The sequence below is a fragment of the Embiotoca jacksoni genome, unplaced genomic scaffold (assembly GCF_022577435.1).
Source record: "Embiotoca jacksoni isolate LCO1_2020_lvr unplaced genomic scaffold, fEmbJac1.0.p SCAF_17, whole genome shotgun sequence".
Taxonomy (NCBI): domain Eukaryota; kingdom Metazoa; phylum Chordata; class Actinopteri; family Embiotocidae; genus Embiotoca; species Embiotoca jacksoni.
The window spans coordinates 3,545,172-3,689,350 of NW_027185307.1; the positions used below are offsets into that span (position 1 = coordinate 3,545,172).

At 41.0% G+C, this 144,179-nt stretch overlaps 2 protein-coding genes across 2 annotated transcripts; both read right to left on the reverse strand.

The window, feature by feature from the left end:
• Positions 1–20,594: 20,594 nt before the first annotated feature.
• reck (reversion-inducing-cysteine-rich protein with kazal motifs) lies at positions 20,595–120,515 on the reverse strand. Its single transcript, XM_069151264.1, has 21 exons — positions 120,336–120,515; positions 80,761–80,819; positions 61,428–61,502; positions 60,612–60,648; positions 57,931–58,016; positions 57,751–57,798; positions 57,165–57,198; positions 55,358–55,555; positions 54,151–54,415; positions 53,839–54,012; positions 43,926–44,138; positions 40,766–40,902; positions 40,290–40,433; positions 40,023–40,211; positions 36,826–36,948; positions 35,718–35,889; positions 33,590–33,779; positions 32,317–32,527; positions 32,086–32,159; positions 29,658–29,813; positions 20,595–25,155 (listed from the first exon to the last, which is right to left on the reverse strand). The coding sequence occupies exons 1-21, from the start codon at positions 120,406–120,408 to the stop codon at positions 24,934–24,936; spliced, it is 2,880 nt and encodes a 959-aa protein (XP_069007365.1). The 5' UTR covers positions 120,409–120,515; the 3' UTR covers positions 20,595–24,933.
• On the reverse strand, positions 87,976–88,716 carry LOC138199570 (general transcription factor II-I repeat domain-containing protein 2A-like). Its single transcript, XM_069151750.1, has one exon. It carries the CDS (start codon positions 88,714–88,716, stop codon positions 87,976–87,978), a length of 741 nt encoding a protein of 246 aa, XP_069007851.1.
• Positions 120,516–144,179: the final 23,664 nt, after the last annotated feature.

The following is a 144,179-nucleotide window of genomic DNA, read 5'->3' on the forward strand; positions in this document are numbered from 1 at the left end:
CTTCAAGAATAAATCTTTGCCTTTTGGCCCTATCCCTTATGGGTAAGGTTATAAAATACAACATATTAAGAACATATGTAGTGACCATTTTGCTTTAAGTATAGGGTTTGATGCAATAAATAGTAAGAAAAATGGTGCTATATGGTATTTTAATAATAATGCTAAGAGCATATTATTTTAATAATAAAAAAAAAAGAAGAAATAATTAGATAGTATCAAAGACAAATTGGAGTACATAGATGATATTCATGAGTAGTTGGAAGAGGTAAGGAGGCGATAAGAAGTTGAGCAATAATTATAGTAAACAAAATAGCTGTTTAGCGGGTAAAGAAGAAAGGGAATTAATGGAAAATTTTATTTTAGAATTAAATAAGATTAATATGATACCTAATCATGATATAAGCAATTATGTTAGTAGAAGAAAAATTCATAAAATTATATAACAAAAGGCAGAGGTGCTATGTTGCACAGTAAGGCTAAATTTTTATTTTTTATACACTTTATTAATCCCCGAGGGGAAATTTCTTCACTACAGCAGGGGGGCTCTCAGGGGGGAGATGCTGCAGCAGGCTGCCACTAGCGCGGCGCTGGGTAACCTGACCTAAGGATGATGGGAGGAAGCTGGAGAACCCGGAGAGAACCCACGCAAGCACATGCAAACTCCGCACAGAAAGGCCCAGGCCCGGATTCGAACCTGGAACCTTTTTTGCTGTGAGGTGACAGTGCTAACCACTGCACCACCGTGCTGCCCCAAGTAAATATAAAACTGATTGGGAGAGTTGTACTTCATTTTTCCTTGGCCAGAAAAAAAAACAAAAAAACAAAAAACTTAATAAATTAGCTCATTGATAGAAAAGGGAAGGCTGACAGAAACATGAGCCATTGTGGAGACTGTACATGTTTTTTCCAGGAGCTATATGAGGCTCAACTCGTCTCTGCTTATAATTCATGGGTGATTTTGGACAGCCTGTCTGATGAAGATAAAGCATTATGTGATGCACCACTTGTGGTAAAGGAGGTGAAAGTAGCCATTAACAGTCAGCAAAATAAATTAAAGTCCCGAGTCAGACAGCTTGCTGACTGATTTTTTTTTTTTTAAACATTTAAGAGTTCGCTGACCCCTATTCTCTTGAGACTCTCCTTGGCTTTGGGAATGTGTTTATTCACTGGATTAAGCTCTTGTACACTAATGCAGCTAGTAAGGTCAAATGCACCGGTTTACTTATTGGATCCAAACACATAAAACATATCTATCAGGCAAGGCAGTCCCTGCTTTATAGTCTGGTGGCTGAACCCCTCGCAGCTTGCATCCAAAACAATCCAGTGATTCACGGCATAAAAGCACTAAATGGCTCAATTCATTCAGTATGCTGATGAAACCAATGCCACGGCACCTGATGCATCGAATATAAACTACATCCTCAGGGAAGTGGAGCTGTACTGTAGAGCACCAGGTGCCAAGATGAACCGTGATAAATCTGTAATTATGGCTTGCAGTGGAGTGGCTGGGCCTCCAGGCTCATGGGCCTACAGGGGGCGGCCGGAGCGCGTCAGGGTTGTGGGGGCACAAGTCAGTGTGTGTGAAGGTGACCCAAACGCTCTTGCTGTAGAAAGATGAGGGGTCTGACCCTAAAAGGGAAATTAAGTTATTAACATGTGACAAGTATAAATATTGATGATCTGTTATCATTTTGAAAGGAGGCCATTCATATTCATAAATAGGTTGAAATACTGAGAGTGATTTATTCATTGTTTATTTCATCCATTTTTGTTCAAAGTTCATTCATCTTTGCTTTATCAATCATCTGCTGAGTGGCCTGATCAGCTATCCTGAGATCGATTGCTTTTGTCTTGGCCTGCATACCCGGGGAATTCACGGTGTTTTCCTCGTTCCAGTAGATGCGTTCATTGAGGAAACATTACCACATCACTCTTGTGATTATTTCTCCCCATTTTCAGGGGTGTAACATTTTGGAGGCACCTCTGAGATTGCTCCTTAGATGTTTGGTGTCTACAACCAGGCGACTGAACCCTGTGGCAGCTAAATCCCCCGACTACACAACCCAGGCGCAGTGTGAAAGGTGTTGCTGTGTGAGGAGAGCTAGAAGCTGTGGACGGACTGAATGTCACCGGGGCCAGCCAGAGGCCATTGAAGACATCAACGAACATCCACTTCGTAGTTGACTCCTGCACAGTAGCGTTTCTATTGACCTGTGAACATGATGGCCTTGGAAAAGCTACAGGACGAGGTAGTGATAGAATTACATACACTGACAAAAGACGATTTGCTGGCAGTGTGTGATTTTCTACATATTTCTGGTGAGCAGAGAGCGAGGATTGAAGGAAAATCACACATGTCGGTTGTGAAGCACATAATGAAATACCTTGACAGAGGAGAGGTGTCAGAACTGGAAGATGACGGTATGGCAGAACTGTTACTCCTAAAAGATAAGATCACAGACCTGACCACTGGCACAGATCCTGGAACAGCACAAGCTGAGGAAATGGTGTTAACGGCAGAGACAAAGAGGAACATAGATGAACAAAGAACTGCAGAACAGCATAACAATGTACGAGTGGAACAGCTCGCCGCTAATTCTCCTGGTCCTGAGACGGAGCACCAGCTCCGACCTACCATCAGTGTGCAGCCGAGTCCATGTTGGCGCAAAGATTTAAAAATCTCAGGCCAAATTGGCGAACTAGGTCAGAAGGAAAAACTGACATTTTACAGCCTTGCTCATCAAATTGAAAATGGACTAAACAGAAGTTATCCTCAAATGGAGATAGTAGATGCTGTAATTAGGGCTATTTCCCAGGCTCACAGTTACGCAGCTATTTAGAAGGAAAACCCCATTTGATGCTCCCCACACTGAGGCGCATCCTGTGCTCACACTTTCAAGAAAAAAGTGCCACAGAACTTCACAAACAATTAGCTGCTGAAGCACAAAACAGCAAAGAAAGCCCTCAGAGTTTCCTCATGCAAGTTTTAGATCTGAAGCAGAAAGTACTGTTTGCTTCCCAAGAGTCAGAATCGGGACTGAAGTATGACCCAACCTTTGTTCAACGCATGACAGTATTAGGATAGACATGCAGCCCCTTCTACTAGATACTGAGACCACAGATGAGCTTTTGCTAGAGAGGTTAAACATCGCTTGTGCTACTGAGACAGAAAGGAGAAATAAAAAGAAGTTTATCACCCCACAGTCAGCTACAAGTGCAAGCGTAGTGCAATCAGACGATGTACCAACTGCTAAATGCTCAGTGAAGGAAGCCAAATCTAGGGCTTCTCCTGAACTGCTAACAGAAATACAGGAGCTTCGGACAGGTGTAGCTTCTTTAAAAGGCCTCAGTGCAGAGATAGCTCAGATTAAAGAGAGTTTACAGCAGGCTCGGTTTCAGCCATGGCCCGATGCCCCACCACCAGTTAGTCCGGATAGAGACCCTCAGCCATCTGCTTCACTGCAGCTGTTTTACAGTAACTACAGTCAACCTCAGTATGGACCAAGTTACTCTACCAACCGCTTTGCCCGTGCTCCACGGAGATGTTTTGTCTGCCAGCAGGCGGGAGTGAATGAACGCTGTATGCACTGCTACCGATATGGAAGTGGAGAACATTTTCAAGCTGGATGTAAAATCAGAAGAGTCAGACAACCTGAGAAGGCTCCTTTAAACGGGGAATGGTTACCACCGAAGGACGGGTGTTAACCATAACCGGGGAGGAGTCCCAGAAATGTGCAAACTGTGGCTGTGCTGCTTCACCTGACAGACTGAAACAATGTTCATCTTGTAAAGAGACCCTGTATTGTTCCAAAACATGTCAAAAACAAAACTGGGCTGAACATAAGAGAAAATGCACCCACCTGTCAAGCTACAGTGAAAAACTGTCCTGTAAAGGGAGCAATGACAATGCTCGACCCCTGCTAACTCGAGTTGGCCACCCCCACAAAGTCACATCAATAGTTGGTAGGCAGTGCCTTGTTGAATGTCACCTGAATAGCCACCAAGTTCAAGCTCTATGGGACACAGGTTCTCAGGTATCCATAATTGACGAAAGATGGAAAGAGGAACACTTACCAACAACAAAGCTGAGAGATGTTTCAGAGATCCTGGACTCACCTAATGGTCTGACATTGACTGCTGCAAATGGAACTGAAATGCCTTACTTGGGATGGGTTGAAATGACTTTCAGGCTCACCTCTGAAACTGACCAAGCTGAAGAACTGATCATTCCAGTGCTTGTGATGAAAGGTTGGGACCTGTCTCATCCCATCACAGGCTTCAATGTTATTGAATACATCCTGGCAAAGACTGAAAAGATAAAACAGTATAGTACAGTGAGGAAAGCTTTCCCAAGTCTCAAAAGAAACAAGGTAAAAGCCTTCATAAAAGCTGTTAGCGCAGAGCAAGCAAGTGAGTATGTAGTAAAAACAAAGCGAGAGGAGGTTGCAGTTTCAAAATGCAGTTGCATCCAAATTAACTATCATGTAGCTGCTCAGCCCTTTAAAGAGGACATGACTATGCTGTTTCAGCCAGACCAGAACCCCCACTGGCCAGATGGTCTTGAGTTTTACGACACACTAGTCACAGTCAGAAAAGGTGTGCTCCCAGTTATTGCTGTTGATGTTTCTAACACGACAGACCATAACATTACCTTGCCAGGACGTACTTTAATCGGTACTGTAGAGAACATTATGATGGTCCTGCCCACTCAGATTTTTGAGAAGACTGAAACACAAGCCACAGTAAATCACACCAGCATGAAACCTACAAGTAATGACAGTGAGCAGTGGGATCCACCTTTGGATCTAAGTCACCTTAGAGAGGATCAGAGAGCAACAGTGAAACAGATGCTTCGAGAAGAGTGCCACTCCTTCTCAAGATCAGATGATGACATTGGCTGTATCGAAAAAATTGCAGATGTTCATTTCCCTCAAAAACACTGAACCAGTCAAGCGCACATACATATCTGTGCCTAGCCCACTATACCAGGAAATGATCTAATAGCACATGGCTGGGTCAGGAAGTCAAACTCATTATACTCCTCACCCGTTGTGTGCGTCAGAAAAAAAGATGGCACCCTCCGGTTGTGCATAGATTACAGAGACTTGAACAGGAAGACCCATCCAGATCGTCAGCCTATCCCCAGAGTTCAAGATATCATGGACAGTCTAGGTGGAAAATCTTGGTTTTCCTTCCTAGATCAAGGCAAAGCTTACCATCAGGGATTTATGTCAGAAGAGATTAGAGCACTGACAGCTTTTGTGACCCCATGGGGACTCTACGAGTGGATTAGCATCCCCTTCGGCCTCATGAACGCCCCGGCAGCATTTCAACACTGCATGGAGGAGGAATGCTTGGAAGGACTTCGTGATGACATCTGCGTTCCTTATGTGGATGACACATTGGTTTTTAGTAAAACTTTCGATCACCATGTCAACGATGTGCAAAGAGTGCTGCAATATCAAAGGGAATACGGCATTAAACTCAAGCCAAGTAAGTGTGACCTATTCAAGCCAGATATCCGCTACTTGGGCAGAATCGTCTCTGAAGAGGGCAACAAAGTTGATCCTGCTGACCTCGAGGCGGTGAGAATGCTGAAAGACATCAGACCACAGACAGTGGGCCAACTTAGAAAAATGCTTGGTCTACTCACCTACTACAGGCAGTATATCAAAGACTTTTCAAAAAGAGCCAGCTACTTGTATGACCTCCTAAAAGCAGACCCTGATGAAACGCCTGTATAGCCCATGCTTAAAAAGTAATAGCTGGCATAGAACGGGTTAAAACACTCTTCTTTGATTAAAGATGGTGTAAAGTAGAAATGAAAATGAGTTTTAAGTTCATCACACCACAGAAGTATGGGTTGTTAACTACCCATCCAAATTTGAATGAAAAAAAACACAGACAAGTTTGTTAAATTAGGGTTTGAAATAGTGAGAAAATCATCAGTCTTCTCTGCTCTGAGACTGGAGGGGCGTGTCACCTGAAGGAGCTGAAGCTCCGCCCACTCGCTGGAAGGTGTTCAGTGTTCTGTATGACAGTCCTGTGGCTGCAGTTCTTTTCCCCACTAAGCGGTCCGTCTGACATCCAGCCTCCGGTGACTTTAAGCATGATGTCCCACTGGCACTCTGTCTCTGCGGTGGATGGAGCAGCCTGGTTTGGGAAAACAGAATAGAATCAGAATTTATTTGTCCAATGAGTGAAACATACAGATGCAATCAAATCCAGCTCGTCCCCCTGAGCTGTAACACAGGAGTCAAACTGGACACCAGAGACAGCAGACAGTGAGTCTCCAACTACTTCTAATGCACCTGCATTACAATAGTGGAGATAATAAGAGAGGAGGAGTTGATTTAGTTCTGTAACGACTGCAACATGCACAACGCTGCATTACATCACATTATATCACGTCAATTCAAACTTTGAACCTGCTCAGGTTGAGCCAACAGTCTTTCTCTTTCACTGATGTCCCTCCACCTCCACTTCCACCTCCACCTCCACCTGCTCTCTGCAGCCTCCTGCACATGTAGTCGGGCTTGTTTATCCAGACCGGTACCGGCACATGTAACCGAGAGGGTCGGTGATTGTAACGTTACACCGGAGTACAAAAACAACAACCCTCATTAATCGGGAGGACTAGATCTCCTCTGGTCCATGTTCACCATCACCCCGACATGTAAAATACAGAGTTACATATATTATAGTTCCTTATCAGAGCTATATTGAGATGCATAAAATAACCTGCGGTTAATGGAGCATTTTTCTCTGAACTCTGCTTGGCTACGAGCTCAACACAAGCTAATTAGCACATTAGCTCCCATTTCATGAAAATAAAGTTATTCTACACCGAGTAAAATCATGTTAGCGGTTTGCAATGCGGGCTAAATGTAGCAGAGTTACTGTGGAAAAGTTATCTAGTATAATTATAACAAGCACACAGAACTTATGCTGAGTGGTGAACTGCTTGGGGCGGCGGGGGACCCTGCCGACGGCGGCGGCGGACCCGGTCGCCGGCGGCAGTGGACATGGTCGGCGGCGGCGGTGTCCACCGCTACTGGCGGCGGTGGACCCTGCTGGCAGCGGCAGCGGACGGTGCCTGTGCGACCGAGAGATGAACGGCCGTGAGGGTGAAGCTCGGTTCAGCTCCGCGTTACAGGAGGAGCGGTGTGTCCGTGAACTCCGTCCGTCTCCGGTGGAAGTTGGTGAAACAATCCACCGTGAAATGGTCCCTGCACAGGCGGCTGTTGTTGTTGATGCGAAGCTCTCCATCAGTGTGGCTCTTGACAAAATCAATCCACCTCTTTTTCCTTTCTTCCTCAGTAGGAAATTTAAATAGCAATGCAGCACTAGTTTGGAGGTTCTTGCATCCAGGAAAGATGCACTTGCGGGTGGAGGGAGACATCAGCAGCTAGCTGATGTACAATAACAATCGGACTACGGCAGGAGTAGAACTGAAGTCGAGTGGGATGACCTCTTATACAAATGAGCTGCAGGCTTTTATAGCGTGCGAGAGGAGGAGCCATTCAGAAGATTATATAAACCATCTGTGATCTGACGTAGATAGGTAGTTGTGAGGTAGATAGGTTGTTGTGAGGTAGATAGGTTGTTGTGAGGTAGATAGGTTAGGTTTTAGCTCCGCCTAAACAAAACCTGAGCTGAAAACGGGTGAGAAACTGTTTAACGGTCTAACTCCACATTTCAGTGCGACAAAGTTTTCTAGCTTTGCACATGCTTTCAGCGACTCATTTCACACATATATAATGTACTGAGAAGCAAATCATGGAATTTGCTTTACAGCATCTTTAACACTATGATGAGCCAGTAAAACGATCAGTTGTGGTGCAACCTGGCAAGTAGGCGGGTCTTCACCTGTCGTCGTAAGCTGATCTCAGGTCTGTTACTGAGCGTCTGACCTGTGACTTCCACGTGCAACATTGTCTTCGATGACTAGAACCATACACAGAGGCTGGGATTCGGTTTTGTTGCCCTGTCGGAGCATACAGGAATTTGTTTTGATCGGCGGTGTGTGAGAGGTTGAAGGGAGCAGAAAACTTTGAGTGAGACAGGCGGAAGAGTCCGCTGCGCTATGCTAACATTTACAGTGTAGGATGCCATAGATAAATGCTAATGGTGTTAGCATGTGATGCGAGGGAAACGTGGCTTGCGAAACCGCAATTCTGTGCTCGTGTAGAGATCTGTACTGTGAAGACCATTAACTTTGAGGTTAAGAGTTTTCAGTTAATACAGCACTGAACTTGAGTGTAAAGTTTTATTTTGTTGTACAACCGTGTGATTTGAACAAGGCCTTATTTTAGTAATTGCTGACGGTAATGCTAAGTGTAGCAGCTAAATTTGACCTGTGTGTTAAGTATGTGTGGATGTAATTGTTCTTGAATGTGTGACCTGTCTGTAGGTCAGGTATTTGGTAAGGACGGATTTGATGCAAGTCCACATAGCAAGAAAGAACATCATGCAGCGACAAAAGATATTCCGGTTAACTGGATGGCGAGCCAACCTACGAGTCCTTGAGAGGATAGTTCAGACCGACAACTACTTGAGTGGATTCCCTTCTTCACATCACGGTGTGGTAGGACGGACGAAGACACAAACATGGATCGAGCCAGATATCAATCCGCTAACTGACAATCACAGACTGACCCAGAGACATTTAATTATTTTAAGTGTGTGCACTTTATTATTAGGGCCCGAGCACCGAGCATCGGTGCGAAAGCCCTGTTGTATTTCGTAAAGATGTTCTTGGTAGTTAGTCGTCCTTCTTCTTATTCTTACGTAAAGTGATTTTCCTTTTTGGAAGCTTTATCATATTCAAAAACTCATGAAAGTGGATACACATATGTCTCCTGGCGAAAAATTTCGTATTCTAGTGGTCGCGAATGGGCGTGGCCAAACGGCTCGAGAGCGCCCCCCAAAGAGATGCCCCGGCAGCCACATTTACCTAAATTCACGAAATCCGGTGGACACGTGTATCACACCTAGACGCCCAAAACAGTTACATTGCACCGTTACGTCAACTCGACAGGAAGTCCACCATTTTGAATTTAGTTGCCATTTTGTCTGATTCTGACACGTTGTACTTTGTCGAACTGGTCCGAGGGATTTTGTCCGACCGACTTGAATTTAGGTTCTATGGTGTGTGTGCCCGTAGCGTGGTGGCCATTTTGAGTGTCTCTCCATGAAACTCCGAGTTGCTTTAAATCTTATGTACATGGACCGACCTTCTCCAAACATCACAGGTATGATAACAGCCCCGCCCTGAAGACCCCTGTGGGGTAATATTCGCTCATAGTCATAGCGCCCCCTGTTGGCCACTGGAAATGACACTTTTCATACTTTCACATTCTACGTCGAGCTGGTTGATCACATGAACCTAAAGTCGGGTCACAATAACCTAAACATGTAGTTGATGATATATTGAGACATTCGTTCGATTTTGTCAATGGGCGTCGCCGTCATGATGCGGCAAAGTTGGATGTCTTGCCGTGACACAGGAAGTTTATGTTTAAGGTAAAGGGATGCTTGAAACCTCACGAAACGTGTCACATACATCCGGCGTGGTGAGACGATACATCTGATGTGTTTTGCGAGTCGGTGTGGCCAAACGGCTCGCCAACGCCCCCTGCTGGAGACAGGAAATGAGACAAAAATAGGAACTTTAAGCGGGTATACGCGGTCCCTCGCGCACTGCACGTCGGGGAGACGGCTTCGGGGGTACAGCTTCGGGGAGAAGGCTTCGGGGGGACGGCTTCGGGGAGACGGCTTCGGTGAGACGGCTTTGGGGGGACGGCTTCGGGGAGGCGGCTACAGGGAGACGACTTCAGGGAGACGGCTTTGGGGGGACGGCTTCGGGGAGGCGGCTTTGGGGAGGCGACTTCGGGGAGGCGGCGCGCCAGAGTGCAAGGGCCCGTACATCACTGCTTGCAGTTTTAATTTTAGTTTGTTATTTTTCAAAGGGGGGAATTTTTCAAATTGTGGTTTAAATATATGTACTGCAGTTCTTAAGACAGTTGTTGAAAAGTTCATTCCTGTGTGTTGCCTCCTTACTGACGTTCAGTCCCTGAGCTCCTGTGGTCCTAGATCTATCTGATACTGGTTCACATTGCCTTCTAAATCGTTAAACGTAACAAAACCTGGCAGTAACAGGAAGGGAAAACAGAGGTTCAAGAAAGTGAGTCATGTTGTGCACTCCAGTAAGCCAATCGAGTGGACAGACCAGTACCAACAGGTACTTGAACAATTGATTGGGTGTTTGCTCCATCCACCAGTGTTGGGTTTCCCTGATTTCACTCAGCTATTTGTTCTACAGTGCATCCGGAAAGTATTCACAGCGCTTCACTTTTTCCACATTTTGTTATATTACAGCCTTATCCCAAAATGGATTAAATTCATTTTTTCCCTCAAAATTCTACACACAATACCCCATAATGACAACGTGAAATACATTTTTTTTTTAAATGTTTGCAAATCTATTAAAAATTTAAAAAAAATAAAAAATCACATGTACATAAGTATTCACAGCCTTTGCCATTACACTCAAAATTGAGCTCAAGTGCATCCTGTTTTCACTGATCATCCTTGAGATGTTTCTACAACTTGACTGGAGTCCATCCGTGGTAAATTCAGTTGATTGGACATGATTTGGAAAGACACACACCATCTATATAAGGTCCCACAGTTGACAGTGCATGTCAGAGCACAAACCAAGCCACGAAGTCCAAGGAATTGTCTGTAGACCTCTGAGACAGGATTGTATCGAGGCACAGATCTGGGGAAGGGTACAGAAAAATTTCTGCAGCATTGAAGGTCCCAATGAGCACAGTGGCCTCCATCATCTGTAAATGGAAGAAGGACTCTTCCTTGAGTCGGCCGCCCGGCCAAACTGAGCAATCGGGGGAGAAGGGCCTTAGTCAAGGAGGTGACCAAGAACCCGACGATCACTCTGACAGAGCTCCAACGTTGCTCTGTGAAGAGAGGAGAACCTTCCAGAAGGACAACCATCTCTGCAGCACTCCACCAAGCAGGCCTGTATGGTCGAGTGGCCAGACGGAAGCCACTCCTCAGTAAAAGGCACATGACAGCCCACCTGGAGTTTACCAAAAGGCACCTGAAGGACTGTCAGACCATGAGAAACTAAATTCTCTGGTCTGATGAAACAAAGATTGAACTCTTTGGCCTGAATACCAAGCGTCATGTTTGGAGGAAACCAGGCACCGCTCATCACCTGGCCAATACCATCTCTACGGTGAAGCATGGTGGTGGCAGCATCATGCTGTTTTTCAGCGGCAGGAACTGTGAGACTAGTCAGGATGGAGGGAAAGATGAATGCAGCAATGTACAAAGACATCCTTGATGAAAACCTTCTCCAGAGCACTCTGGACCTCAGACTGGAGCGAAGGTTCATCTTCCAACAGGACAATGACCCGAAGCACACAGCCAAGATAACAAAGGAATGGCTTCGGGACAACTCTGTGAATGTCTTTGAGAGGCCCAGGCAGAGCCCAGACTTAAACCCGATTGAACATCTCTGAAGAGATCTGAAAATGGCTGTGCACTGACGCTCCCCATCCAACCTGATGGGGCTTGAGAGGTCCTGCAAAGAAACAAAGTATTGAGCAAAGGCTGTGAATATGTGTTATATTTTCGTTCTTTAGTTTTTAATAGATTTGCAAAAATTTTAAACAAACTATTTTCACTTTGTCATTATGGGATATTGTATGTAGAATTTTGAGGGAAAAAAATGAATTTAATCCATTTTGGAATAAGGCTGTAACATAACAAAATGTGTAAAAAGTGAAGCGCTGTGAATACTTTCCGGATGCACTGTACACACTGACGCATCACATCAAGTTCTTGGGGCTGTACTGTATCAAAAACAGGATGGCAAGCTCAGAGTTGTTGCCTATGGCTCTTGCACATTAATGGCAGCTAAAAAGAACTATCACCTCCATGCAGGCAAGCTAGAATTCTTGGCTTTAAAATGGGCAGTTACTGATAAGTTCCGCGACTACCTGTACTATGCTCCAACTTTTACTGTGTAATGTGATAACAACCCGCTCACCTATATCCCGTCGACTGCAAAACTGAACGCAACCACTTCCAGGTGGGTGGCAGATTTGGCTGATTTCCACTTCACAGTCAAGTACAGGCCAGGGAAGGAGAATGGTGATGCTGATGCTCTGTCAAAAATGCCGCTGGATGCTGAGTCACTAATGAGAGAATGTTCTGAAGAACTGCCACCTAACACCATCACTGCTGCTATTCAAGCTGTTGAAGCACAGACCATGTCCCCTGCAACTTGGGCATTCACAGCTGCATCCATGTCAGTCTCGGCTGAAAATGAGCCAGCCCCTGCATCAATTAGTCCCATACCGACCGAACAGTTAAGAGAAGCACAGAAATGTAACCTGGTCATCTGTCCTGTGTTGAAGAGTAAACTGTCGGGTTCAAAGCCACCAGCTAGGGAGCTGAGGACATTGAGCCCAAAGACAAAATGTTTGTTCAGAGAATGGGACAAGTTGACAATAGATGGTGATGGCATCCTGTACAGAACTACCACTGCCCGCAAGCAACTGGTTTTGCCAGAAAAATACAACAGGAAAGTGTTGAAAGAGCTGCATGATAACATGGGACACCAAGGTGCTGATCGTACAGTATGTCTAGTACGCGATTGCTTCTTCTGGCCATACAGAAGTCAGAAATCGAGCACTATGTAACTAAAACCTGCACTTGTCTAAAACAGAAAAAACCCTGCCATGACACAAGGGTCCCCTTGACAAATATGGTACAACACAGCCATGCATGGATTTCCTCCATCTTGACCGATGCAAAGGTGGATATGAATACATCCTTGTTATTGTTGATCATTTTACCCGTTTTGCCTACGCCACCACGTCGAAGTCAGGAAAAACTGCTGCAAACCTGGTCTTTAAAGACTTTGCTCTGAAGTTTGTCTTCCCCTCTCGCATCCACCATGACCAAGGAGGAGAATTTGAGAATCAACTGTTCAGTCAGTTGAAGAAACTCAGCGGGGTGGCTGGATCCAGAACGACACCCTGTCACCTGATGGGAAACGGCCAAGTGGAACAGATGAACAGGATGCTCTTGCAAATGCTTAAGACATTGACTGTGAGAGAGAAATCTAACTGGAAGGAGTCCCTGAACAAACTAGTGTATGCTTATAACTGTACACGTTGCGAGACAACTGACTACTCTCCGTTCTACCTTCTGTATGGGAGATCACCAAGACTTCCAGTTGATATGCTCTTTGGATTGCATGTGACTTCAGGTTCCAGTGACCAACGAGAGTATGTGGAAAAATGGAAGCAAGGTATGGAAGAGGCATACATCATTGCGAACCAAAACGCTCAAAATGCCGCTGAGAGAAGTAAAAGGTACTATGACACAAAAGTAAGGAGCTCAGTTCTGCAACCTGGTGAGCATGTCTTAGTAAAAAACTTGACACCCAGAGGGGGAACAGGAAAACTCTGAAACTATTGGGAGGACACAGTTCACACATTAGTGAGACAAATGGACTCTGATTTGCCAATTTATGAAGTAAGACCAGAAAAAGGGAAAGGGCGCTAAGAGTTCTTCACAGAAACTTACTAATGCCCTGTGATCACTTACCGTTCGAGACACAACCGGAGTTGGCCAAAACTAGAGGAAAACAGAAAGAGAGACATCAGTCTGCACCTCAAACTCAGGAATCTGATGAAGATAGTAGCGATGAGTATGAACTTCATTACGTGCCACTCCGGTGCCGGTGGAAAGAAATGAGGCATTTGGTGAATCAGAGACAGAACTTAGACACTGGCCCCCACCGAAGAAGACAGAGTTGGACCACAAGCTCCTTTGACATCGCCAGCACAGCCTCCAGGAGGAGACCAGCTGGACGGGTTGAATGCACCTGCTGAAAACCTGTTTGGTGAGGAAATGGACTTACCTGATGGAAACTTGCCCAATGGACCTTCACTTGATGCTTCTCTCTCATCGAGTGCTGCTTCTGGATCCGAGGAGTCGCTCTACCAGCAACCACAGAGAGACAGACACCCACCAAGAGCAGACCTACGATCAGCTTGGCACCCCCTCCTGCTACAGTGTCCAGCCAGCACCGTTACCGTTACCGTTCTATCATGCACCAGGCCTGGTCCCATGGCTGCCACCCCTACAGCCATACTACTTGCAGCCCTCCTTCATGTATGGACTCCAGCAAGTGTGAGCCCACTGACATGATATATGTGACTAACCCCAGGGACAATGTATAAACTGCTGACAGACTGTTGTCGTGTGCAAGTGATGGACTGGTTCCCTGATCTATTGTCAAGGACAATATATGGACTGTTTTTACAAATCATTGCCATGAAAAACTAATGGACTGTTGAAAGACTACTTATGTGGCCAGTCACCAGACTTGGACTATGGCCCCATGACTATGAACTATGGACTGTTGACCATCATCGAACTGTGACCTTTGACCTTTGAGTCCCAACTCACAGAAGATCTTCCGAGTCAAGTTTGAGAGAAGAAAGAAGAGAAAATGTTTAATTGTATTAATGTCGAGATGACATTTATTTTGTAGAGGAGAGTGTGACAAGAATAAATATTTTTGATCTGTTATCATTTTGAAAGGAGGCCATTCATGTTCATAAATAGGTTGAAATACTGAGAGTGTTTTATTCATTGTTTATTTCATCCATTTTTGTTCAAAGTTAATTAATCTTTGCTTTATCAATCATCTGCTGAGTGGCCTGATCAGCTATCCTGAGATCGATTGCTTTTGTCTTGGCCTGCATACCTGGGGAATTCACTGTGTTTTCCTCATTCCGGTGGATGCGTTCATTGAGGAAACATCATCACATTACTCTTGTGATTATTTCGCCCCGTTTTCAGGGGTGTAACAAACACACTTAATTGTGTCAAAAATCAACCTTTTCTCATCATTACATGATTTACCAGATTATTTTCTAAGCATACTTAACAATTCTATTTCAACCTTTTTGTTGAACAATAAACGGAATCTAATTGCACATAAAACCATAATTGGACAAATCAAGGAGGGTATTCATACACATAAACAATCTCTCTCAGGGAAAATAATCAAGAAAATATTACAATGTCAAGATAATTACGCATTGAAAGCGTACTACTTACATGCCATCAACTTCATCTGTAATAATAATCTTTAGAATCCATGTCAAATCCTGCCATCACTTTTTTTATGCATATTTGGAACCATTTGAAACTGAACTCATCTTTACGCATGTTAATTCGAGAGAGCAATGGTTGAAACCACCTATTTTCTTCAATCCTGAGGTCACCTGTAGCAGCAGTCCCTCTGTAGGGCCCACCCGGAGGCAACCTGGCATACACACCCTCCGGCAGGTGACTCATACCCGTGATAAAATCTGTCCGGAGAAGGTCGACCACATCTTGAGGGCGCAGGGCATTGAAATAGGGCATGGAAATCTAGTGTGCATGTGCAAGCGAATGAATGGAGCACTCCCTCGGTACCTGGGCGGTACACCGTAGACCTGACCCGAGTTTTCTCCTACAGCTTGCTCAAAACACTCACCCCTTCACAACAGTCAAAACTAAAGTTTGGCACAATCTGTTATTATAATCCATTTTCAAGGTCCCGTCAGTGGAGGCAGTCTGGTCAGCCACATTTACCAATGGAGATAAAAAACAGCTGAAGGATTGGTGCCACCTTACTGTTTCTTGGGCAAGAGCAAGAATGAACATGGCTGTTCAGAATCTCGTCTGAATATTTCTTCTTTTTTTAGGTAATTTTTTTTGGGGGGACTGGATTTTTTTGAGTGATTTCTATTTTTTTTTGAAGACACTGGGTTTGAGTAGGTGGGTGTGTTTTGGGATGGTAAGGTGAAGGCTTTGTTTTAGATTTTCTCAGATCAGGTCACCTTTTGTTTGTTCACTCAGTGTGGAGAGATTTCTTTTATAATGGGATTTATCGACTATATGATTGTGTTTGTAGCAATTTTCTTTCTGCGGACCCCACTTTGTGTTTTATGTGGTCAAATATTGATTGGTTTGAATAATTTATTTTGCGAAGAACGTTTTATATTCACATTATGTATTTTTTTTATAATAAAAGTATGTAAAAAAATAAAAGTTTGAAATTATTATTAACCTGAACACCCTTTTTCTAAATCCGCACCATCGATGTTTCCTCAGACCAACCTCTTATTTGTGCTTTCATCACATCAAGTCTCAATTGCTGCCACAGCACCGGTGCCAGCAGAAAGTCCTCAATATAAATCAGTATATTCTGCTGCGTACTTGGTTTCCTTGTCAAATTCAATTGTAAAATCCAGCTCCACTATCTAGCCTGGTGTAAACTAACTGTTGAAAATAGTCGCAAAACGCGCCAGCTCCGGTCAGCTCGGTAGACGAGCAGATGATGGAGGCAGCGACAGCGGTACAGATACCGCCGTGTTGGCATATTTTCAACAATTTTCTGTTACGGTTTTTCTCTGATGTCTGCACACATTCTGGTTTTCATAGGGACAGACAAGGACACGAGGTCCCTTATTCTGTGGCGTTCTGCCAACGCTTCTCTGTTTACAGGGAGCTGAGTGGATGTGACTAAGTGAATGCATATCATATACGTGTTGCTATAGTTACATACAGTCTTTGCCAACTTTATATAAGACTTACTTAAGTGCTTAGTCACCACAGGTAATAAATCAGCGACAACCCTATGCATTCAGCAGCTGTACCAGACTGATGTCACTGAAATAGGAGAACTGTTGTTGAGATTTCACACAGTTTATTGATTATGATGTTTGGTGCACACTTAGTGTACAGTGCTCATTACACAAATTAATAGGATTATTTCATGACCTTTAGTTCATTGGCATCTAAGGCATGTTTTTTTTATTTCTATGGGGAATATTGTAATAGCACAGAAAAGTTGTAGGGGACAGAGTAAACAATACTACATAAGGTAAGGTAAGTGCAGAATGAACATGATGTGCAATGTCAAATGAATGAAATTTCAATGTTTTGTTTTTACTGTCCTTTCCTTGCAAGACCTGAGGAGTCCCAAAATTGGGGTCAGCACAGAGGGGGGCGAAACCTGGAAGTGGTACATGCCAATGGATGAGGTAATTGGGGCCGGACCATTGGTCACGCCACCTGTTCTCATTGCCTCATCCTCCCAGGATGCTGTGTTGGTGGCACACCCCATCCCCCCATTGTGGTGACCTCCCCCCTCAACAACAACCACCCACAACATCATGGGCATCTGCCCCAAAAAAGGCACCGGGTGGATGTAAAGGAAGTGATGAGAGAGCTGCAGGAGAAAGAGGAGAAATTTGAGCAGGAGCTCAGGCAGATGGCAGCTGAGGTACGAGAGAGAGAGAGAGAGAGAGAGGAGACGAAAGCCAGAGAGGAAAGGAGAGGAGGCATCAGGAGGACATACAGAGGGATGAGAGGAGGCAGAGAGAGGCTGGTGAGAGAGAGGAAAGATGGTATCAACAGATGAACAAGAGGGACCAGAAGAGGGGACAGGGAAGAGCGGTTCCTGGCTCTCCTTGAACAATTTGCAAAGAAATTAAAAAAAATGTTTTAGTATTTGCTTTGTTACTCTTGTTACTCACATCATTTTGTCAATCACAAATAATCCACGCACAAAACGTTCAGATAAGCTATAATATCTATTGTTATTATTAAATCAACTTCAATTCAATTTCAATTTCAAAGCACTTCAAACAGTAAAGTCCTTAAAACAGAACTTTACAACATTAGACAGAGGAACTCAACAATTCCCGCGTAAACTCGGAGGAAAAACTCCTCTTTAAGGGAGAAAAACCTCCAACTCCCTTTTAACAGGAAGGAACCTCTAACAGAACCAGGCTCAGAGGTGGATGGCCGTCTGCCTCAACCGGTTGGGGAGAGGGGATAGCAGAGAGTGTACAGGACAGAGATCCAAAACATGAACTGTTGATGGAGCCAGTAATCACAGATCAGAGACATGCAGCTCCATGGGTAGGGATATCTTCAAAAGAAAGCCCAGAAACTACACGAGTGAGGGGAGCTGTATCGAGAGGCAACAGACAATACCCAAAAACTATGCGGGAGAGAAATTGTGATAAGATGTAATGGTGGCATATGAGTGCAAAGAGAGTGAAAAATCACAAGGTCCCCCTGCAGCCTCGATCTAAAACGGCATAACTAAGGGATGGTTCAGGTTCTTTCAGATAATCATGGTGCATAACACAGCATTGCCGACCTTGTCCTCTCTTCAGCCCCGCAGATGGCAGCTGGAGCTGCTGCTTCAGGTTGATCCCCTGCTGCTCCCTCCTCATTGACGTCTTGAGGCTCCTGCAGTTCCCCGTCGGTGACACAGATATTGTGTGCAGTACTGTGCAGCAAGCGATGACCTGCGGGACGGATAAAACATTCACCTCCAGCATCTTCAGAAGGATGGATCTCCACCTGGTCTTCAGGATGCCAAAGGCTCTCTCCACAATGCTTCTTGCTTTGGACAAGTTACTGTTAAAGCTTCGACGGAGTTGGTTCTGGAGAGGTTCGTGGAATGGAATGATGAGGGTGATGGGCTGCTCGAGGCAGGGGTAACCACCATCTCCAATGATACAAAAGCCAGGTGTGGGGGGGAGGGGTACAGCTGCTGGTAGTAGAGGGGGGCTGTTCTTTAACACCCGACCATCGTGCACCGACCCAAGGAAACCCACAAACACATCGATGAACTTTGCTGTGTGGTCACATGCAGCCGGAAACTGAATAGAATAGAACAGCTTTCTATTCAGGTAACAGGCTGCGTCCTCAGCGGGTGGCTTTAACATCAATGCTGCCCACAACCCTGTTGAAGGCTGCCGATTAGGCAAGGTGTGCAAACCCTAAACTGACTCCTTAGATGGAAGGCGGACCGGGGGAGTAGAAAGCTATTTTGGCTATTTTGTGAATGGCACGGTGGACAGTGGTTCTAGGTATTTGAAATGCCCTGGATGCTCCCTGGTAAGATGTACCACTGACCAACCAAAAAAGAAAAACCAGGGCCTCAATGATGGGACCCCGACCGTGGTCCAACTGAGTGCCAAAGAGTGCCATCAGAGCGTTGAAAGATGTCTTGAACAAGCGGAAGTCCGATCTCAGGTCACTTTCCCCATCAAAATATTCCTTTGGCAGTAGTGCCTGGGGTTTGGAGACTGGATAAAGGAAAATACAAGACATTTAAAACTCTACAAATAAACTTCTCTTAAATTGATTTTACTGTTAGAGTGTGTTTTATTCTGCATTGCACTTTTCAGAGATGGTGCATGTTCGCACCAGCTCTGGTCCGGGCAATGTCTTAGAGCCATAGACACTGCAGGCAGGCAGGCTGAACGCAGCGGGGGCGTGGCTCCACTGGGGGAATCCTGAGGTCCTCCACAGTGAGAGGCAGGCTGAGGTAGCTTTGGGGGCGAGGCTTTGCTGGGGGAATCCCGAGGTCCTCCACAGCTAGCTGCAGCAGACTGGGTCGCACTGACTGGTCGCACTGGCGGGTCGCACTGGTGGGTAGCAGAACGGGAAGAGGAACAGGAACAGGAACAGGTACAGGAACAGGTACAGGTACAGAAACAGGAAGAGGAAGAGGTACAGGAACAAGAACAGGTGCAGGACCATGGATGGACGGACGGTTGGTCGGTCCGTCAGAGACTAATTTCATCAGTCTCTGACACATGAAATTAAATCAGTCATTTTTCAATGGAACCATGTGCAGGGTAATGGGGTTATGGCGGGACACCTGCTGGAGAAAAACATTTTCTATTTTGAACTATAGAAATTGGGAATACAATAATACAAGTTGTCATGTCACATCCAGAGATTCTGCAGTGCAGGCCAAAATCGGATCATCAAGCATTGTTGTAAGTCTGGCATGCATCCTTGCATCCTTGAGCAGATTTTGATTTCACACGCGCTTTTTGAAAAATTTTATAATGTGAGTGGAGGTTTGGTATCTTTTGTGACAAATGACACATCAGAAGATGTTACGGTGTTTTGTTTCAGCCCGCAGGTCAGTCTGCAAATACATATTACTAACTGATAGAGATGTTGTTCGTTGTCACATCAGAAACATTAAAAATGTGTCTGATTAAAGATTCAAATCCCATCGGGGTTAGTGGCAAGGCCACACATTATGCGTATTTGGAGTCTAGGCATGACAGCTGAGCTGAGCTCATGTCACTGAAATTACAGGTATCTCTCTACAGATTGTAATTAAAAACACAGCAAAAACTTGGACGGGTGGCAGAGTAGTGCAGCAGTTAGCAGTGTTGCAGAAGAATGAAAATATTATGGGGTTTGAATCGCATGTTCTCACCGTGCATGCATGGGCGTTCTCCGCCCATCCAAATGCATGTTACATTTATTGGTGATACTAAATTACCAGTAGGTGTGAATATCAGCGTGAATGGTTTCCATCTGTCTTTATGTGTTGGCCCTGAGATGGACGGGTGACCTTTCTAGGTTGTACCCTGCCATCACCCGAAGTCAGCAGGGATCGGTTACAGCTGCCCTCTGGCCCTTTTCAGGATAAAACAGGTATCGATAATGGATCGTTTGTGATGTTGCTTTTATTTATTCAATGATATATGCATCATGTTGACTTTCTAATAATTCTTTTCTTTAAATTCATGGCACTTTTACAGAGTGAAACATGCAGAGGAACAGTCATCAGCCATACAAAGCAGAGGCTATTTCTTACATGATATGATCACAAACTCAGCATTAGAGACAAAAGTCTTGGGTGATATTCTAGAAGCAATCTTAGCTGACTGGACTGACTCTTCCAGCCTGCCTGAGGTTGTATATGTTCAGGACATCTGACTGGTTCACTTCATAACACTGCATTAACATCATATAGAAAGACAAGAGAAATGCTAAAAAAATAATACTGTTCCCCTCACCTTTCAGAGGGCTGCTATGTTTGCTGTAAAACATGAACAAAAAAGTGAAAGGTTTAACATTTTGGTAAATTAGCTTTCGTCTGAGAGTGAGATGAGAAGATTATCTACTATCTATCCCTGGAGTGGCCATACAGAAAGACCAAACATATCAAAGCCACATTTTTTTCCACATTGAGCCTCTAAAATGCATTGGTGTATATATAGAGAGAGCCAGTGTGCCAAGGTACTTACCCTCGGATAGGAAGTGTGTCCCTGGCACACCCTGATGTTTTAAATCATTCAAATGTGGAAATGAATTCATCAGAGTGTGGGAACAAATTGTAATGTGCACAAAATAGCATATTGAGCGCTCATTCTTTGTATTCTTTTTCCCTATGCGGCTACTTCAGGGTACCGTAGAAAGCCATCTCATGTCTGTGTTAAATATAGAGCTGGAGTAGGGATTATTGTTACTAGCTTAGCATAAAGACTTGAAATGAGCAGACAGATTGTCCACTAAACAGAGGGCTTTTTTTTAAATACCTTTCCAAAACCCAAAATACGGGAGAAAAAGAGTAAGAAATCTACTAAATAGTGTTTATCTGCTCTAAATCATGCAATTAACATTAGCATGACAGGCCAAATAGTGGGAAGCTTGCTACCTACATTTTTGTGCAGGGTTACATACAGGTTTGGCACATATACTAACCGCTGCGTCAAAGTTTAATGTAAAGTGCAGCTCTAAATTGTGCTTTTTTTTTTTTTTTTCTTTAAATCAAACACATGCATGAGGAATCCCAAAAAATTAAGAAGTTAGAGACTGAGTTTTCAACCAGCTGATGGAGCTAATATTAAGTAGCCATGGATGAATCGTTTGTCATGATACTCCAACTTCTCCTAAAACTATGAACTCTCATTTTTATATTTCTCTGTATGTACAAAGTAAATGAAATAAACAAGATAAGATACCTTTGTATCTCATCTTTCTACATTTACTTATTAAGCTAAACTAAGCTACCGGTGTCCAGATTCCAGCTCTGTATTGAATGCACAGACACTATATCTGTTTCAGTCTTGTCATCTTAATGTGAGGAAAACAACAACAAAAAAGTGTACTTTCCAAAATGATAAACTATTGTTTAGCTGTGAAATAACTCATCAGGAGCAGAAATCTGTAAAGTAGCCATGTTTCGAAGGCCTTCACTTTTAGTTTTTTGCTGATGAGGCGTAAAATGAAATTAAACATTGAAGACATACAAAATCTTGAAAGGTAATTCTGATCAATATAGGTTCCAGAGAACATTAACATAAAAATAACCACATTAATAATAATAATAATAATAATGATACAAAAAAATAATAGATGAAGGAGCTGTGGTGAGGGCTCCCGCTACAGAGCTGCCTAGCACAGTAATACTGTTAGAGATGGGGACACATTGTGCAATACAGGCAGACAGACAAACACAAAGGGATGGGACAACACACACTGTAGTACATTCTGGTGTAAACACTTCATAATTGTCATCATGCAATAAAAATAACAGCTATTTGTTTAAAAAAAAAAAAAAGATCATGGCACATAGGTGATCAATATTTCAATCCGTCATCAGATACATATCAAATATAAAACATTTCTTAAGAAATATAAAGTTATTGCATTTTTATTACTTCATAAGACACTATATGCAGGGCATACTGTGGAAAATCTTCTCTACCCAAAGGATTGTAGGTAGCGACTACCTGATTGTTCAATTGTTATTAAATGGCTTCTCATTTATATGTACAGTCAGAAGCATCCCTTTTAATGCATTATAGAGCTACTGGCCTCACACAAAGGGGAGTGACGATCCAGGCTTTTCTGCTGCTTTCTACTAAAATGAAGCATTTAGATGTTGTTGGGAAAACATCCTGGTAGCACTTTGGTTGAAGTGGCACTCATAAAATCCTCCAATACAGGGCTTCGCTCACACTCCCAGCAGAGGAACACTTTAGTTCATGTCATGTCATGTTTTTACTTCAGATTTCTAATCCTGTCACAAACACAAAAAGTATAATACTGATGTACAATACCAAATAAAAGGGACTGAACCATTAACTTATAGTATGTTTTACCCATTAAAGGGATATGCCCCTCTTTTTCTCATCAAGTTCTGATGACCCATCAGAGTTTAGATGAGATGAGAAATCAGGTTCACTGAACACTTGTTTATTATTATCATGCAGTATTTTAGCTCTAAGCAGGGATCAAATCTCTCGTTGGATTGACAGACACTTATGTTTGAGCTTTATCTGCTGAACATGTAAAAATAAACAAAATCTTGTTTCATGTCTCCTCATTTTGAGTCTTGTTGATTTAGATTTTCTGATCACATACTCAAGCTCATCCTGATGGTTATTAGCCTGGTGTTACTAGACCCACATTCACTGCGTGAGTGCTTGGGTCTAACCAGCGGCATCTGCATTATCTCATTTCAATGTACATGCCATAGACTGTACATAAAGGCGGATGTAGCTCCTAAGTCTGAAGAATGAGGCTGATGTGGAAGTGCTATAAAGTGCAATACCACGATTCCCACTAGGGGTTGGCTCCAGAAAGTCATAGACTCTTAAGAAATACAAAGTCAATAACTTTTTTCTATGATGGTATTGTTAGCGAAAGTCCCTTCTTATTTTTAGTTTTCTGGCAACTTATCTGAAAACAATCCGTCATGAAGTAAAAAAATTAAGCATTAAAAAGCCTTGTTTTTGGCGGCGTGTCTGTTTGATTGATACAGTCCGATTTGAAGCAGTGTTTAATGGATTTGTCAAACTCCTGAGTTTTGAAAAATTGGTACTTACTAGCAAGTGACAATAGCCTAAAAAGTCTCGTCACAATGACCTCATTTTTTATAATGGTATAGAACTGACAAATCAATGTCAATGCATTAATTATACAGTTGCTCCATTTATGTGTTCAGTCCTTTGATTTTCTGGAACTCATTCATTTTCTGAATAATATCAAGTTCTGAAATTATTTTTTTATGCACACTGAATGAACACATGTTGCTCGTACTTTATGAACACCACATCAGGTTAAGTGTTACCAGGTTTGTTTTGGAGAAAGCAGGAAAAACTGACCTGGGTCACAGTTTAACCTCTGATCTGTTGTGTAAAACAGAACAGAACCTGTGATCACTTTGGATATGACTAGATTCGGGGCACTTGTTTTTGTCCAACTGACTTTGGAGGTTGTATTAGTTTCATCAGAACTGGCTTCGTCCATGAGCATGGCACAAACACTGCTGAGGTTTGAGGGTCAACACCAGGTCCATATACACCTCACATGTACTGTTTACACCATGCATTGCATTGTAGACTGTGCATATCCATGTACCCGAGGCTTAAATAATGTCACTTTAATGCTGTTCAGACTATATCTGATATTTGATCCTCAATGAATAGAGACGTCTAGATTTGGAGACACCAATTGTTATTGTTGTGTGTGTGTGTGTGTGTGTGTGTGTGTGTGTGTGTGTGTGTGTGTGTGCGTGTGCGTGTGCGTGTGTGTGTCTCCAATCAGACACACACATGCATAAACACACACACAAATACACACAAAGCCCGGGTACAAAGAATGAGTTATTAAAATTTAACTTCCCATTTACCGGCTTTCAGAGGAAAGCTTGCTGCTGGGACTAATGGTTTAACACTGTTCATACGAAGCCAAATGCTTCTTAAAGGTCTACAACACACATACTTAGGCACACTTAAGCACATTTCACTGGAGGGAAACCCAGTGAGTAACTGTTCATACAAAAGCTTTCCATAATAATAGCTTTTCCACCGCCTTGATTGTTTGAAACGCGGGTCAGTCATAAGGAATGATTGTCATCACTGCGGCCTCTTCTTGCTCTGCGGCCGCCCAAACACACTTACTTCATCACGACCTGTCATCCCAGGAAGGGGCTGGGAGCTACTTTGGAACATTCAGAGTTAGTAAGGGGGAGACATTAGAAGGGATAATAAGCAATTAGAGTTGGTGGAGGCCATGGGTTGCCAAAACTAGGAGGCCCATGAGGAAGCACAGGCTGGGGGGCAGAGGTGAAGGCAGTGAGGCCCCCGAGGAGTGGATGGAGGAGGTCTTGATCTCGGAGGTGAGGAAGGCAGACAGGGGGACGTGGGAAACCAAAGTGGGGCTGGCATAGTTGATGAGGGAATCAATCTTCTCAGCCTCCTTACTGCAGGCTTCAATCTGGAAAATACAAGAGAGTCAGCATGGGAGTAATGCAGTACTCTGTCTCTTTATCAATAGTTTTACTTTCTTTTAAAATGCCCTTTGGTTTTATTATATTCATATTCCAAGCTGGATTTCAGAAAATAAATATCATCCTAATGTGGCATATGAATATTTTTGGCTAAATGCTTGTTGTAGAAAGATTGGAAGGACAGTCTGGATTCTGTGCTGCTGTAGTCCGCATGAGTCAGAGTTCTCAATACGTGGAGAACACTGCCAGTCATTTGAACCTGGCTACAAGCTACTTTAATCCCTTGACCTTGTTAACAGACTTTTTTTTAAGAATTAAATTCTGTAAACATAAATACCGAAACACTTTTAATGTATACCACGTGGTTACAGAACGAACGCATGATTAAGAAGACACTGCATAAATTCTGAAGGGCACTTTTTTGGGGTAAGTAACTGGTGTAAGGCAGGGTTATGTTTTAGTCTGCTGTGGGTGCTATTCAACTATATCAATCCCTGATCAATGTAGCTTTCTTGGACAGTCCTCTTTAAGTGGTCTGACAATCCTTGAGTTTGCTGTCAAGTTGCTATTTGTGGCTGTTTGTGTAAAGGTTCCCAGGAAGTGACTATATCAAAGACAAACTTAAAAATTGGATAAACACTATTCTGTGCTTCATGATACAGTTTGTTGGTTGTGCTTTAGCTTTGGAAGTATTGTTCAGACAAAACTAGGAATTTAGAAAGTCTATTTTGGCAGGGCCTTTGTCAACCTGCGGATAAATGTTCTTCTAAAACAAGTGGAAGAAGCAGCTACAACTACAAACTCTGTTTTTGCTGTGTAAACTATAAAACCCCATTTCGGAAAAGGTTGGAGTGCTATGATTTGCAAATCCCATAAACCCATATTTAATTGAAAATAGACCAAAAGCAACATATTTAATGTTGACATTTTATTGCTTTATGATTTTTTTTTTGTTGCATATTTTAAATTTGATACCAGCAACAGGTCTCAAAAATGTTGGGACAGGGGCGGTAAAAGATTGAAAAAAAAAAACGCCTGGTCGAACATCTCACAACTAATTAGGTGAATTGGAAACATATCAGTACCATGATTGGGTATAAAAAGAGCATTTCAGAGAGGCAGAGTCTCTCAGCAGTGAAGATGGGGAGAGGTTCATCACTGTGAAAAGACTGTGCGGGTAGAGTGTGCAAAAATGTAACAATAATGTTCCGCAATGTAAAATTGCAAAGAATTTAGGGGATTTCATCATCTATGGTGCATAATATCATTAAAAGATTCAGATAATCAGGAGAAATCTCTATACACAAGGGATAAGGACAGAGAACCACTATTTGATGGCCGTGATCTTTGGGGCCTCAGCCAGCACTGCATTAAAAACAGACACAATTCTGTAGTGGAAATTATTGTCTGGGCTCAGAAAACCTTCTGAAAAACATTGTCTGTGAACACAGTTCATTGCTGCATCCACAGATGCAGGTTAAAACTCTACAAAGAAGAAACCAGATATATACATGATCCAGAAACACCGCCACCTTCTCTGGGCAGGAGCTCATTTAAGATGGACTGAGGCAAAGTGGAAAACTGTCCTGTCTCTGTATTCTTTTTGAAAATCATGGACGCCACATACTTCAAGCGAAAGAGGACTGGGACCATCCAGCTTATTATCAGTGCTCAGTTCAAAAGCCAGTATCCGGGATGGTACAGGGATGCATTAGTGCACATAGTATGGGTAGCTCGTACATCTGGGAAGGAACCATGAATGCTAAATGATATATACAGGTTTTGGAGCACCCAGACAACATCTTGTTCAGGGAAGGCGTTTCTTATTTCAGCAAAACAATGCCAAACTGCCTTCTTTATGTATTTCAACTGCATAGCTCTCCAGTAGAAGACTCCTAGTACTAAACTGGGCTGCCTGAAGTCCAGACCTGTCTCCAATTTATCATTATTCAGCACACAGTTCAAAAGCCAGCGTCTGTGATGGTATGGGTGACTTGCATATGTGGAAAGGTACCAATAATGCTGAAGGTTTTGGAGCACCATATGCTGCCAGAAAACATTTTTTTCAGGAAAAATACAACAAAGACCCCTAACTTTTGAACAGCTGAACCCCTACAGCAGGTAAGAATACAACAACATTTTACTTTCAAAACTCCAGCAACGGATCACTTATTTCCCAAACGTTTACAGAGTGCTGTTAAAAGAAGAGGTAATGCAACACGGCGGAAAACATGCCCCGGCAGTTCGGTACTGTATTGGCAGCATGCAAAAGAGAAACGGCATATTAGGGAGAGGTGGTCATAACGTTTTGGCTCATCAGTGTTTTTTTTCCACATAACACTCTAATGCTTTGCGACAATCAGCAGAATTCAATCATTCTGGGAGAACCTCACAGGCAATCACTTAGCTCCATCATTTCAAATCCTCTATAAAGTGCAGTTATGTCTAATTTTCATTTCCTTCAGAAACACAAACTGCTTTGACGTCACCGTGTTTCTTGTTTTGTGTAACAACGACAAAAAGACCTTGGGCTGAAAAAAAAAAAGAAGAGAAAAATGGAAACATCTGTGTCGTCACTTGTGTGGTTAGCCGTCTTGTTTTCTGTAAGGATTCATGTGCTGTACTGAGGTGATTTCACAATTTCCTCTGAAAAGATGACAACTCGTACTGTCCTTTTCGGGGATATGTCTCCATAAAAACACTGTGGGAATTTTGTATTCTGCTGATGTTTCTGTTGTCAGTTATGATGTATTGAAATGTTATTCTACATTGTTTGTAGTGGTAAGTAAAGCTGATCTGATGCAGTTGGTTAAACAGAAATGCTGTTGAAAGCACTTCTGCTTGTGAATTTACAAACACAACAAAGTTTGACGTTTCTATGATTGTTTGGGGGGTTTTAAGGATTTTTTCTGTCAAATCAAAGAATCAGTGTCTTCACTATCTTATTCTCTGGCATGTGTCTTCATTTTTTTGTTTTCCTTTTCAAACCTTGTCCTTCCATGTTCAATGTTTTTGGCCATGAACTGATTCTGGTCTAAGATTAGATTGGATTGCTACGCGCAGCAGCAGTTAACACTTGCCTGAAGACATCTCAGCTCCAGATAAGAGTGTCACTGAATTTCATTGTCTCTAACCCACATACTGGGTGACACATATAAACCTCTCCCTGTTAACAAAACCAAAAGTGATCCCCTGGTGACTTTAGGGTACAAGGTTTGCTGAAATATTCCGAATTCCTTATTTTTTTTCCATTTTCAAAAAAAGAGATTATGACATCACTTTTTTTAACATCATAGATAGCTTATGGTTGGGGTCTTCAACCTTTTTTCTTCTGAGAGCTACTCATGTTTAGTAAAACTGATTTACATAGCTGAGCTCCACCCAAACCAACTGAATAAGCTTCTTTTATGTGAACACTAACAAATTGAAAATCAACACAGTGCTTAAATTCAACAGCATGTGCATTCTTTTTTCTGTATGCATTTCTTTACATTTTCAATTGATGAAGCTCACACTACTCCCATGTCATAGACAACTAAATGTTTATTAGTTACTTTTCTTGTCCATATTTTCTGTCTGTCCACATATCACTGCATTATATTACATTCCTTCAGTTTCTGATTCAATTTTTTACTTGCATCTGTCAGGAATGCAAGATCAAGTAGCCAGTCAGCATCAGACAACAGGGTGGTGTCCTCCTCCCTCTAATCCATGAAAGCCTTGATTTCACTCAGGAAGGAAAGAAAGCAGCCCTGCTTAGCCACCTGATGTCGGTGTGGAGAAGCCGCAGACAACTACCAGGTTGTCCATTAGAAATAGTTGATATTATTTGTCATAAGGTCCTTTAATAATGTTTCAGCCATGGCAGTCAGTGCCTCTTTTACAGTCACAGCTCAGAAATACTGACAGCACATAACAACACATAACTTAATCCGGTCACGGCTCATATTTCTAGTTTAACAATCAAGGATGCAGCCTGCTTTTGTGCAGACACTGTGTTACACAATGTTACAGTTAGTTTTAAATATATTTATCTGCTGATCAAACAACAATTGATCTCCGAGCACTGTCTGACTATAGTTGTAAGGCTAAAATCCCCACAATGGAAACCCAAAGTTACATTTATTTCAAACATAACTGTTCTTATTTGGCCAATTTTGACATTAAGTTGCCCCGCAATCTCTTGCTGTGTTAACTTGTACTCATATTTCTGAGGTTTTCCACCCTTTTACTATATATTGGCTATATAAAATGGGGGTAGCAGCTGGAGTGACTTGGCATTTCTTCGGAGTGCCAGCTCCTAACAAGTCATGTTAAAGTAAAAGCAACACACAAGTGTGCAGAAAAATGGCTAAAACAATAAATGTAATTTGTGTGTGTGCATGAAAGTGTGTGTGTGTGTGTGTGTGTGTGTGTGTGTGTGTGTGTGTGTGTGTGTGTGTGTGTGTGTGTGTGTGTGTGTGTGTGTGTGTGTGTGTGTGTGTGTTACCTGCAGTGGTGTCGGCCTCTGGTCCACTGCAGCAAAGAGGACCACCAGTTCGTGGTCGATACTCAGGTAGCCGAAGACATCGCATTGGGGCACAGAGACGTGAAGCCGCAGGATCTGAAGCACGTCGTGGACAGTCACCGGCTGGTTCTTATTCAACTGCACAGAGGGGTCAAAGGTTACATGAATGTTGCTGTCTAGTTATAAAGCAAAACTTCAGTGGTATTTTAAAATGTCAATTAAAAAAATACTGCAAGTCGAGTGCATTTTTGTCCAGGAAAATGAAAACACTTTTTGATTACAGAATATTGTTGATAATAACCATTCAGCAAGAAAACAACCAATTCTGGCCCTAAATTTCCTGATTCCATATTAAAGACTAGTTGGTGATGTCTTATATTCTAAATAGAAATGATAGTTTATGTTAAGTTATTAAGATGCAGTGCAGAGAACCATGATAGAATACTGGGGCCACTATATAAAAAATAAGAATATTAAGAAAAATAAAACTGGACATTTCAAGGATAAATATCAATATTGTTTTCATAAACGTGTGTGTAAATGTTTCAGATTAAAAATAACCACAATTTAACAATATATCTAGTTATACTATAGCTTTCGACCTTTTTTGTAGCTACATCATTATTTACCTAAGAGATGCGTCTATGTTGCTTTTTTAGCAAACCTCGTTTGATTCAAACTGAATTCAAACTGTTTCACACTGAACTGAAACCCAGCCAGAGCGCAGCACCATGACCAGCTGAGGCAGAGTGTGCTATAATGAGCATCCACTGAAATATTTAAAATTGAATCCTGTATGACTGCAGACATGGTGAATGGAATTCCTGCAGCAAGTATGACCAAAATCTCCACAGTGATTAGATGCTTATTGGCCAATGAACCTGTGTTCATAGAGTTTGAGAGAAACCACCCAATCACAGAGCTCCTTTTTTTCTTGAAACAGGGAGCATGTGCATACACAAATAGGAGTGACTTCATGTTTTTTGCAGTTTTGGTGACCGTGATAAAAATCTGCCCTGGCATTTTGGTCCAGATCGGCTCACCACAATCAATCACTTACCATTCTTCTTTGCACTCCCCTGTATATGTATACCAACTGTGCCACTTCCTTAAAACACTAAATCCGTGGTATGAGGAAAAAGGAAACATAATAAATTGCTGTCGTATACTTGACTGCAATGAATCCTAAAAATAAGCGGTTGGCCCCAATCAAAAATTTAAAAAAATTACTCTTTTCTTAAAAATAATTTCAGGGATTTATTATGTATAATATGCACAACAGATTTGTGCAATTAGATTTTTTTGGTTTATGTTATTAGAACAGAATTAATGATGATAACATTTCAGCAAGTATGGATGGCCCTAATTATAAACAGTTGTGTCAGAGACAATGCTTGAGTGCTCAAATTGTTAGATTTTGGAAAGTGAAATACTGTCATTCTTGCCTGATATAGGATTTGAACTACTCAACAGTTTAGGGTCTCCTTGGTCGTATTTTTCTTTTCATGATGCAGAAAATGTTTTCAACGGTGGGACCAACAGGGCTCCCCTGCAGGCCGGCCAGTTTAACACCCTGGCTCTTTTATTACGGAGCTGTGCAGTTGTAATACTTGCAGAATTTGATTTGGCATTGTTTTGCTGAAATAAGCAAGGCCTTCCCTGAAAAAGACGTTGTCTGGATGGCAGCATATGTTACTCCAAATTAGCATTTTGGCAACTTTGCCACACTTATTAGTTGTCCTGTACATGTATAAACAACACTCTTTATTTGCATCACTGCTGTCCTTCAGTTTTACTTTCTCTCTGTCTTCAACATGATGTGTGGAATACCGCCACAGTCCAGAGGGCTTTATTAACTCCCCAATGGTAGACTTTTTTTTTGGAAGTAAACTGTGTTTCTACCTTTTGTATTGAATTTGTATTTCAGTTTTCTGTACTCAAGCAAAATGCCATATGGAGTAAAACTTGCATCTTTTAAGTAAGGTATTTGTGCAGACTGCATCAGGTTATAGTGGGGGACTTTTTGGGTTTATAGTGCTCCCAAGTGGCCAACACCTGTAATTACATCTCGTAACAATACAAAACACTGATTCATCATCACGATAGCTTTCTAAAAAGTACAGTTTTAACTTAAAAGATTGTTTTCAGTTCTAAACAAAATAAAAATTGATTTTTTTTTTTTTGAGCACAAATGAAACTGAACTTGAGAATTTTCCTTGTTTCATGTCCTTACATACCTCAAACCTCAGAACAACAAACATTAAAGACAGCAACATATTCTATATTCTCTAATTCATTCCTTTATTCATTCATCATGAGTGATTCATGAACATTTTACAGTGAATAACACTGAATGAGATGATGTTTTGTCTTATAATCCTATAATAGCTGAACTGTGGCCCATCCATACCTTAGAGAAAGTGTTCATCTGCTCCTTGTTCCAGAGGATCTGCAGCATGCTCGCGCATATGGGACAACAGGCTCCTGAAAACAGGTTAGAGGTCAGGGGTCATGATTCAATATTCAGAAACTCTGACTGTGCTAAAAATTTTTATACACAGTGTCACTTTAACCGATGACTGCTGACCCCAGTTTATGCAGTGTACCTTGAACCTTTCTATCAATGATTTGCTCCACTCACCGGGTGGGGTCACAGGTTGGCAGCCTGGAGTGGATAGACTTGGACAGGGAACCAAACTGCACGCTGAGTCAGCGGCCACTTCAGACACGGCCCCCACAGCATGGCAGGGGCCTTCATAGTCTACAGCCACTCGGTCAGAAAAGGCATCACACACTGTGTTGTAAGTCTCACCATTATGGCCGCAAACTTGCTGTGACTTCCCGCAGACATCCTAAAGACACAGCACACCAAGCATTGTATAAACTGCACAGTTACATGTAGGCCTTTAAAAAAAAAAATTTAATACGTTCTTATTTTTCATTTGTTGTACACTGATGAGTAAAAACCTTATGATAAAACCTGGGTAATACACTGTTCAAAAGCATTAGACAAAACAAAAAAAATACAAGATTTTGCTATTTTTAGAAATGGACTTTTGTAGATGTAATTTCAAATGGATAAAATTTCCATTTTTGTCCATTAGTCTTCATTTAATAACCCATACTGACAAAGCAAATACATATTTTAAGAAATTCCTCATAAAATCTAACTGAAATCTTAAGATAATATTTCTTGAATAAAGTTGAAACTTGAATGGAGAAACTGCTGCAGTAAAAAAGCTTGGCCCAGATCAGAAAGATTTCATAATCAACAAGAAGGCAATAGTAAAAGGTAAAACATATATCCACAGCTACTATTTCCAAGGCTGGATGCAGTCTAATGTCTAATTTTGCTTCCTGTGCTCACTTATTAAAACAGCGGGGACAGATACAACATAGAATGTTAGGAATATTAAATATTTAGCAGAACAGAGTACATTCTAGCTTCAGTAGATCACTGAACATTATTCTACCAGTCAATCGTTTTGAGTTAAGCTGCTTGATTTTCTTTCGACAAAAACATTTAATTGGCATAAATCATTAAATGATAGACATGATATATAAATAAATAATTGTAAACTTGTTTTCAAATGCAAATTGAAACCTTGTTATTTCCCATAATGACCAAAATCAAAAAGGTACCGTCAGAGACTGCTCTGTCCTCTAACTCATACCGTGCTGACTCTCAATGTAACAACTAACTAACATTATTAAACCCAAATGGAGGTCCGCACTCTAATTTAGCTTTTAACAACACAACACAGGCTCCCAGCTCCTTTCTGCACAGATACATCGAAAAACTGACAAAGTAACAGCAACACAAAGGTCAGAACTCTGCACAGCACTTAATGTTTCTTAAGATGAGCACAGCAGTCCCTGAGCCCTGTGGCCTCCTGTTCTTCTGTGGAACCTACCTGGCAGTGGCCCATGTAGGCCAGGGTTTTCCCAGCCTGTTGCATCTGGCACAGATTGGGGTGGACCAGGCCGTCAGTATCACAGGCCGGCTCCATGCTGTTCTTATTGCAGGCTGCCGGCCGGCCAATGCACTCATACTGCAGGCAATCTGAGAAGTCACTCAGACACACACGATACTTTGGGATGCACCTGGCAAAACACACAAAATGCCTTAATTTATTCATTTTTACTACTGTTTTTCCTTATTTGACAAGGTGAGAAATGTTATTGTTTTATGAAAAATATATGCTTAGTTAGCCAGCAACACATTTAAAAAAAAAAATTGGAACGAGTCAAAAACACCAGGTGGAACATGTCGCAACTATTACTTTAACTAGCAACAGGGCAGTAACATGATTGGGTATAAAAAGAACATCCCAGAGATGCAGAGTCTCTCGTGGAACTGCATTCAAAAAAAGCCACAATTCTGTCATGGAAATGACTGCATGGGCACAGAACGATCTCTGAACACTATCGTCTGTGAACACAATTCATTGATGTATCATAAACGCAGGTTAAAACTCTACTATGCATAAGAGAAACCATATATAAACATTATCCAGAAACGCTGCCTCCATCTTTAGACCCAAGCTCATAAAGGATGGCCCAAGGTGAGGAGAGGAGAGGAGAGCTTGTAATCAGCGCACAGTCCAAGAGCATGCAGCCATGATGATATATGATATTAGTAGTTTTGGAGCAACAGATGCTGCCACCCAGACAGTGTCTTTTTCGGGGAAGGCCTTGTCTGCAAAACAAAACCAAACTGCATTCTGCAGGTATTACAACAGTATGGCTCCATAGTAGAACAGTCTGGGTGCTAAACTGCCTCCAGTCCAGCCCTGTCACTATAACATTTTCAACATCGTTAAAATGAAAAAATATGACAAAGGAGACCCTGAACTGTTGAGCAGCTGAAATCCAATATCAGGCCAGAATGAGGCCACAATTCACTTTTAAAACTCCAGCAACTGTCCTCCTTGGTTCCCAAACATTTACAGTGTTGTAAAAAGAAGAGGTAATGCAATACAGTGGTAAACATGCCACTGTCCTACCTTTTTTTAAGCGTGTTGCTGGCATCAAATTCAAAATGAACATATATTTTTCAAAAAACAATAAAATATCACAGTTTCAACATTTAATATGATGTCTTTGGTCCATTCTCAATTAAATATGGATTTACAGGATTTACAAATCATCACATTCTGTTTATATTTCCAATTTACAAAGTGTTCCAACTTTTTTTGGAAACAGGGTTGGACACACCACCCTGCAATACACATTCACACAGTCAGGGAAAACAACACATATTTCTGAGAATATTTCGGTAAAGCAGTGCAATAAAAAAGCAAAGCAACAGGAGAGATTGTCTATCCTCCAAACACAACCAAAACCCTGCTCTGTTACCATAGCAACCACTAACGCTGTGCACCAATCAGCATATCTGATTTGGCTTGCTTACTTACTGCATTGTTTACCCTGAGAACAAAAAAGGGGGTTTGAGCTGTGTTAACATACCTCCACTCCACTGTATTTGTGTGTGTTCAGCCTTTGAACTGAGAGCCAGGGGAGTTTATGAATGTCCTGAGTGTGTGCGTGTGTGTGTGTGTGTGTGTGTGTGTGTGTGTGTGTGTGTGTGTTTGTGTGTGTGTGTGTGTGTGTGTGGTTAAATGTTTTCCAGACCACATCACTCAGTTGAAAAAAAAAAAAAAATAGTCCAAATATTCAGGATAAACATGCTAGAAAACAGCTTTTTAGTTTTACATTTAGAACACCAGCATAGCTTTGTAGTGGAGATCCACAATAGTGTGAAAGGCATGAACAAATAACACAGAAGGGCAAAAACATTGAGCATGATCTCCACGAGAGAGAGAGTTTTATATTTCAACAGATTTACTGATGAATCACAAACACTTGTGTTTTGCAGTAATTTTTGATGGCAATGAAAGTTAACATTTCCTGCCCTGGAAGGTTTTTGGCCACTGACAGGGCATGATCTACATAATGAGTTTTCCTTAGTGTTTGTTTATGAGTTGGTGCTCAGTGTTAGCAGCAGCTCCCCCTGACTGTTTACTTGTTTCCATAACCCACCTCTGGTTTCTCTGGCAGAGTTTGTTGGTGCATGGGTTACTGAGGCGGCATTGGCCAAAGACAAACTGATGGTCCTTGAATCCCATACAGCGAGCAACACAGGCACTGGGATAGGTTCGCCCATTGGAGGCACAGACGGGGACAAAGCGGTCAGGACAGCTACAGGGAAGACCTGAGCGAGGGCAGAAATGACAATTATTATGAAAAAGGAAAGCCTTTAGTCAATGAATGGACACGGTGATTGGGGCCCACAATAAGCATGGATATGCAGTTTAGCAATTGCCTATATGAAAGCTTTAATGGAAAATGACCTACAACCCAAAATATGTGGGTTATATTTTCAAAGCCCTGGCTATTGGTTCATTGTAACCATCAAAATGTGCATGGCTCTCAGAACACAGTTAGTTTGAAAGCTGTTCAATCATCTCACCATATTTTTATTGACCTACTTTTAGCAATGTAACCACAATCCAAGATCATATCACCATAACTGATAGAAGAACTGTATAGAACTATGGAGATAGAACATAAGTTATAAAAGGCTGTTATTTCAGTAATTAAAGATATTTGACTTAAGATATTATCCCCACTCTGCCTCAAATTTCCTCAAAAACTCCAACTAAATTCCCATTTAATGTACTGAGCTTCGATTAAATCAATGCAGTTTACAGGTTTTTGTAAGCTGACTCAGTGAAATAACAGCTCATGAGTCTGAATGGAACTTCTACCACGGCCCCTGTGTTGTCTGAAAATGATGAAAATGCAATGTGTCATTTCTCAGCCTGTTTTTGAATACATGTTATCTGCTACATATTTAGTTTACAATTTTTTCTCTTTTCCTACCACTGACATTTCTGACATCCCTGCTCTGTCACAGGTCAAACCTTAATCTCCCAAAATGCACATGATAGAAAAGCAGGTTCCAGTTAATTAAGATTTACATATGATGAGGCAGGGATAAGGACAGCCACTAAGTAGAAATGCGGAGTGGTAAGTGTGGATAACTGTGGGTATGAAATATGGCTTTATAACACTGTGGCTCTCTTTGTGGTGTGTCAATCTTGTCTAAAAGGGCCAAACCCTATTTAAATAATTGCAAGGTACTCACCAGTGAAGTGTTGATGGTCATCATCTGAGTTGCCCAAGCTGAGACACTCTCTGGTGGAGCAAATGATGTCACCAGCAAAGCAGGAGCAGGTGTGGCAGTCGATCCTGAAAGATGTCCCATGACCTGAAGGAAACACACAGCAAGACAAACCAAGAAGACAATGTCCAAAGTGTTGAACTGAATGAATAAAATGTCAGAGTTAAACATTCCAAAATGTCCAAAACAAGAACAGGATGAGGGAGTGAAACTAGTGAAATATTCAAATAAAGATTTCTGATGACAGCAATGGCCTTTGTTGGATGCATGACAGCAAAGAGGGCCAGTACAGAAGGCTGTACATTGGAGTCAGCAGAATCAGTACAGACAACACTAAGATAGATGGTAATATGATAAAAACATCTCCCAGTTAAACAAGTTGTTTAGACATACTGAGATGTTCACCTCAACAGAAAACTGCAATCAATTAAGAACTGCTCCTGACTTGGCATTAGCCATCTTAAACGCAGCAATGTGCTGAGTCAGTAACATCTAGGCAGCAGATTGGTAATCTCACTGTTTTTGCATTATAGCCCTTTTAAAACTTGGTCTGTAATATTTGTCAAGTCTTAAATGTGACAGTTCGTTGTGATTCAGACATCGGTGACTTTTATGTAAAAGTTCCTTACATTTTGTTCATTCTGGCCTCTAACGAGGGAGATTTGGCAGCACAGAAAGTTAATATATCAGACAAGATTTTAATGTCACTGCTACAGGAAACTCTTCCTTGTTTTATTATCCCCCCCCCAAAAAAATCCTCAATTAATTATTGTTCTCTGTCAAAACCTTCTGAGTCTTGCCTGGCATAAATTTGCAGCTTTTTAAACATCACTTCCTTGGCTTTCGAAGTGGCTGGTAAGAAAACTACGCCTGAAGGTTGTAATCTTTGCGGGGTTAACTGTCAATGTGACGGAATCTATTTCTGTGTTGAAAGTTATGCAGAAATGTTTTTATTTCTCCTCACTGATTTAAAACCCTGCTGCCCAAAAGTTGGGATGCAGTGTAAAATGGAAATAAAAACAGAATGCAATGATTTGCAAATCATGTAAACCCATATTTAATTGAAAATAGACCAAAGAAAACATATCCAATGTTGAAACTGAGAAATTGTGTTGTTTTATGAAATACAAATGCTCTGTGGATCTCTCAGCAGTGAAGATGGAAAGATTGCTTGGACAAATAGTGCAACAATCTAAGAAAAATGTTCCTCAACATAAAATTGCAAAAAATATGAGGATTTTATCATCTATGGTACACAATATCATGAAAAGATTCAGAGAATCTGGAGAAATCTCTGTACACAAGGTACGAAAATCAATATTGGATGGCTGTAATCTTCAGGCCCTCAGGTGGCACTGCATTAAAAAAAGACACAATTCTGTAATCACTGCATGGGCTCAGGACACTTCCAAAAAACATTGTCTGTGAACACAGTTCACAGCATCCACAAATGCAGGTTAAAACTCTACCATGCAAAGAAGAGACAATACATGATCCAAACACTGCTGCCTTCTTTGGGCCCGGGCTCATTAAGATGGACTGAAGTGTAAAACTGTCCTGCGGTCCAGTGAATCAAAGGTTGAAATTCTTTTTTGAAATCATGGATGCCGTGTCCTCAGGGCTACAGAGGAGCAGGACCACTCAGCATTTTATCAGTGCTCAGTTCAAAAGCCATCATCTGTGATGGTACAGGGTTGCATTAGTGCACATGAAATGGGTAGCTTGCAGATCAGGGAAGGTTCCATTAATGCTAAATGATATATAGAGGTTTTAGAGCAACATGTGCTGCCATCCAGACAGCACATGTTCTGCCTATTTCAGAAAAAAACTGTCCAGACCTGTCACCCATTGAAAACATTTGAAGCAGCATGAAATGAAAAAGATGACAACGGAGACTCTGAACTGTTAAGCAGCTGAAATCCTATCTCAGGCAAGAGTGGGACAATATTTCACTTTCAAAACCCAGCAACTGGTCTCCTTACTTCCCAAAAGTTTACAGAATGTTGTTGAACGAAGACGTGATGCAACAGTGGTAAACGTGCCCGTGTCCCAACTTTTTTGAAGCATGCTGGCATCAGATCCATATCCACAGAGCATATATTTTTTCATAAAACAAAACAATTTCTGTTTCAACATTTTATACATTGTCATTGGTCTATTTTCAATTAAACATGGGTTTTATGTGATTTGCAAATTATCACATTTGTTTTTATTTACATTTGAGTGTTTTTGTTTTCATTTACAGCCTCCAGACACGATTGAAAACGAGATTGTTTGTTGTTTTTATTTAGTTTAGTTTAGCTAAAGCACATTGAATTGACTTTAAGGCAACCAAAGTCCCATTTGGACACAATATATTACCATAATTTTACAGCTTAATTTACTCTCTAAAAACAAACCTCTCAGAACACCTCCTACTTAAAGAAATGCTGTAAGGTGGGTAAGGGTTTGCTATAGACAGAGCACCCATCCATTTGATCCAAGACCAACTGTGAGCTCTTAATTCTTACTGTCCACAGTCTGGGGCCAAGCAACACTCTCAATTCCTCGTGTAGAAAGAGCTTTTTTGAAGCATTGAAGTATATCCCCTACTGCTTTAACACTAAACAACATTCTTGACAAACAAAGCCAGGCTAATGTGACCTTAGCAGGATTTGATTGCATGGTTACAATATGTTTAAAGAGATTATTGGAACCAGAGGGCAGCATAAAAACTGGAAAGTTTATCACCATTAGGAAACCAGTGGAGTGGGGATGGTGAGGTGTTTTTTTTTAAAACTCAGAACAGAGCCAGGTTACCAGTTTCACCCTGCTTTTAGTCTTAATACTAAGTTTAACTAACCAGGTCCTGACTCCGGCTCTATTCACAGACCTGATATCAATCTGCATCTCAGTCGAGACAAGGAGTAATAAGCATATTTCCTAGAATATCAAAGTATTGCATCGAGGTACTTCCTCGGCCCTAAGTTAAGTAGTGTGCAACTGCAGTAAAAATGGGTGTCGGTTGCCACCTGACACCTAGATCACTACTGAGTACTGCTAAAATACAGCATTAATAATTCTGTTACAAATAACAGGTTATATATAAATCTTTTAGACTCTATTGAAAACTTTTTAAGGACTTGTGGAAACACTTTGGACAGGAAAAAAATAAATCTTACTCTTCCTCTGCCCTCCTACAATGCAGGGCTTATTGATGTCCACACAGGGCATCTCCACACAGTTCTCCAGGCGCCCACTGGGACCACAGCTGCACACCTCATAGCACCCAGCAGGACCAGTACGAGTTGGCACTTGGATACGAGCTTCTTGCTGCACCAGAAACTCGGAGGCCTCACCTAGTTTGCAGCCTGGAAACACACACACAGACTTCAGACTCTGGAGAGAATGCTGTAAAAGCTCCTGAAAATTGCAATAGTTGGTCCTACCTGGTACACAGAGGTATGGCTGACAGCTGAGTTCATCAAGGCAGCCTTTGCGGTTGACCTGGCATAGGTGGTTACTGGGACAGGGGTTGGGGTTGCATGGATGGATGACCTCCTCGACAATGTTGTTGCCTAAGGAACTGGGCACTGGAGGGTGTGTGAGGGGAGAGGTGGAAGATTGAAATTCAACAAAACAGTTAGTCCATCAGATATGACAATACACTGTCTGTGCACTGATGTGAAGTCTTTGTACAACCCAGTTTCCAGAAAAGTAGTCAATAAAACCAGCTATTAAATGGATAACATAATGTTTCTCTGTGCCTATTGAAACATAAATAACAAACTGTTGGCTAAAATGTTAACTATAATAACTTTTTAAAATGGTATAAAGTGAGTGTTGAGTCTGTCAGCTTCTGAGCTTCTGTGGTCCCCTGGCCTCTAGTGGCCACAACTTGTATGTACTGTACACTGTGGCTCACTGAGGTATCTGTGGAGGGGAATGCAGCGTTCAGGGTCATCAATGGGTGACAGCAGATCACAGATCTTCTCCGGTGTTTGTCCTTCATGAAAACGTTTCCTGTCCCCACACTGGGTCAGGATGTCCACACAATCTGACCTGAGGACAGACAAGAGAAAACATGACACTAACACGAGCTGGTACATACATTACAGCCCGGCTTGAAACAAAGTCAATCAAGATTGAATGGTCATGTGTAAATTCTGTGCCTACAAACGTAGATGTCTTAAGTTTAAGAGGGTTGTAAGCTAGACTGGGTGTAAAGTGGGGATGTTGTGCTGTTATGCAGTGCACACACATGTTGGTCTTTCTATAGCAATCTGGACACAAATTGACCAAATGCATTCCCAAGTTCCTTCCCTAACCTGAACAATCGCAACTAAATGCAAAACCACAACCATTTCCCAGACCTAAATCTGATTCAAAACTGAACCCCAAAATCAAACGGGTCCTCACGAACATAGACATCCCAGGCCCATGAGGTATTTATGTTCTCATCACTCATTATTTGCAAAACAGTTTTATTCTAAGAAAAGACAGCGGCGTAGAACAAAATGGATTCAGTATTTAGCCTGAAAGTACTCAGATGCCTGAAGTGAACAACAAACAATTGTCATTACAGCAAAGAAAAAATATAAATATGAGTTTTCTGACGTGAGCCGCTCTTCTCACAATTTAAACGATTGTGTCTTGCGCTGCCAGTAAATGCCAAAACACACAGAAAAAACAACCTGCCAGAGAAGCTGTTTCAATGCACCACTGAGAGCATGCGCACACACTGCATCGCCACGCAGTATGCCAGCTACGAAGCAGCGGAAAAGAGAGCTCTTCAGAGGGTCATAAACACCGCCCAGAAGATCACCAACTGATCGCTGCCCACCTTGGAGGACTTATTCAGCGCTCGCTGCAGCAGAGCAGCCAACATCCTGAATGACCCATCCCACCCTGGAACCAGTCTGTTCAACCTGTTGCCCTCTGGCAGACACTACAACTCTATCAGATCACAGACAAATAGTTTCTACCCCACAGCCACATGCAAACTAAGCTTCCACTAGATGCCACCTTACAAAGTGTCTATTTATTTCTATCGATTTATGATCTATTTATAACATGTCTGCAAAGTATAAATTCATACCCATGTACATATCCATATGTATATAGTTTCTGTTTAGGTAGGTAGGTAGGTATTTACTTTATTAATCCCCGAGGGGAAATTTTTTCGCTACAGCAGCATACAAAAGCAATAAGATAATAAGCTACAGCAGCATACAGAAGCAATAAGATAATAATAGAAATAATAGAATAAAATAATAGAATAGAATAGAATAGAATAATAGAAAAGCAATAAAATAGCAGTAAATAGCAGCAAAAAATATAAAATATAAAATGCACAGTATATACAGTACATTATATATCTATATATATTATATACAAACAAACCAAGAAACACAGTCAACATATATATATATATATACAGTACAGTATATATATCTATATGTATTATATACAAACAAACCAAGAAACACAGTCAACAGTGCTATTGTACTGTGATGGATTTTGCCAGAGGTGAGTTATTGTACAGTCTTATTGCAGTGGGCAGGAATGATCTCCTCCTTGTGACAGCGGAGCTGGAGGAATCTTTTAGAGAAAGTGCTCCGCTGTCCCTGCAGCAGGTGGTGGAGAGGGTGGTCAGGATTATCCAATATGGACAATAGTTTGTTCAGCGTCCTCCTCTCCACCACCTTTCAGGTAGCCATTGATCCAGGAGACAGTGGGCGCATCCACCCCCACCACCCGCAGCTTCTCACTCAGCAGCAGTGGTTGGATGGTGTGAATGCACTGGAGAAATCAAAGAAAATGATTCTCACAGAGTCTCCGGTTCCATCCAGGTGAGACTGAGTTCGTTGCAGCAGGTAGATGATGGCGTCGTCCACTCCCACATGAGGCTGGTACGCAAATTGCAGCGGGTCCAGAGAAGATTTCACTCACGGCCTGAGGTGGGCCAAGACCAGCCTCTCCAGCACCTTCATCACATGAGATGTGAGGGCAACCGGTCGGTAGTCGTTGAGGCCATATGGAGTCGTCTTCTTGGGGACTGGAACCAGGCAGGACATCTTCCACAGCACCGGGGCCTCCTCCTGCTTCAGGCTCAGGTTGAAGAGGTGTTGTAGGACCTCAGCCAGCTGGACGGCGCAGGTCTTCAGGACCCCGGGGCTGATGCCGTCAGGCCCTGCAGCCTTGCGCTGGTGGATTCTCTCTAGCTGTCTCCTAACCTGGCCAGTCGTCACAGAGGGGGGGGGGGGGGGGGGGGGTGAGGGGTGTGTGTGTGTGTGTGTGTGTGTGGGGTGGGGGAGGGGGTGGGGGGGGTAAAGGTGTCGATGGAGGAAGAGCCCTTTGAGATTGAGGGCTCTATGCAGTTCACCAGGGGGGGCAGAGAGGGGAGGGGGGCAGCAGAGGTGTTTGGGAGGTATAAGGTGTGGAGGAGACAGATGAGGGTGGTGAACTAAACCTGTTGAAGAAACAGTTTAACTCATTGTTCCTCTTCAGGGAGCCCCCTGGTTGTCTCTCTCTCCCCTTGAACCCAGTAATCTCCTTCATACCGGTCCACACCTCCCTCACGTTGTTCTGTTGGAGTTTGGCCTCCAGCTTCCTCCTGTAGGAGTCCTTGCACTCCCTGAGCTTCTCCTTCAGGCAGCATCTATGTAAATACTCTTATGTATGCAGTACTGTACATACCATTAAACAACTGCACTTCCTGCATAATATCCGAAAGGCTTCCTCAGTTTTGACAACTTCTGAAGAACTTGAGAACTGAAGAAGCCTTTTGGATGAGAAGTGAAACATCTTCAAGAATTTCATGCAAGTCCTTTTGCCTTAATAACACTTAAATTGACCAGGGACTGGATGAATGAGAATATTCATCAGTAATACAGGTAAGCATGAAGGAAGTGTTGCATTTGCATTAAGTGAGAAACAGGATAGATTAGAAAAAAAAGGTCTGTCCCAATTGTCCCTGCTTGAGAATGTTTAGTATTTCCAGATAACACTGTATTCACATGGATATTAGCAAAAAAGAAATAATTGGTTTGCAAATCCATTTGTCATGGTGGGAGTAGACCTACTTGCATATGATGCTCCCCCTGGACTTGCTGTGGCAAGGTTTGATCTGCAGGGAACAGGCCACGGCCATCCACATATCTGGCAGACACTTCCTTATGTCCAGCACAGGGATGTTCATGAAAGGCATCTTGATCGTCCCATTGGACCACAGCTTGATGTCGTTCATGGCACCCTGGTCTGACTGGACGTTACAGCTGCGGAAGAGCTCCGTTGGCCTGTGGATAGACACACATAAAGAGATGACTTTGGAAAAGGTAAAAGTAAAATTAAAAAAATGATTTAAACTTAAACAGAAAAAAAAAAAAAAATCAATAATAAATGTGTTTAGAGGAAAAAAAGCAACAATCACATGGTCAGTATCTGGACACAGAGTATGCACAGAGTATGCAGGCAGATGTCTCCTCTGTATGCCATACAGAGAAAGCTAAAGTCCCTTTGAATAACCAAAGAGTTGTTTTCCTCCTTCACTACATTAGGGAGTGTCTTTGATGTGTGATTGGTGGGTTTGGTCTCAAGTGAGTCAGCTAATTGGTTGTTTATAACCGAAGAAAGTTCCAAGTTGAATCTCTGGGTGCAGTTCCCTCATTCCATTTGTGCCTGATGAGAGGCTGCTTTGTTTATCTTGAAATGAGTTATTGTGTGTGTGTGTGTGTGTGTGTGTGTGTGTGTGTGTGTGTGTGTGTGTGTGTGTGTGTGTGTGTGTGTGTGTGTAACCCTGGAACCTTAAAGCAAGCCAACCCCAAGGTGGTCAAAGTGTGGTTTTCCTCTCAAACCAAACCAAAACTAAATGCGGCAACAAGCTGATTCACCAGATTTACAAACCAAGTCAACTAAGGTAATGCAGTTAACAGAGTAAATGAGGGAAATACTGGTCAACACTGTGATGAATGTAATACAGTTTATAAGCAGTAAATGGTTTAAAAACATGTTTAAAAACAGAGTAAGACCAAAGAGATGCCGTGCTAACACATACGTTTTCACAAAGTTAAAGGATGTGAAGCAGCTAACTCAATACGAGTGTTGATCTATTTTTAAGAGGCTGCACCAGAGGCCATTATTTTAGCCAAAGGATGTTTTCTAAGCAATATCCCCTTCGGGCCTGCAGCTCCCCAAGTCGCCCTTCTACCAGCAGAACCCCCAGTTGTCCTTGCTCTCCTCCACCAGCAACACCAGGTAGCCCAAAGGAAAAGCAGTCCGATTGAAATGCATGTCCACCTGTGCAATTTTATCACCACTTACACTTAATTACCTCAAGTATGTGGTGTTCACTAATTATTCTCTCTCACTTTACATCAGTAATCAATGGGACAGGCACCTCAGGCTGGAACAGAAAAATAACCTGAAGATGCAGGGATAAAAGTTGCTGTATTTATTGCTATTGTTGAGCTGTAGTGAGAAAAAAATGTCAGGCTAGTCATATAATAAATGAAATATAAATAATAATGTCCACTGTATTTTGTTCAGCAAATATTGTGGGTGTGTCTGATTGTCTGTGTATGGGAGGGAGGTGTAGATCCTTAGATTTAGCCTGGTAAATAAACTGACGGTGGGAAGCTAGGTGATTTATGCAGACAGTCCACATTCAAGTATGCCAGTTTTTCCTAATTAGCATAGATAAACACCCTGACGGAGTCACAGAAATTGAGGGAGAAAAAAGAGAAAAGTAAATAATGCATGAATCAAGATGGTGGTGCCCCACACTCCAAGAGGAAGAATAACTCCAGTCGTTTGGAAGCAGAGGTGCTGCTGCAGGAAGTGAACAGCAAAATATTTTTAAGAAATAAAAATACACTGAAACCACTTTGTTTTGATAGAGATGTTTTTCCTTCTTGACATGTATTGTAATAAATAAAGAAGCACAGTGTAAAAATAAAAGTAATGTTAATTTACAAACAAGCAATTCATTGCTATCACACTTAGACAGCAAAGCGGTTGGACTGTGCTCCAAGTGTTAGTGTAGTGTTTATGCAAAACCATAATGCCACTGATATGTTGTTAAGCACAGCAGCCCTGGAAGCGACCAGATTTGTACCTTGAACATTTCTCTCCTGTTGCGCTCTCCAAGCCAACTGCAATTATTTCCTCATCTGGATCATCTACCTGTCTCTTAGACACCATCCCAACAAGACACATCAAGGATGCCTTCCCTTTAATTAGTACTTCCATATCAGATCAACCTAACCGGCTATGTACCGCAGGCTTTTAAAGTGGCTGTAATTAAACCTTTACTTAAAAAGTCGACTCTTGATCGAGCTGTTTTAGGAAACTACAGACCAATTTCCAACCTGCAGTTTATTTCTAAAATCATTGGAAAAAGTTGCTGCAAATCAACTTTGTGATCATTTACAAAGGAATTATGTGTTTGAAGATTTTCAGTCAGGCTTTAGAGTACATCATAGCACAGAAACAGCACTGGTGAAAGTTGCAAACAATTTTCTATTAGCCTCAGACAATGGACTTGTACTTGTTCTTTTGGACATCAGTGCTGCTTTAGATACAATTGATCACACAACTTTATTACAGACATTGGAAAATATTACGAGGATAAAAGGAACTGCATTAGACTGGTTCAAATCGTACTTATTAGATAAATTTCAGTTTGTTCATGTCAACAATGAGTCTTCCAGGCAAACAAGAGTTAGCTATGGAGTTCCACAAGGTAGGTAGGTAGGTAGGTATTTACTTTATTAATCCCCGAGGGGAAATTTTTCCGCTACAGCAGCGTACAGAAGCAATAAGATAATAATAGAAATAATAGAATAAAACAATAGAATAGAATAGAATAATAGAAAAGCAATAAAATAGCAGTAAATAGCAGTAGAAAACATAAATATAAAATATAAAATGCACAGTATATACAGTACATTATATATCTATATATATTATATACAAACAAACCAAGAAACACAGTCAACATATATATATGTATATATAGATATATACAGTACAGTATATATCTATATATATTATATACAACAAACCAAGAAACACAGTCAACAGTGTTATTGCACTGTGATGGATTTTGCCAGAGGTGAGTTATTGTACAGTCTTATTGCAGTGGGCAGGAATGATCTCCTGTATCTGTCCTTGTGACAGCGGAGCTGGAGGAATCTTTTAGAGAAAGTGCTCCGCTGTCCCTGCAGCAGGTGGTGGAGAGGGTGGACAGGACTATCCAATATGGACAATAGTTTGTTCAGCGTCCTCCTCTCCACCACCTTTTCCAGGCTGTCCAGTTTGTAGCCGATGATGGAGCCGGCCTTCTTAACTAGTTTGTTAAGTCTGTTGGTGTCACCGGCTCCAATGCTGCTCCCCCAGCAGACCCCAGCGAAGTACAATGCACTGGCCACAACAGACTGGAAGAACATCTCCAACATCTCGCTGCACACATTGAAGGATCGAAGTTTCCTCAAGAAAAAGAGTGGACTCATCCCCTTCTTGTAGACAGCATTGATGTTGGTCTTCCAGTTCAGTCTGTTGTCGATGGACACACCCAGGTATTTGTACTCCTCAACCATGTCCACCTCCTCTCCCAGAACTCTCAGCGGTTGTGGAGCCGTCGCCTTCCTCCTGAAGTCGACCACCATCTCTCTGGTCTTGGCCACATTGAGGAGCAGGTGATTCCTTCCCGCCCACTCCACAAAGTCCTCCACTACTGCCCTGTACTCCTCCTCCCGTCCATCCCTTATACATCCTACCGCTGCAGAGTCATCAGAGAACTTCTGCAGATGGCAGGACTCTGAGTTGTACTGGAAGTCAGTTGTGTATAAGGTGAACAGGAAGGGAGACAGAACAGTCCCCTGTGCAGCTCCAGTACCACTGACCACCGTATCAGACAGCACACTGCCCAGATGGACAAACTGTGGTCTGCCTGTCAGGTAGTCATTGATCCAGGAGATGATAGGCGCGTCCACCCCCACCACCCGCAGCTTCTCACTCAGCAGTAGTGGTTGGATGGTGTTAAATGCACTGGAGAAATCAAAGAAAGTGATTCTCACAGAGTCACCGGTTCCATCCAGGTGTGACTGAGCTCGTTGCAGCAGGTAGATGATGGCGTCGTCCACTCCCACACGAGGCTGGTACGCAAATTGCAGAGGGTCCAGAGAAGATTTCACCAGCGGCCTGAGGTGGGCCAAGACCAGCCTCTCCAGCACCTTCATCACATGAGATGTGAGGGCAACCGGTTGGTAGTCGTTGAGGCCAGATGGAGTCGTCTTCTTGGGGACTGGAACCAGGCAGGACGTCTTCCACAGCACCGGGACCTCCTCCTGCTTCAGGCTCAGGTTGAAGAGGTGTTGTAGGACCTCAGCCAGCTGGACGGCGCATGTCTTCAGGACCACGGGGCTGATGCCGTCAGGTCCTGCAGCCTTGCGCTGGTGGATTCTCTCCAGCTGTCTCCTAACCTGGCCAGTCGTCACAGAGAGGGGGGTGGGTCGAGGTGTCGATGGAGGAAGAGCCCTTTGAGATTGAGGGCTCTATGCAGTTCACCAGGGGGGCACAGAGGGGGGAGGGAGGGAGGCAGCAGAGGTGTTTGGGAGGTGTGAGGTGTGGAGGAGACAGATGAGGGTGGTGAACTAAACCTGTTGAAGAAACAGTTTAGTTCATTTGACCTCTCCAGGGAGCCCCCTGGTTGTCTCTCTCTCCCCTTGAACCCAGTAATCTCCTTCATACCGGTCCACACCTCCCTCACGTTGTTCTGCTGGAGTTTTGCCTCCAGCTTCCTCCTGTAGGAGTCCTTGCACTCCCTGAGCTTCTTCTTCAGGTGGCACTGCACTCTCCTGAGCTCCTCCCTGTCCCCAGACCTGAAGGCTGCTTTCTTCTTATTAAGAAGAACTTTCAGGTCACTGGTGATCCACGGCTTATTGTTGGGGAAGCAGTGTACAGTCCGGGATGGTACAGTGGAGTGTTCACAGAATTTAATGTATTCTGTGATACAGTCCGTCATGCTGTTGATGTCCTCCCCATGTGGTCCAAACAGCACATTCCAGTCCGTGGACTCAAAGCAGTCCTGCAGGGCTTCTTTAGCCTCCTGTGTCCACCTCCTCACAGTCCTGGTGTTCACAGGCTGTCTCTGCACCAGGGGAACATACTTGGGAGTCAGCAGGACCAGGTTGTGGTCTGATCTACCAAGGGGGGGAAGGGCAGTAGTACTGTATGCATCCATGGCATTAGCATACAGTAAGTCCAGAGTTTTATTGTTCCATGTGGGGCAGTTCACATACTGGTGCAAAGTTGGCAGTACTTTATCCAGACTGGTGTGGTTAAAGTCTCCAGTAACTGCCAAAAATGCACCGGGATGCTTAGTCTGCAGTTTAGCCACAGTGGAGTGGATGGTGTCCACTGCTGCCTCTGCATCAGCTGATGGAGGAATGTACACAGCGATAACAATGGCGGACGTGAACTCCCTCGGCAAATAATACGGGCGCATCCCCACGGCTAGCAGTTCAATGTCCGGGCTGCAGAAACGTTCCTTCACACACACGTGGTCGGGATTGCACCACCTCTCGTTCACATAGACTGCAACCCTCCACCTTTCTTCTTACCGCTCCGAACAACGTCTCTGTCCGCCCGAACAGTCCTGAAGCCAGGTACGGCCGCGCTGTGGTCCGGGAAATGTGAGTGCAGCCATGTCTCGGTGAAACACATGATGCTGCACTCCCGGTATTCCCTCTGGGTCTTTACCAGCGCGCCGAGCTCGTCCGTCTTGTTGGCCAACGACCTCACGTTCCCCATTAAGATCGCCGGTACCGCTGGTTTATATTTCCTCCTTTCCGCCTTTAGCTTAGCTCCAGCTCTGCAACCCCGCCGTCTTCTCCGAAGTTCAACGGGGATCTCAGGCCTCGCTCCGGGCAGCAGCAGTAGGGGCCTACTCAGCGCGATCAGCTGATCACGCGAGTAAACAATAACAGTGCCCCCAACCAGAACTGTGGAAAAATTACGGTCCATTGTCTGACCGTTAACTTAACACGAGAGAAAGAAAAAAAAAAAACAACTCCGAAGAGAGAAGAAAGGCTTAAAAAATACTAATAAACAACACACTCGGGGAGGGGAGCTGCTGCAACAGGCTGCCGCTAGCGCGGCGCCATCTTAGCCGAGGCTCAGTGTTCCATTAGGAGATATCATCAGGAAGCACTATGTAAACTTCCATTGTTATGCAGATGACACGCAGCTATATCTTTCTATAAAACCAGATGAAACAAATCAGTTAGTAAAACTTGAAGAATGTCTAAATGACATAAAGGCCTGGATGACCAACAATTTCCTGCTTCTAAATTCAGACAAAATGGAAGTTATTGTTCTTTGTCCTAAACACCTCAGAAACTCTTTCTCTAATCACTTAGTTATTCTAGATGACATTGTCTTGGCCTCCAGCACCACTGTGAAGAACCTTGGAGTCATAATTAATGAGGATTTATCCTTTAGCTACCATATAAAGCAAGTCTCCAGAACTGCCTTCTTTCATCTACGTAATATTAATAAAATCAGGAAAATCCTTCCTCAGCGTGACACAGAAAAGCTATTTCATGCATTTGTTACTTCCAGGCTAGATTATTGTAATTCCTTGCTGTTAGGATGTCAAAATTACTCATTAAAAACCCTGCAGCTGATCCAAAATGCTGGAGCGAGAGTTCTGATGGGATTTAGCAAGAGTGATCATATTTCTACTGTTTTAGCTTCTCTTCATTGGCTTCCTGTTAAATAAAGAATAGAATTTAAAACTATCCTTCTGACTTTCAAAGCTCTTCATGACCAGGCTCCATCTTATCTCAGAGATCTTATAGAACCATATCATCCTGACAGAGCACTTTGCGGTCAGAACGCTGGCCTGCTTGTGGTTTCCAGAGTTTCCAAAAGTAGAATGGGAGGCAGAGCTTTCAGTTTTCAGGCTCCTCGCATATGGAGCCAGGTCCCAGTTTAGGTTCGAGGGGCAGAAACCCTCTCTAGCGTTAAGGTTAGACTTAAAACTTTCCTTTTTGATAAAGTTTATAGTTAGGGATGGCTCAGGTGGCCTGAGAAGTAGAAAGGAAAATGATATGAAAATGATTATCCCCTTTTGGTGAAAAATAGAAAAAAGGGTGACTCCAGTGTCCTTTGTCTCATAAAGGAGATGCTAGAGTTGGAGAAGGAGGCAGAGAAAGGTTCAACTACAAGCCAGCATTAACATGATAAAGGAACAGACTGGGAGAAAGGCCAAAGAGCGAGAACAGCAGTGCATTCAAATAAAGGTTTGCAAAGACGCAAAGTAATGAACTTATTTCTGAAGTCGGAAACGTGTTTTTCCAGTATTTGTTTAATGAGATCAAATATTTGAAACAAGGATTTTAAAGATTTGTTGTTATGTGGGAGAAGGTCAATGTAGCAAAAAGAACATTTTAGTAGTATAGAGTTTTCCATTTTTGAAGAGTGTAGAGCTTTGTGTCAGGTTAGTTGTTAAGCTAATGCATCATGGCTAAATTCTCCCCTGCTCATTCAATCTCTGCACCGAGTGGCAGTACTGGCCCATCTGGAACCAATGATGTAGGGGCCAACAGCTTATCCAGCCCTGTTCTTGTGCTGCTGAGAAAACAGCTTCCCTCTCTCAGCCAGCTCATATAATCCAGAGACCCAGAACTCTTGCATCGTGCAGGCTACCAGGATGCCCATCCCTTACAATTGAAATATTCTGTCATATTCAGTAAAATTGGGAATATGTGAGCCATTGACAGCACCTATTCATTGTGGCATACCCTCTTTGTTAGAAGTAAAGAGACAGATCTTTCTCCTTCTTTTTGATTGCTACCCGAGCACCTCTTCAGGCAACAGGATTTCTTCACACATGCACGCCATAAAGCTATAGAACACAAATGTCAAAGTTACTTCCTCATCTTTGTTCTTCTCTCAGTCTCATTATATGAAATACTGCTAATTGTTGCTGGAATTTTTGCTTCTTCACTCACCATTTTGCTCATAATTGGCATAATTTGCACGTCTCATGTCCAACTCTGTTACAATTAAAAAAAAACATCACACAACAAAAGGCACATAGCTCTGATCCAGCGTTCTCAATCACGTTGCACAGAAGTGATGTACTTGTCCCAAAAGTTGCTCTGTCTACGTTGTGTCCTCGTTATTTCAGAGTTGAATGCAAACTGCGAAAAGCCTTAGAACCTACTTAGTTCTGGTGGAAACTGTCTGGGTGGTAGTTCCCCTCAAGAAAGTCCTTAGAACTGTTTGGTCCGAAAACAACTAAAGTCTGACATGAGTGCAGGTGCAGACTGGACTATGACACTTCAATTAGCACGGAGACAGGAAATGCAGAGAAGCAAGATTGGGATTTTTAATGTAAAGTATGATCGTCAGACTTCAGGCACAACAGGTTCCTGCAAATGTTCCACAATAAAAGCCTTTTGATGTTGGGTTTCTTTCTTATAAAAGGCTAAAGGGCTTTTAGTTTCAAAATACAGGAATTTCTATTGACCCGTAATGCAAAACTGACAATGCAAATGATACCGCATCATAACAAGGCTTCAAGTGAATCAGTTAATACATCTTAAATGTAATTATGGGTATATTTGACCTTTCCATTTGTTTTTATTGGCTCTCTCTCTTCAAACAGGTGAAATATGTTCATGAATTTCAACCAGATCAAGTAAACGGAAAACTGTATTTTCCCAATTAGACAAATAAGTTGCTCCGGTGCGCTGCAGCAACAGTGTGTCATTTCACAGTTCCTACTGGTGGTGCGAATGCAAAAAGCAAAAGGCCTTAGAACCTATTTAGTTCTGGGGGAAACTCTCTGGGGGGTAGTTCCGTTCAAGAAATTCATGCCTATATTAGCCTCCTAATAGGGGGGAGATATTGCGTGAAAGAATAAATTGATACGTGTCTGAGTGAGTTACTTTCTGGGTCAGTAAAGTGAACGGTATCTGAAAAACATCCTGTTTTGGACTCCGAATTTTTAATCATGGCATTTTATGACAAATCAGGGATTTGTTTCTAATTTAAGGTTCAAGAGCTTCCGTTTGTCTTACAACCACACAGAAAGACATAAATGCATATCACACAGTTATTAACCTCATTGGCCCTGAAGTAACACCTCAAGGCCAGCGTTTGTCTTCCATGCTGCTCTCATCTACACAGCTCAGCGTTTGAACCCCTCAGGGGAGAAGAGAGTCATCCAAGGCTCCCCTGGAGCACATCAAAGAAAACTCCTAACAGCCTTGCATGCCATTTGTTTTTCTGAACTTCAAGGCCTACATTATCACAGCTTGCCATTATCATCTAAAACAAAAACAAAATCACCATTTGTCACATGGTTTTATTTGTGAAAAAGAAGTTTAGGGTAAAAATCCATTTAAACTCTCAACCACCACAGCTTAGAATACTTTCACATGTTCTATACTGTAGCCCCATTTTGTTGTCCAGCTACTACCTCATAGCCTCAGTCATGTACAGGCACTTTTTTTGCAAAAACCTTCTACTAGAGTGTTTCCTTTTCAAAAGAGACCAAAGTCTGTTTTGAGTGTTGTGCTTTGTACATTTGTCTGTCCTTTAATTTATGTATTCTTTGTGAGTTTTTGAGGCCATACCAGCCTCAGTATTCAGTAGAGGCTACTTCTTGATCAGTCCCAAGTTTCTGCATTTTGTAATCTGGATAACTTTCCTCTCAGATGAACCTAGTCGCCAAATTTATAACTTGTCTGCTACCCATTACATCAACAAATAGAGTTAGCCTACAGAATTAGCGGTCTGGTGGTTTGCATGAACAGGGTGAACAGGTCAGCCCCTAGCAGAATCAGAACAAAGAGGGGTTCTTGCAAAGTGAACGCCACTAATTAGAACCTAAAAATCTGAATGAAAACAATAGGGTTTCAAAATCATTGGTGCTTGGACCCTTAATAACAATGAAAATCAGAACCAATACAATAGAAGTCTGACCTGTTGTTAAAGTTGGTGCAGTAGGTAAGATCCTTGCAGCCCAGCTGGCAAGGCTCTCTAACATCAGCCAGGCAGTTGATGAGTTCTGTCTCCACCGGGTTGTACTCACAGAGCTGGTCGAAGTCCTGCCACGTCTGGCTACCCCAGTTAGTGCTGATCTCCTGGCACATGTCCCTGTCACAGCAGAGTACAGAGTCTGGGTTACGACAGGAAAAACACATTTCACTTCAAACCGTGCTTGACTTCAGCAGATATGACATCAATGTACTTACTGGCTGCCACCGATGTCATAAGTTAAGCAGGGTGCTGTACCTGCAGAGTGAGGTGTTGGCTTTGGAGCAGCAGTGCAGTTTGGCACAGTCCATCTTGGCGGGATGGGGGGTCTCCTCTTCAGGTGGGGAAGGAGGATGTGCACTTCCCAAAAAGCACTGCCACATGGGCTCCTGAGGGAGGGGCTGGGAGCCACACTCCTTGATCAGACCCTCCATGATCTCGTGCTCTGTGCTCATGGTACGAAGGATTCGCCGGCAAGCCACCTGGCAGTGGGTAGCCTCCGCCCGGTCACAGCAGTACAGACCTTTGACAGTCAGAGAGACATATCAGTGCTGGAAAATATGCCATATCAAGATTAATATAGCTGCCATGACATCGTACGGCATATACTGTGATAGAAAATGTACCCATGTCTGTAGCCTATGTTATTATTCTCAGACATTGTCCAGTGTAATTAAAAAAACATCAAATTCATATTTAACATGGCTCCTTACATGTAAAACCATGTTTTAGATCTTCAGGAAGGTACAAGTTCCAAAATAAAAGTTTCATTCAAAAAGCCCCCCATCTACTGTCTTTCCTAAAACAAGTGAATCAGTCATGAAAGATGAGAACTGTTGGGGTAGCGATTGGTCACTTTCTGTCATTTCACCAGGGCTGTCGGAGTGGTAGATCTGGACCCAAGTCCAACTTTGTAGACCTGAATTTAGCAAAACAAGCCAGTATAACCTGTCAACACCTTGATTTACCTCTCTTTTGCTAATACTTTGGATGGAAAACTCTTAGCATGATCTACCTTCAATAACGCATTCCTGGAAATTGGCTCCCCAGTATGTTGGTACCAATGTCATCATATCCATCATTCACTCCTCTGCTGTCAGACTGAAACTGCCCCAACACATGAAGGTCCACCCCACTATTCATGTATCTCAGTTAAAGGCTGTCTTGATGTTACCTTTACCCGGTGGACTGAGAGGGGTACAGTCCCGAGGAGCAATGTTTGGTTCCTGTCGGGACATTGTAGACGCTTTGTTAGTTTGGAACTTTCCCCACAAGCGTCCCAACAAGCCATGTGGGTTGACCAGAGGAGACCATTGAGGGGGATAGGTTCTGTTAGGATAGTCACACCACCATCTCCCTTCAGCTCCTGTTTGTTCCATTTTTCCTGTTTCCAATGTGTTCCCTGTCTCTCTCTCTTCGTTTACATGTTGTGCCAAATGAGCTGAACCCGCGCAGATGAACTTACTGTCTATAGGGCTGCGGATTGGGTAGGACTTGGTGAAGTTGCTGACGCAGCTGAGCAGCTGGGCGCTGTGACTCTGACAGTAGTCTTTGACAGCATTGATCTGGGACACAGTGGGCGTTGAGTCAGTCCTGAAGATGGCCTGGCAGTACTCCCTGCAGGTGGTGTGACGTCCTGCATAGCTGCAGCATGTGGAGCCCACTGGAGGAGAACACACATACATACACACACGAAAACGTAGAGTTTTAACATTGAAACACACAAGAGTAATTTTGTGAGTTTTCAGGTAAGGAAAGGGGTGTTAAAAGCCATTTTAATAGTCGTGGCAGTAAGTGTGTCATCAAGCACCATTAGATCTTTTGAGTCAAAAAATAGGAAGTTAACCCTTCATCCTTTTCCCAGTCCGATAAGGGTGTTGTGCTGATAATCTAAAATGATAATCAGTTAAGATGCAGTCTAAAATTGGTACCTATAGAAGATAAACACTAAGGGCCTGATTTACTAAGATGTCAAATAAAAGGTACTAAATTGTGTGTTTATTTCAAAAGTTTGCACATTTATGTTCCACCCATTTTGCGGATGATTTACTGAGAGCAATCATTACTCATATCAGGTGCTAATCAATCTATTTAAAATGACGGGTGTGTGAAAGGGATACCAGTAATGAAAAAACAACGACCACAAAAGGAAAAGGAAATCTGATTCCATTGAAATTGAGAAATATAGCTTAAATATAACTTGGACAAAGCTCTATATGGGAAGATTATCAGGGAAAAACAAAAAGATGAATAAAATGACTTAATAATAAAACATCGGCAATTAAAGCAGCAGGGACGGTGGATGAGATGCCTCCAACAAAAATTAAGCAACAGGTCTGTGATGAGCAGGTGGCTTGGTTTCATTCAGTGCCTTGCGAGTGAAAGGGAAATTATGCGGGACGTCGCATTCAGGACCTTGTACAGCACACCTGAATAACGGGTGGGATTACCGGGCAGTGATACGCTGGAACAACCCAGAGGCAGGGAAATGCTGAGTTGCAAGAAGTTCTGTCTTTGTTGGTATTTCGTGGCCGCTCCTTGGCTGTCAATCATCATTCAGTTCATTCAATAACTCAGAAATGTAATTGCTGGACAGACGACATCTCCGAATAATTTCTGCCTCTGACATCAGAAATGTTTACACAGGTATAAAAGCACGTCACTACATATTTTTTTATTTTCTTGCGTCTCCTCGCTACAATAAGAGCAACCTAATGTGCGCATCTGATTAATACGTGCCTTTCAGTCGTACTAAAATACACATGGAATCACTTCTATTTGCATTTCCCCTCCCAGTATTTTGCACATTCAGGTAGAAACACCCAATATAACATAAGCATTCAGGCAAACACGCAAAATGGACAACCTTTGTTAAATTGCACATTTGAAAGATGCAATCCTCACAACACGTCGTTAGTAAATCAGCTTGGACATTTTTTTGCTGGTGGTGTGAAGTTTACACGTGATTTTACACACGCAGTCTTTTAGTAAATCAGGCTCTAAGATTTTATTATCCCAGGTAATGCTGTCTGAAAAACATTGAAACTCAATAGTAATTTTTTTTGTTTACATCCTGCCAAATAGGTAAGTAGGTAAGTCTGCTACAGTGCAAGAATGACATTGAGAGAGAAAGAATGCAAACACGCCCATCTACTGGTCCAAGAGCAGAGATGTTCTCATGGGGTTTATTTATGTATGAGCTGGAAGGAGAGATGACGTCGGTGTTTGTAGGTGTTCTTCACTGATCATCTTGTGTGTGAGTCACGACTTACTTTCATTTTTGATGATGCAGCTGTAGAGGGAGTTCTACAGGGAGAAGAGAGAAGCTGTGGTAATAGAGGCAGCTACTGTTAAGTTATCTCACCTCAAAGTATAAACCTAAAAGGCCGGAGACCTGAAGAAGTGAAATATAGAAGCATCTGACATACAAACTACAAAATACACATAGTGCAGCATAAATGTTTTTCTTAATCCTTATAGTTACTTTCACAATCCTGTAACCCCACAGATTAATCTTGGGACCTCATGTGGGTTCCGCACCACAGGTTCAGAACCAATTCTCTGTCTATTCATTAAGATGAATATATGAGCATTTAATGAAAAATAATGTGGATCTGTCTGTTATCCCTTTTCATACAATTTATTTTTGTTTTCTTTATTTTGCATGTATGATAAAAAGTAGCACTTATGTATCTTTTTATTTCTAACCCTAATATTTATTTGAATAAGAATAAGGCAGTTTTTATATGCACATCATTCTTCTCTTTTTTTTTTTTAGCTTTTTAAATACTTCCAGTCGTGAAATACAGTACACAAGCTGCAGCTACTGAATTACTTCTGTAAAACTCTTTGACTTACCTCTGTGACTTTTTTGCATACTTTTGTTATGTCATTTTTAGATGATGCCTATAGGGGAAAGAAATGAAATCAAAGCATGTGAACTCTGTCATGGAAACACCATGGAAAACACAGCGCATGCGGACCTACAGTCGATTCAACCAAAATAATATTGGGTCAGTCTTTCCTACAGTATCTCACCTGTCTGCATTCTCTGCGACACTCAGCTGAGATAGCCAGCTCACAGCAACCAAGGCCCACCCAACCGTCTGACTTCCTGGATACTCCTGGAGTCAAATCAAACACCAGAGAATTAATACGATGTTATTTATATTTTCATGGGGTTTAGTATTGGTTTAGTATTTAGTATTAGATTTTGATAAATTTATTGGGCTAATACTGGAATCCACTGCGAATACGGTGGTCGTGGTGGAACTTTTGTAATAATGTTTTCATCAGAGCAACATTTTGACGACAAAATCAATAGTATTTGCTTCATCTGCGCTTGCTTAGAATGTTTCAGGCTCATTAGGTATGTTGAGTTTCAAAGACAAATTTGTGTTGTGAAATTGCATTCAGAGAAATTAAGGCAATCGTTAATAGAAGGTGGAATGTGGTCACACTTCTGTGCATGGAGAAAAACAAATTTGAGTTCAGTCTGAGAGAATCTGAAGGGGGCTTTTTCCTTAACTGGTTAAACCTTTTCAGACCCCCAAGGCTATCTGGACACCAGTGTTTTGCGGGTGCATAAAGGTATAAATAACAATAACTCCCAGTCTGGATATTATTAGGCTTTTGACAGGTAAACCCATTCCAAGATCAAGCAGCAGATTCAGGCCTTTGATCCAGTGCTTGCTTAGTGCTCTGCTGTGTTCTGGTCAGGGCCAGCTCTTTTCACAACTTTAAGAGCTTTACTAGCAAACACATATTTTCCGGCAGCCAGATACACCTCGTCCTCTGTGAGAGTGATTGGCTGACCGAGCCCCTCCTTGATCTCACGCTGAAATTCATTCTACATAGCTGTACTGAAATCCTGGGTGTCAAACCTACACCTCAAACCTAGGTCGATGACAAATGCCGCATCCTCTCCATCCCTTTTCTTTGCAGACCTCTTGACTGGGGCCTTCCCTGTGGGATCAGAAAGGCCTTGCCAGGTCTGCTCAGATTAACGATTTGAAACATGGCTTCCAACCATTCCTCATAGCAGTCTTTGGTTTCCCCTCTGCTCCGTGCCCCATAGCAGAGGCTCTGTACTTGGCTTTATTTGCTCTTTTCAGATGAGCTGTGAGCCATGGTTTGTCATTTGGGTAGTACCTTACAGTCTTTGTGGCTATTAGCATACCCTTGCAATACTGGATCGAAGAGGTCACCACTGTGACAGACTGTTCAAGGGAATGGGGTCCTGGATGAGGACCTGCTAGTCTGTACATGTGAAGCAGTCCTATTTTGCCTTGTCTTACTTCAGTTTTTGTCTGGATGTGGGCAGCAACTGACCAGTAAAATGGTCTGCAGTGCCTACAGGTGGTTTCTGGACAGTTCCTTGATGATGCCATAACACAAGTCCAGCTGCTTCTCTCCTCTTAACATATTGCTCACATGTGGGCAGCACAGAGTCCAGTTTACAGGCGTCATAGTCCCCAAGGGAAAAACTTGGGTGCACCTGCGTAGGCAGCTTCTATCTTTTCAATACAATGTGCAAATTTGTTCTTTGACATGGTCTCTGTGAAACACAGTATGCATGCATGGCTGTATTCTTTCCAGGATTGGATGCTCGTGTTTAATTTATTGATCCTTTTCAACAGTGATCTGACATTTGCACAGAGAATAGTCGGGAGAGGTAGTTTTTGTTTGTGCTTCTAAAACTTCCTTCTTATTCCCCCTTGCTTGCTTCTTTTCCTCCTCTGTCGGCAGAGCTCATCTCTCCGCTGGAATTGGTGTCCCAATTTGTTTCCCAATTTGCGGTGGTAGAACATCCATTTCTATTTTCCCCTCAGTTGACCTTGAGGAGCTGCTGTCTGGTGTAGGATATAGCTTGCTTTCCCCTTGTTTCCTCATGTGGGCAATGGCACTGAACTCCCTGACAAAATACATACAATGGCCCGACAAAAAAGAAAGTAAAAGCAGCTCATTTTTTGCAGTCCATTTAACCTCCTGAGGCCTGTACATCAGGTTCAACCAACCCAGAATATTTCTTGCCATTATCTGGTTTAACTAATGCGAACAAACGCGATTGCACTAAATGGTCACACAAAGATGGTTAACAGCTCACTACGTCGACCCAGGGTTTCCTAATCCAGGTACGAGTATGTTCACACAAAAGACGCAGTGTTTGCAGCGTCTCACCAATCACTGATGTGGATGGCAGCAGAGCAGCATATTTTACAAACAAAGAGCAAACTATAATCTACGGGATCTTCAACGATTGGTAATGTAATTTTTTTAAGTGAACTGATTGGTCAGTAGGCATTACTTTTGTACAGTTTAAATCCAATACCTTAAACACAACCTGCTCCGAAGAAGGTTAGCTCTGCAGCATAAGATACCATGTATCCCGGTAAAAAGTAAAACACCTTCGTTGTACTGAAAACCTGGAGTAAAACCTAAGGTTTCCTTGCTAACTGCTAATTCTGTTTCATAGTAACATGTTCCATTTGCTGTTGTTGCTGTGTTTATATAAACTCTTGAAGCGACTCTGTAAAATTTAGTCAATCAAACAATCTAACAAACAAACAAAATTGCAATGCTCCCTACCATGATTACACACTTAAGTTAGTTGCTAGCTGTATGTGTCTACAAAGTGAGTTGAGCAGAGCTTTTTTAATTAAACAGTCATTACTACCACCAAAGTTAAAAATGTTCAAATCCAGCATATACTGCCTTACCTGGAAGTGTGGAGTTGATGCACATCCAGAGTTCATTCTAGAAGACAAAGGATATAAAAGGTTGACATTAGAGGTTATAAAAAACTAACCCCAAGTATTTAGCTGTCACAATCTTTTTAAGCCCAGACTTTCTTTTCTGTATCAAACAATTCCAGTCTTTATTCCTCGTTGTTTTTGCTGGTATACTTATCTTAAATATAGATTAAACATGTGCTCTTGCAGTTTAGGATTCTGCATTGATTGCATCTATCAGCAAGTGAGCTTGCCAAACTCGATCCTAGTTTAGACCCAATCTTGATTTGGTGCAGTAGTGACCTAGCTATCCTTAGTCATATGTTTCTGTTATGTCCCAAACTGACACCATTTTGGATAGTTATATCGAACACCTTTGTCTGGTATAGTCCTGCAGGAAACACTAATAACAACCTACGAGGCTAAGATGACAGCATTCGCAACCTTCTAATAGCTGAATATTAGTTGAAGCACTGGGTGGAGGTAATGTCCCAACTAAAGGCAACCATTTCTTTCATATTTTGAAACATCAATACATTGTAGCATTTGCTCCCCAACCCCCTACCTCCTCACCCCAAATTAATCTGGAAAGTGACAATTGTGTTTATCCTATTTTGGAGTATTCAGTACCATTGTTTGCACACAATATTTGAAAATCATGAAAATTCTTCAAATAATATTTGAGGTGTAAATTCAGTGAGAGACCATATCTATCCACAACAAATGTCAACCCATTTGGGATAATAAGAGTAATAGTAAAAGTAATAAGAGTAAGTGCAACTATCATAAGGGAAATGGACTCACCATAGACTCTGGGCAGTAACCAGGTAACCGCTGCAGGAGATGCTTCAGCCGTGACTCACTCTTTATAGTGGCGAGCTGCAGGATAAAAGTGAACAACCAGAATTAATATAGCACATTCCAAATCATGATTGAATTATGTAAAAAACATTTTACTTGACTGTCTTTGAACTATTTTACATTAACGGATTACAGAGGGTGTAATATTGCGTATTTGGATTCCGGTTGCTGGGGATCTTTGATGCTAAAAAAGTACAGGATGGAAAGTGAGATTCATTTCTGTTTCTCCTCCTATAAAAACAGGATTTACATTTGGAGTGTGCTAATTTGTTACATTGACAAACTGACTTGAAGAGCCTTGTTGTTGCTATTTTACACCTGCAAATTTCATGTTGATCTTCGAACATTTCAGTAACAAATTACATTTACTTGTGTTGCTGTTATGAGTAGTGATAGATATCATATCGTATTTTGTCTCATCAATGTATAGCATGGGTGTTGAGTATCTGAAGTCACCTTAATGTGTTTTCTGAATCAGTTTAGGAAACCAGGAAAAAGATCATCAATGTGTGCACATTACCATTGGGAAATGTGAGCAGAAATTTAACAGCATATCTAGAAATACTCTTCGAACCCTATTGGGACTTTAACGTGAAAATGGACAGAGGGACAGGCCTAGGAAAAACACAAAGTCTGACGACAGTGCATACCCAAACTCCATCAGGCTATGCATCTCACTGAGTTGTGAAAGTCTGACACGCCTACGGTTTTGGGCCCCCCCCAAAAAAAAATCACTATTTGTGTCTATGTAAAAAAAAAAATCCAAGAAGTAACTCGAGCGCACTTGCAAAGCATTCTGGGAAAAGCAGTTTTCTAAACTTTTGAACAAAACGGGTTTAAAAATTATCCAGAAAATACAGAAATTTAATGTTCTGTTATATATATATATATATATATATATATATATATATATATATATATATATATATATATATATATATATATATATATATACAGTGGGTACGGAAAGTATTCAGACCCCTTTACATTTTTCATTCTTTGTTTCATTGCAGCCATTTGCTAAAATCAAAAAAGTTCATTTTATTTCTCATTAATGTACACTCAGCACCCCATCTTGACAGAAAAAAACAGAAATGTAGAAATTTGTGCAAATTTATTAAAGAAGAAAAACTGAAATATCACATGGTCATAAGTATTCAGACCCTTTGCTGTGACACTCATATTTAACTCACATGCTGTCCATTTCTTCTGATCCTCCTTGAGATGGTTCTACTCCTTCATTGGAGTCCAGCTGTGTTTAATTAAACTGATTGGACTTGATTAGGAAAGGCACACACCTGTCTATATAAGACCTTACAGCTCACAGTGCATGTCAGAGCAAATGAGAATCATGAGGTCGAAGGAACTGTCCAAGGAGCTCAGAGACAGAATTGTGGCAAGGCACAGATCTGGCCATGGTTATAAAATAATTTCTGTAGCACTCAAGGTTCCTAAGAGCACAGTGGCCTCCATAATCCTTAAATGGAAGAAGTTTGGGACGACCAGAACTCTTCCTAGACCTGGCCGTCCAGCTAAACTGAGCAATCGTGGGAGAAGAGCCTTGGTGAGAGAGGTAAAGAAGAACCCAAAGATCACTGTGGCTGAGCTCCAGAGATGCAGTAGGGAGATGGGAGAAAGTTCCACAAAGTCAACTATCACTGCAGCCCTCCACCAGTCGGGGCTTTATGGCAGAGTGGCCCGACGGAAGCCTCTCCTCAGTGCAAGACATATGAAAGCCTGCATAGAGTTTGCCAAAAAAACACATGAAGGACTCCCAGACTATGAGAAATAAGATTCTCTGGTCTGATGAGACCAAGATTGAACTTTTTGGCGTTAATTCTAAGCGGTATGTGTGGAGAAAACCAGGCACTGCTCATCACCTGCCCAATACAATCCCAACAGTGAAACATGGTGGTGGCAGCATCATGCTATGGGGGTGTTTTTCAGCTGCAGGGACAGGACGACTGGTTGCAATTGAAGGAAAGATGAATGCGGCCAAGTACAGAGATATCCTGGAAGAAAACCTCTTCCAGAGTGCTCTGGACCTCAGACTGGGCCGAAGGTTCACCTTCCAACAAGACAATGACCCTAAGCACACAGCTAAAATAACAAAGGAGTGGCTTCGGAACAACTCTGTGACCATTCTTGACTGGCCCAGCCAGAGCCCTGACCTAAACCCAATTGAGCATCTCTGGAGAGACCTGAAAATGGCTGTCCACCAACGTTCACCATCCAACCTGACGGAACTGGAGAGGATCTGCAAGGAAGAATGGCAGAGGATCCCCAAATCCAGGTGTGAAAAGCTTGTTGCATCATTCCCAAGAAGACTCATGGCTGTACTAGCTCAAAAGGGTGCTTCTACTCAATACTGAGCAAAGGGTCTGAATACTTATGACCATGTGATATTTCAGTTTTTCTTTTTTTAATAAATTTGCACAAATTTCTCTATTTCTGTTTTTTTCTGTTAACATGGGGTGCTTAGTGTACATTAATGAGAAATAAAATGAACTTTTTTGATTTTAGCAAATGGCTGCAATGAAACAAAGCGTGAAAAATGTAAAGGGGTCTGAATACTTTCCGTACCCACTGTATATATATATATATATATATATATATATATATATATAAATTGATGAATAATTGAATTGAATTTGTTGTAAATTTGCTTGTATCTGTATAAATATATATATATATATTCTTTACTTTTAAGTCTATTTTCCTATCCACAAATGGAAATGCTTATGTATCATGCAACATGTTTTTGTTTTGCAATTGCACTGTAAAATTTTGTAATGTAAGAAAACTTAACAAGAAAGGAAATATAGTGATTATATAGTTTGTGTAGGTCGGTGCTGAACAATAAAGCATCTGGAGCTTGGAGGCTACATCCCGACTCCCGTATTCATTCGAATGGAATTTGGCTTATTGCTAAACTGTGTACCTACTCACACACACACACAAGGAGAGCAGTAAAACTTCTCTGTCTCTTCTGCTTCTCCTTCTCTCTTCTGCCTGGTACGCAGATGTTTAGTTATTCCTGTGACTTCTTTATTGATAATGGTACATGTAATAAATGTAGTCTTTCAGGGTTTTGGAGGAGAGGTTCAATCAGTCCAAATCGCGTCTCCGTACCATGTAAAACAACCCTTTAGTTGCAGCAGCTAGTCAGGACTCGGTAGGTGGTGCGGGTTCCCTTAGTCGGTGTCGTGCCAAGAAACTTATCGCTGCTAAAAACTGTATCCCTGGCCATTGGACCACACCTGTATTTAGCGAAGTTGGGGCTACATTAGAGTGCCGTATGCGTAACATTTAGCTGCCGTCACTGTTCACTTAGTGACATTGCCTCATTGAGAGAATTATTTACTCATGTTAACAACCATCTAAAAAGACATGAAACCATCTGTTGTATGTTTGATAAGTGCTCCTTTCAAACAAATATTTATGCAATATATCAATCTCACAAGAACACAAAACACATAACATACACACTGAATGATTTCAAAGCTGAAATTGTCAAAAATGACACTGCAGATTCACTAAATTGTACTTTGGAAGATGCATGCTTTACAGAGAGGGATCCGTTACTTAATAATGTTGAATTCGAAGATGGGGCACTGTGCTCAAAACCAGAAGACTTGTTGAAAGTTATAGAGTAGAAATTGGCATTTGTTTTACTAAAATTAGAAAACTGTTTCCATGTTCCAAGCTCTGCTATTGATGAGCTGGTAAGCAAGTTGCAGTATTTGATTAGTTCTGCCTTGGTGCCTGATTCTAACAACATTCTTGCTGATTTCTTCAATAAACATAACCTGCAGATTGACCAATTGTTCATCAAAGAGTTAGGTAATGCAGTTTGTTCATCTAACCCTCTGTCAAAAGCTTCAGGAAGGGATGGACCTTTAGCTACTTCTTATAAGCGGAAGCAGTATTACAAAATTTATTTCAATATTGTTGAACCAGTTCAGTATATACTTGAAGCAGGGGCAAAAAAAAGTTTTCAGTATGTTCCTTTGCTGAAGTTTTTACATCAACTGCTTAATCAGAAGGATGTGCTTAGCAAGGTTGTTGAAAAGAGAAGACTGCAACAGATAGTCAGTGACCATAGACATTACAGATTTTCTGAAGATGGACAGTACATCAAGAATAATGATTTTCTCTCAGGGGATGAATTGAAAATTGCGATTTGCTTATACATTGATGATTTTGAGGTTTGCAACCCTCTTGGTACTTCGCGGAACACACACAAACTCTGTGCTGTGTATTGGATTTTGGGAAATTTAACTCCGGGTAGCCATTCCTCTATGGCCTCAATATACCGGCCTCTTTTATATAAAAGTGATGATGTCAAAATATTTGAGCCACTACTCCAAGACTTTGTTACCCTTGAGCAGCAAGGTGTTTTTGTCGCACAGCTAGGCAGATTTGTGAAGGGGACACTTCAGTGTGGTCTCAGACAACCTTGCGGCACATGAAATAGCTGGCTTTGTTGAAAGTTTCTCAGGCCAATATTTCTGTAGGTTTTGCACAGCTCAGCAGGAAGAAACTCAGGTCAAAGAAGTTAAGTCAGGTGCATTTACTCGCAGAAACAAAGAACTTCATCAAATCCATGTAAACAGTGCACAGCAAAAGGAGGTTGCATTTTTGGCGTGAAAACAGGATGTATTTTCACAAAGAGACTTGCCCACTTCAGTGTGATATTAGGGTATCCCCCAGATGTTGTCCATGATCTGTCATTCACTCTGTTATTTACTCACATGGCTTTTCCTATCATAGCTATGCTGATGACACCCAACTGATCCTCTCTTTTCCCCGATCTGAAACACAGGCACGAATCTCTGCCTGTCTGACTGACATCTCTCAGTGGATGTCCGCACACCACCTGGAAATTAACCTTGACAAGACTGAACTACTTTCCTTCCAGGGAAAGGCTCTCCCACCCATGACCTGACTACTACCTTTGACAACTCCATGTTAGCCCCAACCCTGACTGCGAGGAACCTCTGTGACACTCGACAGTCAACTCTCCCTTACTGCCAACATTATCTCATCAACACGTTCCTGTAGATACATGCTGCGCAACATCAGGAGAATACGTCCACTTCTCACTCAGATGCGGCGCAGGTTCTGGTCCAGGCTCTGGTCATCTCACACCTAGACTATTGTAACTCTCTCCTGGCAGGAGTGCCATTCGTCCTCTGCAGCTCATCCAGAATGCCGCAGCTCGACTGGTCTTTAACCTCCCGAAATTCACTCACACTACTCCGCTCCTCCGCTCCCTTCACTGGTTACCAGTAGCTGCCCGCATCCGTTTCAAAACATTGGTACTTGCGTATCGCGCTGCGAACAGATCGGGTCCAGTCTACATCCAGGATGCTCTGCATCTGCCAATCGGCTTGTCGCTTCCTCACTGCGAGCTAAACACTCAACAAAATCACGACTGTTTGCTGTCCTGGCTACTAAATGGTGGAATGAGCTCCCCAATGACATCAGGACAGCAGAAAGTCTATACATCTTCTGCCGCAAACTTAAAAACCCACCTCTTCCGACTATACCTTAAAGGTAGCACTTTAGTAGCGCTTAAAATGGCACTTTAAGCTTAAAATTTTACTTTCCTGATTCTTGTTGTTCTGGGTCTGTACCCTCATGGTTGAATGCACTTATTGTAAGTGGCTTTGGATAAAAGCGTCAGCTAAATGAAATGTAATGTAAAATGTAATGTCTTTTTGAGGGCATAGTCCCTGTTGAGCTTGTACTGTGCTTTGGTGTGCTTATTTCCAAAAAGTTGTTTACACTTGATGACCTAAATAATCAAATTACAAATTTCAATACAGGTGGGGTGACAAAAAAAATTGCCCTCATTTAGTGCCACATAATTTTGTATGTCACAAAACAATTAGTGGCAACGTGGACGAAAACTGGTCTTTGCTCAGGTTATTACCATTTATGACTGGGCAGTTGATGCCTGAAGATGAGCCAGCTTGGAAAGTGATTCTTGACTTGAGCTGGCTGTTGCACCTGTCCATTGTGAGGAGTCTGTGGCATATTTAGAATGTAAAATCTCAGAGCACAGACAGAGATGCAAAGAAGTATTTACAGATCAGAGACTCCTGCCAAAACATTAATTTCTGGAGCATTATCCAGAAATGATAAAGCTGTTTGGCCCAATTGTGATGATTTGAACCATCCATTTTGAGACCAAGCACAGTTTTTTCAAACAGGTTGACAGACACACAAAGTGTTTCAAGAACATCACACTGTCCTTGGTGAATAAGCACCAGCTGATGATTAGCTATCACATGCACACAAAGAGTAATGAGAAATCAGCCTTTGATGTGACACACGTCTCGACAGTTACAGTAGATGCCATGAAAGAGGACATAGTGCTTCACCTATGTCAGAAATACCCTGATCTCACAACAGTTACTCTAGCACAGAGTGCCTCCAGCAATGGCACAGAATACAGAAATGGAATGATTATTGTGCATGGATCAGTATACATCAAATTTCTGGAGTGAAATATTGTGGAGTTAAACAAAGAGTTTGATTTTGGGAGTTTATTTTCTAAGTTAGACTACAGCTTGTGTTCAGTGTTACTCTCTGGTGGGGTGATTTTTTTTGGTGTTCATTCGTGAGTGTTGAGGAACATGATTCAACACTACTCCCGGTGTTTACTACACAGCTTTGTTGCCGTATTAGCATTTCCCAGGATGCCTTAGTTATTTCTTTGTAACTTTTAAGAATAAAGCAACCAAATTAAATCCAAGTGATGGGCAGAAATTATATTTAGTTTTGTTAAAACATGATGTTTGTTTTTATTTCAATGAAGACATAATGATGAATAAAATGGGGCTATCATTCAAAACCATAAGTGTACAAGGTAGTAACGTAACATATACTAATCAAAGTAGCACTAATAGTGGTTAGTTTGCAACTTGCTATACAAAGATTTCATGCAGCATTAATTGTTGCACACTACATTTAATCACACTGCATCTAATTGTTAAATATAAATTTGTTATCAGTCTTATCTAAAACTTTTATAGTGTGATGAAATTTTAACTCCTTGAATGTCAAACAATACACACTTTTAAGTGTCGACTTAACACTGAAAAGAGTTCACATTCAAACAACTCAAGATTAAAGTAAAATGTACTCTTCATGGGAGTTGAGTTTTAACTAAAGACTTCAGGTTCAACTTCTGAAAAGTGTTAAAAATCAACTCCAAGAAAAGACTTACTTTCATTCTGCTTGAGAGTGTATTCGATGGTCTCACATGTACAAGCAAAAAGAGTTGATTTGAACTCAGAAAGAGTTTATTCCAAAGATGCGAATTTGCTGTGTAGGTGGACTGCCTGATTTTTCAGCGATACTTCAAATGTGCATATTGAAAAACACATTGATATGTAGAAAATTATCTTCATGGTACAGAGAGCACTACGTGGTTCTTTTCAGTCCGAGTCCAAAAATGAAGTCTGACATTCTTGAAGGTTTGGCATCACAAATCATCAAATACAAAGCCTATCCCTCAAATCCTGAATTTGATGCAGTGGCTGAAGCACTAATGAAGAAGCACCCATGTTTAAGGGAGCAAGGCTCTGTTACTGGCTTCTATGGATGGAAGATCAGTTTGAAATATAAAATGTCTAACTACTGCACAAAGCTGTGAAACATTGGATGTTCAAAGCTGAATGTCAATTCCGTCAAGTGATCAACACACATCTCCAAATCAAGTGAAGAAACTGAGAAGAGCAGATGTAAACTACTGTCCAGACTATCCAACAGGAAAAACCAAAGAGATCCTAGAGCAGGAGAGGCTGTCACTATTGTCTGAGGTGGAAAAGAACAACAACCAACAGGTGATTAAGGAGAAAATGGAAAGGACATTTGCTCACAGGCAGCATGAGGTGATTGAAGACAAGCCCTTCATTGCAGAGTTTAAAAGGTGGCACCTCAGGACACAATGAGCACGTCTTGTACATTATTATTGATACTAATTGCATATTCACGTCTACATGAAATGGAGAAAGTTGATTTAATTTTCTACCATGAAGACACATTTTCACTATGTACTGTATACCTGTCAATGATATGGAGTTTGCAAATTGACCTTTTATGTTAAAGCCTGATCAGTTTGTCTGTGAGTGTATGTTAATGATGATCATTTGAGTCATTATCATGACTGTTTCCTGAATATGATGGGGACCCATTTCATTCTGACATCACTAGCCATTCCTAGGACGCAGTGCACCCAAAAAACATTTGCAATAGGTAATTTTTTTAAACAGATGACTGGGACTTTTGGATTGCAGTCATTGTTTCTTATTTTGACAATGTAAATGTATATGCAGTATTGCTTAGATTATCATTATGCTATGAAATGATTTGAGAATGATAACAAATAACTTGTGTTAATTATCAAAAACATTACATTGGGTGTTTCTTATCTAAGTGTAGAACTTCTGCCCCCAAATGAATGTGCATTACACCACCTTGTAGCCAAGCACTGCCTTTAAAAAAAATGGCATGAAAAAGCAACTGACACATTTCTAGTGTAAATTTGCTGCACAATGCAATAATATAACATCTTATACATATTTCCCTTTTTCTTTGCTGCAGAATGACTCCATTGAAACAAGAAGAGACTGCATACTGAAAGTACTAATTGTTTACCTCAACGAAGACCCTGAAAACCTCATAAAGGAGTATGTTGTAAGTATTTGGCCACTGCTTCCCACAGATTTACACTCCAGAGACTGAAAAGTGAGATTACTGTTCATACTTTCATACTGGTGTGACAGTTTGGCTTCTTTTTAATAGTCTTTGGACAAAAGAGACAATGTCTCAGCTCTATCAGACTTTTGATACATGCACAATACTTGTTAGAAAATCAGTGCATTGATTGTTTGGATCCAAATTTAAGATTTGTTGACAACAAGAAAAACATAGAACATTGCTACACGTATCTTTTAACACAGCCACAGAAAGAAAGATAATGACCATGCTTGCATAATAAAAATCCTTTCTTACTAACACTAAAGCAGTTTCCAGAATGTTTTTTTGAAGGTATAATATTTTAGATGGAGCAATTTAGTTTCCTAAATGTAATTTTCTGTAAAGCTTGTTTCATTTCTGCTGTTGACAACTAATATTAAGATACCAACAGCAGTTAATGTCAACACTAGAACAGCTACACCGGATGTATTAAAGTTTTGGTAATCTGGGAACTCTATTTAGCCTAAAATAAAAAAAAAAATGTGTGTGTGTGTCTGTCAGGATTCCTGTCTTTTCCTCTGTTTTACCCCCAATCACCTCTCCTCCTGTGTCCTGTCATTCCCCTGTCTGTTTGTTTTTGTCTCTCCTCCGAGTTCCGCCCACTGCCATGCCTCTCTCCGGCAGCACAGCTGTGCTGCATTTACCTGATCACCTCCCAAATTACAAAACGTTTGTACTCATAAACCTCCATATTCTCATAGAAATGCAATTTATGTATTTCTGTAATTTTCACACTTAGCCATGGAGAAGGACTTTCGGTTGGCCTCAAGGAAGTTCTGGCAAACCATCCGATGACTCAGGAAAGGAAAGCTGTGACTACACCAGGCTGTTCTCAGCAGGGGGGCCCGGGGGGGACACATCATCGGGAGGTGGAAAGAGCACTTTGAGGAACTCCTAAACCAGGCCACCAGGCCCTCTGGAGAGGAGGCAGCGTCTGAAGACTTGGGGGTGGGGTTGCACCCATATCCCTGGCAGAGGCCTCTGAGGTAGTCAAAAAGCTCCTCAGTGGCAAGGCGCCGGGGGTGGATGACATCCACCCTGAGATGCTGAGGGCACTGGACATTGCTGGGCGGTCTTGGCTGACATGCCTCTTCAATGTCGCAAGGGGGTCGGGAACAGTGCCCACGGACTGGTAGACCGGGGTGGTGGTTCCCATTTTCAAAACAGGGGACCGGAGAGTGTGCTCAAACTATCGGGGTATCACACTACTCAGCCTCCCGGGCAAAGCTTTTGCCAGGGTGCTGGAAAGGAGGCTCCAACCGTTTGTCGAACCTCAAATTCAAGAGGAGCAGTGCGGATTCCATCCCGGTCGTGGAACAGTGGATCAGCTCTTTACCCTCACAAGACTAGTGGAGGGGTCCTGGGAGTTTGCCCATTCAGTCTACATGTGTTTTGTGGACTAGGAGAAGGCTTTCGACCGGGTCCCCCGGGGGTTTTGTGGGGGGTGTTGCGGGAGTACAGGGTGCTGGACCCGTTGCAATGGGCCATCTGGTCTCTGTACAACCGCAGTAGGAGCTGTGTTCATATTCTCGGCAATAAGTCAGACTTGTTTCCAGTGGGTGTTGGCCTCCGCCAGGTCTGTTCTTTGTCACCAATCCTGTTTGTGACCATCATGGACAGGATATCTAAGTGCAGTCAGGGGTAGGAGAACGTGAGGTTCGGGGGTCTCCAGATCCCATCTCTGCTGTTTGCAGATGATGTGGTCCTGTTGGCCTCTTCGGACCACGACCTCCAGCACTCACTGGGGCGGTTTGCAGCCGAGTGTGAAGCGTCGGGATGAGGGTTAGCACTTCCAAATCTGAGGCCATGGTTCTCTGCCGGAAACCGATGGATTGCTCCCTCCAGGGGGGGACGGAGTGCCTGCCTCAAGCAAAGGAGTTTAAGTATCTATGGGTCTTGTTCACGAGTGAGGGGAGGATGGAGCGAGAGATCGACAGGCAGATCAGTGCGGCTACAGCAGTACAACAGGCGCTGCACTGGACCGTGTTGGTGAAGAGGGAGCTGAGCCAGAAGGTGAAGCTTTCTATTTACCGGGCGATCTATTTTCCGACCCTCACCTATGGTCACGAGCTCTGGGTCGTGACAGAAAGAATGAGTCAAAAAGCTCCTCGGTGGCAAAGCACCGGGGATGGATGAGATCCACGATAGGCGGAAGATGATGGATGGATGGATGGATGGATGTTTTCTTTGCGTGGATCCTAAGACAGTGCTTCACTCTCAGAATCCTGGCCTGCCTGTTGTTCATAGTTTCCAAATATTTAATGGAAGAGTTTTTAGCTTTAAGGTTCCTCTCCTATGGAACCAGCTCCTTGCTTTAGTTTGGGAGGCAGACACACTCTAGTTTTAAGATTAAGCTTAAAACTTTCCATTTTGATTAAGTTTAACTTAGTTAAACCATAGTTATACTGTTATAGGCCTAGGCTGGACCTGCATGTCTCAGTTCGTTGTCTTGAATCACCCTTCTGTTCTTTTCTCTGTCTGCAGTCCCCAGACAGTGTTATACTGTGAGTTTTGCTCTGAACCTCAGCTTGTTTATATTATTATCTGCCTCTGCATTAAAGCTAGTAATATTTAGAATTTCTGAATATTTAGAATTTCTGAAAATCATGAATAATCTACTAATAATCAAACCTGCTCCCACTCGCACACAACAACCCTCTCAACTTTAAAGATCAAATGTTATTGGGAAAATCACCTCTGCTTGGCATCTTCCAAAGATATTTGTAGTACTACTGTAAATTATTCAGGAGACTCCTGTGTCTCTATAATGAGAAACATTATGAATACCACTTTGAAATTTACAGCAGAAAAATAACTTCCAGAACTAGAGTCATTGGCACTGATCTCCCACCATGTTGCATCTTTAGTCCTGCATTACATGTTTTCATACACAGAGAAATATATGAAAATGGAAAAGAGATGTCCCAACACTACTGAGATATGCTCACTTAAACATCAATAGGATATTAGTGGTGAACACACACATTTACACACACACACACACACACATATAGCCAAGTGTTGTGTGAACATACAAGGCAAGCTGATGGGAGAATGCAGTCAATGCCAACAGTTTCTGGCTTAAGTCATGGAACCTAGTGAGGGAGATTTACAACTTCACACAATGATATTTCTAGGAGGACTTGTTTTTAGAAATCATCTCTTTTCATCCAGCAGTGGAAAAATAGAGATGATTTCTAAAAACAGTGTTTTGAATTACTATAATGTCTAACAGCAGTTTTAGACATTATAGTAATTCAAAACACTGTCTGTAAAAATTAATAGACAAAGAATATCAAAGACGCTTGATAGTGTGCAGTCACAACTTCTGCTGAGGAATGTGAACTCCTGACTGGCTGCTTGCGTGAGAAAATAAAACTGAGACGGACAATAAACAAGCATCGGCACTGATGTTTGTGAGTTACAACTTTGCAAATGGTAGAGGTCAGCTCTCTAGTCTAAATACATTTTGTTTGCTCTAGGACAGAGGCTGTCAAACTGTGAGGCAGGGGAAAGTTAAAGGGGCACAGAGTAAGAGAAGTGAGGCAAAATACTGTGAGGTGAAAGGGAAAGGTGCTGTTGCTGTTTTAAAAACAACAGAAACTTATTATTATAGTTTAGGTGTTTGGTAACGAGCTTGCTGCAAGACATTTTAAAAAATGGTTTCTGCTGCCCCCAAAACACCTTCAAAGATCAGTTAATGAAGGTTAAACTAGATCTCAATGCTGTATGCTGCTTCCGTTTTCCTTTCATAATGCTGTTGTGTTTTTGTGTCACACATTAGTGCTTGATATGCTCTTCTTTGTACACCCGTGTTTTTGGTTATTCTATGTTTAAAATGTATAAGGTGCTCTAATTAGGGTCCGAGCTCTGAGTGGTGCGAAGGCCCTATTATAATGCAAGGAATTATTATTATTCTCCCCAAAGAATTGCATTTTTGGAGGCTTTAACATACTCAAAAACTCATGAAACTTGCCACAATCATCAGTCGTGGCGAAAAGTCAAGCATGTTGGTGGTTTCTCATGTGGGCGTGGCCAAACCACCCTAAACCACAGCTACTTTCACCTATATGTAAAAATTCAGCGGACATGTATAATACCTAGATCTACAAAAAAGTCTCCTGGCAACACGAACTAAACTCAACAGGATGTCGACCATTATGAATTTAGCAGCCACTTTTGGCGATTCGCACGTACAAACTTCAGAATTTATCGGACAGACTTGAATTTTGGTCTGTGTAATCTTAAGTGGGGGAAAAGTTAATAAAAGGTTAGGTACTTTATGAACAGTGTGCCCGTGGTGTGGTTGCCATTTTGAACATCTCACCAGCAAACTACTAGTTGTTTTATGTACATTGTGTGATCTTCCTCAAACTCTACATGTTTGATAAATGTCCTGCCCTGAAAACATTTGCATGTCAATATTCTTTTATAGTAATAGCGCCACCTGCTGGCAACGGGAAATTAAGTTTTTCATATTTTCAAATGCTTCTTCAAGCTGGTTGGTTACATCAACATCAAATTTTGGTCAGAATAGCCTTAAAATGTTGACGAGGATATATTGAGAAGCCCGTTGAAGAGCGTCACCATGGCGATGCAGGAAAGTTCAATGTTTCACTGTGAAAGAGGATGTTGTTGTGTAAGGCAGATGGATGCTCGAAACCTCACCAAACGTAGCACATGCACCAGGCGTGGTGACAAGATAAATCTGACATGTGTTTTGCGTATGGGCGTGGCCAAATGGCTTGCTAGCACCCCCCAAACTGCAGCCCCAGCAGCTAATTTCACCTACATGCACGAAATTTGTGTATCACATGTAGATATACAAAAAAAGTCTCTTGGCACCATGACCTAAACTCAAAAGGAAGTCAGCCATCTTGAATTTAGAGGCCATTTTCAGCAATTTCGATGTATTGTACTTTAACGAACTCCTCCTCCAAAATATATCAAACCGACTTCAAATTTGTTCTGTGCAATTTTAACACCTTTGGGATGAAAAATTGTGTGCCCATGCCTTGGCGGCCATTTTGCACATTTTGTCATAAAACTATAAGTTGCTGTGACTTTGATGTATATTGTCCGATCATCCCACATCTTTCCATGTTTGATAAAAGTGCCAGTTTGAAGACATCTACATGGTCATAATCAGTCACAGTTATAGCACCACCTACTGACAGAGGAGAATTATATTTTTTCTGTTTTCATGTGCATTTGACAGCAGGTTAAATGCATTCCCTAAATGCAAGATGGCGCCGCGCTAGCGGCAGCCTGTTGCAGCAGCTCCCCTCCCCTTGTTATTAGTATTATTAGTATTTTTTAAGCCTTTCTCCTCTCTTCAGAGTTGTTGTTTTTTTCTTTCTCTCGTGTGTTAAGTTAACGGTCCGTAATGGACCGTAATTTTTCCACGTTTCTGGCTGGGGGCACTGTTATTGTTTACTCTCGTGATCAGCTGATTGCGCTGAGTAGCCCTCTACTGCTGCTGCCCGGAGCGAGGCCTGAGATCCCCGTTGAACTTCGGAGAAGATGGTGGGGTTGCAGAGCTGGAGCTAAGCTAAAGGCGGAAAGGAGGAAATATAAACCAGCGGTACCGGCGATCTTAATGGGGAACGTGAGGTCGTTGGCCAACAAGACGGACGAGCTCGGTGCGCTGGTAAAGACCCAACGGGAATACCAGGAGTGCAGCATCATGTGTTTCACCGAGACATGGCTGCACTCACATTTCCCGGACCACAGCGCGGCCGTACCCGGCTTCAGGACTGTTCGGGCGGACAGAGACGTTGTTCGGAGCGGCAAGAAGAAAGGTGGAGGGATTGCAGTCTATGTGAACGAGAGGTGGTGCAATCCCGACCACGTGTGTGTGAAGGAACATTTTTGTAGCCCGGACATTGAACTGCTAGCCGTGGGGATGCGCCCGTATTATTTGCCAAGGGAGTTCACGTCCGCCATTGTTATTGCTGTGTACGTTCCTCCATCAGCTGACGCAGAGGCAGCAGTGGACACCATCCACTCCACTGTGGCTAAACTGCAGACTAAGCATCCCGGTGCATTTTTGGCAGTTACTGGAGACTTTAACCACACCAGTCTGGATAAAGTACTGCCAACTTTGCACCAGTATGTGAACTGCCCCACACGGAACAATAAAACTCTGGACTTACTGTATGCTAATGCCATGGATACATACAGTACTACTGCCCTTCCCCCCCTTGGTAGATCAGACCACAACCTGGTCCTGCTGACACCAAAGTATGTTCCCCTGGTGCAGAGGCAGCCTGTGACCACCAGGACTGTGAGGAGGTGGACACAGAAGGCTAAAGAAGCCCTGCAGGACTGCTTTGAGTCCACAGACTGGAATGTGCTGTTTGGACCACATAGGGAGGACATCAACAGCATGACGGACTGTATCACAGAATACATCAAATTCTGTGAACACACCACCGTACCATCCCGGACTGTAAAATGCTTCCCCAACAATAAGCCGTGGATCACCAGTGACCTGAAGGTGCTTCTTAATAAGAAGAAAGCAGCTTTCAGGTCTGGGGACAGGGAGGAGCTCAGGAGAGTGCAGCGCCACCTGAAGGAGAAGCTCAGGAGAGTGCAGCACCACCTGAAGGAGAAGCTCAAGGAGTGCAAGGACTCCTACAGGTAGGTAGGTAGGTATGTATATACTTTATTAATCCCCGAGGGGAAATTTTTTAATACAGGAGGAAGCTGGAGGCCAAACTCCAGCAGAACAACGTGAGGGAGGTGTGGACCGGTATGAAGGAGATTACTGGGTTCAAGGGGAAAGAGAGACAACCAGGGAGCTCCCTGGAGAGGTCAAATGAACTAAACTGTTTCTTCAACAGGTTTAGTTCACCACCCTCATCTGTCTCCTCCACACCTCACACCTCCCAAACACCTCTGCTGCCTCCCTCCCTCCCCCCTCTGCGCCCCCTGGTGAATTGCATAGAGCCCTCAATCTCAAAGGGCTCTTCCTCCATCGACACCTCGACCCCCCCCCCCCCACACACACACACACACACACCCCTCACCCCCCTCTCTGTGACGACTGGCCAGGTTAGGAGACAGCTGGAGAGAATCCACCAGCACAAGGTTGCAGGACCTGACGGCATAAGCCCCGTGGTCCTGAAGACCTGCGCTGTCCAGCTGGCTGAGGTCCTACAACACCTCTTCAACCTGAGCCTGAAGCAGGAGGAGGTCCCGGTGCTGTGGAAGACGTCCTGCCTGGTTCCAGTCCCCAAGAAGACGACTCCATCTGGCCTCAACGACTACCGACCGGTTGCCCTCACATCTCGTGATGAAGGTGCTGGAGAGGCAGGTCTTGGCCCACCTCAGGCCGCTGGTGAAATCTTCTCTGGACCCTCTGCAATTTGCGTACCAGCCTCATGTGGGAGTGGACGACGCCATCATCTACCTGCTGCAACGAGCTCAGTCTCACCTGGATGGAACCGGTGACTCTGTGAGAATCACTTTCTTTGATTTCTCCAGTGCATTTAACACCATCCAACCACTGCTACTGAGTGAGAAGCTGCGGGTGGTGGGGGTGGACGCGCCCACCGTCTCCTGGATCAATGGCTACCTGACAGGCAGACCACAGTTTGTCCGTCTGGGCAGTGTGCTGTCTGATACGGTGGTCAGTGGTATTGGAGCTCCTCAGGGAACTGTTCTGTCCCCCTTCCTGTTCACCTTCTACACCACTGACTTCCAGTACAACTCAGAGTCCTGCCATCTGCAGAAGTTCTCTGATGACTCTGCAGCGGTAGGATGTATAAGGGATGGACGGGAGGATGAGTACAGGGCAGTAGTGGAGGACTTTGTGGAGTGGGCGGGTAGAAATCACCAGAAGTCACAAGGACAGATACAGGAGATCATTCCTGCCCACTGCAATAAGACTGTACAATAACTCACCTCTGACAAAATCCATCACAGTACAATAACACTGTTGACTGTGCTTCTTGGTTTGTTTGTATATTATATATATATAGATATATACTGTACTGTATATATATAGATATATATATCTATATATATGTTGACTGTGTTTCTTGGTTTGTTGTATATAATATATATAGATATATAATGTACTGTATATACTGTGCATTTTATATTTATATTTTTACTGCTATTTACTGCTATTTTATTTTATTGCTTTTCTATTATTATATTATTCTATTCTATTCTATTATTTTATTCTATTGTTTCTATTATTGTCTTATTGCTTCTGTATGTATGCTGCTGTAGCGAAAAAAATTTCCCCTCGGGGATTAATAAAGTAAATACCTACCTACCTACCTACCTAAACGGATCCACCTCAAATCAGGCATGCAGGAAACTCCACAGCCACATACACCCCCATCCGGCTGGATGCTGTATGGGCGCAGGTACGAGGGCCCGCATATCACGAATTGCAGTTTTGATTCTAATGTTTATTGTCACAAACCAATAGTGTCCCCACTGTCTTACTGAAGTTTCTTTTTATCTTTTGCTTGGGTTAAAAAAAGAGAACTTCAATATTATTATTTCAGCAACGGTAGCTTTAGGTTCTTTTTGTACACCAATATTCATTTGGAGCTTTTTTTTTTGCTTTAGGCCAGGCAGTAGGTGTTTATAATGTTGTTTTGTTAGGGCACACTGAATCAGAGGAACTTAACACAGAGAGGCACACTTTCACATCAGACAGCTATTTCTTTTCCAAATACCCTTCCAGACCTGCAAACTGACAGAACAACACATCATCAAATGAAGCAACAGTCATTTGTTGACAGATATTCAAAGGGGAAATGTCACTGATGCCACAAAACCACTGTGGAAACCAACAAGCTAACCAGGTCATTTGCATGACTTTCTCTCTTTCTGCCTTTACGAAAGGTGAATAAGTGCTGGGTGTCAGACTGATGGTATCCTTCTCCAGTACAAATAGAGCCAGGCTTATCAAACACTGCACACCCAATAATAATTGTTCATTACAGCAGCAGTTTCCAATTGTGTGCCATCAAGGTTTTTGTTCCAAGAAAAGTTAAAAACAGCTGATTCCGCTACAAATGTTTCTTCTCATGTATGCATGTAGGTGTTTTTGGAGAATCATCTCTGTGTTTCATTGGAATTCAATTCTGTAGACTTATCAGTTTCTTTGCTGGGAACATTGTCTTTATCAAAGTTGTAAACACTAGTCTAATTTATTACATTTCCCTCTGCAAGTTAACCAATTTAGGAACACATTTAGGAATGAAGTGATATCATTAGAAAACAAGCTTGGCTAATGATCCACCTGTGATTCACTGGAAGATGTCAATTAACTTTGACACCTACGACGTGTTTGTTTGGAGATCTAAAAACATGACCTCCTCGACAAAGGTAATGCATATGCTAGTATTAGTATCATAAGTAAAACAGAAATAGTGAAAGTTAGTGGCAACAGGAAATGACATGTTTCATACTTCCATGTGCTTTTGCAAGTCTGTTTGCCAGATCCACCTTAAATTGGGTCAGAAAAGCCTTAAGTCTTTGATGACACTTAAATAGTTGCCACATAGTGGATACAGGAAGCAATAGAAAATGCAGAATATGACATTTAAAAACGAAAAAACACAAAACTGTAAAGCCCGTCTGCCAGCATCCCTTACAAAGGCCCGTTCGATGCTGCTTGCATTTTGAATTTTTCATATGATTAACTGAATTAGATGGTTGTATTTACAAAAAAAAAAAAAAATCGTGTTTTAATTATTTATGTAAGTTGGATAAAATACATATAACACATTGAACTAAATGTCTATGGGATTTTGGATTGGTCTGTTCATGTGCGCTCCTATCCAGTGAAGCCACAAAAAAGCCCTCTGTTGGCTGCACTGCAAGTAGACCTGCTTTGAGCTCAGAAGAGCTACAGCAATTTCTCCTCAAAATTAAAACCAAAATTCCAGGAGCGCATTTTTACTGACACACCCATTGTTGCACCATTCCACTGATCTCATGTTGAGTCACAAAAATAGTAACTCAGCCCAAGTGTGGAAAAAGGCCCATGTGCTGTACAAAAATGCAGATACACCTGGATGGGAAATAGGGCCCAAGGACTTTCTCTATCTGTTTGTTAGTTGTTTTTTTTTATCTTCATTTGTAAAGAAAAATTATGATGTCAACCAAAAAGAGCTCAATAGAGTAAGTTCTGTCTTCCCTCGTCAGCCACCCTCCCTTCAAAAGCAGGAAAAAGTTTGAACTCCCAGCCTTTTGGTTGCTTCAAGAGAAAACCCTCTTTCACGTTTCTTTTATGTCTTTTGCCATAAAGAAGAACATGAGGGCTTAAGAAAGAAATGGAGAGAGAGAGGGTGAAAAAGGGTGAGACAGAGTGTTAATTCTGCAGTTCAAATTCAAAGACCCCACAGACAAAAACTCCCCTTCAAAAACCTCTATTCATCGGGCAACTCTAATGGGCTGAGGAGTGAGGTTGTTTGTGAGAGTGCGTGCATGTGTGTCTGTGTGTGCGCGCATGTGCATGCTTGTGTGTTCATACCTGGTCACAAGCTTCTTTGCAAGGCGAGAACTCAGCAGCATGGTGGCAACAGGAGGGATCTGCAGACAAAGACACATGTAGTTAGCATTGATACTACTATTAGAGCATAGCCATTAGTTTAGAGTATTACCATTCATGTAAAATGCTTATTTTGTCCTAAGGACAGTTCTTTAGTTTTGGAGTGTCCTACATGGACAGGGTTTATCCTCTGGGGAAATTATCTTGCATTATATGCTGTCTCATTAATGCAGATTTATTTGTGTACAAGTTGAAACGTTGGTCTTGTGATGGTGTCACAAGAAATGTCACCAAAACATCAACTTCCATAGGATATACTGTACATAGTGTTGTCATTCAATTTATAGGCATCCTTTCAGCACCAAATCTTTGAATCATTTGGATCATTTTACAGGACTGTATTTGTACTTTATGTTATGTTGAAAGCTTATTTGACTATGTAATTATTGTTTAATTTGTGACATTTGTGAAGTCAAACACCACCAAAGTTGAATCCTGTATGTAGGGTTGTGCTGTATCAGACCGTTCACGATAATACCGGTGTAATTTTTCAACAATATAAAAAAATTATATTGTGACAGCACGTAATGACGTCATACTTTTATGCATTGGAAATGTATGACACATTCGCAGCTTAGCGAGCAACAAGCATGGCCTAGAGCCACTGTATTCTGCAGGTTTTTCAGCTCAGTGTGAGTTTAACTACCGTACCTCCTCTGTCCTCTCAGTGCTTGACACAGCTCCACAAATGGAGCGCAGCAGACGCTCAGGTGAACGAGTTGAGTCGTTACAAAATAAAAATTCAACAAAAGCCCAAAACTACGTTATTAATGGCCAAACTTAAAAAAATCAGGCCAGAACATCGCTGAATCTGCTGACAGTGGTAAGGTGAGTGAAATTAGAAGCTCTGCAAGTGATCATAGTAGTCGTCCTGGCAGAGCAGCAGCTCTCCTGCATCGGTGGACCTCTAAACCTCCCCTCAGCCCTGTATACAGGATCTGAATCTCACTGAGATAGAGAGATTTTTTGGTTTTTAATGAATATTTGAATTTTTCAATATTATATTCTGCAAATACCTGCAGTGTTACCAACTCTCATGCTTTTGGTGTGAGACACCTGTTTCAATCTCTGTATCTCGCTTTAGCACTGCCCAAACTAAACTCATGTCCATAAGAGAAACCCTCAAAGCCTTCCTTTGTGAAAAAAAATAATTACATTATGTTAAATAGGATTTTAATTTAATTTAATTTTTAAACACTTTTGTTTGTTGAATTTTCCCAAATGCACGCTCCTCAATTTCACATACATTACAAACCGAAATGCCCATTAAAATATAACTTAACTGCAATGAAGACAGTCTATAACAGGTCCGATAAAAGAAATTCACCACCAATAGATGTAAAACAGGTTTTGACAAAACATTAACAAAGGCTGAAATTGTGTTTGTTGCTCTCTGCTGTTTGTAGGAGTCTTTCCTCTGAGTTTATTTCAGCATTATTACATCAGCAGAATCCAAATAAGAGAGATCTATACGCATGTGATTCAACAGGGGTAATTGCATTGATTACTTATAATCAGGGTCAGAGCGAGACTCTCAGCACAAAGGGGACGGAGCATTCTGAATGGGCCCAACTGACAAAGTCTTTTTAAAGTTTTAAAAGTCACAACTGTAAAATAACTTATGTCATATCCTGTAAAAAGTTGTTCTGGGGGGGGAAAAAAAGTTCACAGTTGTATTCAAATGCTGCAACACCAAGGACAGCGCAAGACACTTTAGGTGCATCGATTGAGGATTGGTTGAGCAGCACTATTGCTGATAGACTACGACAGGCAGCTGCACTGTCTCACTATGTCTTTCTTACAGGGGAATAACAAACATTAAATAGACAAACACTGTAAGCATATTCAAATGTAAGGTGGAAAGTACACAAAACCACAGGCCGTGACACAGACAGGTTTTTCTAACAAAACGCTCTTCATCCCCGTTGGGTAAATTAACTATGCTCGAGAACGGGGCTTTTCCACAGCAGTGGGTCTGATGTGCGTTAGAAATTAGACGAGGTAGACTTAAAGAAAAACAGCTACGTCCAGGGGAGGCGTTGGTGAAACAAGCGTCACGTACAGGTTGTGTTTTAGAGAAGAAAGAGAGGAGACAAACGTCACTGATGTTTTATTAGTAATAAATAAAGTGCATAGATGCTTTTTGGGTGTCTAATTTATTTTTCAAACATTAACTAAATTACCTAAGCTGCTGTGTGTAAATTGCCCTAAACCTTAGGTGGATACATGACACATGCACAGCTGGATTACTGTACCAGATGGGTAGGTGACAATTATTTTTAATTGTTACCCCTTCATTTGGAATTATCCCAAACTACAATATCAAGAACGTGTAAAATAATTTTGCTTGACCATCGGAAAAATAAACAATAGGACTAACTGAATGTAACCTTCTTTAAAATAAAAAAGTTACTCATCCATTTTAATTAAAGATAGCTGTCTTTCAGCACCACAGGCGCCCCCACAACCTTAAAGAAGAGAGTGAGGAGGAACAGGAATAGGGAGATTTTGGGGAACAGGGAGTGCTGCTGGCGGAGACAACCCGGAGCAGGCAGAGGTTGGACCGTGACAGAGCCGGGCCCGGTGGAGGGAGGAGGACCGGCACTTCCTGGACCTCCAGCAAGCCGGCTCTGACATGCTGGAGAGGGAGCTCGGGTCGCTCAACTCCTGCCTGCGTTGTATCCCCATGCTGCTGATCTCTTTTGAAACCAGTCTCAGGAGGATAGCAGATGCGGTGGAACCTCATCCAGCAGCATCCACCTCCGTTACCCCAGCAGAGCCAGCCCCAGCAGGTACACAATTTTCCCTCAGAGCAAGAACCAGTGGAGGGGAAGATGGGAGAAAAAGGAGAGGGAACACGGGGTGTAACTATTATTTAATACAAACGCACCTTTTAATTTCATTCAATTGTACATGTGGTAAAATAAGGAGAAAACAAAAACCTCTGACATGAATGTAGGACTATACTTGTTTTCCAAGAGAGGTCATGTGCACTCTTCCCACTGAAGTCGCAGAAAAGCTCTCTGCTCGTTCCGCCGGACTAAGACCTGGACTAAAGTGGCAAAGGTGCAGATGCAAGTTCCCCTCAAAATTGACAAACAAAATCACACTGCACTGGGGCATCCTCAATGACACCCCCCCCTGCTGTGCCATTCTGAACATCTCGGCGCGGCTGGGTTAACCTTGGTCTATGAAAAATTGCAAATGGGCACCAGTCTCAAGAAAGGCTCACTAAATACCAATGCAGAACGAAAATCGGGCCCTGAGTTTTGAGATCTATTTTTCTGTCATGTCAGGCATGTTATCACAGTGATTTATCCATATCACAATCTCACAGCAGGATATTTGTAGTTGTGACATTTTTGTGGCAATGGATGCATTTTTCTAACTCCATATATATTGTGATTTATATCAATTAAGTAGCCTACAACCAAAGTATGATTGGTGGACGAGAAACAATGAAAACACATTTTAGTAGGCTATATTGAGTTGTTGTAGTCAAATAAATTATTATTCCACATGAATAGAATTTCAATTGTTTAGGAAATCATAAATGAACTCAAATATTTTTTTCAGCTACACAGACAGCAGATATGAACAAATTAAGAGTATTATGTTATTGGATTTTAAAGGTGAACTTTTTTTCACTGAAATACTACATTTTTTCACGAGTTGAAGTAAAAGATCTAAGACTTCTTTAATACACACAAAAAGTATAATTCTCTTAAAAGTAGTTAAAATCCATGGTGGTGAGCAAGATAACCCATTCACCTGACAGGTGTGGCACGTAAAGATAAAATAAACAGCATGATCTTGCACAGATTTGCCTTGGACGAGTCACAATAAAAGGCCACTCTAAAATGTGTAGTTTTATTTTAATTTGTTTTTCTACAGTAGGCACAATTTCTAATATGGCTACAGCAGATATGATATGGTAATGGGGTCGGGGGTAATATAGTGTGACCACCATTTGCCTCATGCTGTGCGACGCATTTCCTTTGCATAGAGCTAATCAGGTTGTTGATTGTGGCCTATGGAATGCCACTCCACTCCTCTTTACATTACATTACATGACATCTCATTTAGCTGACACTTTTATCCAAAGCGACTTACAATAAGTGCATTCAACCATGAGGGTACAAACCCAGAACAATAAGAATCCAGAAAGTACAATTTTCTTCAAGAAAGCCAAACTACAAAGTGCTATAAGTAAGTGCCATTTAAGTGCTACTAAAGTGCTACTTTTTTTTTTCTTTTTCCTATTCAAGGTGTAGTCAGAAGAGGTGTGTTTTTAGTTTGCGGTGGAAGATGTATCGACTTTCTGCTGTCTCGATGTCATTGGGGAGCTCATTCCACCATTTAGGAGCCAGGACAGGATATCTTCAATAGCTGTGCGAAGCTGCTGGGTTTGGGCAGGAATTGTAACAAGCCGTCAGGTATGCCATGTCTGGTGAGTATGCAGGCTACGCAAGAACCAGGATGTTTTTAGCTTTGAGGAACTCTGTGCAGATCCTTTGAAATATTATCATGCTGCAACAAGAGACAATGGTGGTGGAAGAATGCCACAATAGGCCTGAGGATGTACGTCCATTCAAATTGCGATTAATGGAATTCACCTGTGTTTGTTGTATGTAGTTTATGCCTATCCATCAGGGACGAGTGAGTACAGCATTATCTGTATCTGGTAAACAAACTAAATTATCCGTATGCGTAGTCGGATGGGGCAGGGCTTAATCCAGAAGTGGGTGGGGCTTTGGCCGGAAGTGAGTGGGAAGCAGCCGGAAGGTAATCATTTAAGCCTGAGGTTGGTATGGGTTGATCAGAAATTGCTAAATGTATTATTTATTAGGAAACTATTTACAAAACAGCCCCAGAATTGAGCTTCAGATCAATGCTTTTGATCCAACTATTTATAGTTCTTTTTTTTTCCTATAAAAGGAAAAATAAAAGTTGCTATATTTATTTTTATTGTAGAGGTATAGTGAGAAAAAATGTCAGGCTAGTCATTTAAAAAATTCTTTGTATTTTGTTCAGCGAATCATGTGTGTGCGTCTGTCTGTGTGTGTGTGGGTGAGGGGGGCAGGGGAGGTATATAAAGGATATTATTATTTTTATTTAATTTTTTATATGACTAGCCTGACATTGTTTCTCACTATAGCCCAACAATCACAAAAAGTATAACAACTTTTAGAAAAAATAAATAAAACTTGTTCTGTAACTACTTCCATTCTTCTTGTGATCAAAAACATTGCTCTGAAGCTCAATTCTTGGGCTGTTTTGTAAATACTTTTCAAAGAAATAATTAATGTAGCAATTTTTGATCAAACCAGATGAATAAAAGAACAGCTTCCGGTTACTTCTCACTCACTGTCGGTCTAAGCACCGCCCACTTGCGAATTAAGCCCTGACCCATGCATGTACGGATACAGATAATTTAGTTGGTTTAACAGATACAGATGGTTGTAACGGGGTTGCAACATGAGTGGGGCTCGTCAGGGAAATAAATTTATTTCTGCAGCTAGAGGCATTAATATCTCAATGTATTCGCAAATTTTTTAACGAGTAATTGGGCCCAGAAAAAAAAACTTGTAGTTCGATTTTGATCTCTTTTTAGCCAATCCCTTGCTCACACAGATTAACCAGTGTCGCAAAATTGTTTTGGCTCAAATAGCAAATCACTTCAGCATCCCATTCCCAAAACAATTAGTTAAGAAAGTTCTCTCCAAATGGTAGATATTTCTTGTCTTTCAAGTGGATTTTCATATATTCAGAGTTTACTTGGTATCAATACGGTGTCAGAGGCACTATTTCTGTTTTCAGATGCAGCTCTCCTCAAGCCAGTCCAAAACAATGTGAGTAAGTGTTGCCTGAAACTGAACAGTGTGTGCCGGATTCTCTCCACAGATGACACCAGGGGGTAATGAGTCACTAAGTATAAGGAGAAGAGTGAAAGCCACCTCTAAACACTAGCCGTGTCAAACTGTGAGATGATGTAGATTTGCAAGATGACATTTATATCACCTAGATAAATTATATCTTCATGTCTCACAGCTAAACACGAGTAACAAACACACACTAGACCAATGGTAGCACCCCAGCACAGCTCCAAACCACAGCGCCGTCCAGAGTTCCAGGAAGTGATGCATCTGAGAGCTGGGTGTGCAATGCCAGTCGCAAATGTATCCAGAAAGTCCAGACCTTTGGACTTTTCAGTCTGATCAGAACAAAAGTAGGAGGTGTGAAAGGTCCCTTGCCAAAGCATCTAAATTTGGTCTGGCCAAAAGATGTGATCTTGGTCCAGATCAAACTGAACAATGGTTCAGTCGTTGCATGGTGAGAAAATTGAAATTGAAAAGGGTACCACCAAATTGACATTACGCCACCCTCAGACGCATGCCTGTCAACAAACTAATCAATGTCAAGTATAGGGATGTAAATATCCCATGCAGAATTCTGAAGTATGCAAAATTGCAATGTGAAACAAAAATGAACCACATCAAATGTTTAGAATGTAACAAAAACATGAGTTTTGGTTCAGACTTTCAGGTGTGAAAACACCCAAAAGGTAAATCCTGGCCACCGACATTGAGACTCTAAACCAGGGGTGGGCAAACTTTTTGGCTCAGGGGCCACATTGACTTTTAAAATTTGACAGACGGGCCGGGCCAGCACCAGATGCATACATATCAAACATAAATATAAAAAAGGCATTACAGTGTTAATACGTACATTCACTTTTAGTGGGAACAGTGTTGTTGATCACCCTTCTTTGCCAGTGCATCGAAGTCTGGTGTTAGTTTTGTTGTGGCAATTCTCAGAACAGATCTGAGGTGTTCATCACTCAAATGGGATCTGTGAGGTGCTTTGTTGGTGTTCATCACACTAAAAGTCTGTTCACACACGTACGTAGAGCCAAACAACACCAGCATCTTCTGTGCCATCTTCTGGATGTTTGGAAATTTGGCTGCGCTTAATGAAGCATAAAACTCATCCAGTTTAAGAGAGTTGAACTTCTCCTTTAAGACGGTGTCACATTGGAGATCAATCAGTTCCAACTGCAACTCCTGTGGCGCCGTTTCAGGGTCTCGTGTGAAGGGACACGACACCAGCTGAAGTGACTTGTCAATTTTTCCAAAATCAGAGAACCGATGGCATAATTCTCCGTGCAGATTGTCCAGTGATTTCCTGTATTTTTTCACATGTCGAGGGGCCTCTTTCAGCGTAGCCAGCATGGGGAAATGAGCAAATGACTTGGTTGAAGGCTCTGACGTTTGAGTACATTTCATGCACAAACTGGTCTTTCCCTCGTAGCTTCACGTTCAGCTCATTCATGTGTGTCAGTATGTCCACAGCAAAAGCTAAATCACAAAGCCAATCTGTGTCACTCAGCTCAGGAAAATCGTCAGCTTTCTCAAGTAGCTCCAAAAATGAGATAATCTCCTGTTTGAGCTCCCACACTCGTTGACATACTTTCCCCAAACTTAACCAGCGGACGTTGGAGTGGTAAAGCAAGTCCTGGTGATCAGCGTCATTTTCTTCAAGAAACTTAATAAACTGACGATGGTGAAGTCCCCTCGCTCCAATAAAGTTAACCACTTTTACAACTGGCTTCACTACGTGGTCGAGCTGCAGTACGGATTTACACAGTGCTTCCTGGTGGATTATGCAGCGTAAGAAAATGACCTCCTGCTCAGGGTTGTCCTCTTTCACCCTCTCCTGGATTCTTTTGAGCAACCCGACGTTTTTTCCAGTCAAATTTGGTGATCCGTCTGTGGTAACGTTGGCGAGCGTACTCCAAGGTAGCTGGAGCCTCTCGATGACCCCCGACACGCCGTCATACGAGTCCTCTCCCCGCGTTTTCCCCTTCAGGGATTCCATGGCCAAAAACTCCTCTGTTATCTCAAAATTGTCATTAATCCCTCTGATAAAAATTAAAAGCTGAGCACAGTGCCAAGGAATATAATGTAAATGACTCCCCTTTTTTGTTTACCTTGCTAGCCAAGTCTTCGTCAATTAGCTCAACACGGCGAGTCACTGTCCTGCATGATAAGGTTAGAAGCAATAAGATAACAATAGAATAATAGAGAAGCAATAAAATAGCAGTAAATAGCAGTAAAAAATATAAAATATAAAATGCACAGTATATATAGTACAGTATATATCTATATACAGTGGGTACGGAAAGTATTCAGACCCCTTTACATTTTTCACTCTTTGTTTCATTGCAGCCATTTGCTAAAATCAAAAAAGTTCATTTTATTTCTCATTAATGTACACTCAGCACCCCATCTTGACAGAAAAAAACAGAAATGTAGAAATTTGTGCAAATTTATTAAAGAAGAAAAACTGAAATATCACATGGTCATAAGTATTCAGACCCTTTGCTGTGACACTCATATTTAACTCACATGCTGTCCATTTCTTCTGATCCTCCTTGAGATGGTTCTACTCCTTCATTGGAGTCCAGCTGTGTTTAATTAAACTGATTGGACTTGATTAGGAAAGGCACACACCTGTCTGTATAAGACCTTACAGCTCACAGTGCATGTCAGAGCAAATGAGAATCATGAGGTCGAAGGAACTGTCCAAGGAGCTCAGAGACAGAATTGTGGCAAGGCACAGATCTGGCCATGGTTATAAAATAATTTCTGTAGCACTCAAGGTTCCTAAGAGCACAGTGGCCTCCATAATCCTTAAATGGAAGAAGTTTGGGACGACCAGAACTCTTCCTAGACCTGGCCGTCCAGCTAAACTGAGCAATCGTGGGAGAAGAGCCTTGGTGAGAGAGGTAAAGAAGAACCCAAAGATCACTGTGGCTGAGCTCCAGAGATGCAGTAGGGAGATGGGAGAAAGTTCCACAAAGTCAACTATCACTGCAGCTTCCACCAGTCGGGGCTTTATGGCAGAGTGGCCCGACGGAAGCCTCTCCTCAGTGCAAGACATATGAAAGCCTGCATAGAGTTTGCCAAAAAACACATGAAGGACTCCCAGACTATGAGAAATAAGATTCTCTGGTCTGATGAGACCAAGATTGAACTTTTTGGCGTTAATTCTAAGCGGTATGTGTGGAGAAAACCAGGCACTGCTCATCACCTGCCCAATACAATCCCAACAGTGAAACATGGTGGTGGCAGCATCATGCTATGGGGGTGTTTTTCAGCTGCAGGGACAGGACGACTGGTTGCAATTGAAGGAAAGATGAATGCGGCCAAGTGCAGAGATATCCTGGAAGAAAACCTCTTCCAGAGTGCTCTGGACCTCAGACTGGGCCGAAGGTTCACCTTCCAACAAGACAATGACCCTAAGCACACAGCTAAAATAACAAAGGAGTGGCTTCGGAACAACTCTGTGACCATTCTTGACTGGCCCAGCCAGAGCCCTGACCTAAACCCAATTGAGCATCTCTGGAGAGACCTGAAAATGGCTGTCCACCAACGTTCACCATCCAACCTGACGGAACTGGAGAGGATCTGCAAGGAAGAATGGCAGAGGATCCCCAAATCCAGGTGTGAAAAGCTTGTTGCATCATTCCCAAGAAGACTCATGGCTGTACTAGCTCAAAAAGGGTGCTTCTACTCAATACTGAGCAAAGGGTCTGAATACTTATGACCATGTGATATTTCAGTTTTTCTTTTTTAATAAATTTGCACGAATTTCTACATTTCTGTTTTTTCTGTCAAGATGGGGTGCTGAGTGTACATTAATGAGAAATAAAATGAACTTTTTTGATTTTAGCAAATGGCTGCAATGAAACAAAGAGTGAAAAATTTAAAGGGGTCTGAATACTTTCCGTACCCACTGTATATTATATACAAACAACCAAGAAACACAGTCAACAGTGTTATTGTTATGTGATGGATTTTGCCAGAGGTGAGTTATTGTACAGTCTTATTGCGGTCGGCAGGAATGATCTCCTGTATCTGTCCTTGTGACAGCGGAGCTGGAGGAATCTTTTGGAGAAAGTGCTCCGCTGTCCCTGCAGCAGGTGGTGGAGAGGGTGGTCAGGATTATCCAATATGGACAATAGTTTGTTCAGCGTCCTCCTCTCCACCACCTTTTCCAGGCTGTCCAGTTTGTAGCCGATGATGGAGCCAGCCTTCTTAACTAGTTTGTTAAGTCTGTTGGTGTCACCGGCTCCAATGCTGCTCCCCCAGCAGACCACAGCGAAGTACAATGCACTGGCCACAACAGACTGGCAGAACATCTCCAACATCTTGCTGCACACATTGAAGGATCGAAGTATCCTCAAGAAAAAGAGTCAACTCATCCCCTTCTTGTAGACAGCGTTGATGTTGGTCTTCCAGTTCAGTCTGTTGTCGATGGACACACCCAGGTACTTGTACTCCTCAACCATGTCCACCTCCTCTCCCAGAACTCTCAGCGGTTGTGGAGCTGTCGTCTTCCTCCTGAAGTCGACCACCATCTCTCTGGTCTTGGCTACATTCAGGAGCAGGTGATTTCTTCCCGCCCACTCCACATAGTCCTCCACTACTGCCCTGTACTCCTCCTCCCGTCCATCCCTTATACATCCGACCACTGCAGAGTCGTCAGAGAACTTCTGCAGATGGCAGGACTCTGAGTTGTACTGGAAGTCAGTTGTGTATAAGGTGAACAGGAAGGGGGACAGAACAGTTCCCTGAGGAGCTCCAATACCACTGACCACCGTATCAGACAGCACACTGCCCAGACGGACAAACTGTGGTCTGCCTGTCAGGTAGTCAGTGATCCAGGAAACGGTGGACGCGTCCACCCCCACCACCCGCAGCTTCTCACTCAGCAGCAGTGGTTGGATGGTGTTAAATGCACTGGAGAAATCAAAGAAAGTGATTCTCACAGAGTCACCGGTTCCATCCAGGTGAGACTGAGCTCGTTGCAGCAGGTAGATGATGGCATCGTCCACTCCCACATGAGGCTGGTACGCAAATTGCAGCGGGTCCAGTGAAGATTTCACCAGCGGCCTGAGGTGTGCCAAGACCAGCCTCTCCAGCACCTTCATCACATGAGATGTGAGGGCAACCGGTTGGTAGTCGTTGAGGCCAGATGGAGTCGTCTTCTTGGGGACTGGAACCAGGCAGGACGTCTTCCACAGCACCGGGACCTCCTCCTGCTTCAGGCTCAGGTTGAAGAGGTGTTGTAGGACCTCAGCCAGCTGGACGGCGCAGGTCTTCAGGATTCCGGGGCTGATGCCGTCAGGCCCTGCAGCCTTGCGCTGGTGGAGTCTCTCCAGCTGTCTCCTAACCTGGCCAGTCGTCACAGAGAGGGGGATGGGGGGGTAAAGGTGTCGATGGAGGAAGAGCCCTTTGAGATTGAGGGCTCTATGCAGTTCACCAGGGGGGGCAGAGGAGGGAGGGGGCAGCAGAGGTGTTTGGGAGGTGTAAGGTGTGGAGGAGACAGATGAGAGTGGTGAACTAAACCTGTTGAAGAAACAGTTTAGCTCATTGGACCTCTCCAGGGAGCCCCCTGGTTGTCTCTCTCTCCCCTTGAACTCAGTAATCTCCTTCATACCGGTCCACACCTCCCTCACGTTGGTCTGCTGGAGTTTTGCCTCCAGCTTCCTCCTGTAGGAGTCCTTGCACTCTCTCATCTTCTCCTTCAGGTGGCGCTGCACTCTCCTGAGCTCGTCCTTGTCCCCAGACCTGAAGGCTGCTTTCTTCTTATTAAGAAGAACTTTCAGGTCACTGGTGGTCCACGGCTTATTGTTGGGGAAGCAGTGTACAGTCCGGGATGGTACGGTGGTGTGTTCACAGAATTTAATTTAAGGGCAGAGTTTTGCCTCCAGCTTCCTCCTGTAGGAGTCCTTGCACTCTCTCATCTTCTCCTTCAGGTGGCGCTGCACTCTCCTGAGCTCGTCCTTGTCCCCAGACCTGAAGGCTGCTTTCTTCTTATTAAGAAGAACTTTCAGGTCACTGGTGGTCCACGGCTTATTGTTGGGGAAGCAGTGTACAGTCCGGGATGGTACGGTGGTGTGTTCACAGAATTTAATGTATTCTGTGATACAGTCCGTCATGCTGTTGATGTCTTCCCCATGTGGTCCACACAGCACATCCCAGTCCGTGGACTCAAAGCAGTCCTGCAGGGCGTCTTTAGCCTCCTGTGTCCACCTCCTCACAGTCCTGGCAGTCACAGGCTGCCTCCGCACCAGAGGACCATACTTTGGTGTCAGCAGGACCAGGTTGTGGTCCGACCTACCAAGGGGGGGAAGGGCAGTAGTACTGTATGCATCCATGGCATTAGCATACAGTAGGTCCAGAGTTTTATTGTTCCGGGTGGGGCAGTTAACATACTGGTGCAAAGTTGGCAGAGCTTTATCCAGACTGGTGTGGTTAAAGTCTCCAGTAACTGCCAAAAATGCACCGGGATGCTTAGTCTGCAGTTTAGCCACAGTGGAGTAGATGGTGTCCACTGCTGCCTCTGCATCAGCTGATGGAGGAATGTACACAGCGATAACAATGGCGGATGTGAACTCCCTCGGCAAATAATACGGGCGCATCCCCACGGCTAGCAGTTCAATGTCCGGGCTACAGAAACGTTCCTTCACACACACGTGGTCGGGATTGCACCTCCTCTCGTTCACATAGACTGCAACCCTCCACCTTTCTTCTTGCACAACGTCTCTGTCCGCCCGAACAGTCCTGAAGCCAGGTACGGCCGCGCTGTGGTCCGGGAAATGTGAGTGCAGTCATGTCTCGGTGAAACACATGATGCTGCACTCCCGGTATTCCCGCTGGGTCTTTACCAGCGCGCCAAGCTCGTCCGTCTTGTTAACCAATGACCTCACGTTCCCCATTAAGATCGCCGGTACCGCTGGTTTATATTTCCTCCTTTTCGCCTTCAGCTTAGCTCCAGCTCTGCAACCCCGACGTCTTCTCCGAAGTTCGGAGAAGACGTCTGCTGCTGCCCCTACTGCTACTGCCTCGCTCCGGGCAGCAGTAGTAGGGGCCTACTCAGCATGATCAGCTGATCACGCGAGTAAACAATAACAAAGCCCCCAACCAGAAAAGTGGAAAAATTACGGTCCATTGTCTGACCGTTTACTTAACACACGTGAGAAAAGAAAACAACAACTCCGAAGAGAGAAGAAAGGCTTAAAAATACTTAATAACAAAACACACTCGGGGGGAGCTGCTGTAACAGGCTGCCGCTAGCGCGGTGCCATCTTAGGCCACGATAAGCTCATTTTTTCAAATTTGTTCTTGCTCTCAGGACACAAGATACCTGCTGTCTCTACCATGCACTCTTTAAGAAACTCCCCTTCGGAGAAAGGCTTGCTGGTCTTTGCTAATTTGAATGCCAGCAAATAACTTGGCTTCGTGCTTGATTTTTGGATGGCAGTTTGCCAGATAAAGGTGTTTTGCTGAGCCTGCAAACTATCTGCCAACCTCTGAGCGGTCGCCGTCCGTTCTTGCGTTGACTGGTTGTTAGCGTAATTAGCATGCTTGGTGGAAAAGTGATGGCTGATGTTGTATTCCTTTAAAACCGCAACAGTTTCTTGGCAAATAAGACACACAGCCTTCGACCGGACTTCAGTGAAAAAGTATTTAGTCGTCCATTCCTTATTAAACACTTGGCACTCGCTGTTGACTTTTCTTTTCTTTGGCCCATTCATTGTTGCAGATGGGTTCAGAGCAGTAGCAGAGTAACAACAGGGAGCAGCCCGGCCTCCGCAAAATCAAGTCAATGTATCACTGCGCCTAGTGCGCCACCTGGTGGACCGCCAGGTATTACAGGACAAGGTCAAATGAATGCAGTCATAATTATGATATGATTTGATTTGGGCAATTCTGTACCAATCTTCGGCGGGCCGGATGTGGCCCGCGGGCCGTAGTTTGCCCATCCCTGCTCTAAACAGAGTTGCAGGTAATAAGGCTTGGTCCTTAACACTGATTCAAAGTATTAGTTAAATATTGTTGTCTATGACTGAGATGACATGATGAAGACAAATTTAATGCATATGCTTTAAATACAGACCTGAAGTCAGTATGTGGTCAGCAGTCATAGTCATTGGAAAAAATGATTCTTAAATTCAATTTGGAGTCTTGCTGTCATTCTTTTCAAAAAATAGAAGGAGGAACACAGTGTACCCTAGTGTCTGTAGAACCCCTTTAATGAACCAAGAAACACATTTCAGGTGTAGAATACAGTGCCTCAGGAACAGGACCTAAATGTTTGAATCAAGATGGCTAGGCTTTACTTCTGTATGTGCAAACATACTGATCCAGTCTAAAGTAGTGTAAAGCTACATTTAACCCTACGGTTACACGTGTAACGTTACAATCACCGACCCTCTCAGTTACATGTTTATTGCATGTTATGCCGAGGTCATTTATCCGGACCCACCTCGGTCCGAATAAATGAGCCCAACTACATGGGCAGGAGGCTGCAGAAAGCAGGTGGAGGTGGAGGGAGATCAGTGTAAGAGACTTTCAGCTTGACCTGAGCAGGTTCAAAGTTTGAATTGACATGTGATTTAATGCTTTGTGCATACATGTAGTCATTACAGAACTAAGGCAACTCCTCGGCGCTTATTATCTCCACAATTGAAATGCAGGTGTGTTAGAAGTAGTTGGAAAGTTCACTGTCTGCTGTTTCTGGTGTCCAATTTTACTCCTGTGTTACAGCACAGGGGGACAAACTTCATTTATATGCATCTGTATGTGTCACTCATTGGACAAATAAACTGTAATTATTTTCTGTTTTCACAAAGCAGTGAGACAGAACCACTGACATCATGCATGAAGTCACCTGAGAGGTTGGATGTCAGATGGACTGTTTAGTGGGGAAAAGAACTGTAGCCACACAACTGTCACATAGAACACTGAACAACAGAAAGAATGCAGGTATGTGACATGTAGCTTTCTTAGTGTCTTTATAAACATCTCTGATGATAGATAAAACAGTGTAGGTATAATAATGTTGTTGAAAGAAAACACTGCTGAAGGTTGGTGAAAATGTTTTAAGGTCATCTGCCCCAATATCAGATTATTTTATTATATTGATTAAAAAAATTTATCAAAAGAACAATTCTTATGTTATGACAGGCAAAGTGGCAAGTGACAAAGAAAAATAATTGTGCTTAGGACACTTATGGAACGACCTCATGCTGATGTTATTGTTGTAGTTAGAACCATGAACCCAATAATTATTCATTTACCACAGACTGACCCGTAGCTGACCCGTAGCTGTGTTCAACCAAGTTCTATTTTATTTCTATATTTTTATATTTTTTGGGAGCATTGGTCATCATTCTTTAAAGAAACCCTCACAGCCTCCTTGTCACCAATGATCCCAAAAAAATATGAAAATAAAATAGAACTTGGTTGAACACAGCTGCGGGTCATTTTGACCCAAGGACAACACAAGGGTTAAGTTACACAGTCTGAAGACTTCCACTAAACGGTTTAAAAGAGTGAAGGTCATGGTCTATGAAATTTTGCAATCTTAATGGTCAAAGTACAGCAATAATTGTACGTGTGTTGTGTTACATACAGTCCTTTTATTGTACATAAAGAACTCTTGTTACTATGCTTATATATTTTCCAGGTTCTCAAACTACAGTAGCCACAAGGACTGTTGTTGTGGGCAACACCACATCCCAGCTTCTTCCACTCCCACTGTGTCTAGGTGGGAACAACTCCAACACCTGGTGAAGGAACACACGTCTAACCCCACAATCTCATTTCTAATCAGCTGCTTTCTGCAAGAAAGTAAGTCACCATCTCTTTCATACAATTGTGATCCTTCCTCAAAATTGTATTTATGAAATATGTAAACATTATGACATCAAGGCCTAATCTCTATTCCTTGTTCCTATCTTGTTTTCTTTTTACATCGCAACTGCACACACCGCCAGTCTAACTGCAGCTAACTTGCCTGCCTCTTTGTTCCCGAGACGGACCTGCACTGGAGACCACCAGACTCAATTCCTAAGATGTAAGTTGGGGTGTAAGAAAACTAATTGAATTACTCCAAGGGATGAATAGCTGAGTAAATAAAACATGTCCATAACATTCCAATAGTCAATTTAATTCTAATTCAATTTAATTTATTTTCAGCCAAATCACAAGACGTGTTTTCAAGGCATTTAACATAGTAAAGCCTGTACAACTGGAGCGACAGTGTTTGGGGGGGTGACAACCAATACATGTATTAAGAATTTACATGCGTGGTTTAAATCCAGTATACTCCCCATTTTCATCAGGGTACTCTTGGTGAATGCAGAGCACAACACAAGAGGGAATGAAAACTGATGGTGCTTTCCCAGATATCCCAGCACCACGACACAAACCCTGTGTAGGCCGGTAGGGAGCACGCCTGTTATGACAAATTAACAGAAACATGTTATCATTTCAGATTTATCCAGGTTTGCTTTGGGAAGGGGTGGAGTCTTCTATCAGTAGATATTATTATCAGATATCTTTGTTGAAGACATTGATATCCAAAAAAGCCTCGAGTATTATTTTGACTTTATTTAACATGTTGTTTTCAGATCCGCTACCTTATCAGTTAACTGTGGCTTATCTCTCTCCCTCTGCTGTGTGTCCCATGTTGAGTTATTCCTCTGCCTTGGCTAAATTATTGTAATTCCTTGTTGTCAGGATGTTCCAATGACTCTTTGCAGTTCTCCTCACTGGTGTAGTTGAGCTCTTGTTTCTGCAGGTATCCTGAGCCTGGAGCTGCATGTCTCTGCTCAGATTACTGGACCCACCAACAGTTCCTTGTCTTGGATCGCCATGCTGTTCTTTTTGTCACCCTAATGGTCAAGGCAGATGAATGCCCACTTTATGGCTCAGGAAGAGTAGGGATAAAACTGGAAGTACTTATGTATTGTTGAGTGTATGTAAAAGCACAAACAGTTCAAACAGTAGAGAAAGAGACCATCGCTCTGCAATATATTAATACAGATCTTTTAATAAAAGCAAGAGTGACTGGAAGAAATGTACAGGTTTAAACTCTAAAACATCATCTGCGTTTGTTCCACCTCTGTAGACAAAAACCTACGTGCACCCTGGTGTTATTAGTTGAATATCATTACTTTTTTTGTGCCTATACATCAAAAGCAAATGATATTTGTTTTGGGTTCATTAATCCATAATGTAATGAGTCCTCTAATACTTTATTTTTTACACAGATTAATGTATGCATGGTGATGTAATCAACATCACAAATATGATTGTGTAAACACTGCAACTTGATTTTGAGTTATAAACCTTACCAATTTTTTAAGGTTTTTAAAAATGTTATTTCTACACATTCAAAATCAATAAAAAAAACTATTTATGAACAAACTTACGCGGCCCTTTCCTTCCTCTGGAGCGGCCCATGTATCTATCCTGCCCATCTATTCACAACCTGTTGTTTCAGTGGAAGGATCTCGTACTCTACTGGTTGTAAATGATCATTGTGGAAGATATGTTTTTTTTACATACAGCATTAATCTCTCTGCAGCAGATATTCTCTTCCTCTGCAGCTGCCGTCCTACATTCCCCATCGGTCCACCTGTACATGAACAGTTCAATTAATGGAGTGACTAAAGGTAGTTTTAACTATTTAATTTATTAAATATTTATCATGAACAACTAGTCAGTAAAGGTATATAGTTGGTTGACAGCATTCTGTTACTCAGCTGGTACGATGCAAAGAGAAATTCAGCAGTTCACACATAAAACATTGAATGAAACTAATGATACAGCACGTGATCAATTTGATCGTAGTCTAGATAATAATTATAATAGCATGTTCTTTCACCTATAAACATGGTAATAAAAACAGACGTAAAAAGAGAGTACAGGGTTCACTTATTTAAAAATCTACAAAACATGGTTGGATAACAATGATATACAATATATTAAAGTGTGGAAGATGACCGCAAACTTGATCTCTGACCGTGCAGACAATTAAAACTAAAGATACAGTCTGTTCATTGATATCCTAACTTGATTTAGCTAGTTTATGCTCGTCAGTACTGTTGTTGCTAACTTGAATAAATGAGAGAAAATAATTACCATTCTGTTGCAGACTAATATGAACGACGTTGGTTTTCAGGTCATCCTGCTCAGAACTTGATTCTGGTTCTGGTGGCTCAAACACGTCAGGCTAAACGGCTCGACGTAGCATCCATTGTCCGGGTCGTAGGTACTTGAGAGAGGCGGCGCAGTCCCACTGGGCGGAGTTTCAGGGCATTCAGGCAACACGCCCCCACAGTCTCAGAGCAGAGAAGACTGCTTATTTTCTCACAATTTCAAAAGCCTAATTTAACATACTTGTCGATGTTTTTTTTCATTCAAATTTGGATGGGTAGTTAACAACACATTTTTCTGTGGTGTGATGAACTTAAAACTCATTTTCATTTCTACTTTACACAATCTTTAAGGTTAGGCTTAAAACCTTCCTTTTTGATAAAGATTACCGTCAGGGCTGACTCAGGTGACTCTGGACAATCAGCAGACGGCCACCCACCTCTGAGCCTTGTTCTGTTGTTGGTTTATTCCTGTTAAAAGACAGTTTTTTTTCCTCCCAAGTGTCCTTCATGTGGGAATTGTTGACTAACTGACCATAAGGTTCTATTGTAAGGACTTTTACTGTTAAGTGCCCTGAAATAACTTGTGATAAAATTTAATTGCATTGCTATCCATCTTAACATTTCAGATTTAACGCAAACCCAAAGCATTTTTATCAAAAATTGTGAACTACTTCTTAAGGAAATTATTTCAAAATCGTATATGTAGTTTAGAAAATTAAGAGGAGGACTGTAATTTCTGGTCTAACCATGCCTTATTTGGAGCTTTCTAGAACCTGCGACCTCCACCAGCAGCCAGTTGCCCCTTTGTTATACTGTCCCAGATTGACCACTGCTGGCAGGCCTGATGAAACTTAAAATAAAGTCAGTGTACAAGACAGGCCTGACACAGGCCAACGAAAACCATCACACCCACTCATCGGTATTTGCGTGACTGCATTCACGTGTGTGTACGACTGTATGTGTGGTTGTGTGTTTGTGTTTATAGCCTCCAGTGGTGTGTTTGGCTAGCAAACATTGAAGTTCCAGGATTCCATCACTGTGTGTGTGTGTGTGTGTGTGTGTGTGTTTCTATGTGTGTGTGTAATGAGCGAGTGTGCATGGATGATTGAGAATAAAGCCAAGACCTGCCTTGTACTGTAACTACGTTTTGGGGGGCTTTTTTAGCTCCTACCTCTGCCTGGGTACTCTCCCCCCGCTGCAATAGGAACTGTTGTGACACACAGGAGCACAGACAACCGCCATCAGTAAGCAGGTAAACAGCAGAATAAAGTTTCAACTGGAGGCACACAATACTGAGAAATGGGCCGACAACAAAACAGCAGGCTTTATTAAGCCGATACACATCGGATAAAATACAGCATGACTTCTATTAAAAAATTTAATGAATGCGAGCAGCTTGAGCGGTGCGGAGCAAACATTAGGTTTTTTTTGGACCGGAGGAACTATTTCACTGTTTTAATGGTGGGAGAGTTTTCCCCCTTTTTTGTGTGTCCGCACCAGGGGAACTTAGAACCTTTTTCATGCCTATAACTACGTTTTGGGGGGCTTTTTTAGCTCCTACGTTGCAATAGGACTTGTTGTGAAACACACAGGAGTACATACAACCGCCGTGTTTAAAACACAGGAAGCCTCGTAAACTACAGCTACAAACGAAGCCTTTTAAAAGAGCAGAGGAAGGTTTCAACTGGAGGCCTCTAATCCTGAGAAATGGGCCGACAACAAAACGGCAGGCTTTATTAAGCCGATACATATCGAATAAAATACAGCATGACTTCTATTCAACAAAGAGAAATATGAAACACTACAAAACAGTGTAATGCTATTTGAGGTGGCTACATGAGGGTGTTGGGGATTTTTCATGTAGTGTGAATATCTGACTTCGGGCATAACAGGTTCCTGCAAATGTTTCACAATAAAGGCTTATAAAAGGCCAGAGGGCTTTTAGTTTGAAAAATACAGGAAGTGTTGTGTTTCTATTGACCCATAATGCAAAACTGACAACGCAAATGATAGCGGATCATAAAAAGGTTTCAAGTGAATCAGTTTATACATTTTAAATGTAATTATGAGAAATTTGACTGCACCATTTGTTTTTATTGGCCCTCTTGAATGAAACATGCTTTGGATCTTCAAATAGATCAAATATGTACATGAACTTCAACCAGATCAAGTAAAATTATTTATTTTGTGTATATAGCTTGTGTGTGTAAATATACATTGTTCTTTACTCAAATTTTCTTTTTTTTTACAAAAAAATTGTCTTTTTATCCTATTCTATTTTTATTGTATGCATATTTGTAATTTTTTTATTTATTTTTGTGTACTTATCTGTGATGACAAAATTCCCCCACTGCGGGATGAATAAAGTCTCATCTTATGTTATCTTAATGTGAAGCTGACATTCCCACAAACCCCCGTCACTTCCGGGTTTTCTGCTCGTTCCGGTTTCCTCTGGTGCGTGGAAATATCGCAGGAATTTAAAAAATTGCAAGATCCCGCAAATATTGCGAAGATTGCTTGAATATGCGTTAATTAATGCAATAGCAAGACTGCGATTTCCTGGAGGGACTGAAAAGGGGTGTGCGTAGCTCCGCCCCCTCTAAGTATTCAGTTCATCTGGCAGTGTGGCTTAGCCAGTTGTGGCTCCTCTGCTCCTCTACTGTTAGTGTGTAATGTGTTGCAGTCCTTGCAACATGCGGTGTATCCCTCCATCTTTATTCTGTACTGTCACTTGGCCTCCCTGATAGATGACAGGTCATATCTCTCCTGTTTGCAGTATTCAGTGCTGCCTGAGATGAATGTGATGGAGCGAGCGTGTTGCATGGACAGTGTTTCCAGGGTTTTGGATTTGGATTATTCTTACAGTGTTTTGTAGGGACAATTTTCTTAATCCACATGCCTGTTACCACAGAAGCATATTCATCAAAGTCCACACATCCCAGTTTGTACTCTCAAAGCAATCCTGGAGCAACAGTTCAGCTTCTTCACACCACATTTTCCCAGATTGACTGGGGGCTCATGTGTTGATGGTACATGGGAAGGACATCCTGAAGATTGCAGTGGTTAAAATCATCGGCTACAATGAACACGGGGTGCAGTGTGCTGTCACTTGTTTGCTGATAATATCGTGGAGCAGCCCCTGCACCGTCATGGAGTTTAACCGTGGGGAAATGTAGACATCCAACATTAATACTGCACGAAACTTCTTTGTTTTACTTGTTTTTTTAAGTTTTACGTCAGGTGAATAGTGTCTTTCAACAACCCGTAATTCGGTCCACCACTTGTAGTTCACATAGACACAGACATCGTTGCTTCTGATCTTTCCCAAAGCCAATGTACAGTCCCCGAAATGACCGCAGTCTGTTTGAAGCTTGATTGCTGGATCTGGTATACTGTCTGAGAGACAGGTGTTCAGTGAAGGAAATAATTATTTGATCCCTTGCCGATTTTGTAAGTTTGCCCACTGACAAAGAAATGAATGGTCTATAATTGTAATGGTAGGTTTATTTTAACAGAGACACAATATCAAAAAAAAAAAAAAAATCCAGAAAATCACATCATATAAAAGTTATAAATTGATTTGGGTCCTTCACTGTATGTGAGAGTAAGAGCACAGTATTCTGTCATCTCATGCTGGGTTGCTGTCCTTGTTCTTAGTTTATCCAACTTGTTTTCGAGGGAACAAACATTGGCAAGCATTAGGCTAAGAAGCGGTGGTCATGTAGACTTTAGCATGGCATGAAGTCCACTTCTCTTGCCGCGTTTCTGGCCTTGAACACTGTCCGTTGGCTGCACTGTGCACCCAAGGCCGTGCTGCTGGGCCTTGCCAGCCCAAGTCAATGGGGTCCAGACAAAAAAAAAAAAGTCACATTGGCTGGGTGTAAGCTTGTAGTGCACTTTATCAATGCCAGGAGTGTCTCTCCCTCTGATGCTAAATTAAATAGTTGAATGTCAGGAAAACAAAGCGCACACGCCTCACACCAGAGACCAGGATTTAACACGTCTTTCCCTAACTTTAGCCAAGTCCAGTGCATGAACACAACCATAAATTGCTGCTGTAGACACAACAAGTGGATATTGTACTGCAAGACTGGATATTCTGATGGAAAATTATATGTTGTCAGAGAACAAATTACTAAATGTTCTTCTTACATTGAGAGAAAAGTTAATCCTGTATATTTTCTTCACTTGTTTTTTTTTTTTTTTTTTTTTTTTTTATTGAATTTAATCTGAAAAATAACTAACATCTACAGGTGGTAAAAATACCCGTAGTACAATAAAACATAATATTTAAGTATTGTGAAGCTGAAGTGCTAAAAAGTACAGGCATAAAATAGAATTACTCAAATAAAAGTACCTTCAAATTTGTACTTGAACAGGTAACTTGAGTCATGAACTGAGTTACATTTCAATGGAGTAGAAAACCCTGTGGGAAGAAAGCCCCGGCTTAAGTGAAGAGAAGTCACTTTTGTTCACGTCTTTCATAATTAAAGTCCCTACGTTCCTGTTTGGATGCTTTCATTATTTCATTACATTTTGCAATCAAAGCAACCTGACATGAATATGGCTATTACTTGTGTAGTCTGCAGCATCTGACTGCAAAAAAATAATAAAATAAAATACAATTAGATTTGCTGATTTTGTTCATTTGTCTGTGTAGATTTTGGCCTGAATGAACTGAGAAAGATATACTCTCTCTCTCTCTCTCTCTCTCTTTCTCACACACACTCACACTCTCACACACACACATACACACATATGCACACAGAGCTTTTACAAACAATGGCAGGTGGTGACATAATAATGAGGGAGAGGGAAAGGGAGGATGGAGGCCATTCTGTCATGTCCCATATAAAGCCCCTGGCTGGCTGCTAATGGGCGCTGGCCCAATTCTGGCTCTGCATACAAACAACAGGAACAAGAACTCGCCACTCAGCTACATTGTTACACTGAATGGCTGAAATGAAAGACAGTGTAGCAGAACCCCTTCATTCAGCCAAACACATTACAGTTTAATGCTCTGGTGTCACAAATATAGGTGTAGTGCAACAGAATGACACTTTTTTTTCTCCAAGTGCAAAAATTTTATTGTCACGGTTCTCTTAAACGGGTTGTAATTAATTTACAGTTTGTTTATTAATTGACTTTTTGATCAGCTACCGTTTGGACTATTGAACTTACTGTATTATGTGTTAAAACAAACTCTATACTTATGTTTCAAATCAAAGGCCCTCAGTTTTCAGCCTTTTACTGTGAAACATTTGCAAGAATGTGTTGACTAAAATCAGACAATCACACTGTAGGACATAAATAATTCAGAACAACATTACAAATAGCATGATTATATTGTTGACCATTATAAATTTAAGTTATTAATATATATAGCTATGTTATTGACCATCTCTTATATAATGCAAGAAATCTAGCAAGATATATGCATGTATTCGTAGTTGTCCTTGTCCTAGCTCGAGAACCGTTCACCTCATCTGTTTCAAATTTGGTGGGTGTATTACTGGGTCCCGAGGTTGTGCACTGGCAAGTTTGGTGCGGTAGAAGCCGCCGTTATCCTCTTCTGTGCTGACTGCACTGGCTAGCGTCGGCTTGAAGCCACCTGCTCTTTTTGGGGTATTCCATTGTCTGTGGATGGTAACCAGCTGCCTGCAATACTTTTACCATAAGCCAAATGAACATTAAAAACTACGGGTTGGGTGGGAGGGAGAGACAGGGGGCGAGCTAGAGCAAGGAAGAAAGTAAAACACTGGGCGACTGATCGCAAAAGGACAGAGCCTGAGTCAGTGTGCCTGTGGGTGGTAAGAACTACTGAGAGCAGATAAATTTCAGAATGTTTATTAAAACTACTCCCTGCATCTGAGGCAGGAGGACAGAGGAGTGACTACAGACTGATAATGAACACAGATGTTTTTTCAAGTTCATGTCCACCAAAGCGTTTATTCCTGAGTACAAGCATATTAATGAATGCGAGCAGCTTGACGCGGTGCTGAGCAAACATTAGGTGTTTTTGGACCGGAGAAACTATTTCACCGTTTTAATGGTGGGAGAGTTTTCCCCCTTTTTTGTGTGTCCGCACCAGGGGAACTTAGAACCTTTTTTGTTCCTATAACTACGTTTTGGGGGGCTTTTTTTAGCTCCTACGTTGCAATAGGACTTGTGAAACACACAGGAGCACAGACAACCACCATGCTTAAAACACAGGAAGCCCGGTAAACTACAGCTACAAACGAAGCCTTTTAAAAGAGCAGAGGAAGGTTTCAACTGGAGGCCTCTAATCCTGAGAAATGGGCCGACAATAAAACGGCAGGCTTTATTAAGCCGATACACATCGGATAAAATACAGCATGACTTCTATTGAACAAAGAGAAATATGAAACACTACAAAGCAGTGTAATGCTATTTGAAGCACATGAGGGTGTTGGGGATTTTTCAAGGAACGTGTGAACGTCTGACTTCGGGCACAGCAGGTTCCTGCAGATTTTTCACAATTAAAGGCCTTTTTATGGTGGGTTTCTTTCTTATAAAAGGCTATAGGGCTTTTAGTTTGAAAAATACAGGAAGAGTTTCTATTGACCCGTAATGCGAAATTGACAACGCAAATTATAGCGCATCATAACAAGGTTTCAAGTGAATCAGTTTATACATCTTAAATGTAATTGAGAAATTTGACTGCTCCATTTGTTTTTATTGGCCCTCTTGAATGAAAGACATTTTGGATCTTCAAACAGGTAAAATATTTAAATTGAATAAGTAAATTGAAAACTGTATTTCCTCATTTGGAGAAATTAGTGGCGAAGCTTGATCCGGTGCGCTCCGGCAGAAGTGTGTCATTTCACAGTTCCCACTGGTGGTGCGAATGCAAACAGCAAAAGGCCTTAAAACCTATTTAGAAACTCTCTCGGGGGTAGTTCCCCTCAAGAAAGTCCTTAGAACGGTTTGGTCTGCACTAAGCACTGAAGATTTGGCGTTTTCTTTTTCTGGTCAACAAGAGTTAAAAAATTTTAAACCTGCGGTTTTCATTGTCACCAGCCGTCCAATCACAAGAAAGGAGGGCCGGAACAAATGCGGCTAACCCCCGACACTTGTTGCTGATTGGTCTGCCCTTCAGAGTGGCTGAGCAAATGCTTATATGAGCCTAGTTCCCGGCTGTTTTCACAGCGAAGATAACTGAAGCTGTGAGCGATAGTCGGCACGGCATGGCTACCTACAGCTGTCTGCTGAAGTCCAAAATTCCCCCTCCAGTTCTTCTAAAGAAAACTAAACGGTAACACCACAAGCCAGACAATCCTACTGCCAACAGGCTATTATGAATGGACACCTCACTAGTTGTATGTAAATTTGTCTCCACAGCGGTTACACAACCTTAGATACAAACCAAAATAGTGGCGCACACATTTGCGCACATGCCCAATGCGTCCGCTCATTACAGATTCACTGCAGCGCTTCAAAAAAATAGCACTACACCCCTGCTCAGAAAGAACTATCTGGGCCGGTACTCATCAATGAGGACAGAAGTAAATGTTCTGTTCTCAAGACTTTGTGATGAAAGAAGTGCAACTGGCAGTAAACATTATCTCACTGTCTTCATTTAAAAGCAGAAGTAACTTATTGTAGTGTTTTGTAGGATTTTGATGATCGGACACGATAATGATGTGAGTAATTATGATACAATTATACCGATCATGGACACAACAAACCTCTGCCCAAACTGATTTCACTTTTTCAGATCCATCACTGATGCAGCGTATAAGTGTTGGATGAAGACTTGAGTTGTGGGAAGGTGCAAATTATCTTATTGCTTCCTGTATGCTGCTGTAGCGGAAAAATTTCCCCTCGGGGATTAATAAAGTAACTACCTCACCTAACCTACCTAACCTAACCTAACCTAACCTAAATTCTTCCTCCTACATATCATTATATCATTGTCTCCAACCCCACAAGGACACTTCTTCCACTCACCCACCAAGGAACATATAATACAGTCATGTCTGAAGGGAAAATACCCTGTGTCTGGATAAGAAATTAAAACAAAAGACTACCATCTGATTGATAGAGCCAGCAAAGTCACATTTACCATGTTTGAAATGGACTTTGAAACGTGACCTATCTACATCACACAGACATACATTGAGCCTACAGATAAGTGAAGCATCAGCATGAGGTCTGACATCTCTGCAGGAAAAACATATGGCCCAGCTGTGGGGGGGGGGGGGGTTACTCAAAACAATAGAGGGTATCTGTGTGTGTGTGTGTGTGTGTGTGTGTGTGTGTGTGTGTGTGTGTGTGTTGTGTGTTGTGTGTTGTGTGTGTTGTGTTGACAGAGTGTATTAGTAAGAAAACAAAGCTATGTGGTGTGTGTGTGGGGGGGGGGGGGGGGGGGGGGGGGGGGCATGGATGACTTGACCAGCCAAATGTGTATTTGTGTCTGAATGTCCCATTCTCAAAACACATTAGTAGAGGGTTTTTTTTTCACCACATTGTGTGTATAGCCTTAAACCACAAACATTAGTCACACCCTGTACATGTATGCCTGAATCTGTGCCATGTCTGTGTGCTCATCAAAGGATGTGTTAGGAATCCAAACCAACATGATATCCAAGCCACACACTGTCTCAAAGACAGATGAGAGCAACACATGAACAGAAAGAATCAATAATAATCAATGCGCATGAGATTACACATTAGCTCCAAATCGGAGTCCTACTAAAAGCTGATGGTGACATGACCTTGGCGTACATGTGGAGGAAAATATGGACAGCTGGTGGCCATCTTTATTCAAACTAGATGCAGGAGCATCATTCAATTGTGGGCTGAGAGAAATGTTTGCTCTATGAAGGAAAACATTGCTGTGGTTTCTGTCGAGTGGAAAATAATCACTGAAATTGGGAATGGAAAACATTCTGCGTTTGAAAACTTTACGCAATCTTTAGCAACGTCTGCAGACAATAAGTTCAGATTCAGACCTCACAGCTTAACCACCCTAGTGGTCCCAGCATTGGATATAAGGTGTGGATGGCATTACCTAAAATGTAAAAATAGGGATGCACAATAATATTGGCAAATTTTTGGAATTGGATTAAAAATCAAATGTCGGTATTGGCCTGAAAAGACCATCTGCCAATATGACACTTAAAAGCTCAATGCTTGACTACATGCTCAACACCGTGCCCCTCATATCAGGGTATGCAAGAATAGTTTTATGTGTTTCAGAGTTCATTTGGAACTCTGGACAGATGTAAAGTATATAAGCCAGCTGTAAGTCATTTTAAAGTCATTCACTCTAACCAGAGCTTCGGCTTGATTAACTTGATGAAATTAATTGGCAACAATTTTAATAACAGCTTATTAAATTAAGAAATTTGTGAAAGTGCTAATGAAAAACATTCTGGTACAAGCTATGACAGTAACCTCAACAGTTTAGGGGTTGTAGATTTAAAAAAAAAAAAAAAAAAAAGGCTTTGGAAAATTAAAAAAATTATAATTTTTCTTGTGTTTTCTAACAATTCACATATTGTTTGTCAATCAGATTAAATCAATCAGTTATTCAATAAAATAATTATCAGGCCTACTGAATTCTCCAATGATAGAGATTACTCCTGCTGCACATGAATGGTAAGTAACACTGAGATGTGCCCAGAGCAGGGGGAAGGTATAATCTTAACGAGTCATTTTTACATATTTTATTGCTTAATCAAAAGCAATTACGCACTTTTTTGTGAGCACTGGTCCATGCACACAGGAATTTCTCTGTGGACATGACCAAAGGGTGCACATTAAATTTTGTGTCAAACTCTGGAAATTGGCAACAAAGACCCTTAAAATGCTTTAAGAAGTTATTGGCAATGAAGCAATGAGCCTGGAAAGGATTTTTTTAAATATGACATTTGCATTTCCACTAGGCAGAACTCCACTGTCCAAAAATAAAAAAAGGGAGATCAGGTCAGGCAACCAGGTGGGTTGTCTTTAGCATTAGCAGGGGGAGTCCCTTATGAATTTGTCCCAGAGGGTCAGACAAAAATTCAAATTCAAATCAAGTTTATTGTCATTTTACCAAACAACAAAAACATTCAGTGCAAGTGACCTGAACTGTGGCGCGATGGCACTTAAGCTCCAAAATGACAATGCATCTGCTCACAGTGCATTTGAAAACACAATCATCACTCTCCAACACCCCCTACTCGCAGGATTTTGCGTCGCTACTTCTTTCCCAATTCTGTTCCACAATAATTTGTTGCAAACTTTGTTGTGCGTTCTGTGCGGAAGTTTCTGTTTCTGATTCACCCGTACCACTGCTCTCAAAAGTATGTATAACTCGGGTGCTGATTTTGATCAAGCAACAAAATTTGTAACAATACTCATTCGGTTTATACCTTCCTCCTGCTCCATGCAGGTCACAGTGCTGCACATTCTAATTAAAACGGTACAGCTTCTGTCAATTTTTTTTTATTTTGTTGAATAGTACAAATACTGGCAAGTAGACTTAGATCAGCCCACATCACATAAAACTAATAATAAAACAATTCAGTTCAGTTTATGGCAAGAAAGAAAAAGACCTTCATTTGAAACCACAGGCTTTTTAATATCTTCCTTTTTAGAGAGAAAATAATTCAGTGCTTTATAAGAATATAAGAAGAAATGCACATACTCTCCCACATAAACCTTATCTACTTCCTTATCACACATGGAAAGCATCCTGGGTGTGATCCTAACTGTTACGCAGAACTGTTTTTTGACAAATGCCTATTGCTAAACATTTTCAGATTTTACATATTCCAAATAATAAGCCTATTTACCAATGTCTCCAAAACTCCAGAATCAGTTTACATTACTTTGTAACTTTGTCACACCATTAACAATTTAATAAAAAATGTCTGCTTAACAGCCGCTCTGACTTAATGCCTGATGGATCTCGAAAACTTAATACTGAGAAGCTTATCATTAACATTCCACAACATATTTACAGCGCCATTTGCTGTTCCCAGACTTGTGAGTTCATCTACAGACAAAACGATACTGCTTCCTCCTCCTCTACAAAAACCACACATTTTTACTCCACAATATCTTATTATTGATGAGGAATTAGTCTTATACTGACAGTGCAGTCAATTAAACATGAAGACTGACACAACGGCAGTGTTCCCCCTAGGCTGACAGCCTTGGCCGGAGCGGGATGGGTCGTCACCTAACGAGTGTAGTTCATCTACTGGAGTAACGTTCACCTGTGTCCACTTTCTTGCACTGCTGCGCTGCATGCCTTTGTGAACAAGTCACAGCCCCACCCTCCATGAAACAGACACTCAGCGGAGCAGATAAACAGAGAAATTAGCACAACAATCAGTGACTTAAAAATACATGCGCAACTCTCATAGTGAATTGAAATGAAATGGTTGAACAAGAAGTAAGTAAATATATAATAATTACTGGACATAACTGCAGTTCTACGAGTATGTTTGTATCTTTTCATTTATTTCAGGAGGGGGCGACTGCCAATACAGTAGCGGAAACAGTGCACAGCATCTTCAGTCCTAAGAAGACAAGATTAATGGTTAAAAAAAAAAAAACTAGAGCAACACGCTATTGGTTGGTTGTTATTTTGTGAGTATGTCTAAGGCTTAAGGGGGCAATTGAGAGATTTAGTATTGCACAACATATCTATATATATGTATTGCAAAGTTGTTCATAGCTAATCTAGCTAGCAGTCCAACCCATAACTGTCTGTATCCCTTGACAAGCACAGTTAGACAGCAGTGGTTGCAGTGATGCGCCTGTCTTTACAAAACTGATATTGGTAAAGTTAGGTAATTAAATATCTCCCCCCCCCTCCACACACACACACACACACACACACACACACACACACACATCTTTGGCAAAAGCCTCTCTGCTTGAGTGAATAATGCATGCAGATTCCTAAAAAGTGAAATTATTATATGTATCTAAATTGTGCAACTGTTAGGATTTATACCTGATTTTATAAAACTGAAAACTTAATTTCATCTCTATTTGTTTAGTCATGATGACTAACATTTTGTTTAACTTTGGCACTGTTGCAAAGAAAATTTGATTTTTTTTTTTTTTTTTTTTTTTTTTTTTAATATTTGTGTAACAAGATGCTTCTGTGTTGATTTGTCTGTTCTTACAAAATAATATTACAGGGTTCTAGACAAACTCTGGTTGCATTGATGCACCTAAAATCGTTGCTGCTTTTTTAGACTGCAACCTGCATCCCTCCCAAACCAGCTCCTCCTCCGGACCTGCACCAGGGGCAGGACAGAGGAGTGACCATACACTGAAAGAAATGACTGATATCTGTTCTTCATTGTCTAAACTACACAAAGTATTTTAATGTCAGGAATATAAGTGAGATATTCTTGAGTTTATAGTGATTTCTCTGTCGCTGCTGTAAAAACAATATTTTATCATATTTAAAATCTAAATGTTCTAAGAAGAACCCATAAAAAGTATTAATAAAAACCAGACTGATGACAGTGGAGTTTCGCGTAGTTACAATGCATTGTTGTTGTTTTTTAATAACTGCTGCCCCCTCAGTGCATAGGACTACACAGCCACATACACAGAGTAGAGAAGCCTTCTGTAAGCAACATCCCTCCCTGCTGCATTCCTTAGAGCCACAGCAGACTGTCTGGGGAAAAGTTTAATGAATGGAGTTCAAAGGTCACTTCCTGCACATTGATTAATTTGCATTTGCCATATGGAGCTGAGGAGAACTGAGGATGGAATTAGATTTAAGTTAGGGTTAGTTACTTAGTTGTGATGGTTAATGTTTGGGTAAGTAAGTGGCTAGAAAATGTATCATGTCAAGTAGTGTCTTCACAAAGATTCAACTGTAGATCGACAGTAAAAACGTGTGTGTGTGTGTGTGTGTGTGTGTGTGTGTGTGTGTGTGTGTGTGTGTGTCATTGTTATGTAAGAAGCAGAAGTGACCATTCCAGCCATATGCTGACCAGGTGTGTTACTATATCACATACAGTCATACACGAGCCTCACGTCCATGAAACCTTAGGAGTACCTGAATCCGATTAGAGTAGAAGCAGATGTCTCTCACACACACACACACACACAAACACACACACACACACACACACACACACACACACACACACACACACACACACACACACACACACACACACCTCCAGATGGCGAAGTAAGTCCTGCCCCCTCATTTCATATTCAATTAGCAGAATCAAAGGAGAATGCAGACCTGCAGACCTGATGCTGTATCCTGTGTGTGTAATGGGAAATGACATAATGAAGCACATATGGCCACATGGAGAGAGAAGAAGGGAGAGAGAATGGAGAGCGAGAGAGGAAAAATTGGGGACATGGCGAATAGAGCGCCTCATGGGAAAAGCAATGGGCCTCATTTACCAATATCTTCTGGAGATTTTTCTTAAATTTGTTCTTAAGAAATGTCCTAAGAAAAATTCTACGTCAGATTCACAACGTGTTCTCAAACCCGGATTTGTTCGCACCTGTGTTCTGATATTAAGAGGTAGAACAGCTACATCAGTTCTGAAGAAGAAATTAAAAAAAAAAAAACAAGATGCATGTGATTGGATTGCTCGTTGAGTGAACACTGTATCAGGAGAATGGCACAAAACAAACTATGTAAAAATAACCAGCAGCTCGCACACTGTACCCTCCTGTAGCTACAGTTCCTGCTCAAATGCGCCAAGTCTGACCTCACATGATCCTGGACATCCATGAGCGAATGGCCCAAACACTGACAGACAAGCCTGGTTATAATCCCTGAATCACTTCAAAAAAATTATATGAAAAGTAAAAATACACTGATATGTCTTTGATTGGTTTATTCAAAACCACGGTGGTTCATAAAGTAATGAAAATAATTATTAAAATTATGAATTATAAAAAAAAATTCATTGTAGAGGAAATACCCAAATATTATACTGGTGTTGAATTGAGGAAAACACATGAAACAATTAGCTGGCACATACATTTAATTTAAGAGTGCTCTTGAATGTGTATAGACACCTTCTTACCTAATAAAAAAAAATTCCAAATACAAAAACATTGACAAACAAGAAATTTCTTCTTAAATGAATGAGGCTCAATGTTTCTACCACATTCATTCAGCTGTATAAACTAAAGTGCCCAGGGCGTCACCCACTTGAGGGGTGCTACGGAGGAGGAAGGCATGTTTGTAATTAATATCAGAATCCTTAAATACTGCTAGAGGTCCATTGTGCACATTTCCTTTATAAGTTAACCTATGGCTTGTATTGCATAACACACACTTCTCAGATCATTACATGAATGAAACTTTATCATGCTCCATGTCAAAATCACATCCTGAATTTGATCGAAACCAGCTTAAGTGCAAGAATTAGCTGACTGATCCAAATTCAGTCATTTCATGTGTGTGAATCTTGGGTGAATTTTTGTGCATTTTCAATAACTCGTGTTTTCTCTCTAATAAAGTAATGGAACAAAAAGGCAGATTGTGCAACTCCTGCAGCATACCAGAGGGTATTTCAGATAGTTGACACTTTCAAGAGAGATAAGAAAAAAAAACAGAGAAAGAGATATGCAACTGTAGATATTGCTCATCCATTATGCCACTAGACACACACATCCAGAGTTTATGTTTAAAGAAGGCAATTGGTGGGGGAAATTTTGGATTTCATATTCCAATAACAATTTTTTTTTTAACAAAGGTTGAATACTTCGTCCATACATTACTCACTCACTAACTTAAGCAAAGTGAAGCGGACGACAAAAGCACATCCAATAAAGCCAAGTCAAATTAAAATCAAAAAATCAAAACATGACATTCTGAAGGGATATCACCCCAAACATTCCAGGCGCTTATTGATGCATATTTAAAAAGATAATTATTTACCACTCCAGAGCTTTCTCGGTGAATGTCAGCTGTCAAAAAACACCCAGATGTTGGAGAGCTAAAGAGAAAATCCCAAAGACATTTACAAGTACACAAATAAACAAAAAAATCCACCCTTGGAACACAACAATTTGTTAGTGTCTCACTTCACAGGTTTGGGATTTTAGTTTCTTAAAAAAAAAATTTTAGTGGCCTTTAAGCAACACCATTTCACATAAGCCCTACATGTTTGCAGGCTAAATGTCACCGTTTGACAGAAGATGCAAGTACGCAACCAAGAAAAATTGGTGGACAGACAGGAGTGAACACTGAGCAAAGATTACAGTTAAAAAGTTGAAATTTTTTACAGAGCGTGGTATTTATAATTTAAATAGAGCTGTAGTTCCTTGCACTCACAAAGTTCTTTGCACTTTGTTAAAATTGTGATTTTTTTTTTTTTTTTTTTTTTTTTTTTTCTAGTTCCTATTAGCAAGTGGCAAGCAAATGGAGCTGATTTGTCTTTGAATATGGACTGTAAACCTCAGGAACATGATTCATTTTTCAGAGATCTAAATGAAAGAAATGCTGAGTGAATATTGAATTTAGTTACTAAAGCCACTGGAACGAAGGCTAGGCAGGAAATAACAATGTCTTTGCCTCTCTATCTGCTCCATTTTAAAATTGAAAAAGTAAAAAGATTAAGAATTTTCACTGACACTTGTTTCACGGAAACCATTTGTTTTTCAACAACTACTCCAGGGGGACAACACAAACAAACAAAGTCCCTCCAGGAAATCGTGATCTTGCGATCGCAATAATTAATGAAAATTTTCGGAAGCATACAATTTTGCAAAATTTCTGCTATTTTTCCGCAAAACAGATCCTCATCAGAAGCTTTCGTCAAAGTATTACTCCATAAAGTAGTCATTCCAAACCAAACTCGTTTTATTAATAAAAAATAACTCCTCATTTACAATCAGCAAGGCTCTGCTGCCTCCCCTTACCAGCAAAACAAACTCTGGAGAAAAAGAAGAAAAAAAACGGAAGTGACAGGCATTGTGGGAAATTGGGTCTTCTCGTTAAAATGAGGAGTGCTGTACATTCAATTAGTTTTATAGACTTCAACTTGTAAGGGACTGCATTTTGTGTCTGTGCATACAGTAAGCCTATACTGAGTAAACAGCATCTAAAGCTCTTATTTTGATGGTAGCATTTGTGTTTTAAAGTCATTGACCGTCTGTTCTGTAGTGCCACATCATTTTCAGGAGTTATAATTGTAATTAAAAAAAAAAAATGTAAAGACAGACCTTGCTCCCTCCGACAAAAGAGGACTGTGTTGAGCTACATGGAGGTCAGCTGACATTATATTGCTGTTTTTTATTCAAACGCATTAAAGTGTGGCAGCACAACTTTCCCTTTGGTTATATTTAGCATTGTCAATGTCATCGACATGCCGATCCCTTGAGCAGGATACACCATGGTATGCTGTTCATATTTCCACCAATAGGTTGCAACTAGGGGTCGACCGATGTTTTTTTTTCCAGGGCTGATACAATAGCAATTATTGGTAACCTATGGAGGGATAACTGATATTTGAAACCGACATACATTTGCAGTAAAAATTAAAATATTTTTGTCAAAATGTTAAATATCAATGAAGAAATCCTTTATTGAAACACCAGCAGAATGTTTGATACATGATTCTAAAATATGCTTTTCTGTAGCAGGTAAAATATAAGTTGTTCTGTAATCTTTACGTATATATATTTTTTGGAGGGGCTCCAGCCCCAACAAGCCCCCATGCTAGAGCCGACAATTCCATTAGCTTTCGTTCACGGTCTGTGTGATGCGTCTTTTTTTCTGCCATTTCCTCAGGTGAACACATGACAGCACCAAAAAAAAAGTATATCTGCATGTTGTTAAAACAACAACAAACATGACATGAGACCTCCTATAACATGTCGCTATGGTGTGAGACAAATTTTTATTATCAAAGTAAAAGCCGTATTGGCACAATTAAAAGCATGTCAATAGCAAAGGGCAATATAATGTCCACTGACCTTCATGTCCCTCAACACACAACCCTATCCTGTTGGGTGTCCACAGAGAGAGCAAGGTGTGTGTCCAGGCTGTGGATCCAAGTCAAACCCACCAATAGAAACTTGTCTCCTCCATGACGTCCCGCCTATTATGTCCTACTCAACTTGCAACCAAAAGTTTTTGATTTGCAAACAAACATTTGTGACTCGCAACTAAAGAGGTCTGATTTGCAACCTAAAGATTTTCTGACACGAGTAAAATTCTAAAATCTGAGACCCAAACCAACGTTACATTAAGGGAGAATTTGTTTGCAACCTAAATAATATTATTTTCTCACTTTGTACATTTTTACTTACAAACTTGATTTTTTTAATTGCAGTACAAGAAATTTGCTCTCAAAATGTCTTCACTAACATCCGCAGCAAGCTGTTCTTAAGGAAGTTGCACACCAATACCACAAGCCAACTAATCATATTCCCAATCACGCTATTCTGAACAGGCATTTCACTTGCAGTTACTGAATACAGTTTACTTTTTTCTCCCGTTCTCTTTCTCATAAATCTTTCTCTCTTGTTTCTCACGAGTCATTAGGTGGCTGTTTATCAATTACACCGGTATACAATACAGAACATGAAGGCACAACGAGATTTCAATAACTATAAGAGCTCCAGTGAAACCTCATGAAGCTAAAAAGAATGTAGAAAACATGATTTTCACGGTTTGTTAAATGTCATTAGTGAGGAACGTTACAACTTCCTCATCCCTCCATAAAGATATCTAGCATTTTTGCCTGCCGCTATTTTTCACCTCTCTTGTAGAGCTTCATGAACATCATCGTTTATTTGCTAAGTGTGTTACCATTACACTTGGTTGAATTTTGCTTTTTATCCAAGTGCGAAAACTTGTTTGCGATATTATTTTTTTTAATTTTCAAATTTTCCACTCAGCAGAATTTATAAATTTTAAAAAACAGAACACAGATGGATGGAAACAAACATAATATTATTATGTATTGCAACAAGTAACTGTATCAGTACAGTGGCTGGAACTAAACAGATGAAGAACCTGATTCTGCCGTGCTTACACTGCCTCTCCTTGACTGGAACAAGGGCACTCCCTTAAGGCTCACTAAATAAAATAAAAAGAACGTGAGTCGAGCTGTGTTCACACCATATTTACCAGCTGTGGTTTCAATTCCATATTGAACACTTTTCATTTTCAGTCTTTAATATGTCTTTGTCTGCATTTTAATCGCATACAGTGTCTGTTTGCACTGTTATTGTTGTCACACACTCAGCCAAGTTTCAATACAATTAAATAGTTAATTTAGTTTCCTGTAGGGAAATGCATTTCACTCCCTGTTTGTAATACAACCAGGGTGTTTGCTTTTTACACTGAACTGGTAGTTAAAATGGTACTAGCTAGTTTAGACATAAAAAGAATAATTGCGTGTGGTTCTGATGCTGCCTGTAGGCTACAGCCTTTTATGAGCAGAATCATTTCAATGCACATGATAGCTTTTCGCATCAGCTTGAAACCTTCTGGTACCAGCGTTAATCTCAGCAAATGGAAGCTGCGATAGCAGAATGTCGCTTTGTATTGTTATGATCCACATTTTGCGATTAAGAATAAATTACACAGTCCTTGGAGCGAAGCAGAGTTCCTGAATTTTGTAAACACAGTTTTGCTGACAGTAATGATATGAATGAGCTGCAACTCATTCAAGGAGCAGTAAATAACCAGCTGTGGAGAATGAAGCAAGGCAATGTTTGTTTGTGTCTTTACTCTTTCATAGAATAAGTAAAAAAAATTGCCATCGTATATGCAAAGTGACAAAAAAGGAAACGCTTAGAATATATTATTGTGACACCAAGAAGTACAGTGAAAATTTTGGAGGTCACCTTGTATCTACAATTAAATCTACACTCTGAAAGCCTTCCTGTCACTGTCTGTTTACCAACATTTAAGCCTCAACTATGACGAGACCACTGATGCTGCCTTTGATAGGAAAGCGCTTTGAACTAAGAGTCTCCAGGGAACACGGCCGGGTCAACAGTCTCAACCAAAGTGAGATTGTGGAAGTATAAAAGTCAAACATTTCTGAATAAAAAAGCTAATTATTCCCTCATATTAAAAAACAAACAAAAAAAAAACAGCTCTGATAACAATATAAATTATAATTTTTACATATATTGTATTCTATTTTGAAATTTTTTATCACATTAACATTGCTTTGCATTTGACCTTAAATACATGAATAAAACACTGTAACACTATATAATTAGACAGGGTGTATTTTTCCTTTTGTAATTTCAGTGGATGTGCTTCACTTTATCTTATTTTTTTTATTTTTTTTTTGCCTAATGAAGCAATAGCACTGGACTGTTGGTTGGAAAAGCAATATATTTTATTATCAATTCAACAATTGCTATCCCAAAAGATGACCATGAAATTCAACTCTATATGCTGCACTTTCATCTTGTGTTCACTATAACTATAATTAGGTTTGCGGGACTGGCTCATGTCTGCTCACAGTGGTCATAGAAAGAAAATGACTGCTGTTCACTTCCCTCCCTTCTCCTCCTCTTCCCCTTTAGCTTTGTAGAGTCAAATTGGTTCCAGATGCATTCTCTCACACGTAGCCTCCATAACCAAATCTCAACATGAAAGAAACAAAGGAGAGTTTTGCAAAACTTGACAGGGGACAAAAATGTATGGAATCTCTACACAAGGTGGAGGAAGTAAGTTAGAGAAGAAGCCAACTCTGTATCTGACCACCATTACTGTAAAAAAGCTTCTGGTAGACAATGTGCACCCCAAACGAGATCTAAGACTTGTGGTTCTTTCATGTTACAGACAGATGTGTCGGGAGAAAAAATGTACAACGTGATATTTAGCCACAGCAATTCCACATCCTGCACCCATGTGTACAGAACATCAAAGACCAGCATGTTAGACCAATTTATAACCCTGCCCATGGAGCCCCAGACACAGCACACAATAAGGGAAACTAGAATACACCCTGGCCCAAATGATATTGGAGAGTGACAGCAAGTAAAAGCCTCTTGAGAAGACCCTGGGCCAAAAGGCAAAAAAAATTGAACAACAAAGTACAAAATGTCAGTTTCATGTTGACTCAGTCAATTAACAAGTAACAGCAAATTCAAGGCCAGTTGTCCTACAGCATCAACACGTGTTTGACCTTCTGTTTGAACAAGTCCCATAGAATTAATTAGCACCCTGAAGAGCTAATACACTATTCATGAATTTACATTTTGCTTACATGGGTTTCTTTCCGTGACCATGCAAAACAGAAGGCAGTTTTTTTTTCTAGTTCCCATTCTTTCACACCCCAGGAAAGCTGGTAAAGAAGCATGACTTGAGACAAATGTATAAGCCATAGCCGACAGGTGACATGACATAGGGCCATATACAATCCATATTTTAGTGCATGGTTTCAATTAAAATAGCAGTCCTTAAAAATTTGAGTCCTGGACAAATACCTATATGGGAATCTATCCAGTAAACCTTTGAAGTATTTTATAAAACTAAAGTTTCGATGGTAGTCGTGGGTGCCAAATTAAAGAATAGATTGTGCTGATCAATAAACAAATCTAAAGAGCTATTCTTAGAAATAATGTGCATTTTGCCAAGAGGCTTAATAGAGTTGCATTGTTAATGGCCTTCGATTGACATCGCAGCAACGGTCCCTTTAGCGGAATACTTTTTCCGATCTTCTGTCAGCTTTGTTTCCTTCTTATGCCGGCTATTTCTCAGGCAAAGAACCGAACAAACCTACTTTAACAATTATTATTACAGGAGCCACATATTCGTGCAATACTACCAAAGGAAAATGTTTCTGAGAAATTTGCCATTTTTTCTTAAAATTTCGAAGGGTTTTTTTTGCCTTCAAAACGCTACACAGGATCTGTTCGTCGAGTCCAAGGAACGAATAAAGCCTCATGTTAACGTTCATAAATAGAGGATCGATTACAGATTGTTTACTGCCGCTTTCATCTCTGGGAAAGTTACACACTTTGTGAATTACGGAGATACACTTTTCGATTCGGCTGGAAGCAAAATCACCAAACATGGTTAAATCCCAACTTTCCCAACAGTTGTTTTTAACCGTTACGCCTCAATATTTTCCACCCAGACACTGCGTGGTGGGCGGTAGCTAGCAATGTTAACTTTAGATCTAATTGAAAAAAACAGCTGGTTCTTGGACTATTTAGTCACCCGAATTTACCCGAGGGCGTGTATGATTCCACATATCGTTTGATAAACGGTCTGTGCGGTCTGTTAAGTTCACTAATACGCAAGGCAATATTAAATTGTTAGTTTTTTTGGATGAAGTTTGGCGTGGCGTCCACAATACATGGGAGCGAAATCTATGGGGCCAGCTGTTATTACATAAACACCGTAGTCCTGACATTAAAAGAAAGATAGCTTTAAACTTGAGCTATATACTCTACAGCCCTTTTTCAGCTAAGCAAGCAGGCTCAGTAAACATTACACATAAAACAGTTGTAGAGTTAAAACTAAGACAGACAGACTTACCCTGAGCTTGCAGCGGCTGGTAGTAAAAGTTTACGGCGAGGAGGGAACTAATTATCTGGAAACACACGCGCATCTTATTGAAATCCTAAAGAGCATCGTGGACAAGAAGACATAGAAAACACTGGTGTTGTATCATGCTGCTCCACGGATCCCTGATAACTCGCTCTCTCTCGCTCTCTCTCTCGCTGAGTTCACAGGACACCGATTTGCGTACGAACTGCAGAGGGCATGCGCAGAACACAGCCCGATCCCGGTCATCGGTGACAAAAGCAGATATTCGAAGTATGCAAGTACCGACCAGCTTTTTACCACAATCACTATTCCTCAACAAACTTTGGCAGAATATCAGAAACACTGAAGTCATAAATTCTGACATCTCCATAGGACAAAGGTAACCACATACAGTAAAAAAAATTATGTTTTCATGTGTGATTCATTTAGGGTATTTATTTTTTTTTTTTTTTTTTTTTTTTTTTTTTTTTTTTTTTAATGCCTTGTCATTTGTAATCATAATTCAAAATACTCATCTGGGGTTCCATAAAACTCCGAATAATGATATTCTATATGCACAAACAGCAGAATCTTAAAAGCACATCAAATATAGAACATATTAAATAGACAAAAGTTAGTGCTCACCTTCCCATTAAAAAACACAAAGCATGCTAAAAAGCTTGGTGTCGTCATGGAATCAAATCCAAACAATTACAAAATCAACCATAGTAGGCTATATAAGAATTTAACTACTTCTGTCATAGACTAATGTAATGTTGTCTTTACTGGTCTGACATCAGACAGATACAAAATCCTGCAGCTACAATCTAAGAAAGCAGGTCTGATCAGTCCAGTTACCACGTTCTTACATTTTAAGAGTTTACTTCATAATTCCATGCTTGCTTTATAAAGCAAAAAATGGTTAATAGGGTCAAAATAGATTTGTGATCTGCTGCTCCGTTGGTCTGGGACAGGACTGCTTAGGTCCCCAGAGTAAAATCTGAAGCTGGAGAATCAGCATTCATTATTTCTGCTCCACTTACAGTATCTGCAACAAACTCCTGCAAACTTGAGGTCTGTTCCAAACCCTTATAGCACTTTTAAATCAGGGCTGAAGACTTTTCTGATCACTGCTGCCTTTAATTAAACTAAATTTGAAACAATCTATTCATATATTGCACTGCAGTGCTGTTTTTATTCACTTATTATAGTCTTGTGTTTCTTGTGTATCTTATTTTAATGCCTTTGTTGTTGTATGTGAAGCATACTGTATTGTTGGGGAAAGTTGCTGTACAAATACACTTGTCTAAAATGTGACTTTACACTTTGTTTGTAACAGCTATTTTGAAAGAAACATAATGAAATGACTTAGGTCCTGGAAATGTAGAAACATTCCCAGGATCTAAGTCATTTCATTAGGAAACAAAGGACACATCAGCAAGTTGCAAAATTTAAAAATCAATATCTTCAAAGCATTCTCTGAGGAGACACTTGTTTTCATGTCCACTCTGTCCACTATTAATGTTTTTATGGTTTTGTTTCGACAACTGGGTTTATTCAGCAAAAAAGCTCAGAGAAAAAGCTGAGCAGAGATAATAAGCATGTAAGCAGGCATGTGAGAAGTGCTTGCAAACCCCCTGCTGAGGAAGTCCATTATAAGACACAAAGACACCTACCGGCATGTCTAGAAACCCAAGGAAAAAAAATACATTTCTAGTAGAGTTCAGGGTTTCAATGCACTGATGTAGTAATCTTGGACAGTGCAGATTTTCGCTAAACTGTAAAATATCCTGCCTCCGTATCATCATAAGTGTTCGATAATCACATTTTGGTCAATGTTCTTTTCAAGTTATAATGTCTGTATTGGTATGGGGCCCAGAAATCGAGTGTCTTTTGTGCTCTAACTGTGATACTTCATGTTGTCATGTTGCACTGCTTTATCAGTGCTAAACTGTACTTTCCCTAAAGATTTACAACTAAATCAGCATGTTAAAAGTCACTAAAAACACAACTCCTGCGCTTGTTATCATAAAATCATATAATTCTATGTAAATTTCAGCTTTTAAAATATCAGATGATCACTGCTAGTAGTCCCTGGATAAAAAGCATCTTTAATCATTCAATGTAACTGAAAATTTAGTATTTTCTGACGTTTTATATTTGTTAAATGCAAACTTTAAAACTAGTTTTACCATCTTTAAATCTGTAGGTTTACATTTGAGCTCTATTTTCAGTCTGTCTGTAATTTATATATTCTGATGAGTATGAGCACCAGCATTGTGTCAGATGTAGGGTTAAATTAATGTGATATTCTTATGCAGTTACTAAAATACAACATGTAATTTCAATTTGCCTTTGAAAACATTACAGATGGTGCAAAAATTACCAGAAGAAAACTAGCAAGGTCAAAGCCAGGTTTGAGCTTGGGAGTTAATACCCTTCTATGGTGTAAAACAAGTAAAATCAGTAAGTAAAATTATTCAGTAAGTATTAACTATGTAGTTATCTTTACCTTTAAATACACAACATGAAGGCTTAAAGCTTCTTTACATTGCCACAGATAACACTTTAGTGGAGAAATATTGATTACTTTGAAACACTCAGAAGGACAACGTAATCAAAATGTGCACCCTTAAGTTACAAAAGCCGATCAAAAGTTTGGAGTAAATATTTAGTCAGAGTCTTAGACTTGCTTGGTCATGTTTTAATCAAATTCATTAATACAATAATCTACTCAAATATAATTTGTATTTAGAAATGTATGACTGTAAGCTTAACTTTTTATTTAACACGGATGCAGTTTCATATATTGTTGATAGAGAACAGTCAGATATCATGTTGGCACGCATTTAAATACCCAGTGCTAGTCCAAACACTTTTGCTGCACCATAGGCAAATTTAAGTATATCAAGTCTAAACATACTGGAATTGACCAGTAAAGCAACCATGTTGTTAGGGGTCCAAACACCAATAATGGTGAAACCATATTGTTTTTGTTGTGACACAAGTTCAAATCTAGATTTTCCTATGACAGAAGAGGAAAATGTCAAAGGGTGGTGAGAAAAGATGTTCACTTTATTTCTACACACAACGAATAATGTCACCGTGTAACAATCGACTGGTTAAAATTCTACTGGAAGATGCTCTTGGCCTTTTTCACTGTGTTTGGTGAAGTTGGAGTGTTTGGACCCCTTTATAATTGCTTGCAATTCTAGTCTTATTTTTTGATTGAAAATGTGGTTGCTAAATCACAGAAAAGGTAAAGAAGATATGACCCGTGTCATCAATACTGTGGTACTGATAACAAGGTCAATCCCAGTTTTTAACAGGTCAGGTCAAAATGTCTGAAATTAGTAAAGTTTTTAATGCATTTGTTTTAGAAAAAGTAATGTTGAGCTTAGTACCAACTGCTAGATTCCAATGTAACGGGATAAATGTAATACGTTCTTATGTAACAAGTTAAAATACCTAAAAACTGTAAAATGACTGACATAGAGATGTTGAATGTAACTATTGCAATTCTAAATTCATTGCTTCAAAACTTAATTATTATAATATTTAATCATATTAACATCAACATAAAAAAATAACAAATCATCAACGAAAAATGGTGATTTTCTAATACATCCATCCGGCGGCAGGAAGAGCTGTTTTCCAGCCCCCCAGTCTGTCCCCTCATTGTCCCTATTAATGCCCGAGTCAACAGGGCTAGGCAGCTTTTTGTGCAGCACAGCCATTAAACAGCAGGGAAATCTCTGTTTAGGGAGACACCCTCTTTTGTAATGGGTCAAAGGTCATGATTGAAGAGGATGTCAGGCACTGAAGTCAGCACTTTGGCCCCATGTGGCTACATCATGCTGTCGACAGCCATGAATAGTGAGGGACTTTGGAGAAAAGGCCCCCTGGCAGTATGGAGGGGAATGAATCATGTATTCAGATGTATTGAGGTCTGGGATGGACAGTCCTTTGAGTTCAATTAGCCACTAAAATAATGAATAACATTAAGTTACAGTATCCCCTTAAAAGTAACATCTTATTCCATCACCTTTCACAAGAAAATAATACTGTTTGATTACACATTATAGTGTAAAAAAAAAAAAAGTACATGATCATACCTTGAACAACCATAATGTAATACAATATTTATTTACCTATTCTATTAAACATATGGCACAAGCTTTATTTTGCTGGGGCGAATGTCATATATTTCATTGCTTATTTTTCCATTACCCAACATAATAGTAAATTTATATCTTAACATTGTGTTTAAGACTACACCATAAGTATTTTTTTAGGTACCATATTTGATTTGTTGCAGAACATGGCTACTTACTGTTGGACTGGACTCTGTTTTAAGAACAGTACAGTAAAGTTAGCTGGTTAACTGTGCTTGAACATGAAGCAAAAAAACAACAACTATTATCCAGTTGATTTCCGGATCCTGCAGTTAGAGGTCCTTATCCTATGTTCAATTTCTTCATCTTGATAGTGGTACTCAGTGGCAGCCTAGAGGTAAATCCACTATGTTCCCAGCAGAGTTTATGACCTTCTCCAGCCATATAGCCAGATAAATCTTTTTCAAAGGTAGAGCTCACCATTGCTTTAATTTATGTGGAGGAGGACAGCTCTTTCAAGCCTGCAGCATCCTTCTCATATTTTAAAGCTTTGTCTTAAGTTTTGAAATTATTTTAAACAGGACAATTTTTGGTGGTGTACTAACCAGAACTTATTTGCTTTGTAAGGCTGTAGATTTGACTTCAGTTCCTTCACAGGGGGTGCAGCCCTTTGGCTGGTGCATTTGCAAAGTGAAGCAGTGTATTTCAGTGTTGGGTAACCACAATGGATTCCCATTTGAATTTCAGTATTTAGATTAAAAGTGGTAATCCCACGAATGCTCCGTCAGTTTGACATTTGGGTTTGGCTAGTTCCCTATCTCACAGTGAATTTGATGGAGGGCTAATATCAGTTTGGTCTGTCTGTGGGGAGAGAAGGTCCAAGTTATAGGGAAGGGTTTTGATGCCCAAGAGAAGCTCAAATACAGCAAAAAACTGCATTACAGTGCCACGGCTTAAATTAAGAGTTTACGAACAAATTTCTTCAACAGTACTATGGCAAATGGGATATAATACATGGCCAAAGTGGGTTCAAGTCACTTTGTGTCTGCAATTTCACAGAAAACAGCATTTCAAGTCTCACTTTCTCAACCTAATGTAAAACTGCATCACAGTGCCACAGCTTAAACTAAGTTTTTACGGACAAATTTCTTCATCAATACTGTAGCAAATGGGATAAAATACATGGCCAAAGTGGTTTCAAGTCACTTTGTGTGGACAATTTCAAAGGAAACAAAATGTTTCAAAAACAGCCTTATCTCAGCGCTAAAAGTTCTTATTTTTATTGGTTAAATGTTCAAATTAATTATATGATAGATTTATGTTTAGTGAAAACGGGTGTTCTAGCATTTCAAGTCTCTCTTTCTCAGCCTAATGTAAAACTGTATCACAGCGACACGGCTTAAACTAAGTTTTTACGGACAAATTTTTTCATCAGTACTATAGCAAATGGGATAAAATACATGTCCAAAGTGGCTTCAAGTCACTTTGTGTCTGCAATTTCACAGAAAACAGCATTTTAAGTCTCACTTTCTCAGCCTAATGTAAAATTGCATTACAGTGCAAAAGTAAGGCTTAAACTAAGTGTTTACGGACAAATATATTCATGAGTACTATGGCAAATGCCTTCAAGTCACTTTGTGTCTGCAATTTCACAGAAAACACAATGTTTCAAAAACAGCCTTATCTCAGCGAGAGAAGCTCAAATACAGCAAAAAACTGCATTACAGTGCCACGGCATAAACTAAGTTTTTACGGAAACATTTCTTTATCAGTACTATATCAAATGGGATAAACTACATGGCCAAAGTGGCTTCAAGTCACTTTGTGTGCACAATTTCACAGGAAACACAATGTTTCAAAAACAGTCTTATCAAAAACTAGAGAAAGCCACATCCTATTCGAAAAAAGCAGAAGTTACACTTGTATAGCGTTTTTTTTTTGTTTTTTTGTTTTATTCCGTAGGGAAACCTTTTTCATGACTGGCCAGTAAATAAAATAGAATATAGAAAAAAAACGAGAGAAGCTCAAAAACAGCATAAAACTGCATTACAGTGCCACGGCTTAAACTACGTCTTTACAAACAAATTCCTTCATCAGTACTATGGCAAATGGGATAAACTACATGGCCAAAGTGGTTTCAAGTCACTTTGTGTCTGCAATTTCACAGGTAACACAATGTTTCAAAAACAGCCTTATCTCAGCGAGAGAAGCTCAAATACAGCAAAAAACTGCATTACAGTGCCACGGCATAAACTAAGTTTTTACGGAAACATTTCTTTATCAGTACTATATCAAATGGGGTAAACTACATGGCCAAAGTGGCTTCAAGTCACTTTGTGTCTGCAATTTCACAGAAAACAGCATTTCAAGTGTCGTTTTCTCAGCCTAATGTAAAACTGCATCACAGCGCCACGGCTTAATATAAGTGATTACGAACAAATTTCTTCACCAGTACTATGGCAAATGGGATAAAATACATGGCCAAAGTGGTTTCAAGTCACTTTGTGTGGACAATTTCACAGTAAACACAATGTTTCAAAAACGGCCTTATCTCAGCGAGAGAAGCTCAAAAACAGCATAAAACTGCAATAAAGTGCCACGGCTTAAACTAAGTGTTTACGAACAAATTTCTTCATCAGCAAATGGGATACACTACTCGGCCAATGTGGCTTCAACTCACTTTGTGTCTGCAATTTCACAGAAAACAGCATTTCAAGTCTCACTTTCTCAGCCTAATGTAAAACTGCATCACAGCGCCACGGCTTAAACTAAGTGTTTACAAACAAGTTTCCTACTCAGAACTTTGGCAAATGGGATACACTACATGGGCAAAGCGGTTTCAAGTCACTTTGTGTGGACAATTTCACAGGAAACACAATGTTTCAAAAACAGCCTTATCTCAGCGAGAGAAGCTCAAAAAAAGCATAAAACTGCATTACAGTGCCACGGCTTAAACTAAGTGTTTACGAACAAATTTCTTCATCAGTACTATGGCAAATGGGATACACTACATGGGCAAAGCGATTTCAAGTCACTTTGTGTGGACAATTTCACAGGAAACACAATGTTTCAAAAACAGCCTTATCTCAGCGAGAGAAGCTCAAAAACAGCATAAAACTGCATTACAGTGCCACGGCTTAAACTAATTGTTTACGAACAAATTTTTTCATACGTACTATGGCAAATGGGATAAAATACATGGACAAAGTGGCTTCAAGTCACTTTGTGTGGACAATTTCACAGGAAACACAATGTTTCAAAAACAGCCTTATCTCAGCGAGAGAAGCTCAAAAACAGCATAAAACTGCGTTACAGTGCCACGGCTTAAACTAAGTGTTTACAAACAAATTTCTTCATCAGCAAATGGGATAAACTACATGTCCAACGTGGCTTCACTTTGTGTCTGCAATTACACAGAAAACAGCATTTCAAGTCTCACTTTCTCAGCCTAATGTAAAACTGCATCACAGCGCCACGGCTTAAACTAAGTGTTTACAAACAAGTTTCATACTCAGACCTATGGCAAATGGGATAAACTGCATGGACAAAGTGGTTTCAAGTCACTTTGTGTGGACAATTTCACAGTAAACACAATGTTTCAAAAACAGCCTTATCTCAGCGAGAGAAGCTCAAAAACAGCATAAAACTGCATTACAGTGCCACGGCTTAAACTAATTGTTTACGAACAAATTTTTTCATACGTAATATGGCAAATGGGATAAAATACATGGACAAAGTGTCTTCAAGTCACTTTGTGTGGACAATTTCACAGGAAACACAATGTTTCAAAAACAGCCTTATCTCAGCGAGAGAAGCTCAAAAACAGCATGAAACTGCATTACAGTGACACGGCTTAAACTAAGTGTTTACGAACAATTTCTTCATCAGCAAATGGGATACACTACATGGCCAATGTGGCTTCACTTTGCATCTGCAATTACACAGAAAACAGCATTTCAAGTCTCACTTTCTCAGCCTAATGTAAAACTGCATTACAGTGCCACGTCTTAAACTAAGTGTTTACGAACAAATTTCTTCATCAGTACTATGGCAAAGTGGATAAAGTACATGGACAAAGTGGTTGCAAGTCACTTTGTGTGGACAATTTCACAGTAAACACAATGTTTCAAAAACAGCCTGATCTCAGCGAGAGAAGCTCAAAAACAGCATAAAACTACATTACAGTGCCACGGCTTAAACTAAGTGTTTACGAACAAATTTCTTCATCAGCAAATGGGATACACTACATGGCCAAAGTGGTTTCACTTTGTATCTGCAATTACACAGAAAACAGCATTTCAAGTCTCACTTTCTCAGCCTAATGCAAAACTGCATCACAGCGCCACGGCTTAAACTAATTGTTTAAAAACAAATTTTTTCATACGTACTATGGCAAATGGGATAAAATACATGTACAAAGTGGTTTCAAGTCACTTTGTGTGGACAATTTCACAGTAAACACAATGTTTCAAAAACAGCCTTATCTCAGCGAGAGAAGCTCAAAAACAGCATAAAACTGCATTACAGTGCCACGGCTTAAAGTAAGTGTTTACGAACAAATTTCTTCATCAGTACTATGGCAAATGGGATAAACTACATGGACAAAGTGGTTTCAAGTCACTTTGTGTGGACAATTTCACAGTAAACACAATGTTTCAAAAACAGCCTTATCTCAGCGAGAGAAGCTCAAAAACAGCATAAAACTGCATTACAGTGCCATGGCTTAAAGTAAGTGTTTACGAACAAATTTCTTCATCACTACTATGGCAAATGGGATAAACTACATGGACAAAGTGGTTTCAAGTCACTTTGTGTGGACAATTTCACAGTAAACACAATGTTTCAAAAACAGCCTTATCTCAGCGAGAGAAGCTCAAATACAGCATAAAACTGCATTACAGTGCCACAGCTTAAACTAAGTGTTTACGAACAAATTTCTTCATCAGCAAATGGGATACACTACATGGCCAACGTGGCTTCACTTTGTATCTGCAATTACACAGAAAACAGCATTTTAAGTCTCACTTTCTCAGCCTAATGTAAAACTGCATCACAGCGCCACGGCTTAAACTAATTGTTTACAAACAAATTTTTTCATACGTACTATGGCAAATGGGATAAAATACATGTACAAAGTGGTTTCAAGTCACTTTGTGTGGACAATTTCACAGTAAACACAATGTTTCAAAAACAGCCTTATCTCAGCGAGAGGAGCTCAAATACAGCATAAAACTACATTACAGTGCCACGGCTTAAACTAATTGTTTACGAACAAATTTTTTCATACGTACTATGGCAAATGGGATAAAATACATGTACAAAGTGGTTTCAAGTCACTTTGTGTGGACAATTTCACAGTAAACACAATGTTTCAAAAACAGCCTTATCTCAGCGAGAGAAGCTCAAAAATAGCATAAAAATGCATTACAGTGCCACGGCTTAAACTAAGTGTTTACGAACAAATTTCTTCATCAGCAAATGGGATACACTACGTGGCCAATGTGGCTTCAATTCACTTTTTGTCTGCAATTACACAGAAAACCGCATTTCAATTCTCACTTTCTCAGCCTAATATAAAACTGCATCACAGCGCCACGGCTTAAACTAATTGTTTACAAACAAATTTTTTCATACGTACTATGGCAAATGGGATAAAATACATGTACAAAGTGGTTTCAAGTCACTTTGTGTGGACAATTTCACAGTAAACACAATGTTTCAAAAACAGCCTTATCTCAGCGAGAGAAGCTCAAAAACAGCATAAAACTGCATTACAGTGCCACGGCTTAAACTAATTGTTTACGAACAAATTTTTTCATACGTAATATGGCAAATGGGATAAAATACATGGACAAAGTGTCTTCAAGTCACTTTGTGTGGACAATTTCACAGGAAACACAATGTTTCAAAAACAGCCTTATCTCAGCGAGAGAAGCTCAAAAACAGCATAAAACTGCGTTACAGTGCCACGGCTTAAACTAAGTGTTTACGAACAAATTTCTTCATCAGTACTATGGCAAATGGGATAAACTACATGGACAAAGTGGCTTCAAGTCACTTTGTGTGGACAATTTTACAGGAAACACAATGTTTCAAAAACAGCCTTATCTCAGCGAGAGAAGCTCAAAAATAGCATAAAAATGCATTACAGTGCCACGGCTTAAACTAAGTGTTTACGAACAATTTCTTCATCAGCAAATGGGATACACTACATGGCCAATGTGGCTTCAAGTCACTTTGTGTCTGCAATTACACAGAAAACAGCATTTTAAGTCTCACTTTCTCAGCCTAATGTAAAACTGCATCACAGAGCCACGGCTTAAACTAAGTGTTTACAAACAAGTTTCATACTCAGAACTTAGGCAAATGGGATACACTACATGGGCAAAGCAGTTTCAAGTCACTTTGTGTGGACAATTTCACAGTAAACACAATGTTTCAAAAACAGCCTTATCTCAGTGAGAGAAGCTCAAATACAGCATAAAACTGCATTACAGTGCCACGGCTTAAACTAAGTGTTTACGAACAAATTTCTTCATCAGTACTATGGCAAATGGGATAAACTACATGTACAAAGTGCTTTCAAGTCACTTTGTGTGGACAATTTCACAGTAAACACAATGTTTCAAAAACAGCCTTATCTCAGCGAGAGAAGCTCAAAAACAGCATAAAACTGCGTTACAGTGCCACGGCTTAAACTAAGTGTTTACGAACAATTTCTTCATCAGCAAATGGGATACACTACATGGCCAATGTGGCTTCACTTTGTATCTGCAATTACAAAGAAAACATCATTTTAAGTCTCACTTTCTCAGCCTAATGTAAAACTGCGTCACAGCGCCACGGCTTAAACTAAGTGTTTACAAACAAGTTTCATACTCAGAACTTAGGCAAATGGGATACACTACATGGGCAAAGCGGTTTCAAGTCACTTTGTGTGGACAATTTCACAGTAAACACAATGTTTCAAAAACAGCCTTATCTCAGCGAGAGAAACTCAAAAACAGCATAAAACTGCATTACAGTGCCACGGCTTAAACTAAGTGTTTACGAACAAATTTCTTCATCAGTACTATGGCAAATGGGATAAACTACATGGACAAAGTGGTTTCAAGTCACTTTGTGTGGACAATTTCACAGTAAACACGATGTTTCAAAAACAGCCTTATCTCAGCGAGAGAAGCTCAAATACAGCATAAAACTGCATTACAGTGCCACGGCTTAAACTAAGTGTTTACGAACAATTTCTTCATCAGCAAATGGGATACACTACATGGCCAATGTGGCTTCAAGTCACTTTGTGTCTGCAATTACACAGAAAACAGCATTTTAAGTCTCACTTTCTCAGCCTAATGTAAAACTGCATCACAGAGGCACGGCTTAAACTAAGTGTTTACAAACAAGTTTCATACTCAGAACTTAGGCAAATGGGATACACTACATGGGCAAAGCAGTTTCAAGTCACTTTGTGTGGACAATTTCACAGTAAACACAATGTTTCAAAAACAGCCTTATCTCAGCGAGAGAAGCTCAAAAACAGCATAAAACTGCATTACAGTGCCACGGCTTATACTAAGTGTTTACGAACATATTTCTTCATCAGTACTATGGCAAATGGGATAAACTACATGTACAAAGTGGTTTCAAGTCACTTTGTGTGGACAATTTCACAGTAAACACAATGTTTCAAAAACAGCCTTATCTCAGCGAGAGAAGCTCAAAAACAGCATAAAACTGCATTACAGTGCCACGGCTAAAACTAAGTGTTTACGAACAAATTTCTTCATCAGTACTATGGCAAATGGGATAAACTACATGGACAAAGTGGTTTCAAGTCACTTTGTGTGGACAATTTCACAGTAAACACAATGTTTCAAAAACAGCCTTATCTCAGAGAGAGAAGCTCAAATACAGCATAAAACTGCATTACAGTGCCACGGCTTATACTAAGTGTTTACGAACATATTTCTTCATCAGTACTATGGCAAATGGGATAAACTACATGTACAAAGTGGTTTCAAGTCACTTTGTGTGGACAATTTCACAGTAAACACAATGTTTCAAAAACAGCCTTATCTCAGCGAGAGAAGCTCAAATACAGCATAAAACTACATTACAGTGCCACGGCTTAAACCATGTGTTTACGAACAATTTCTTCATCAGCAAATGGGATACACTACATGGCCAATGTGGCTTCACTTTGTATCTGCAATTACAAAGAAAACAGCATTTTAAGTCTCACTTTCTCAGCCTAATGTAAAACTGCATCACAGAGCCACGGCTTAAACTAAGTGTTTACAAACAAGTTTCATACTCAGAACTTAGGCAAATGGGATACACTACATGGGCAAAGCAGTTTCAAGTCACTTTGTGTGGACAATTTCACAGTAAACACAATGTTTCAAAAACAGCCTTATCTCAGCGAGAGAAGCTCAAAAACAGCATAAAACTGCATTACAGTGCCACGGCTTAAACTAAGTGTTTACGAACAAATTTCTTCATCAGTACTATGGCAAATGGGATAACCTACATGGACAAAGTCGTTTCAAGTCACTTTGTGTGGACAATTTCACAGTAAACACAATGTTTCAAAAACAGCCTTATCTCAGCGAGAGAAGTTCAAATACAGCATAAAACTGCATTACAGTGCCACGGCTTAAACTAAGTGTTTACGAACAATTTCTTCATCAGCAAATGGGATACATTACATGGCCAATGTGGCTTCACTTTGTATTTGCAATTACAAAGAAAACATCATTTTAAGTCTCACTTTCTCAGCCTAATGTAAAACTGCATCACAACGCCACGGCTTAAACTAAGTGTTTACAAACAAGTTTCATACTCAGAACTTAGGCAAATGGGATACACTACATGGGCAAAGCGGTTTCAAGTCACTTTGTGTGGACAATTTCACAGTAAACACAATGTTTCAAAAACAGCCTTATCTCAGCGAGAGAAGCTCAAATACAGCATAAAACTGCATTACAGTGCCACGGCTTAAACTAAGTGTTTACGAACAATTTCTTCATCAGCAAATGGGATACACTACATGGCCAATGTGGCTTCAAGTCACTTTGTGTCTGCAATTACACAGAAAACAGCATTTTAAGTCTCACTTTCTCAGCCTAATGTAAAACTGCATCACAGCTCCACGGCTTAAACTAAGTGTTTACAAACAAGTTTCATACTCAGAACTTAGGCAAATGGGATACACTACATGGGCAAAGCAGTTTCAAGTCACTTTGTGTGGACAATTTCACAGTAAACACAATGTTTCAAAAACAGCCTTATCTCAGCGAGAGAAGCTCAAAAACAGCATAAAACTGCATTACAGTGCCACGGCTTAAACTAAGTGTTTACGAACAAATTTCTTCATCAGTACTATGGCAAATGGGATAAACAACATGGACAAAGTGGTTTCAAGTCACTTTGTGTGGACAATTTCACAGGAAACACAATGTTTCAAAAACAGCCTTATCTCAGCGAGAGAAGCTCAAAAACAGCATAAAACTGCTTTACAGTGCCACGGCTTAAACTAAGTGTTTACGAACAAATTTCTTCATCAGCAAATGGGATACACTACATGGCCAATGTGGCTTCACTTTGTGTCTTCAATTACACAGAAAACAGCATTTCAAGACTCACTTTCTCATCCTAATGTAAAAAACTGCATCACAGCGCCACGGCTTAAACTAAGTGTTTACAATCAAGTTTCATACTCAGAACTTTGGCAAATGGGATACACTACATGGGCAAAGTGGTTTCAAGTCACTTTGTGTGGACAATTTCACAGTAAACACAATGTTTCAAAAACAGCCTTATCTCAGCGAGAGAAGCTCAAATACAGCATAAAACTACATTACAGTGCCACGGCTTAAACCATGTGTTTACGAACAATTTCTTCATCAGCAAATGGGATACACTACATGGCCAATGTGGCTTCACTTTGTATCTGCAATTACAAAGAAAACAGCATTTTAAGTCTCACTTTCTCAGCCTAATGTAAAACTGCATCACAGAGCCACGGCTTAAACTAAGTGTTTACAAACAAGTTTCATACTCAGAACTTAGGCAAATGGGATACACTACATGGGCAAAGCAGTTTCAAGTCACTTTGTGTGGACAATTTCACAGTAAACACAATGTTTCAAAAACAGCCTTATCTCAGCGAGAGAAGCTCAAAAACAGCATAAAACTGCATTACAGTGCCACGGCTTAAACTAAGTGTTTACGAACAAATTTCTTCATCAGTACTATGGCAAATGGGATAACCTACATGGACAAAGTCGTTTCAAGTCACTTTGTGTGGACAATTTCACAGTAAACACAATGTTTCAAAAACAGCCTTATCTCAGCGAGAGAAGTTCAAATACAGCATAAAACTGCATTACAGTGCCACGGCTTAAACTAAGTGTTTACGAACAATTTCTTCATCAGCAAATGGGATACATTACATGGCCAATGTGGCTTCACTTTGTATTTGCAATTACAAAGAAAACATCATTTTAAGTCTCACTTTCTCAGCCTAATGTAAAACTGCATCACAACGCCACGGCTTAAACTAAGTGTTTACAAACAAGTTTCATACTCAGAACTTAGGCAAATGGGATACACTACATGGGCAAAGCGGTTTCAAGTCACTTTGTGTGGACAATTTCACAGTAAACACAATGTTTCAAAAACAGCCTTATCTCAGCGAGAGAAGCTCAAATACAGCATAAAACTGCATTACAGTGCCACGGCTTAAACTAAGTGTTTACGAACAATTTCTTCATCAGCAAATGGGATACACTACATGGCCAATGTGGCTTCAAGTCACTTTGTGTCTGCAATTACACAGAAAACAGCATTTTAAGTCTCACTTTCTCAGCCTAATGTAAAACTGCATCACAGCTCCACGGCTTAAACTAAGTGTTTACAAACAAGTTTCATACTCAGAACTTAGGCAAATGGGATACACTACATGGGCAAAGCAGTTTCAAGTCACTTTGTGTGGACAATTTCACAGTAAACACAATGTTTCAAAAACAGCCTTATCTCAGCGAGAGAAGCTCAAAAACAGCATAAAACTGCATTACAGTGCCACGGCTTAAACTAAGTGTTTACGAACAAATTTCTTCATCAGTACTATGGCAAATGGGATAAACAACATGGACAAAGTGGTTTCAAGTCACTTTGTGTGGACAATTTAACAGGAAACACAATGTTTCAAAAACAGCCTTATCTCAGCGAGAGAAGCTCAAAAACAGCATAAAACTGCTTTACAGTGCCACGGCTTAAACTAAGTGTTTACGAACAAATTTCTTCATCAGCAAATGGGATACACTACATGGCCAATGTGGCTTCACTTTGTGTCTTCAATTACACAGAAAACAGCATTTCAAGACTCACTTTCTCATCCTAATGTAAAAAACTGCATCACAGCGCCACGGCTTAAACTAAGTGTTTACAATCAAGTTTCATACTCAGAACTTTGGCAAATGGGATACACTACATGGGCAAAGTGGTTTCAAGTCACTTTGTGTGGACAATTTCACAGGAAACACAATGTTTCAAAAACAGCCTTATCTCAGCGAGAGAAGCTCAAAAACAGCATAAAACTGCTTTACGGCTTAAACTAAGTGTTTACGAACAAATTTCTTCATCACTACTATGGCAAATGGGATAAACAACATGGACAAAGTGGTTTCAAGTCACTTTGTGTGGGCAATTTCACAGGAAACACAATGTTTCAAAAACAGCCTTATCTCAGCGAGAGAAGCTCAAAAACAGCATAAAACTGCTTTACAGTGCCACGGCTTAAACTAAGTGTTTACGAACAAATTTCTTCATCAGCAAATGGGATACACTACATGGCCAATGTGGCTTCACTTTGTGTCTGCAAAAAACAGCATGTCAAGACTCACTTTCTCATCCTAATGTAAAACTGCATCACAGCGCCAAAGCTTAAACTAAGTGTTTACAAACAAATTTCATACTCAGAACTTTGGCAAATGGGATACACTACATGGGCAAAGTGGTTTCAAGTCACTTTGTGTGGACAATTTCACAGGAAACACAATGTTTCAAAAACAGCCTTATCTCAGCGAGAGAAGCTCAAAAACAGCATAAAACTGCTTTACGGCTAAAACTAAGTGTTTACGAACAAATTTCTTCATCACTACTATGGCAAATGGGATAAACAACATGGACAAAGTGGTTTCAAGTCACTTTGTGTGGACAATTTAACAGGAAACACAATGTTTCAAAAACAGCCTTATCTCAGCGAGAGAAGCTCAAAAACAGCATAAAACTGCTTTACAGTGCCATGGCTTAAACTAAGTGTTTACGAACAAATTTCTTCATCAGCAAATGGGATACACTACATGGCCAATGTGGCTTCACTTTGTGTCTGCAATTACACAGAAAACAGCATTTCAAGACTCACTTTCTCATCCTAATGTAAAACTGCATCACAGCGCCACGGCTTAAACTAAGTGTTTACAATTAAGTTTCATACTCAGAACTTTGGCAAATGGGATACACTACATGGGCAAAGTGGTTTCAAGTCACTTTGTGTGGGCAATTTCACAGGAAACACAATGTTTCAAAAACAGCCTTATCTCAGCGAGTGAAGCTCAAAAACAGCATAAAACTGCTTTACGGCTTAAACTAAGTGTTTACGAACAAATTTCTTCATCACTACTATGGCAAATGGGATAAACAACATGGACAAAGTAGTTTCAAGTCACTTTGTGTGGGCAATTTCACAGGAAACACAATGTTTCAAAAACAGCCTTATCTCAGCGAGAGAAGCTGAAAAACAGCATAAAACAGCTTTACAGTGCCACGGCTTAAACTAAGTGTTTACGAACAAATTTCTTCATCAGCAAATGGGATACACTACATGGCCAATGTGGCTTCACTTTGTGTCTGCAAAAAACAGCATTTCAAGACTCACTTTCTCATCCTAATGTAAAACTGCATCACAACGCAAAGGCTTAAACTAAGTGTTTACAAACAAGTTTCATACTCAGAACTTTGGCAAATGGGATACACTACATGGGCAAAGTGGTTTCAAGTCACTTTGTGTGGACAATTTCACAGGAAACACAATGTTTCAAAAACAGCCTTATCTCAGCGAGAGAAGCTCAAAAACAGCATAAAACTGCTTTACGGCTTAAACTAAGTGTTTACGAACAAATTTCTTCATCACTACTATGGCAAATGGGATAAACAACATGGACAAAGTGGTTTCAAGTCACTTTGTGTGGACAATTTCACAGGAAACACAATGTTTCAAAAACAGCCTTATCTCAGCGAGAGAAGCTCCAAAACAGCATAAAACTGCTTTACAGTGCCACGGCTTATACTAAGTGTTTACGAACAAATTTCTTCATCAGTACTATGGCAAATGGGATAAACTACATGTACAAAGTGGTTTCAAGTCACTTTGTGTGGACAATTTCACAGTAAACACAATGTTTCAAACACAGCCTTATCTCAGCGAGAGAAGCTCAAATACAGCATAAAACTGCATTACAGTGCCACGGCTTATAACTAAGTGTTTACGAACAATTTCTACATCAGCAAATGGGAATACACTACATGGCCAATGTGGCTTCAAGTCATTTTGTGTCTGCAATTACACAGAAAACAGCATTTTAAGTCTCACTTTCTCAGCCTAATGTAAAACTGCATCACAGCGCCACTGCTTAAACTAAGTGTTTACAAACAAGTTTCATACTCAGAACTTAGGCAAATGGGATAACACTACATGGGCAAAGCGGTTTCAAGTCACTTTGTGTGGACAATTTCACAGTAAACACAATGTTTCAAAAACAGCCTTATCTCAGCGAGAGAAGCTCAAATACAGCATAAAACTGCATTACAGTGCCACGGCTAAAACTAAGTGTTTACGAACAAATTTCTTCATCAGTACTATGGCAAATGGGATAAACTACATGGACAAAGTGGTTTCAAGTCACTTTGTGTGGACAATTTCACAGTAAACACAATGTTTCAAAAACAGCCTTATCTCAGCGAGAGAAGCTCAAATACAGCATAAAACTACATTACAGTGCCACGGCTTAAACTAAGTGTTTACGAACAATTTCTTCATCAGCAAATGGGATACACTACATGGCCAATGTGGCTTCACTTTGTATCTGCAATTACAAAGAAAACAGCATTTTAAGTCTCACTTTCTCAGCCTAATGTAAAACTGCATCACAGCGCCACGGCTTAAACTAAGTGTTTACAAACAAGTTTCATACTCAGAACTTAGGCAAATGGGATACACTACATGGGCAAAGCAGTTTCAAGTCACTTTGTGTGGACAATTTCACAGTAAACACAATGTTTCAAAAACAGCCTTATCTCAGCGAGAGAAGCTCAAAAACAGCATAAAACTGCATTACAGTGCCACGGCTTAAACTAAGTGTTTACGAACAAATTTCTTCATCAGTACTATGGCAAATGGGATAAACAACATGGACAAAGTGGTTTCAAGTCACTTTGTGTGGACAATTTCACAGTAAACACAATGTTTCAAAAACAGCCTTATCTCAGCGAGAGAAGCTCAAATACAGCATAAAACTGCATTACAGTGCCACGGCTTAAACTAAATGTTTACGAACAAATTTCTTCATCAGTACTATGGCAAATGGGATAAACTACATGTACAAAGTGCTTTCAAGTCACTTTGTGTGGACAATTTCACAGTAAACACAATGTTTCAAAAACAGCCTTATCTCAGCGAGAGAAGCTCAAATACAGCATAAAACTGCATTACTGTGCCACGGCTTAAACTAAGTGTTTACGAACAATTTCTTCATCAGCAAATGGGATACACTACATGGCCAATGTGGCTTCAAGTCACTTTGTGTCTGCAATTACACAGAAAACAGCATTTTAAGTCTCACTTTCTCAGCCTAATGTAAAACTGCATCACAGCTCCACGGCTTAAACTAAGTGTTTACAAACAAGTTTCATACTCAGAACTTAGGCAAATGGGATACACTACATGGGCAAAGCAGTTTCAAGTCACTTTGTGTGGACAATTTCACAGTAAACACAATGTTTCAAAAACAGCCTTATCTCAGCGAGAGAAGCTCAAAAACAGCATAAAACTGCATTACAGTGCCACGGCTTAAACTAAGTGTTTACAAACAAGTTTCATACTCAGAACTTAGGCAAATGGGATACACTACATGGGCAAAGCAGTTTCAAGTCACTTTGTGTGGACAATTTCACAGTAAACACAATGTTTCAAAAACAGCCTTATCTCAGCGAGAGAAGCTCAAAAACAGCATAAAACTGCATTACAGTGCCACGGCTTAAACTAAGTGTTTACGAACAAATTTCTTCATCAGTACTATGGCAAATGGGATAAACAACATGGACAAAGTGGTTTCAAGTCACTTTGTGTGGACAATTTCACAGTAAACACAATGTTTCAAAAACAGCCTTATCTCAGCGAGAGAAGCTCAAATACAGCATAAAACTGCATTACAGTGCCACGGCTTAAACTAAATGTTTACGAACAAATTTCTTCATCAGTACTATGGCAAATGGGATAAACTACATGTACAAAGTGCTTTCAAGTCACTTTGTGTGGACAATTTCACAGTAAACACAATGTTTCAAAAACAGCCTTATCTCAGCGAGAGAAGCTCAAATACAGCATAAAACTGCATTACTGTGCCACGGCTTAAACTAAGTGTTTACGAACAATTTCTTCATCAGCAAATGGGATACACAACATGGCCAATGTGGCTTCAAGTCACTTTGTGTCTGCAATTACACAGAAAACAGCATTTTAAGTCTCACTTTCTCAGCCTAATGTAAAACTGCATCACAGCTCCACGGCTTAAACTAAGTGTTTACAAACAAGTTTCATACTCAGAACTTAGGCAAATGGGATACACTACATGGGCAAAGCAGTTTCAAGTCACTTTGTGTGGACAATTTCACAGTAAACACAATGTTTCAAAAACAGCCTTATCTCAGCGAGAGAAGCTCCAAAACAGCATAAAACTGCTTTACAGTGCCACGGCTTATACTAAGTGTTTACGAACAAATTTCTTCATCAGTACTATGGCAAATGGGATAAACTACATGTACAAAGTGGTTTCAGTCACTTTGTGTGGACAATTTCACAGTAAACACAATGTTTCAAACACAGCCTTATCTCAGCGAGAGAAGCTCAAATACAGCATAAAACTGCATTACAGTGCCACGGCTTAAACTAAGTGTTTACGAACAATTTCTTCATCAGCAAATGGGATACACTACATGGCCAATGTGGCTTCAAGTCATTTTGTGTCTGCAATTACACAGAAAACAGCATTTTAAGTCTCACTTTCTCAGCCTAATGTAAAAACTGCATCACAGCGCCACTGCTTAAACTAAGTGTTTACAAACAAGTTTCATACTCAGAACTTAGGCAAATGGGATACACTACATGGGCAAAGCGGTTTCAAGTCACTTTGTGTGGACAATTTCACAGTAAACACAATGTTTCAAAAACAGCCTTATCTCAGCGAGAGAAGCTCAAATACAGCATAAAACTGCATTACAGTGCCACGGCTAAAACTAAGTGTTTACGAACAAATTTCTTCATCAGTACTATGGCAAATGGGATAAACTACATGGACAAAGTGGTTTCAAGTCACTTTGTGTGGACAATTTCACAGTAAACACAATGTTTCAAAAACAGCCTTATCTCAGCGAGAGAAGCTCAAATACAGCATAAAACTACATTACAGTGCCACGGCTTAAACTAAGTGTTTACGAACAATTTCTTCATCAGCAAATGGGATACACTACATGGCCAATGTGGCTTCACTTTGTATCTGCAATTACAAAGAAAACAGCATTTTAAGTCTCACTTTCTCAGCCTAATGTAAAACTGCATCACAGCGCCACGGCTTAAACTAAGTGTTTACAAACAAGTTTCATACTCAGAACTTAGGCAAATGGGATACACTACATGGGCAAAGCAGTTTCAAGTCACTTTGTGTGGACAATTTCACAGTAAACACAATGTTTCAAAAACAGCCTTATCTCAGCGAGAGAAGCTCAAAAACAGCATAAAACTGCATTACAGTGCCACGGCTTAAACTAAGTGTTTACGAACAAATTTCTTCATCAGTACTATGGCAAATGGGATAAACAACATGGACAAAGTGGTTTCAAGTCACTTTGTGTGGACAATTTCACAGTAAACACAATGTTTCAAAAACAGCCTTATCTCAGCGAGAGAAGCTCAAATACAGCATAAAACTGCATTACAGTGCCACGGCTTAAACTAAATGTTTACGAACAAATTTCTTCATCAGTACTATGGCAAATGGGATAAACTACATGTACAAAGTGCTTTCAAGTCACTTTGTGTGGACAATTTCACAGTAAACACAATGTTTCAAAAACAGCCTTATCTCAGCGAGAGAAGCTCAAATACAGCATAAAACTGCATTACTGTGCCACGGCTTAAACTAAGTGTTTACGAACAATTTCTTCATCAGCAAATGGGATACACTACATGGCCAATGTGGCTTCAAGTCACTTTGTGTCTGCAATTACACAGAAAACAGCATTTTAAGTCTCACTTTCTCAGCCTAATGTAAAACTGCATCACAGCTCCACGGCTTAAACTAAGTGTTTACAAACAAGTTTCATACTCAGAACTTAGGCAAATGGGATACACTACATGGGCAAAGCAGTTTCAAGTCACTTTGTGTGGACAATTTCACAGTAAACACAATGTTTCAAAAACAGCCTTATCTCAGCGAGAGAAGCTCAAAAACAGCATAAAACTGCATTACAGTGCCACGGCTTAAACTAAGTGTTTACAAACAAATTTCTTCATCAGTACTATGGCAAATGGGATAAACTACATGTACAAAGTGCTTTCAAGTCACTTTGTGTGGACAATTTCACAGTAAACACAATGTTTCAAAAACAGCCTTATCTCAGCGAGAGAAGCTCAAATACAGCATAAAACTGCATTACTGTGCCACGGCTTAAACTAAGTGTTTACGAAAAATTTCTTCATCAGCAAATGGGATACACTACATGGCCAATGTGGCTTCAAGTCACTTTGTGTCTGCAATTACACAGAAAACAGCATTTTAAGTCTCACTTTCTCAGCCTAATGTAAAACTGCATCACAGCTCCACGGCTTAAACTAAGTGTTTTACAAACAAGTTTCATACTCAGAACTTAGGCAAATGGGATACACTACATGGGCAAAGCAGTTTCAAGTCACTTTGTGTGGACAATTTCACAGTAAACACAATGTTTCAAAAACAGCCTTATCTCAGCGAGAGAAGCTCAAAAACAGCATAAAACTGCATTACAGTGCCAACGGCTTAAACTAAGTGTTTACGAACAAATTTCTTCATCAGTACTATGGCAAATGGGATAAACAACATGGACAAAGTGGTTTTCAAGTCACTTTGTGTGGACAATTTCACAGGAAACACAATGTTTCAAAAACAGCCTTATCTCAGCGAGAGAAGCTCAAAAACAGCATAAAACTGCTTTACAGTGCCACGGCTTAAACTAAGTGTTTACGAACAAATTTCTTCATCAGCAAATGGGATACACTACATGGCCAATGTGGCTTCACTTTGTGTCTTCAATTACACAGAAAACAGCATTTCAAGACTCACTTTCTCATCCTAATGTAAAAAACTGCATCACAGCGCCACGGCTTAAACGAAGTGTTTACAATCAAGTTTCATACTCAGAACTTTGGCAAATGGGATACACTACATGGGCAAAGTGGTTTCAAGTCACTTTGTGTGGACAATTTCACAGGAAACACAATGTTTCAAAAACAGCCTTATCTCAGCGAGAGAAGCTCAAAAACAGCATAAAACTGCTTTAACGGCTTAAACTAAGTGTTTACGAACAAATTTCTTCATCACTACTATGGCAAATGGGATAAACAACATGGACAAAGTGGTTTCAAGTCACTTTGAGTGGGCAATTTCACAGGAAACACAATGTTTCAAAAACAGCCTTATCTCAGCGAGAGAAGCTCAAAAACAGCATAAAACTGCTTTACAGTGCCACGGCTTAAACTAAGTGTTTACGAACAAATTTCTTCATCAGCAAATGGGATACACTACATGGCCAATGTGGCTTCACTTTGTGTCTGCAAAAAACAGCATGTCAAGACTCACTTTCTCATCCTAATGTAAAACTGCATCACAGCGCCAAAGCTTAAACTAAGTGTTTACAAACAAATTTCATACTCAGAAACTTTGGCAAATGGGATACACTACATGGGCAAAGTGGTTTCAAGTCACTTTGTGTGGACAATTTCACAGGAAACACAATGTTTCAAAAACAGCCTTATCTCAGCGAGAGAAGCTCAAAAACAGCATAAAACTGCTTTACGGCTAAAACTAAGTGTTTACGAACAAATTTCTTCATCACTACTATGGCAAATGGGATAAACAACATGGACAAAGTGGTTTCAAGTCACTTTGTGTGGACAATTTAACAGGAAACACAATGTTTCAAAAAACAGCCTTATCTCAGCGAGAGAAGCTCAAAAACAGCATAAAACTGCTTTACAGTGCCATGGCTTAAACTAAGTGTTTACGAACAAATTTCTTCATCAGCAAATGGGATACACTACATGGCCAATGTGGCTTCACTTTGTGTCTGCAATTACACAGAAAACAGCATTTCAAGACTCACTTTCTCATCCTAATGTAAAAACTGCATCACAGCGCCACGGCTT

Excerpts from the sequence above, each read along its gene's own strand:
- reck (XM_069151264.1), bottom strand. The coding sequence starts at position 120,408 with ATGCGCGTGTGTTTCCAGATAATTAGTTCCCTCCTCGCCGTAAACTTT. Across the intron at positions 40,212-40,289 it reads GCCATACCTCTGTGTACCAG|GCTGCAAACTAGGTGAGGCC; the intron begins GTAGGACCAACT and ends GTGTGTTTCCAG. Across the intron at positions 33,780-35,717 it reads CTCTGCCAGAGAAACCAGAG|GTGCATCCCAAAGTATCGTG; the intron begins GTGGGTTATGGA and ends GTGTTTTGCCAG.
- LOC138199570 (XM_069151750.1), bottom strand. The coding sequence starts at position 88,716 with ATGGAATCCCTGAAGGGGAAAACGCGGGGAGAGGACTCGTATGACGGC.